This window comes from Crassostrea angulata, chromosome 1 (assembly GCF_025612915.1).
Source record: "Crassostrea angulata isolate pt1a10 chromosome 1, ASM2561291v2, whole genome shotgun sequence".
Classification (NCBI taxonomy): Eukaryota; Metazoa; Mollusca; class Bivalvia; order Ostreida; family Ostreidae; genus Magallana; species Magallana angulata.
Window position 1 is genome coordinate 27,189,940 of NC_069111.1, and position 144,179 is coordinate 27,334,118.

Consider the following 144,179-nt stretch of genomic DNA (forward strand, 5'->3'; position numbering starts at 1 on the left):
ATTGTAAATCTACACGATGAGGTGAAATATTTTATTTTTTTGAAATGTTGATTTCTATGTTTATTTTGAACAATAAAAATGAAAAACACTTACCAAATTGTATTTTACTCCTCTCATACCGCCTCTTTCCCGTTTCTAATGGATAGAACACCCGCACATTATTGTAAAAAAGAAAAGTTATCCAATGTTCACGTAGAAACAAGCTGTAGTTTGTGATAATGAAGTCTCCAAACAGCGATCAAGAGGCAATCTCATTAGAACTCAGCTTGGCAAATCCGGCTTGATATGTCTGCGGAATCAGGAAATCGTTAATATTTGATCACAGGAAAAATTATGTAAAGGTGATTATTTTTGCCATCTGTAACCTGAACAATTTAGAAGATAAGTTATTATAATTATTTTTTTTTTAACTGAGAAGTTCAAAGCCGAAAACAATGAGACTATAAATCTGACCACAATCTCTCATAATACTTTAAAGTTTTGAATGGTGAAGATAAAATCAGTCCATGTGGTATTGATTGGCCTTTTTCATATTCTGTTGCTAATTTGAAGTACAATTCAATTTTTGTCACCAGTTTTTTTTCCTTTTATTTTAAAAAGACAAAGAATAGCCACAATGCTTTTAAGGTAAAATCCAATTTGGTTAAACAGATGTTCAACATTTGTTACTGGTATTCTCTCCATCTTATATTGATTTCAGATATAGAAAATCTACTTACATACAGTTTACAAATGACTCGCGCATCCACTCGTGTTACATTTCAATTAAAGTCGATGTCAAATTAACAATAAGAGATATTTATAACTAAATAAATGACGTAGTCATATTTTGTTGGTACTTCTCGATGATAAAGAAACGGTATGTATGCAAATAATATGGCATTCTTCTCTCCAGTACCACTCAAGGTCAAAGTTTAGTTGTTTGTTTAATCAGTTAAATCAAAAACATAATTTAGAAATTATTGAAAATTGGTAATTAAGACCAAGACTACCGGGATTATGAAGTACATTCTGAGGACAGTTGGCAGGCCTTAGGTTTAGAATCGTTTTTAGAGTTTGGACTTTGGGTAGTTGTGTTAAACAGCAAAGTGGCGTAGGCCTAGGCCTGTCTATTTTATTGTTCGCCACGCTGCCATGGCTCTTTGAACTCAGGAAGATTTGTCTGGCTTTCTAGCTAAGACTATGCAATCTATGCACATTTCAGTTAGATAGTTACGTCCTACCGAAAGTCCAAGGTCTTGTTAAAATTGGGATTATCATTATTGTGCATTTCCAACAAAGCCGGTTAAAAAATAAATAAAATGTTAAATATTAAATAAGATCGGTATTCAAAAATTGCAGTGGGTTTGAGAAATTAAGAAATTAGTTTGTTTTACCTATTAAAAAAACATGCAAATCAAATTGTCGAAGATTGAGAAAGTTGAATTCAGTTTCTTGTTCAACATCAAGTTTAGAGAAAAGCATGAAGACCATTCAATCATAACTTATCAAACGAAAGTAAATTCGTACATAGATAAAAATCAATTATGGAAAAGACAAGTTTTCCTCCCTATTTCTCTAAAGTATCATTTCTGGTCGAAGTAGATTTGATATTGTGTGTCTAAAAGTTTGTGATATATTCATAGCAGTGGGAGTGAAAATTCACTTAATTTTTCGTATTCGTTTTCGTTTACATGTGTTACATTAAAGTTTTAAAATTCAGAGAATTTAAAGCTATCTATAACGATAGTTTCAAATTCTATGAATTTTAAAATTTTAATGTAACACATTTGCACTCAAAAATCGAATTCGAACTCGACAGTAACTGGAGACCTTATAAACAGTGGCCGACACTTTGAAAAGCAGCAACATGCATGAGCTCCCTTTGAATAGAGGCATTATTATACAATTATTTAATGCTTTAGCAGTCAATAGACCAGAATATTTTTCCCGAGGTGCAGGGAACAGTTCAGTATGATCTATTGCCCGAGGCCAACGGCCGAGGGCAATAGATCATACTGAGCTGTTCCCTGCACCAAGGGAAAAAATTCTGGTCTATTGACTGTTCAAGCGTTAAATAATTGTTTTATTACCTAATTCCTTTTTTAGTTTTCGGGGTTTACAATTTGCATATTGCAATGATTTTCGTGCCATTATGCAATATACTAAGATTTTTTTTTCATCTTTTACATGCACAAAACCTGTTGCATGCATTACAACATCTCAATTTAATAGTTTACACAAAGAAGGGGGAATCTTCAACCTATTAGATTTTAAATACATGTAGTCTTTTACCTTATATCAGGCTTTAAAACTATTGATTATTTGATACTCCATTTTGATAACATTGAATTTGGTTTCACCAAGTACTAAAAACAGCGTCTATGTAAAGGAATATACATTCCATGAGAACTATCGAAAGGATGTAACATTAACTTACCAGCGTTCTGAAATACGTTGCCTGTCCAATAGATCGCAGTCTATTGACCGGCGGTCAATAGATCGCAGTCTATTGACCGTCGGTCCAATAGATCGAAGACTATTGACCGGCGGTCTAATAGATCGCAGTCTATTGACCGGCAGTTCAAAATAGACGCAAATATTTAATATGTAATAAAACAACAAAATCCCTTTGATTAGGTAATAATGTGATATAAGGTATATGTTTGATAGGGGTTGCGTAGCGTTTAAGAACGAATTCCAAAGAATTACAACTAAAACGTTGTCATGGTTACTTCGCCTTGAAGGTGTTTAACTTTTATTAATACCATACGAGACTCTAGCGTTTAAAGGTTTGAATACCTATAGGTCACTGACAGGTAAAATTTCAAGAAAATACAAAAAAAAAAACATATTATCATTGTTACAAACTACACGTATGACCGATATCAACGATCCTCTTAGATCAGACTTGCATTGAATATGAAGAGTTGATTCAATGGGCAATGTGACGTAGCCCTGTCTATTTCATGGCTTGCCATTCAGTCATGGCTCTTTGAAATTAACAGGATTTGTCTGGCTTTTGAGCGAAGACTACGCAATCGGTGTATACCTGGTATTTCGCTTGAAACCAGCGTCATTTTAACTTGTTTTGACGCAAGAAATAGATCGTTACATCCTACTGAAAGTCCAAGGCCTCGTTAAAATGGTTCTAACATTGTTTACACGTCCAATGCTCTCTTTTAATCTTTTAACTGCTAATATAAAATTACATGTACCGACAAAACCTCAAGCGCTGTTATCGTGATATTGTACCTTATTCATGATAAATTAAAGAAAGGTATCTTGGATAAAAACATTTTTGTAATAAAAATACAACGACCCACAATTACACGGAATAAGTTCATCACAGCATGGCACCGATTCGATTTTTGTTGTGCCCAGCTGAAAGATAAACAGAATACATCCAATAATGATCCGGCGCTCAGTGGGGCATTAGCTTTCAAACTATCCATAGAACTTTGGTATTAGAGAAAAACCATAGCCTGGTAAATGTTCTGTTTTAATTGTACTCTATCTGGGTATAATTGGATATAAATCTTGCACAGCAGTTGCAATATCTCAGTATCATTATTATCTGTATAAACAATGAAAATGTTTGCCTTTAAACAGATATAGAGAATAACCTCGCCAAAGTCCCTTGGATGTTTTAAATTAATAATAAACCTTCTATATTACTACTCACGAAGCGTCGCTTTGGTGCGCTTTGTAGTAATGTTATTTTTTATAATAAAAATAATGAAAGGTTATAACATACAAACTTTTCCAATTCGTCTTTTCTTTTTGATTATTTTTTTTAATCTAGGAACAGGAAAAATATCAAGGTAAACGTCCGGTTAAATATTTTGTTTGAACTTTTGGTTTTTTTTTTTAATTTTATTTTTTAAAAAAAAAATCTATTTTAATAATAAAATAATAACTAACAACTGAGACCAACATCTGTGTTCATCTGTCCCAGATTGGCATCTTGTAGAAAGTCCAAGCTGTCAAGGTTTATTCCCTTTGATCAAAAGCATGCACGTGCATAGTGCGTTCGTACACTGGACCTCATTATAGCTCCTCCTTTACTGCTTTTGCGTGAATGATTGTGTATTGAACAATTAAGATTCCCATTTCAACATTGTGACGTGATAGGGGCCTCGCTGTATGTAAATAGTCACATCTAACCATACATCTATGTCATTTCAAAGTGGACTGCCGTCTGTGCTTGGTCATTTTGCGATCACCTATGAGCGTAATAATTAATCCATTGGGAACTATGAAACATACAATTGATTCTAATATGAATAAATAATTACACAAATGGTGTTCTACAACACCAGGCACCGATTTAACATATTGTATTAATGTCAAATATTAGAACATTAAAGTTTATTCACATATCTTCCTGGATTAATTCCATCAATAGTTCATGTACATCGTTCATTTCCCGTCCATTTAATTAAGACCATCCTACATTGTATGTCTACTGTCATTGATATACATCTTTATGCTCTCGTATCAGACTTTACAGTCAAAATGGCAAAAACTAATCATGGACGAGATTATTTTCAAAATCATAATCTTATTATATTAATTATAACAATCTGCTGGCTTTTTACAAATTATTCCAGTATTTTTTTGTTTAACTTTAAGGCATAACTTTTTCCAGATCTGCTGATGTAAAATGTCTTAAGAACTTGGAATTGATTATGTAGGATTTCAAAATTAAATGTAACATAAATGTAACATACAAAAAGAAAAATTTTAAGTGATAAACTTTTTAATCAACCTAATCTTCGTTAAATGTACATCAGAAAAGCGCGGTTTATCAAAAACCCTGTATATTAAATCTATTTTTTCACTTGTTTTGGCCTAATCCAAAATCCGATTTTTGAATAGTAAAATCTTCTTAGATTCTGAAATAGAAATATATATATATGATATATCATCTCGACTGCTTTAATCCAACAAACTAAATAAGAAATGACACGTAACATTGAGCCATATCTATCGCCAGCAGCTTATTGACAATATTGATTTGACGATTCTTCTGATCACAAGTTTCAATCCACAGAATAAAGTTCATAATCTGTTTCTTATATTTATGTAAGAACACGTGTACATGTACAATTAGTATCGTCCTGTTAAAGATATATTCTATATACATGTAACCTTTTCTGACCAAATTCTGTCTTATTTTTACGTGTACAAATACTAGGTTACGAGCAGAATTACATGTATTATAATGGCAAACTTTTACAGGTAAAATTAATTGAATTTTTAAAATTATAACATATAATGTAGTTCTAAAACATTGTTGCCCACCTGCCACAGATACACAGGTTGTCAACGCAGTGTCTGTCTTGTTCCCGGCAATTCCAGTCAGTGATTGCTAAACAGTCATCTCTCGTGATGCACTCTGTAACACAGAACAAGCATACACTCGAAATATACAGTTTAAATGCAGGTTAATAACGAAATTTGAAATTTTTGAGGATTTGCTCAGCAGATAACCGATCTGATATTTTTATAGACGCATGTTGCCATTTGCATCGTAAAAAAAAAAGCAAAGTCATGCGGGGATCTGGGGGGGGGGGGGGGGGCAAAATTAAATAACCGTCGGACCCCCCCCCCCCCTTTGGAAAAGTTTTCTGGATCCGCGCATGAAAGTAGCATACCATTGAAGAATCTTTCGACGACGACGAACAATCAATCAAAGAGCGGTAATTGTGTATTCTATATTAGCGGGCTTTCCAAACAAACAAATCGTATGTACATACTATAAAATATCCACCATGTTTTACATATTGATATAAAAGTCAATAATTTAGCAAGATTAAATCAAACTATTTTTACATTTTCTTATATCAACCTTGGTATAAATTAATTGAATAATGCACGTGTATAAATTGTATGCAGTTTTTTTTTGTATAGTGCTTACTTCTTTGGGGTGAGTTACATGTACAGAGTCCGTCCACGCAATGAAGCTCCGCCCCCGTGGAACACGTGGTGTGGATACAGTCACTCACCAGGCCGCTGGGGCATTTCTCGCTCCAGGCCGCGGCTACATGATCAATATTTTTCTGATTAAATTAAGTTTGCTCAGTGATTAACTATAAAAGAATTGTTATTAAAGTCATAGACTGAACCATATTGAAAATCTAAAAACTCGCGGAATCCATAACATTTGGGTAACGTCTACTCAAAATTAATGTCAAAACTTTAATCATTTAAAAAAAGCAACAACAACAACAAAAACATTGTAAAACCTGTATCTACCTTAAAATTATTTATGAAAATACAATGAATAAATGTGAATTAAAAAAAACTTTCATCATCGGCTATTTCGTTTGCATATTTATTTAAAATTTAATCTTTACCTCTACTATTATATAAATAGTGCCTGTTTGGGAGGGTAACTAAGAAAATTTTACTGGTTTTATATAGAAATGAAGTGAATTCTACGGCGAACCGCACGCGCATAATTTACGCGCATGTAACAATTCGTTGTGTTGACCGTTGCCAAGTGTGTTGCTAACGCTGAGGGTAATAGAACAGATTACCAACTGCGTCTAAACCAATCAGATTTCAGTATTTAACATGAAAGTATAATAAACACATATGTCAACATGCAATAGTTATCGAGGACAAACATTTGTAATTTTTTTTAAATTTTTTTCACTGGGAACAAGGACTTCAATTTTTCATGCCTATGTCGAAATTTCTAAACCATTGTTATGTTTTGATCTAACTGTATCTGTCAAAGTTTGTATAGTGATTATTAATTTTTCCTCTATTGTGTGTAAAGTATCATTATACTTGCCATATGTGTAAATCATCCTATTATTATCATAATACGATACGTAACTCAACAGCTATCTTTATATGAAAAAAAATATATATTTATCATTTCTTTAAGAAATAAATTTCAAAAAAAATTAGAAATTGTAAAATGTTTATCCAAAAAGCAAGCAAATAAAAAGCGTTGCAAAAATAGTTAGATGAATATTCTGCAAAACCTTACCCACGAAGCAACCCAATAAAACAGCTATAGAAAGTTTGTACATTTCTTTGCCCTGACTTCAGTACTCCGCACTTGGACGCGATATATAAGATGAAAGTAAAGTAGGGCAAGGTCTCTTAACAGCACGGCCATTATACATAATGATAAGACACGGGTTGGGTCGACTGTCGTGTCGGTCATTGAATACCTTCATGTGTATACATTTCGTCTCTCTGTATTTTTGGTCGAAATCATGAAATTTAAAACTTCCAAAGTAAATTATAAAGTTTCATTAATAGACATCAAAACCTTTAGTTGAAACTGTGTCTTAGGACAGTGCAGCTGACGGATGAAATACAGCTAATACTGCAAGAAGTTTATAGAAAGTTCAAACCAAATTGTGTCAGAAGTTTAACGGAGATCAACAAAAGCTGCATAATCCTTTTGTTCTTTTTAATTCTTGTCATGTCCTGATATATATTTATTGACGAATCTTGGTATTCTCTAATGTGTCGATGGTACAATCTAGACATCTAGAATGAATTGCATCCACCCCCCCCCCCCCCCCCCCAAGATTGGTTGTCTAAACTAAACTGATTAAAATGTATCTGCAACATAAAATAAAGTTTTAATAATGATGACTGTCATTTATTAAAAATCAATGATCATATAAAATATTAACTACACTGATTTGTTTCACTTTAAAAGTGAGTAAACAAATAATTTATTTTTTAAAACATCTCATTTTTTAGTGAACCCTTATAATGCATATGCATACATCAAACAAAAAAATACATGTAAATATACAGACAACATAGTTCATTTACAAAAATTGTGCATACCAATATGGTGAGAGTCTAAATCCACACAGTATTAAAAATGACAGTATACACTTTTTATCTGATATACGTGTATTTAAAAATCAAACACAAATTTTGCATCCACATTGTATACACCCACATGCTTCGAAACTGCATCAATCTTTTTTACAATTACAACTTTCATCCCTGCCAGCTAGCCGAAATCGGTTTGCAGCAAAATAGTCATACATTTTATCAGCTAACGGTCTAACAACAGGCAACTCTGTAAATGTAGCTACAGATTTTAATCCCACACCTCTGTACATCTCTCGTATTCCATCCATCTTTTTGTATACCTGTAAGAAAAAGATTCACAAAAGTTATATTTTAACCAAGAGGTTCAGAGGCCCATCACTCACTTGAGCAACAATAGCCAACAAAAGTTTTAGACTGTCTTTAGAGCATTAAATACAAAATATCTAGACAACTTAGTACAGGGTTGTCTTTAAGACACGGGAGGCGAGGAATTCTCCCACCTAAAAAGACATAATTACCCAGCTATTTTTGCATTTCAAACACAATCTAGCCATAAGCTAAACCTCCAGACCCCCTTTTACTTTTTTATTTCTTCCTTCTACTTGAATTTTTAGAGACAACCCTGTTAGTAGAATATATTCTTAAATTAAACATTGAGCTTCTTTTGTTATTTTAGTGGTTTTTTAATAGGATTTCTTTTTAAAATTTCCCAATTTACTCAAATGTAAAAATTTAGCCCCTTCCAACCCCTACCCACTGGAATCATAATTTGAACAAACTAGAATCAACTTGAGGATGCTTCCACACAAGTTTCAGTTTTTCTGGCCAAATGGTTTTTGAAAAGAAGAAGATTTTTAACCTGGTTTTCCAAAGGAAAAATCTGGTAACTGTTATTAAAATGCTGGTAGTGAAAATGGCGGGTGGCAGCTGCCACTCAAGTTTTAACTTTTAATTCTGGTCAAATGGTTTTTGAGAATAAGATTTTTGAAAAAAAAAAAAAATCAATATTCAAAATTATTTCCCCTTTAAAAACTTTTATTGTGCAATAAATATAAAATTTTTGTGAGAATGGAACTGTAGCTCTACAATCCATCAACCCAAATGTTGTGTAGAGCAACATTTCTGCAGCTAGTTCCAGCATTAACTTAAGGTGGCTCTATACACCCACAGTTTATTCCAATTTTCAATAGAAGACCACAAAACATATACTTATCAAATATTAAAATGACGATAGGGATACTATAGGTATTTTTAAAGAATTTTTTAATGTTTTTTCGTGTTTTTGTAAAATATTTTTTTAAAAGACAGCTATCAACAAATTGAGAGAAATTATTTTGTCATATGATGGATATTTCCTTTGGACACATAAAAAAATATATAACACTTCTTAGCATTCAAAAATGTTATTATTGCAATTCTTTTTAGTATTTCCCCAAAACATAATTTTTCATATTTTCTTACTCTGTCGACAAATCATCTGAAAAAGTTGCTTGATGTTATAAGAAAATGTATTTTAATAAATGTGACATAAAAAAATTGAATGAAAACCATTGCAAATAAACACAAAAAATATTTTAAATTTTATTTGGTATGAAAGTTCCTCAAGTAAGGGTTATCGTTCCTAAGTCCCAAGGCCCAAACACCTTGGGGACTTTTCATTTCTGAGTTGAAGAAAATTTCCTAAATATAATGTTGGAATGATAAATACAATACATATTTCATTATAGACTTTGCCCTGCATAAGTGAATATATTCGCTTTAATGCAAAACTAAGTCAAATAAATAAAGGGGAACATTGACTAGGCTAATAAGATTTATGTATCCCAACCTGAGAGAAATTCAAAGCAACCCTCTCATCCCCGTTAGGTGTCGATATTAATGTGCATTAAAGTATATTATAATTTAAATATTTTGAGCGGTTTGGAATTTTCTTTCACGGTATTCAACCAAAAAATACGTTTTAGAAATTTTTGGAAAGTTAAAAAATTTATTGTTCTCAACGGGAATCGAACTCATGACCTAGTGGTTTATAGTCAACTGACAAACCCACTGCGCTACGGTGTAACATATCGATGATGGTATAGAAACTCTTTAAAAATTTATACTTGATTTTATTGTTTATTTCGATAAATAATACCACACAACGTGAAGGTATCACGTACTACATTACTTGTAAGTAATGAATTTTCCAATTATCAAATTAAATCTCTTCTTTAACAAATTTTTTCAAAAGAGCGGTTCCCATACAATTCGCCTCAGTTTAAATCAGCCAGTACCGGAAATGCATGTTTCCAGATTTACTTTTTTGCGTACTGCGTCATCAAAAAGTGGTGTATAGAGCCACCTTAAATGTGAGTGAAATAGAAGGGGCTAGTTTGGGGCATGCAGTTCATCTAAATGTATATTGGAGAAAAATATAAATTCATAAATTGGTGTTTTGATATTCTTTCCATCTGCAGTTTGAATTATCTAGCACTGACCTTGTCATCTTCTCCTATGACATGCATGTTTCCCATGGCCTCCTCATAAGTAATTCCTAAATGGTCCTCTGCTTTAAAGGTGTTTTTAGTTATGTCCACAAATTTCACTTTCCTCTCCTTGTTGAAAAACAGTTTAAGAAAGTTTATTTCCACCCTGCATAAGGGACAGTCACCGTCGTAGAGAACCTTCAATATAAATTGTTAATTTTAGACAGCTGCATCCAGAGAGAGAGAGAGAGAGAGAGAGGGGGGGGGGTATTTGCCCCGAAAATGTATAAATAAGTACAGATCAATTTAAACAGCTTTATGAAGCTATATAGCTTTTTCAAGCTATATACAGATAAAGCTAAATCAGGAGATTGTGCTGGACCTGTTAAAAAGCTCATTTGATCATACCTTTGTTTTGTTTATCCGTTGAGATAAGTGAAAACTTCGGACATTGCCTACCGTACACACGCCTTTATACAATGCAGGTAGTCTCATTTTTAACATGGTCGAAAAGCACAGCAGTCTGATGGTCACCAACGTTGCGAAACTTAGCTTGTTTTCATAACGTTATTAAAGGGAATCTCGATCCCGATGTGATATTCGATAAATGTCTGCTAATGAAAGTTTTCGGTGTAATCTTTTTCAAGTATGTCAATGTTTTGTTCAAATTTGACCAGAATTTAACTTTTCCTTGGAGTTAATTTAGTTTCGGTAAAAAAATTATACATGTACGATATATATTATTTATTTTCCTTCAATTTTACTTTACACGAGTATTCCCAAATACCCCAAATCCCATCACCGTAAGAAAACAAACCGCGTTGCTTTGAAATTTTTTTTATTTGCAATCTCTAAAAATAACCCGAAACAATACAAATTGAGAGCAAAAGAATCTGATCCAACTTTATGAATATATGCTTTTTTTTAAAATATTTAAACCATGAAAATAATATCAACGAAAAGATTTTCTATATACATGTATTGTACAAATAACCTTAGTGAATTCAACGTTCATCCCAAATGCTCATCATATCTAATGAACCATATGTATCAAAATGTAAAGCTTTTTCATCGATCCGGAAAAAAAAATACTTAGAGCCTATATATATTTTAAGAAAGGCCAAATACTTTTAACTGTCTAAATTTTGTTGAGTAATGTCTATCTTTAAAAAAAAAACCTCATAGTACTCTGTTTATTTATATACTCGAAATTTATGAATCAGTCTGTTCTCCATGAGCACTTGTACATTTTTCTTACCTTTTTAATAATTTATACCGTACCTCTGACATTGTACATTTATCTACATTTTGTAAATATTTAAGGAATAAGGAATCATTCTTTGAGTATTATGAAGTGATAATTTCGGTCGGGGCGTGTTCAATCAAGTTTTATGAAATTATTGGGTTATTGGGTACAAAATTGATTCGTAATGTTATCATAGACAAAAGCAGTTGAAAATGTAAATATTTATATGTGTGTACCTCATGTACCGTCACGTTGACGGGTTGGATGAAAATAAATCGAATTGAATCATCATTATCATTATGATAAAATAAGAAATACCATGTTTTACCTAATAGGTACATCTACATGCTGAAAAACAATTGAATAAAAAAAATTAATTGCATTTTTTATTACACTTATTTGTTAATATAATTTTTACGCTCCAGTAATAACAGTATATATATAAGTATTACCACGATATTTGAAGTAACAATGGTAACTACACGCAACCTCCATGTGTTATATTTAAGGAACAATCCAACGAAATACACACTCTTTAGGATACATACATGTAGTATTAAAACGTTTACTTGTATAAGGACCTCGGGCAAACAATAATCATGAATGTAGCATCGTTTTCTAAAGGGGTGGGGGGGGGGAGCTTATCCGAAGTCTTGACATGCCCCCCCCCCCCCACTGAAAAAAACCCTTAATTTTTGCCAAAATTCATAAACCTTTTTCGTCCGGGATGTGGGGTGGGGAGGGGGTGCAGTACCTAAATCTTCACCTTATCTTAATTAACTTCCAAAATCAAATTTCTATATTAGGTAAAAACGTTTCTTGTGAGAAAACGAACATGGGACATGCCTTCTGGTCCACCCCCTCATGCGCGCCCCTTCACCCCCTACCGATGCTACGTGCCTGATAATTAACATAGGTAGACTAAGCAATTTAAATTGGACCAAAACACTGACAGACGAATCTTTCTCTCAAATGAAAGAAAAAAAGACCATACATTGGAAAACCTTATCATATGAACAAACGGAAAAAAAATCATCTAGGTTTTATCTTATGATGCCAAAGTTTAATTTGATTGCCTAGCAACGGCAAATCGCTGATTACAATGACAACGACCAATGCTGTGATTATTCCAACCCCAAGCATGCTGCCAAGAGCGAAGGCTGAAGGCCGAATGTCCAAAACAGAAGTTTTACGTCTTTTGATGGTAGATAATTCATCCTTCTTCAAGAGGAGTTCTTGTTTGATTTTAACAATTTTCTGTGCCACCGAAGTCTCGTTATCAAGAAGAGGAACCCTGTCACATGGACACAAGCAACCTATAAAACAATATTTATGATACTTGAATCACCGTTGAGAGGGGGTGGGGGTAGCTACCGTTCGCCGTCGTTTGTCACATTTAAAAATTTTAGAATAAAGTTTTAGAGATTGGTGCAATTTCAAAAATCTAGCTTCAACTTTATTCTTCGGCATCGAACAGACAAAGTAATACCGTTTTAATGTGCAAGGGCGCATCTATCAAAATTGTGAAAATCCGTGTCCTGTAATGTTCAAGAATTTTTTTTTTTAAGTTGGGGATATATTGATCATACATCGAAATTGCATTGATTGTTTGTTTGTTTGTTTTTTTATTTATAAAGACCCTCTTTACAACTGAACCTCTAGAAGATACACTGTGTACTTTGTTTTTACGAAAAAAAAAAGTGAGGATTTCTTTATATACTCAAATGTCGAAATTAATGTCCACGGTTTCGCACATTCTCGTATTTTTTTTATTATAAACTTTTTAAAGATATGATCATAAAAACAGACGTATACCATATATCAAAATAAATATTCATGCAATACGTTGCTATATTAAATCGTTATCATTTTAGATGAACGATGAATTTATCATATATACAGATATAAACTTAATAGAACTTCAAGGTGTTTACTCTCATAAATTTAATAATCTGAAAAAAATATGTCGTCTCATCAACAGCACAGAGGAAATACCACAATACCGATTGAAATCAATTCTAGACCCGTGACGTAAACCCAAAACAAGAAATTGATTTTTAAATCTGCTGTTCATTTCGTCTATGGCATTGTTTTAAAAAAATAGAAGTAATACGAATAAAACATCTTTTGTATTTTTTTTTGCGCCTGCTTAATGTTAATGGCAACCTTTTGCATTGATCTTAGTCTTTAGATATAATTGGCAACCTTAAACAATTCGAAAGCTCTGGATGAAATTCAACCAAACCAGTGTCCGTGATATGAAGTCAAGGTCAAGGACTCGGGTCGCAACCAGAGGTCAAGATAAACTACTTGAATTTAAGGAATAAGGAATCATTCTTTAAGAACATGTTTTATGAGGTGATCAAATTCGATCGAAGGGGATAGTTACGACGTTATTTGATCACCTCATAATATTCAAATAATGATTCCTTATTACATATATTTATATAATTTTCAGCAATTGTACGATTAATGTTTTGGACTGAACATTAATGTATTGGATTATACATGTACATTACAAAATCGATTTGTAGTGTTAATATTCATCATAGACAAAGACACTGGAAAATGTAAATATTAATAGGTGGAAATCAGTGTCCCCAACGGCAAGGCTAACAAATATGTTTATTTCACATAGAAAAAAAAACCCGTTATATTTGGTGAATACTTAATGATTCCTTCGGTTCAGTGTATACTAGTATATCTCTGGCAATATACATTACTATATAGTTTCATTGTAGACGTTTATTCGCAGCCTGATTCGTTGACATCCACTACGGTATCATCTTAGATTATTAGACTGTGACATGTCTATCAATGTACATGTAACGTGTCAATTTAGATATAATTGTAAACCTAATGCTATAAAAAAAAACTCTGTTCCAAGATATCCTGGATTTACATTTTGCTTAATTGCATGATATTTATAAATACCTCTGAGTTCAAACTATGTTCATTCAAAAGAATGAAAAAATTCCAAGATTTGTCAGTCGAAACGCCCCTGTTAGCTTATCAGGTTTCAATACAATGATAAAAATTGTGATGTCTACGGAGATTTTGTATTGCAGCAAGCCCGGATGATAATGTTGTAAAATTGCGCGATGTATTCCGAGTGTATTCCGAATGGAGAAAAGATGTAAACATTCCCCACTATAAATCTCTGTAAGGAATCTTTTTTCGTTCCTTTTAATTTTTCCGAGTGAAAGATGATAATGTGTCAATGAAATTATCTTGGAAATTATCCCTTTCAACTATTTCAATTGCACTTCTTTCACAGGTATGTGTATTTTTATTAAAAATCGTCCAAATGTGCTGCATAAATATCTTGGGACAGACTATATAAACCTTACTACCGGAAAACAGGCAAGAATTTGAAATCATTTTAACATGATTTTGGATTATAATTGTGAAAAAAAAACTACGTCACAAAATCTAATAGCTGGTATAAACTTGTATAAATAATTATTAAATAATTCTGGATCTACGATTGACTGACCTGTGGTATTACCAGGTTTCCAGAACCCAGTGTGAAGACACACTACCGTGATAAGGAGCCGGTCATGTCTGAGTCTGACCTCCGACCCAAACTCAAACACCAGGTCCGTCACAGTGTCACTGAAAGGATGTAGCAGCTGGGTGGAGGCATTCAGTGGGAGTTCAGACCCCCTGCAAGCTATTGTCACGTTATATTATTAGCAAGGGTTCTAATTCAATAAAGTAACATCTCTTTGATATTTGTTTTCTTTCTACAACTAAATGTCGACTTTAATTAAATAATATTAAAACTTTTTTTTCCATCCAGGTATTATACAGGTATTATAATATTATTCTCCACGTTTGGTTAGGTTATAGGCTACTAATTTAGTCAAACAATGGTAGGCTTACATATATTGGTATAATGTTTTACCTAACGTTGTAATATGAAGTTCTTACCGGTCCTTCTAGAGCACACAGCCGAAAAAAGGTATCTATTAGGAAACGTATACCAGCCACCGTCCTGCTTTCTCAAGCTGACATACTTTGCTGAGCGACGAACGATAACTGATGGTTCGTTGACCTCCCAATCAGTGAAATTTTGGGTCTGATTAAACATGTCCACGTATGTTTTGTTATTGGAAATGTAACGGATTCCAATCCATGTATACTGCTTTGAAGGGATTCTAAATTGATGAACAGAGATACATTGTAATTTTTTTTTTTTTAGGTTTTTATGGTTTGTTTAAAAGGTATACCGGTACATCAAAATTGACCTAACCACAATTAGTCTCTACTCACTTTGATATTTCGAATTTAAAGAATTCCAGTGTCTCATTATCAGGAACAGAAGCAAGATGGCCCCCTTTAATCTGACATTCTCTTTCTGCTTCCCAAAATGACACGGATACATTGCTTCTCCAGAAACATCTTCCATCCAACGCAAACAAAGAATCTGGACACTGCTCTTCAATTGTTCCGTTTGACTCTGCAAAGAATGGCATGTATAGATTTTTTCGTTTGTTTTGTGATAATCAACTAGTTAAGGACATTTTATGTGATTTTTTTTTTTTTTTACAATTTTACATTGAAAATCGTTCTATTGAGAAATGGATGAATAATATGAACAAAAAAAAATTATTATTTGATATAGTTAAGCATTTTTGTTATCAACCTTTAGGTAAGGAGCAGAGGAAAGAGGAAAGAAATCCACAATTCACAGCATTCATTCTTGACTTCATGACTATGCAATGGTTTGAGGTAACGTAGTCAATGGTGTAGTATGCAAATCGTTTCCATTTTGTAAACTTTGGCAACATGTCGTGCATATCAACATAACCCCTCGATGATTTATATTTTATCCCGATCCATGTGTAGTTAGATTCGTAAGTTCTGTAAAAAAAAAATGTTACTGTATTTGAAACGGTTTTGTCGCTAATAATTATTTCTTTGCTCCATAATTACGAAATAAAAAACAAAAATAACCTTAATTCTTCTAAACCTATCATTTAGAATGCATTACATTTCTAAGTTACTTATTCATTCCGTTAGGTAGTTGGAAAGTTCCCTATGCCTTTCCAAAAAAATGTCAAGTACTAGTATCTCTTGACAAAATTTCAACTCAAGTACAGGTAATAAGTAGAATTCATTATATACATGTAACAATCATTGATGAATGTTTACGTTAAGTCGAAAGAGACCACCTGTTCTTATACCAGAATTCTTTACTCAGACGACATGAAGTTCACCACTATGTATTATTATACTTTCATGTTAAATACTGAAATCTGATTGGTTTAGACGCAGTTGATAATCTGTTCTATTACCCTCAGCGTTAGCAACACACTTAGCAACGGGTACCACAACGAATTGTTACATGCGCGTAAATTATGCGCGTACGGTTCGCCGTAGAATTCACTCCATTTCTATATAAAAGAAGTAAAATTTTCTTTAAAAATAAGACATTCAGTATAATCAAATAAATAGTGCCTGTTTGGGAGGATAACAGTTGAAATTGACACCCCTCGAAAACCAGTTTTCCTCGGGGTGTCAATTTCAACTGTTACCCTCACAAACAGGCACTCTTTATTTAGTGGCACATCATGTCGATACATATTAATTTTGTCAGTTAAATGCAAAGGAAGTTTTATCAACATTTTAGGTTTTACCGAACATCTATGTTTTTTATGAATGTCATATTTCATACGTTTTTCCCAATTTTAAACGATGCTACAAGCCATAAATAGTGAAGATGGTATATCATTCTTAATATTTGTTCTCCATCTGTACCCCATTCCCACTTTTCCAACACAAATCTACCTGTATTTTGTCTGTATTATTTTCAAAAATGTTCGCCAAAAAGGAAGACACCCTCAAGATAAGCTTGTCGTTTTGGAAAAAAGAAGAAGTTTCATTGTAAAATATAATAACTAACGAAGGACCACCAATAGTTGCAGTAGGCAGGTATCTCAGTGAACTAACAAACGCGACTCACAGATTGGTAGAGACAAAATTATTGCTATTGTGATTTGGAATTTCTGCTAATGTTCCGTTGTTTTCGCCACATTTAGAATTTGCATCTAAAAACGTGAGCTTCTCCGAAATACTCCAATAGCATAGCCCGTAAATATCAGTTCCGTTGCACGGTTCTAAGAAAACAAGAAAATAAAGTATATCCATTTTTTTTTTAAGAATAAGTGAGGAATATGAAATCGAGGCTTTAATTTGCCTTTTATTTTGATGCGACTAATTAAATTTGCTTATGAATAACTTCCTTACCTTTTGAGTAAATGTCAATAGAACACATGGTCAAAAAGGTTTGGTAAATTATCATCCCAAATATTAAGCCTCGCCATTCTACGTGCATTATCACCACAAAAATACCAACTCTAACCCTCAAGCATTTAACGAACTACGCTCTTGAAAATCTTACCGAATTTAAAACTGATCATCTACCATTCAATCGCGAACGTACCCTCAATACTAGTAATAAGAGGAATGTGTATGACCTTTGTGACAATAAAACTTGCAAAAGGATATACATCATATATCAATTTACTAATTAAAAAAACTACAAACAATGATCTTGTTTTTGTACTGATGAATAACAGAACAATTCATCTCTAAATTGTATACTTTCAATTTAAGTTTTTTAAATCCATTCTGATGAATTCGCTTTTCAATTTACATAATTGATAGATAAAGCAATGAAATATTCTCCGTTTTCGAGATTAGGAGCATGATAACCATAAGACTTTTAATTGGTCTTATGTGAATGCCATCAACACATCACAATAAGGTGAGACTCTTTGGCACCATATTCTAATACTGGTCTATTAAAAAGTGGTGTTAATTTTAAAGTCATTTGATTATTTTCAAGGAAAAACATTCTTCGTTCTAAGACCTTGTGCAGAGTACGGCAGCTCGGAACTTTTCAAATTGAATAGAGTACTAATAATAATTGTTCTGAAAACCGATAAAACTGCTAGTTTAACCACAAAGACAACCACTATATGATCGTTATATTTGCTATTTTAATTTTTTTTTTGAAGTATTACATTTTTCAATGTCTTTGTTGATAAAATTACTAGTCAAATAAAATTTTGTCTTTATTTTTTCAATAATTTTATCATTGGCACATTGTCTGAAAAGGCGTGTTAACAGCATCACGAAGAACCTGCTTTGTAGTAATACAAATTATGCATTACATATAACACTTTAAGGATAAAGGTTTGTTTGGCATGATAAAAGCTATGTATAAAATACTGATAGATTCCATTCTATGTACAATAAAATATGTAAATATAAAGAATAAAAAATTATTCTTTGACTTTTATTAGAGGGATCATTATAGTCGATACGTGATCAACCCTATCATAAATCCCTTCTGATTTTGATCACGTTCCCAACTGTAATGATAATCCCGTAAAGGTCAAAATTTAAAGAATCTTATGATTCTCTTTCTTTAATTGATTTTTTTTTTACAAATAATATATCAAGTTAAAGTACAGTTTATTCCTTAAAAGCAAATAATTTGGTACCCCCCCCCCCCCCAAAAAAAAAAAATAAAAAAAAAATAGAGTGAACATATATACAATATACAAATCGTCAGAGGTACCGATACATACGAAGTAATACAGGTGAGAGGTAGTGATAATGAATGTATAACTGAATTCGTACTTACGTAACACATTGGTATAAAGAATCAGATCACGAAAACAACTATTGGGAACAGATAGCATCAAAATTATTTTGAAATAGATACAGATAATTTTCTCGCATGCAAAACGTGTTAATCCGCTTGACGCTACATTAAATTTTATTATACAAATGATCATTATTAACGTCATCATTTAACGTAAGCTTGAAAATTAATAAAGACACCGTTATCAAAATGAGTGAATACAACTAAAATAACGACCAATTTAATCTAAATAGGAGGGGATGGACTGGCAAAATGTTGACATAGAATTGATTTTCATTCCTTCATGGGAGGAAATTCTTCAAGGGAGAGATCAGAGACAGTAATGATTTGATATTCACACATATGGTCTCAATATACAACATTAAAAAAATGACCCCGGGTGAATTTTCAAACCTGTGTCTACATTCTTAGCCCGGGACACTTTTATGAAATTCTGCTGATTATAGAGAATTGATAATAACAAAATAAAAAAAGATGAATTTCTGTAACATTGCAATTTCCCTACACGATTCACTGGTGAACATGCATAACGATCAATAAGTGATGACGATGCATTGGGAAAACTACTGAAATCAGGCAAGGTAAATCTATCATATTTGTGTTTTTAACGTTTTCTATGTGTACACTTATCTACTTACTCGTCTTACATGAAACTGTGTCAACTGCTACTGTATGTAAATCTAGTTATTAATATACATGAACCAATTATGAATTGTACCATAATGATGATTTCTGATATACATGTACTATTAGATACTTAAGTAACCGATTATTTATCATGTTGTCAGGTTATACCGGTATACATGTATATGACTGATTAATTGCAGGACATGATAATTCTATTGGTTTATTGAAAATGTTACCATTATGTAGCTTTGAGTAAACTAATGTGTATTTTATGATTATTAGTAGATCACTGTTTGTTAAGATAATTTCCTTTTATATTTCAATGGTTTAAGATCTGTGTTCCGTCCATAATGTTTGACACAAAAAAATCGGTGATTGTCTATTTCATTACATGAATTGTTCTGTTCAAAGACACACGTGACATTGTATATGTTCCTCAGACCTTATCGGAGGGTCCTGGTCCTACCGATCGTCAAAGTGTTTGACCATTTTCTCCTACAACCACATTGTTGTGTGTATTGTGTCAATGTTAACTTCATATCTCAAATCAAAAACCCTACATCTCTTGACAACGATGATTTTATTGACAAAATGATGTGCTTCGTTAGATATGCTGTCACATCTGTTAGGCAAGCTAAATCTAGTTGATAGGATCAATACACAAAATTAATGTGGAGTACTACTTTTCGTATAATTGAACAATCTGTGCGAAGCATGTATTATACACTTATTTGCTATTATTTGTAGCTGGCATTGGACACGGTCGATCGATGTGGGCAAACGCTGTGAACCTGCACATATACAACTATCTCAGCCATATGGCCAAAATCATGGCTGGGTCCTCTTAATAGTAGGTTTAGAAGAATGACAACAGAAAGGGATATCAGTAAGGAAGGAGCGGCAATCGATGCTGCAGATTGTGACAGAGACAGTTTGGAAGATTTAACTTTTGCCGCGGTGGATGATGCGAAAGGGTCAAAAGAAACAAAAGAACAGCAAGATGTTGCAAGTCATAAATTCGAGTGCGTCAATGACATTGTTCCTATCAGTTGTGAAGCACATGCTAATGGTGACGACACCGACCATTCAAGTAAGTCTACAAACAGTACTGGAGGGAGTCTAGAAAGCATTGAAAGTAACGCATCAAGAAATCTGGACAAACACACTTTAAAAGAGGGGGATTTTAAGAAGTTTTTCTCCGAGTCACATCATCCTTCCAAGTTGTTTGATCACAAAATCAGCAGACGTCGTACCATTGCTGGTGTCACTGCCATTCCAAAAGCAGGTTCAACTAAAGATCTTTATAGGCAGACCTTGGAATTTGGACGACATATCCCTTTGAAACCTCTTGGGAATACATCCAGATCTGACGAACATCCAAGGGAGACGGTATCAAGTAGACTGAGATTCGCCAAAGGTCACGTGTCTCATGACCTACAGGAGTGTGACGGCAAAACGTATGTCACTCCAACACAGCGCAAGGAGATGGAAATGAAGACACTTAAAGGGGAAATAAAACAACTGAAGAAAGATGTCGCTGAACGAGTGGAAGAAATCGACTTGCTGAAGAAAAACCTCGATAAGGAAGCGGCAGATATCATTGAGAGTAAAGATCTCAAAATTCAGGAAATTCGGGCTGAACTGAAAACCATGACGTCGTGTCAGGATGAGCTGAAGGTTTCATATGATGAATCTTTACAAAAGATTTCCTCTCTTGAAAAGACTGTAAATGAACTTAAGGTAAACAAATTGTGCACAAAATTGATTTTCATTACCAAGAATGACATATATTATAACATTTAAAAAAAATACAAGTATAAGGACAATTAAGTGGATGACTTTGTCTACGACTTCGTGTATTTTATTATACGTAAAACATTGCTTTTTGAACAGGCTGCAATAGCTGAAAATGATAAAAAGAATGGACAGATATACTATGAAATGTATCGGAAAGGCCAAGAATCAGCAAAATTTGAAAGGAATTTCGAGGTAACAACATACATTTTTTTTATTTTTATTTTTTTTTTTTTTTGTGAATTTATTTTAAAAGCATTAAATGTGAATTTTAAGCATTGACAATAATATTTTAGATTGAAAGACTAGCAGCCATATCCGGGAAATCTACGTCTGTAACGACTCGGGAGCTTTTAGAAAAACTGATGAACACCGAAACGGAGCTGGCCAAATGGCAGTCCTTCCGGCGACAGGAATCCTACGAACAGGCTGACCGACCGGAAACAGAGGCGGCGGCCATTTTACGGTTCCTGAAGGACTCGTTCTACCATTACATCACTGACCAGAAACAGTCTGACAACCATCTCCGGGCCATGATCCGCATATTTAATTTCACTGAACCACAGAAGAAGAGGATAGCTAGTGCAATTGCTGAACGTATCAACAAAAAGAACAGTTTGTAGAGATGTAGAGAGAAGAGTGCATTGATAGTAGTTGCATTTTTAAGAGACGCCGATCAATCTGATATGAGATTAATATTGCTGTTAAAGAGACATGATCAGTGATTTTGTGTCATCTTACAGTTTGCAAACATTTACATATAAATAGTATCTTTGAACGTTATTTTTTTTTTATCTAAAACTACGTTCATTTTTCTTGTTTTGTTGATAAAATGTACCTTGTACATGTACATAAAGGAGAAAAAAATCCAGATAAGTTCATATGAAGAATAATAACCATTCCTATAAATTTGGTAAGTATAATTTTATCCATACAAAACTTCTGAGCAAACTTGCAGAGTTGTTCATCCGGGTCTTTCTTGTTCGTTTCTAGAAGATGCAATTCGCTGTAGATCTTGTACATGTATGTAAGCCCTGCACTTCAAGTTGACAAAAAAGGCGTCGTCTGATAGGCCTATTTGACCTCTATTCATTCTTTTGGACAAATGTAAGTTCATGGTGTAATAAATAGAGTAATTTCTAATTAATGCACGTACATGCATTATTTTTTGTTAGTAATCTAGGAGCATATTTAGATATACACTCCAGTTTGTTGGATTGGTTGTTCATTGGCATTAATTATAACAATAAATATCTTGTGAAAAATTGCGTTTTATTGAATTTAATGGGTGGATATCAATACTTTATTCGAAACATGACAATTGCTTTGAGTCCCTTAATTTTTTTTCTCATATCTGAAACGAAGTTTATGATTTTGGAATATCTTGCAAATAATTGCAACAAAAGCAAGTCAATGTTTATGGGGGTTTATTTTGTTGAAAACTTTAGTTACGAAAGATGTTTGCTGTCCAATACCTCGGACCCCCCCCCCCCCAAAAAAAAATGGCTCGTCAGACTTAAACATTAAATAATCTCTTATAAGACCAAACCCGGTGTCATGTGACCTACAGATTAAGTGACTTTTCTCTTGATTATTTTTTAAATAGAGTAGAATCGTTTGATCTACAAACTAAAAAAAAAAAAAAATAGATTTAGATTTATACATAAACCAAGTTTCAAGTCATGTGTTGTTATTGAATGAAATAGAATTCAAGTTCAAAATTACCTTCTTCGCTTCGTTCCAACCGTATTACACATAAAGATGATTAAGAACTATGCTGCAAAAGGGGTAAAAATAAGTACTAATGTTATGTTAAGAAATGATAAGAATGGTTTGTAAATACTAGTAAACGATTTAATAAATGCACATTCATATACTAGTACAGAAAAGGAGATTAATATTATGTTGAATTTTGTTGATTAAAATGTGATATTTATATATATGATTTTGCACGAACATACTAAGAACTGTAATGTATATTCATCTACCTAACCCTTATTGCTTTTTAAACATGTAAATAATTACTTGTACATGTATTATCAATATGTAAGTTGAAATGGTAAAAAGAAATGAAAATTCGTTTGTCGTTAGATTAATAAAATAAAAAATGATTGCATGGAGGGTAGAGTGTGTGAATGTTGAAAACGTATCTCCATAGAATTTCACGGGGAAAGCTATTATAATAGAGCGTCTTATAATGCATTAAATTGTCTTATCGTTTTGTTTTGTTTTTGGGTTTTTGTTTTGGTTTTTTGGGGTTTTTTTAAGTTATTTATAAGTATGTAATAATCATTGACAACATAGCATTGCGCCTTGTAATATAAATTGTATTAAAATTAATTTTGAAGACATCGAGACCCGAGTACCCCTGTGATAGAGCACCTGGGTGCAGAAACAGCAGTTGTGGATTAGTTGCGGTGGATTTTTTATTTTTTATTTTTAATCAATCTTCCACTTTAAAAACATGAATCGATTTTAAGTGATACTTTGATTTTAAAAGGTATTTCATCTTTTTATGCTGTCAACCAAATTTAGCAGATATGTGGGAAATCTGAAAAAATATACATTTGCAACGAATATGAAAATATTCGTTTCTTGTGCTCTATAGATACATGTATAACTGTTTGTGTCACCATTTCAGTTCGCAATTCTTTGTTATTTCAAAAATATACAGACCCCGATGCCCAGTACTACATGTATACGTAAATGAAATCTTCATTTCAACATTTTAGCTATCCATCATGATCAGTTTATTATATACTCACCGATTTTTCATAGATAAAAAATTTAAAACACTAGGCGGATCTAGCAACGATTCACTTCAATAATATTATAATATTTAATTTATTACCACATGTGGATCCAGAAACTTTTCCCAAAATCTCTCCTTTGTAAAATTTTCTTACTATATACCCCCCTCCCCCCCCCCCCCCCCCCCCGCAAGAAAAAAACGGCACAATGTGAACTTTTTTTTTTTTATTTAACCTTCCGCCAAAAATTTAAATCCCAGTTTTTTTTCCATTCAGAAATTCATTCTCATATATTTCTGTTTTATTTTACTTGTGAATAAATAAATTATAGCCCAAATCATCCGCAGGGGGGTTGGATCCGCACTTGCCTTAAACACTGCTGAAGAAAATTATGAGTATTTTCGATTTAAATATTTTTTTTTCAAGTTAGTTTTTGATATGAAAAACAATTTGTACCTGTCCTACTTAGCTAATTACAACATTGAACGAATGTGAAAAGGGGGATGTATTGTAATGCAAAGTTCTGTACCATTGACTCTTTCTGGTTTGGAAACAGTATAACATATATCTTTATTTTAAATGCACTTTGTTAAATTGTAATATGTCTTCAGTTTCCTCTTCCAAGAATATTTCAATTCAATAATAATATAATGCCTGAAGTGGATAATAGAGTTATTGCCCTTGCTATCTCCATTGTCAGCGGAAATAATTCCCCGACGCAGGCTTCTCGCTTGGTGAGGTCGACCCCTTTGTTGGATAAATGCATGGGTTACAAAAAGGGATCACAGTGGCAATCATTCTATAGTTTGGGAATTTTAGTAAGTAAATGTTATGTACATTACTCTTTACGATGATAAACAACAAGTGATGACACCGAGTCTAAATAATCATTAGGGATTCGTTACGGCCTGGATTTGTCCCTTCGCCGCCATTGAATCACTTATTGGGAGCGAGGGTCTTCAAAGGAACTCGTTGAAATCCTTCATGAATTTAGACGTCATTTCCCCCAAAACTTACTGCGATTGAATATGATCATAAACTCCTGAATGATTTTACGGAAACATCTTTTCCCACGTGCGGCTCGGCGGGGTTAAACAATCAATGAGGTCTTGTTTACAATTTTTTTTACTCGTGTGCTATAGATGGCGCTGCGGTCTACACTGTGTGTTTAGTATGTTTATAGATGGGGAAACGCCAGAATGTGTTTACAAACACCATGATAGAATACATATTGATAATGTTGTTTAAAAATGTGATAATTAATATAATTCAGAGGGAAATAATGTAGCTATGGAGACTTTATAGTGTCTGTGTATTGAGGAGGGGGGTGTAATGTTATAGACGCATATACAGAAGACTGAAAGATTTATTTTTAACTTGTTGCCTTTTTTTAAATCTACAGGTTACACAATGTCTGTCAACTCACTTTTAACCTTGGACACAGAACCAGCACTGTCTGTTCAAATTACGCCCAAGATAGAACCCCCCTCTCCCCCTCCGGAATCAGAGGACAGCAGCAGTTATCATTCAACAAGTAAAGCACCAAGCAATGAGGAGATTGAAAATGCATTCCACTGCATTGTCAAAAAGACAGCTGTGTCACCCAGCGATGCAGTGGAAGGCAGTCTAAAAGTTGTCACCAAGTACATGTGTAGGTTTTGTGCTCGCCAGTTTGAGTCGGCTGAAGACATGAAGCAGCATATAGCAAGTCACAACCGCCCCGGTCGAGCATCAAAGCATGCTTGTTATGTGTGTGGAAAGACTTATTCTACTCCATCCAAACTTCAGCGCCATGTTCGAGTTCACAGCGGTGAGCGCCCTTACCCCTGCAATGTTTGCGGAAGACGGTTCACCAGGTCAGACCATGTTAAACAACATCTCAAAACGCATTTGCCGCAGAGGGAAAAGAACAATTGCCGAATTTGCAGCACAAAGTTTAATACACGTCAAGGTCTCTATAACCATTTGCAGCAAACGCACAATATTGATAAGATTTTCACTTGTAGCAAGTGCGGAGAAGCTTTTGATGACCCAGAAAAGTTGAAGTCCCACAAAGTCAGTCACGATAAGCTTCAGCAACCTGAAGTGACCGAGTCCGCTGACATTGAGGGTGCAATGCTCATTCCAAATAGTATGTCCCCAAAACTTGCTGAGGGTGAGAACTTGATGGTGATTGGCTTGGCTAAATTTAGTTGTAATACAGAGATTGTCAGAGATTTGGAAGAAGAAATTGACGATGATTCAAATGATGGCAGAAGTCCTCCAAGATCAGCTGTAAAGCGAAAGATTAATTGGACCAATGGAAATGAGGATGATATGGATACCGATTCTGCGGATAAAGTTTTAAATGATGCAGGAACCATTGATACAGATGGAACAATGTATATATCACCAGAGCTTATGGAAAAGTTTATAAAGAGTGAACCAGTAGATGAATATGAGGACACTAATCAGGCACTAGCAAATCAAGATGGATTCCAGAATGCTGGTATATCTGTCCACTCATCTGACTCTAAGTTTGTGAAAGACATGTGGCAAAATAATGCAGAATCAGAAGTTGAGGACAAAAAACCAACTGTAGATGAAAGCGAAACAGCTATACACTTTAGTACTGGTACTAAAAGTATTGGCAATGGGAGAAAGGTGACGGAAATTATGGTTTATCCAAAGACTGGGGCTAAGGTGACCAGCTATTCCGAACCCATAACATCTCAAACTCTAGCTGATCAAGCCAAGATAAAAATAGGCCCAGCCAGCTTCAAGGCTGCCCAACAAAGGAAGAAAATTCAGATGAACTATCCTTATCCGCGGAACTCATTCAAACAAATTGTAAAAACACTGGGCATGGATACCAGTGCTGTACAAGTGGAACAAAGGAAGGTTGCTGAGAAAAAACAGGATTCTTCAGAACCTCCAGCTGCATTGGCAGGAAAAAGAACGTGGAAGTGTGAACACTGCAGTATATATTTTGAGGACTGTTCCATGAGTTTGCTTCACAGCGCCCTGCATGACGCAGATGAACAAGACCCCTTCACCTGCAGGAAGTGTCTAAAGAAACTCGGAAATCGTCTGGAATTCACAGCCCATTTAATCTGGCATTTAGAGCCCTCCATGGATGGATGATGCATGATGTTAGTTGAAGTGGGTTGTAATAAATGGCAATGAAATGGGTCTATTGAGAGGGACTTTTTGCATAATTTGAACGCTGTTATAAAAATTCAAACATGTAAATAGAAACAATCACAATCTCTAAGTGGAATCCTTTTTGTCATGATAATTTGTCAGTCATCTTGCACATTAACAGGTTTAAAAGTGCAAGTTTTTAAGTTTCCATTCATCATTTTCTAAATTATTGCAGATTTTTTTTAAATAGAAGATTTTTTTTTCTGAACTGTTACTTTTTGATATACAATTTTTCACATTTCATGTGTTAGAAACAATGTTAATTATACATTTTGTTGTTAAAATGTTGTGATCTTTTTTTTTTTTACACTGTTTGCTTCTACTGTGATTTGAATATATTTTTGGCACTTTTGAAATCGTAAAAAATTGTTTACAATGTTTGATATTTTTGAAATAGGGACAAGTCTGGTATTGAGTACTTGTATTGCCCCTTTTTAATGCAGTGGATTCCTGGTTTCATCGCTATTTGATGAACTCCAATTTTTTGTGGATTTCATTGTTACTTTGATGCATCTTCAGATGTACATGTTCAGTAAGAAGCAAGATTTTTTTTTCTTTGGTAGGATCAATCTCCATGATCTAACATATCTTCAAAACTAATTTTCACTAAATCCATAAGAATTAGTATGAAACCGCAGTATTTTCAGAAGTTTTAAATATTGTGTCAATTTTTTATTATGTAAGATAATGAATTATATAGATAATAATGTCTTCAAATTTATCTTACTGTATACTGCGTATAAACATGTCTCTACATAAGTTATATATTGCAAATTTTTTTTTTTCATGAAAATATTTGAGAAAAAGATAAATTATGATGGCTGAATGAATTTGAAATATGATTTTTTTTTTTAAATCTTGAATAAAGGCTTATTGTTCACAAGCCTGTTTTTATCTTGTCATATATAATGTTGGTCTGTACATATACATTTGATTACTATCCATATATATACTTTATAATCCCTCGGAGGGTTCATTGTAGTGGCTCACAGTCATACAGACTAAGAGTTACCTCTCTTGGAATATATTATAAATATTCACTACCTGTCTTCATTTCTTCTTTCTTTTGGTCTCAACTAAGATGTTTACTGCACAGTTTCTTCTGTGAATTTGACATGTTTTCATTAATTGAATGAAATAAGGTTGTTTACCTCTTACTAGATCTACACAAATACGTTTAACTTTTACCAAATTATGTGGTAACATGAGTCAGAAATGAATAGCTTGAAGGAATAGTCTCTTTTGGATGAAAAAAAATTAAAGTACAATTTTCTAACTTATAGTCTGAATTTTGTGTAGATGACCAAAAAAAACCCATTCTAGCATTCCAACATATCCTAGCAAGTAGGCAATTGAGCAATATTTTCTTTGAGTAAATCAGGATATTCTATATACGCCAGTATACAAATACTGAAATTGGGCACAAGAATTTACATGGAGACTGGACACTATCCCAGAGTTGTTGCAAAGATGTTATAAGATGAAAACAGCCAGATTTCTGAACTACATCCTTTCTTGCATATGAAAATTCTAGCCCCAAGAACAAAATTGACTTCGGTCAAAATTTGAAACAATTATTGGGAATTATTGTGGTGTGTATATATGTCCTATTATTAGGAAAAAAATATTTAAATTTGAGAAAATCCTTAACTGAATTTTTGATTGGAGTACATATATTGTAAGTTTATTGTTTTAAAGCATGGTATATTTCTGACTTCTGCGATCAGTTTTAATGCCTCTGATATATACAAGCAAAATGAATTCAAATATTAAATTCAGTCATTATGATGCAAGTTTGGTCATTGGGTTTGCGTCTTTTAAAGTCAACAGAATTTGAGATGTTTTATGCATTAGATAGTTGAGATCGAAACATAAATAATAACTAATGAAGTTCAGTTAATTAAATAAATACATTTTCTTCAGTATTTTAAATATGATGCAAGAAAAAGAATGTAGGCCTTCCTTCCCTCCCCCCTCCCAAATGTTCTGATGCTACGTGCCTGTTAGGAGTTGGGAATGAATTACTTAAAAATCAGGATAACTTGTACTTATCTTGTGAATAGTCATTATGAAAGAAGGGATTTATAAAAAAAAAAAAAAGGACCACTCCTTTAAAAAAAAAGTATGAATATGATTAATCATAATAATGACCCAGTGCATTCCCATGGAAAAACAACGTTAGATTTTTATAAAAATCAATTTTATTGACCTGTCGACTTCTCTATGATAAAAGATGAGATTGAACGATTACGATAATTAATAAATGATATATTTTGTTGTACAAGACTACGAGAAGAAAAATGTAAGCGCTGGAAATCTATGTACACAAATAGTTTGCAGTTATATTGGTCTGACTAGTACAAAAGAATTCAAGATAGACTAATGTTTACAGATGGATGTATGTATATTATACAAAGGGATATCTAAAGTGGAAAGTCGTTTATATATTCATCAAGGAGACAATTGATATCAAACGCTGCCTCGGTTCCTATGGGAACCAGAGATAAGAGTCCCAAAAATAGATCATGTTCGGATTTGAGAAGACGTTTCCCCCAACCGGGGTGGGACACTTTCTGCAGGTCTGCGTCTGCGCGTAGCTTCTGTATGGTCTCTTTGGCCAGGGTTTGGATTTGGGGTTTCACCTCTCGTTGTCTCTCGGTTTCGCAAACTTTGTGCATTTGCAGAAGGGGCAAACATACGGCTGCCTCTATCTCTGTCAATACGCTTCTCAGCTTCTTTACGATGTCAAAATATTTGTCAATGATTTCCAGTTTCTTCGCCGCTCGAGGAGTCCCTTTAGCTACTTTGACGATGGTTTCGAATTCTTTCACCGTTTTTATTTTGAGCATGTTCACCGGGAGGATTTGCTTAGCTACCATCATGAACTCCCCAAGTTTCTTGCCGAAGTTGGCCTCTGTCTCTTGAAGAATTTGAACGTCGTCGTTGAATTGATTCTGAAAGTTTTTAAGTTTCTGAAGAAGCTCCATGTCGTGTTCTAAAAAATATTTTTCGAAAAGAAAAAAAAACCGTGAAATATTAATATATGTTTTAAAAATTAATTGAAATACCCTTTTTTGTTTCAACGATAAAGTCTTTTCTGAATGTATAACTGGGCATCAAAACAAAATTATCGCAGCTAATCTTAGTGGAGAGAATTAACAAGTCAATAATTTCCAATAGATTGGTATATCATACGTTTTGTTTTAATGCTAATCCTTTGCATCGAACGACTAAGCAGTTCATTCTTGCAGTTCGTGTATTCGTCTTCAAACATTCTGGTTGTCAAGACGATTCGAGTCGCCTGGAGCTTTTTCAATAGTGCCTGGTTAATCAGAAGGTCCTGTATCAATCCATTCATCTTCTCGGTCGAGTGAAGTTTCCAGACACTTTCCAAAGCCTGTATGTCATCAAATCCAACAGCCATTACGATACCTGATATAGAAGACAATCGTACTTGTAAAAACTGATCGAGAGAAGTCAAGATTAACCTTAAGTGTATTATTGTTATTAACACGTATTTTCAATTTCATGCCAGGTTGTTTAGTAGCCATTTAGCAAATATACCTGACTTTGAAGGATTATTCGAGATCAATATGAATGAATTAAAGATATATTTGAATATATGTGACAAGTTAATCCTCGTGGCAATTTCAAACTGGCAATTTAATAAAATTCAAATTTGTGCCTTTAAACTATTTGCATATCGTATTTTAAACACTCCTAATTTTCTTCCATGTAAATGCCTTTTTAATTTAAGAACGAAATAGAGGGTATCGAGTATGACTGTACTTTATGATTACCCTTTTCGAATCGCTCAATGTACGCCCCCTTAAATTCTCCTTTCTGTTCAAGGGCTGCTCGCATTTTGACGAAATTGCCCTTGCTCAGTTCTTCGTGTAGCTTCTCCATCAACTCCATGAAGTAGAAATGTTCCGAGCCGTAGGCCTTGGGGTTAGCGGCTGTGGCATCGTACACAGTGATGTAGACCCCAACCTCACCTGTAAATAAAACCACACCATGTATATCTAGGTGTTTTTTACTTAATCCTTTAAAAAAAAAACCCTGTTTTTGTTTTGTTATATGTTTGCTTCTTTGTTGTTGGTGTGTTTCTGCTCTTGTTTTATTTTTGTTGTTATTGTTTATGTTTCAACAATCAACAATAAAACAATTTTTTAACAAGAAACAATACCGTTCCCTCTTTGCCTTTATATCAATCATCACCATCGACACAAATATCCGCTAAACGAAATTTTATACAATAATATCACTGAGATGTATAAATTAGAGGGGCTGATAGAAACAGTATATTTATTGACCATGCAATTTTTACCTACCAACAATCAATGAAAAGCAATGCTTCTGTATTATCGGGTCAATAAGCTACAGAAAATACTAGTAACAGCAACAATGAGCGAGGGATCAATGTTTAGATAGAATAGCGTGTAAGATTCAAAACACATATTAAGATATCAATTTCTGTCTTTGATAAACACTCAATACTGGTCCGTTCTCAGACGGCATGACAATAAAAACGGGACAGGCAAGATTTCAGTAGCCCTTGACTTCTCCGCCAGATAAATGATATCATTTATCCACCAACCAGAATGCCGAGAAGAAATCATACAACTAGATTGTATAGAATTTCCTGTAGTGGCTATATATATTGCTCATAATTTCCAAAACAATTTTAGCGTTTATTGTCATTTAAATGGGAATAGCAGTTAATTTAGAAATATGTCCTTATCGATATTATTCATTACATCTAAACAACCTACATGTATATCTGCGGAATTGTAGCTGTACAGGCAATCCAGGGTGACGGTATGCCAACCCAAATTTTCCGTAGAGCTAGGGTCTATGGGTGTGCATGCACAAAATGTTCAAAAACTTTAAACCACCTATCTACTTTTAAAAATGGTCAAACCTTAATGAAATACACTTTACAAAAGCAAAATTTCTCCCGAAGTGCTTAAGGTACATCTATACTTTGATAAGAGAGATAACTTCCGTAAAAATGCTTTTGTGGATTTTGTTACACTAAGGATTTTTTAAAATTATTTTCACAAAGTTAAAAGTTCTCTATAGAAAAATTGTGTCTAGCATTTTGAACATCAAATACAATGCACATAAAATGTAAAGCGCATTTTTCCCTGGGGGAAGGGGGGGGGGCTGCAAAGTGTAGTAGCAGTTCATAAAATATATATTCATTTTATAACAAACACTTAACTCTGAACGTTTTTTTTTTTAAATACTTTTAGTCTTCAGCATGACAGGTAATTGAATTTTCATACTGAAGTTTGATAACCCTTGTTTCAAACAATGTCATTTCCGAAAAACATGGCAAATAAAATTTCTTCATCAAATTTTCTTTTTCATTATTTAGAAATAGCATTCAGAAGAAATGGCCAAGATACATGTAGCAGTATTCATAGTCTTTCTATGAGAAAATGCATAGTTAAATAGTGGAAAATTCATTATATATGCTGTATCTTTATTTCTCATGAAAGGAAACTCTTGCAAAATAAACGAAAATTTCTTATGTAGAATTTTTGGGAAATTTATTCTGACAAAAGAAGCATCACTTCCCTACATTTTTTTATTGTTTTATATTCCCTTGATACTATATATACTTTGTTGTTTTATATGGTACATACATATATTTTTAATGTTATTCTTCGATAATGAAATACAATATTTTTTAATAGCGTGTGATCTCTTTATTCTTCTTATCATGACTATGTTGATCTTCAAATTTCGATAATATGAGAACCGCGGACGAGGCATTTTAAAAATAAATTATTTTTATTTCACAAGATATAGTGCTCTGTGATAATGTATATTAAAATATTATAAAAATTCTTGACATATTATGTATCAGAAGGTTTATGCACCTTGAATGCAGTTTAATTGTACTATTCGTTATTTGCATATCATTGGAGAAATACAAGATTGGCGGTTGCGAGGGGTGGGGGGGGGGGTCTCCAAGGCGTTAATTCCAAGCAAGATGAAAATAAATATTGTTTGAGTTTAACAAAAAGGTTTTTATCACACTAGCACATACACGCATAACACTTGGGAAGAAAAAAAAATCGTTGAATTAGAACTCGGTTAACATTTTTATTTTGTACTCCATGATTTATTCATTTTCATATAATTCTTTTCTTTTCAATGTATCCGAAAAACAACTGGAGCATTTCTGGGTTCGTTCATACCTCAGCACAGATCCACGTTTTTGTTAGTTCTTTTAATGATTTGAACTTGACAACCTAGAGGCGCACCTGTCACTTCTCTTTGCCGTTTATTGTTTATTACTTCCAAAAATCAGTTTTACAAAACGAAGCATGAAAATTCAACAATAATTACCACTTAAGTAAATATGTATTCAAGTTATTTCTCAATTTCTTTATATTTTACCAATGTTGGTTTTTTTTTAACTTAACCGTAATATTTTTTTATTACTTTTTGGGTGGACAATAGACGTATAAATGGCTGAAGTCATCGTTTGGTGCAAAGAATGAATTTAACAAGTCCGCAATCCAAACACACTATTTTAATTAAACGTCATGTTTGTAAAACGTATGTTTTAAAATTCAATGTATTGCTTGTCAAACTACTTTATCCGTTTTGTGAAGTGTACAGTCATCTGTTTAATTTCACAGATAACAAAACCTTTGTCTTATTTATATTGCGAGTTTCCAGTAGTAATGTGCGTTCAGTTTTATACAGATATGTTTGCTAGGCACTGGGAAGGTAAAAGCCATGGGCATGCAGCATTGAACAGTTAATTGTTTGGCACTATGTTAAAAAAATATTTCTTTTATAGAATAATGTACATGTATGTTTGATATGAACAGTTCAATCAGAGAAATATAATACCTTTCATAAATATTAATTTCCAATACGGTGTACTTTTGCAAAGAATGGTCTGTCCCTTTTTTTATTTTACAACTTTAAAGGGGAAAATCACACCTGTTCAAGTGTTTGAAATAATTTGATAAGTCTAATATATGGATTCTAATTCGACCATAACGACGTCAAATTATTGATTCAGGTAGGTCAATGCCTGAAAAAAAAGCTGTACGCCGATAGAAAATCCCCCCTAAAAGTTAAATTTATAATCGGACAAAAACACATGTTCATGTACAAATACAAATAGCAAATTAGAAGAACCAATACATGTTCTACGTGTACAACGTATATCAAAATAGGCAAATTTTATCCATAATACTTCAGTAAATGAAGTAACAATTACAGACATTAATTAAATCAATGAAAGCTACCGTAATTTTATAGGATACGACAAAACATATCACACAACTGTTTTTTTCTAATGAAAATGTTTATAAATATCTGCACCGTTTGTCATCATTTAAAAACCAGACCCTCTCTGTAAGGCTTACTCCTTTGTTCGTGACTTATTCCCCAGATGTACTTTAATTGTTTTTCTACCATGTCACCACACCCAACACGCACAGGACGTCTCTTTAAACAAAATTACAATTGCTTATTCTAATTTTGAACTGGAATCAGATACCCTCTAACAATGTTTATATCTATCTACAGTGCAGAAGGGGGAATGGGCCCTTAATATTACGGTTTACATATATGCAATTAAAGATATCTGAGGCACAATTTATTTTAAAACTCTCCTGTATATTCAAATAGCTACCAAAACTTTGGTCATTGTTTAAAAAACATCGGATCTGGAAGCTAAAGAGTTCCAACGTTATTATTAGGGCCAGAGAGACGAGCTTCCATTTTTTATGCAATCTGTTACTTGGTATCTTGTCTCGTAAGATATTCTCTTTTTCATTCCAACAAAACAATCTTTAGTCGCGGTACAATACAAAGAGATCTGCATGAGGGCCATGTTCTGTTTATTCTTTACATAATTCGGTTTACTTTTCCCAGATTCATTTGATGGGAGACGATCAATCACACAAGCTCCTGTGTACGGCCTGCCACCGGAGACGCACCTGGCACCGCAATATTATGTTTGTTTTCGTTTTACTGTTTGTTTTTCAATTATGTCATTGCAGTTCAAATCCATTTGATGACGTTATATGCCGAAGACACAAAATCATCACGGGCACCTGTAAATTACCCCCTTCTTTTATGTTTATATTTAGAAAGTGTTCACTTCAATTCTTTGCTTAATATATGAAATATTACGGCAAAGCAATAATTCAATACATTTTATTATCGAAATTGAGCATAATGAGAAATTATGATAAATTTTAATTATTATAAGGACGTTCATACGTAATAGTGACATAATAATATCAATATCGTTTGCCCATTTCGTTATCTACGAATCGACATTATAAGAAAATGCAAGTTACACTGTACAATGGCGCGTAGTAGTGTGGGGAGGTGGACGAAGCTGGGTATAGGAATCGCTTTAGAACGGTCATTCATATATAAAACCTTGTTTCGTGGGTCAGTAAAGCTACACCTAAAAAAAAAAATAGCAGCCAAAAACCTCAAGTATATATATATATATATGAAGAAAACGATTACATTGTTACAAGTTCTGAATATATAAAGAACTACATGTAGATGACTAGTTAAATAAATACATAGGCACTGTTTTCTAAAACCGAGTGAACTTAAAGAATTATTTAAAGAATTCCTGATGTAATCTTTTTAATCAGTCATATACTTGAGAGGGATTTGACCCGAAATGTCTAGTTAATTAGATGATTACATTACAAAAATTTAAATTGCGACTTCGAAAACCGACGGACTTTAAACAATTTTTTTTTTACCTTTTCCGATCGCGATTGATTAGAGAATTCTAAATTCTGAAAAAAGGTTCTTAAATCACTACTACTGCAGTTGATCTAAAATACCAAACAAATAACTTTAAAAAACGGTGTAAGGTTTTGAAATCATGAACTTTACCTTCTTGTCTCTTAAAAAACGCCCTGGAAGCGTCCTTCTCCATTTCCGAACCGTTGGTCTTCAGTTTTTGACGGGCAACTGCCATGATAAATATTTGAATAAGACAAACAAAAAACCCAAACAAGTAAATTTTTCAAACACTTGATTGGCGATATCTCAAACAGTAGGGATATACACAGACGTAGATGTTGAAAATGAAATGTTCTAGCTAGTCGCTTGTTTCAAAGTCTATTCGATTAAACTTTTCGTGTTTACAGTCCAAACAATGTGTAGACATCTATTTCTTTGCTTAATTATAATGTTAAACACTGGAGAACAAATTCCAACGGATGTCCAGTTCAGCAAAATAAACCAATCGGCAAATTGATGAGTATAACGGCTATTCCTTGTGTGTGCCAAAGCACAAAAAAGTAGCCAAAGGAAGAAATCGTCCCCTAGCCGGTGGAGTTCGAATGGAAAATTCAAAAAGGTCTGGTGACGAAAAAGTCAAATAATGAATCCTACAATCAATAACAGTTCAGTAAAGTGTCTGCGAAACTGCAGAAAATTTTACCGATATTTATATAGCACACAGAAATCTCATCTTGAGTTAGCGAAGATCGGTAATCCGGAATTTAAATATCATCGATTAAGAGCACTTAGATTTTATTAAAAGGGCGAGACGGGGATTCCAGAGCCGTGCTTTAAATATATTTCAAAACAGCCATTAAATCGAAACGTTTACTCGCATGTAGATGTCAAATGATTAGCGGCAAAAAAAGTTACAGCAATGTATCAACTGCAGTAACGCGTGAATAGATTTCAATGGGTTCATTAGAAAGTAGATGAAAAATCTTTAATGTTATGCTGGGGGAAAACAAGAACAAAACCGTTTTGTTTCGTATTCCATGGGCTAAAATAAACTCAATTTTTATTCTCATTACTCGCATAAAATCTATAAGGTTTTTTTCCCGTTCTCTGCATGCAATAAAACCGTAATCGAAATTCAATTTTAAAATAAAGTCATATTATAGAAACCATCCTGAAAACGTTTTATCAAAATGGTTTTATATGTTGGAAAGAATTTTGCCGATATTGGATTTTTACGTCAATATTTTTTTGAAAAGATAGAACACATTTTATTATTAAGATTTTCAGTGAAATTGAGGTCACGATATCATCAATTGATCACAAGAGTTATTTAATCAAATAGTGTACCTTACCACACAAATTAAAATACTTCCAAAAGGAAACTTGCTATCAAATGGTGGCCGTTTATGTAAATGGAGGGCAGAATGACGATTTTTCAATAACGTTATCTTTAGAAAAAACAATTTTCACGGAAACCTTGGTCCGATAGATTCCATCTGTTAAATTTTCTTGCTTTCTATGCTTTTCCTTTATCGGGAAAAAAATGTCAACATTACCCTGGGTACGGTTATAATATTAAATTTCTGACACGCTTATATTTCTTTTTACCGCAGTCTCTCACCGTAAATAACAAAAACATTAATATGTTATACAGAAAATTCAGTTTATGATATCGAATATAAACTCTCTTTTTTCATGTGAGAGAGAGAGAGAGAGAGAGAGAGAGAGAGAGAGGGGGGGGTGTTGTGTTGACAAAGTCATGCCCTAAAATAGGATAAAAGATATTGTGTTCGTCGATCATATAATACATTTTTACGCAAGTTAGTCGATTGTCACACATTGAACTTTAAAAACGTCTCTATATTATCTAAAATCATTTAACAGTAGAGTTACTCATTTTCAATAGGAGTGTTGCAATCTTCCTATCAGTGGATCAATCAAGAGACTCTATAATCTAGTATATACCAAACCTCTAGCGAGAGAGACGCAGTGTCTCGTGATTACGGTAGTATTATCCGGGTATATACATGTAAGTTATTAACATACAAAGGTGCATTAGCACTCGAGAACACAGGCATTCTATATTCTTATGCTTGTTGAAGTTTACAACTGATTCTATTATGGGTTTTTTTTTAGTTTATTTGTTTTTATGTGTTTGTTGTTTTTTTGGTTTTTTCTTCTTTTTTTTGGGGGGGGGGGGGGTAGTGGTGGCGGTTTTTTTTCTTGGTATTTTTTTTTTACTTATAAATGATTGATGACCTTATCCCCTTCCCTCATTACGCTAAATAGAAAATATACATGTATTCGACTTGAAAATATGATATTTGATATTGATTTGTATCTATGATACCCGGTATACTTTAAAATTATTCATCAAATTCCTCCTTCCCCATGGACCACATCGCTCACCTGAGTAACAGCTAGTGTCGATCTATTCAAAGATAAACATACTTAAAATACAATATAAAGCCATGCCAGTATTGAATCAATCAGAGAGAGAGAGAGAGAGAGAGAGAGAGAGAGAGAGAGAGAGAGAGTCTCCAAATGTTTGGATCAAGCTTGAAAAAAAATCTTTGTATTCACCTGTTTTATATCAATTCCAACCCACCCCTGTTTAACATTGGGTGTTTTCTAATAATCTATATCTTTAATAAATATCAATCTTATAAATTTTTATCACAAATCTGACCCCATCCTAATCCCTACAGGTCATGAAAAAATAAATCTAGTTCTGGAAAAAAATCAGCTTCAGTGTCCTCTTTTAAAGTAGTACTTACTAGTAACGGTGCATAATAGGTGCTAATTTTGTTTTTTTTTCACAAAATGATTGCATGCATGCTACTTGCATCATTTTATTATTTTTTTAATTCATTTTATTCTACATTTTATAGTCTCCCAGTGGTTCACTTTTTGCATTTTTTCTTCAGTTTTTACATAAAATTCTTAACTCCAACTATGTGTACTCTGTTTTGTAGCGGGGGCAGAGGGGGATAATGGGAACATGATTCATATTCTTGAGAGAAAAGATCTTTTCTGTTTTTTCCCATCTATATTATAATGTTGAAATCCGCGCCCAAGGACTAGGTACTATTATTGGTAGAGGAGCCATGGTTTGTACCAGCTTGATTAAAAAATCTCAATTATATAAAGAAGTTTACCCAGAATGATGTGCATGTTATATCTGGCGAATTCGTTTTTAGATGAAGATTTAAAGACTCCCAACCTTGCTTTCAGCTGTTAAAGTTTACCTCCCCTTTTACCAGCACATGGCTTGTCGTTTAAAAATACTTTAAAAGTAATTTAATGATGTTTTGTGACGAGTTCGGTTGAATTTTGCCCATTTGTAATAGAAAAGAAAGAGAAATGCTAAATCTTCACAAACTATGGACATCGCACATAATGTGATCAGAAAATCATGAAAATCATGAAAATGGAATTAAAACACTCACACTCTAAACCAAAAAAAATATTGCATTATCTAATCAACTTATTTTTACAACATAAAACAGACATTATATCACTAAAATATCTTTCTTTTAAGTTATGAAACAAAATTTAATATATTTATCCATCATTCAACAGATGCCAAACATGAATTAATTTCGAGATTCCTATATACAAAAGTACAATAAAAGAAAAAATAAATTTCTTGTTAAAAATTCATTTCAGATTGTCACGAAATCAAGTGATATTATATTTCAAAGCCCAGAACACACAAAGTTGAAGACAGAAATGAAAAGGACAGTAATCTAAGGACATACCTTAGCTATCCAGCAAAGGTTCCAGAGGCAAAAGATCGTAAACCCCTACAGCTCCAAATGTGTGCATAAAGTATCATTAAAATTTAATAAACTTTCATTGGGGTAACTTAAGAGGCTTACCCGCTATCTAGTTATTATGCCTGTCTCCTGTCAGTATTAAGGATTTGAGGCGAATGAATTTTGCTAGCGTTGAAATTTTTAAATAAAGTTTGAATAACAAAACATGTGTTGGCGGAGAACTTCCAATGACTTTAGTCTTGTTGCGTGTGGTAACAATAATCGTTTTGTTTTCCCAAACTTGGAAAATCAACAGAGCATGGTGTACCCTTTTTGACGTTTTCAAGTCAATTAATTTACATACATAGATGAATCTAAATAAAATCAGTTTACGGTTTAAAATAAAAAAGGAGTTTACGTAAGTTTAAAGATTGTGTTCTTTATCTTTGGGTTGATTGTTGTTTGGAGATATCTCTAGAATCTTTATGTTCTCGCACTAAACAAGGGTTCGTCGACCCCTATACTTGGTATCTGGGAATGATATAATTTACCGGTATATCTTTTAGTGTATCCAGACATGGCAACTTTTAAAGAAAAACAAAGACCTGTCAAATTTAAATTCCGACGAGTCATCTTCACCTGTCAAGAAATACATATCAGGCATGTCAAGCAGTGTAAAAAAAAATACTAAACAAAAATCGGTTACCTTGCTAAACATATTGAAGCATGACAAATGTATTTATAAGAAAAAATAAAAATAAAAATAATACCAGACGGGATCCTGTTATCAGTATAATTTCCTGAATTATAGAAAGTACACATTATTTTCCGCACAATACACACTATACATATATATATACACACCTAAGTTTGATTAGAATATAAGGGGGGAAACCATGTTTAATTAAGCATCGACACCTTCTTATATGTAATTCATGATAAAAATAAAATATCAAAATTATCATTAAACAGCAGTTTTATTGTTAATTGTGTACATTGGGAGAGAAATCATTGGTTTGACTTTTGAATTTTACTGTGTTCATGGTTTGTGCTGGTTTGGTGAAATGAAAACTATACAGTGAATAAATAATGAACACTGTATTAACAAACACATGTTATCATCCTGTATTTTGTTTGAACGTCGTAAATGTACAAACATGTGGAAATTAAATCAATTTTACTTTAACGAGAAACCCGGTAATATGAAAGACCAGACGGAGTTAAATTCATTCTTAGTGCAAGTACTATATATAATTATGTATTCAACAGAAGAAGAAAAAGTAATTTAACACATTCGGTAAAATAGAACTACATGAAAAGAGTAACTTTACATTCTAACACAATTTTACAAGCTCTTTCTTATGGCAATCAAAATTAAAAATCTTAACTCTTGTTTACTTTTCGAGTAGCGAATAGCTGTATTCGAACTCTTGACCAACGGTCATTATAGTTGGTGATTTAACCAATGATCCAACAAAGAAAGGGAAATGATTTAGACGGCATTTAGATGGCCATTATGTGATGAACCAGAAATAAATCGGGTGTGCTAAGAACCCTAAACCCCCGTCACGGTAGTTCAGCGCAATATCGCGCATAATAGGACATGGATGACCGGGCTCAAACTCCGTCTGCTATATATCTTTATGTAAGGCGGAGCGCAAAGTTTTCAGCGCAATATCGCGCATCGCGCGCAATAGGAAATAGATGGCCGGGCTAAACCCCCGTCTGCGATTTATCCTTATTTGAGGCGGAGCGCAAAGTTTTCAGCGCAATATCGCGCATCGCGCGCAATAGGACATGGATGACCGGGCTCAAATCCCGTCTGCGATATATCTTTATGTAAGGCGGAGTGCAAAGTTTTCAAGCAAGAACGCAAAGCTCTGTGTTGATCATAGGGTGAAGTATTCATAATTATCGGGCTTTATTGGATTTGATCACGTCCGACCGAAATTATCACCTCATAATATTCAAAGAATGATTCCTGCCATTGTATGATTAAATATATATAAGCAAACCCCGCTGGCGCCCCAATTATACGTTGGAAAATGTAAATATATAAATATAAGTAATAAGGAATCAGTCTTTGAATATCATGACGTGATAATTTTGGTCGGGACGTGATCAAATCTATCATAAAGCCCTTCGAGCTCTATTGGATTTGATCACGCCCCGACCGAAATTATTACCTCATAATACTCTAAGAATGATTCCTTATTCCTTAAATAATAACATAATCTTTCTCTCTCTCTGTTTGATTTAAGACACCAGATAACATTGTAAACATATTTTAGTATACTGTTATAAATACTTGAAAAAAAGTCTTTGATGAACTAAACACTGCCCCAAAAAGCGTTCTATAATGCAGTTTTGAAAAGAAATTTATATATTATTACACGGACAAATTACTTTCAAAACTGGTTGAATCGTGAATTAAGGTTAGGAGTTGTTTGAAACATGATCTGATTTTTAAAGATTTCAGGTAGAAATACTCAGAATATATATGAAAATAAAAGCAAGTGCATTTGAATACGTAAGGAGTTACTCGTACTGGTGCACACTGAATTTACATATTTTCTCAATTTGGAAAACTATAAACATAATAAAAATAGATCCTATTAAAGCTACATTTGGTAAGATGTGCTGAAATGGCTCATTGTCAAGACAGACACATGTACACAAAAACTACAAAAACCAAAGTGTTAGTTCGACACGTCTCTCGGTTTATTTATATCGACGGTAAAGAACGTCAAGCAGACCATTGGCACTGTTTTTCGATCGGAAAATTTTAAAAGTGGCAAAAAAGATTTTCCCTTTTTGGTGACAGGCTGAAAAGTAGTGCTTCACGCAACAATTTCGTTTTCATTAAAGCTGTTTGTCTACATGCAACTAACGTTATATACATGGGTGGGTTTTATATAACGTCAGGTGCCCCGTGTGTTGGCTGTACATTTTTAGTGTTGTTGACTTGCACGCAAAACCCACGTGTATAATATAGCTCAAGACTGCAGGAGTTCTCTAAGCTTTGATAAATGAAAAAAAAATTCATGTTGTGGATTATCTATGTTTGAATTGCATTCACAAAAAATAATTGATGCCTGGATGATTTTCATACCACAATCTGACAACTGCAGGAATCATATAGAATATAAAAACACTGGAATATATATGTGTTCAGTAAGTTTATAATCAAATATCTTAATTGTCTATCAGAGACATTAATAATGTTATTTATGTCTCTGTTGTATATTGAACTTTGAATCCCTCTCAGGGATCCAGTATTGGCCTGGGGGTCACAGTTTTAACAATTGAGAATCTAAACTACCTGAGGATGCTTGCATCATACATGTAATATCACAAATTTTAGTTACTAAGAAGAAGACTTTAAAAGATCCCCCCAATATATTTCTATGCTGAACTTTGAACTTTCCTTGACCCCAGTATATTTCGGGGGTCACGGTTTGAACAATTTAGAATCTAAACTACCTGAGGATGGTTGCATAGTAGTATCACATACAGTAGCATCGAAGTTCTTGAGAAAAGGTTTTCAACATAGTTATCAGCAATTTTCAAAACTTTTAAGCTTCATACATACATACATCAGAGTCCGCATCAGTAAAGGTTTTACATGTATCATGTGAAATATTGAAGAAAAAAATGTGAAAACTGTATGGCTTTTCATAGCATTTCATATGATTTGTACATGTAAATTATGAATCTGTTTGAAGAGAAAATCTTCTGCTTTAAAAAAGGTTTTAACATGTGACCCAAACAGTTTTCAAAACAATTTTTCATTGCTCCCCGATAAAGATAAGAAGTAAAATCATAGGAAATCATCTAGAGTTCAAATCGACTTTTTGGTAAGCAGTGATTTCCCTCTATTTTTTGTTATCAAGAAAACAAATTCATACTGTTTTTTGTCACACCTGCAGTGTGAAGTTTTTTTCCAGATCTATTAAATACATAAGATTGACAACTTAAACACTGATTTATGAGAAAAAAAATTTATTCATTGTATAAGAAAAATTGTTCTACTGTATATGTATAAATTACAACACATGGGAAAAAAAATAACATTACCTCTTCAAGAGAATAAATAAATCATATGAGTTGAAGAGGAAATTAAAAAGTTTTATGACATTCCTTGGAATGAACATGTTGGTACAAATTTGAGCAGTGAAAGTCTCCAGACAGGGGGGTTGACCTCGAGACATTTCCCTCCCACCTTCATAAATACTGCTGCGAAATTTGTAAGAACATATGCACTAACACTTGGAATGCTTTCTATGCTGTGGTATGCTGTACTTAGAGAATGTTGCAACCTGCTGACTCCCCAGTTTCTATAATGCTGGGATTCTGTCCCTTCTGGGCTTCTCTGATGCATGCAATCACCTGAAAAGGCATAAAAACAACAATAGAAATGTGACAGAGATCCTTAATGATTTCTCTTCAGTGTTAGTGTTGATATACTGTAGATTCCTAATTTTACATGAGTACTTAATTTTGCCATCCCGCTGTTTCGTATCAAAATGCGATAATATAAAATCACGAATGCGGAACTTTTATCCTCATCTCTTACAACTCTCAACTCGCAGAAAATAAAAGAGAGGTTTTAAAATCCGCGAGGGGTACTTCTCCTGATTTTCCGCCAATATCAATTCCTCGTGTTTAATTAGAAATCTACAGTATTCATTATATAAATCCTTATTCTTGCCCTGGTGTTGTGTTGTTTTTTTGTTTTGTTGGTTATTGTTTGGACTAGCTCCATGAACGTTTCATTTATTTGAAATTACAAATGCCACTAACAGGCATTTATACTTACATCCTGTGCAATTGGGAATGCATTCAGCTTTAGTTTAGAAAACACCAGTGTGTCCCCTACAGTCACTTCAAAGGAAGCTGAAATATAAATAAATCCTTTTAATAGTGACTTTTAATGGTCATTGAGGAACTGCAGAGCAACAACCTTTACTCAAAACTTCAACATACATGGAATACATTAAAATTACTAGTAAAGAAAATACTTGGATATCAACTAACATACATTTTGATTTTTGTATTTTGCAACTGAAATACAAGTAGGTACTTTTTGTATCGTCGAGTATAAAAGGCAAATAATTTTTCATTTGTGAATACAGATTAACTAAATGGTGAAAGCAACAAACATTTTTGATTTCACAAGAGACATCAACATATCATTACAAATATTTTTAGTCAACTTGTATCATCATTCATACTTTTTACAACCATAACATGTGTAATTCAGGTTTTTTATATACAGATGTGCTCATGCACAAAAATAAGTTTACGTTCAACGTAGTCTACAAAGTATGAAGTATAAACCTATGAGACTGGGCGAGATCATTATAAACATGAATTTTCAATAAGGTGATTTTTATTCATGTACATAAATACAAATACATGTACAATGAGTATTCAAGATACATATAGACTGGCTGTTAGTTTATCTGTCCTGTCAGTAATAAAGACAACCTAAGTGTTAAATAATCCACATTAATCTGGGGTATTTCTAGATACTGTAGTATTTTTAAGCTGCAAATAGTACAACCAAACTGGAGAGAATGATATTGAAAAGATATGTTTGTTTGTTGTTTAAAGCAAAAAATTTAGTACCAGGTAAATCAATTCTCCTAAACCTACATGCATGAGCAATGTTAAATAGAGAATTAACTTTGGACGGCCTCGTCCGACAACTTACTTCTCCTGCCCACCGCTCCTGTGACCTCGACCCCCTGAACCTCAGCCAGGATCTGCTGGCGAAGTTCTTGGAATCGAGGCCCGTAACCTCACCCACCACTGGAAAAACAAAATAGCTCAATATTAGTAAATGTTCCAGCAGAATTGATAAAAGTAAAACATGGATACAAAGAAGTGACTTTGATTTAATGAAAGAAATATTGAGCAAACTCATGTACCCCATGCTCGGATCTCCCCCATTTACATGACAATGGCAGGATATGCAATGAATATATAAAATAATTTAATAAAGGGGCATAACTCTCAAAAAATTATCCTTTCAAACTTTCTGCATATATCCTTTTGTCTTTAGCAACTTAAAATTCTAATTTCAAAAGGGTCAAAATTTGCCGAATTATAATGGAATCAGAATTTCATGGTAATATGAACATCTACACATTGTGTCTTACATAGTTTAATTTACTAAATTCTGTGCAGTGCTTTAAGAAGAGTTGCACTTGACAAACTGTTCATTACTATTTTCAATATATGGCTAATATTCTTAAGTATTGATTATCCTAGTAATAAGCACATCTACACATTGTGCCCTAAACACCTAGTGCATGGAATTACAAATTTCTGTGAGGTGGTTTAATAAGAGTTTTTTTCAAAGACGGTATGTGATTCAAAGTTGTTTCAAAATGACATCCTTTAAATTACAACAACTGAACATGATCACATGCACTATAACCACTTTGTGTATTACGTTATCTTTATGTTACAATGACACATAATCAAACATATGTATGGACTTTACTCATGAAACATTTTCACAAGCATAACTGTCTATATTTACATTACCAAGTATTTCCACTTACATGTACATGTACTATCATGATGAACTTCACCAAGTTTATAACTTAACTACCGGTACATGTAACAAAATACAAGTTATAGAGCAAGAGATTTATCTCATAATATTCTAACATTTAGATGAGAAGTTTGTTTGTAATTAAACCTATAACAAGGTAATAAATGTAATTGGAAAAAAAACCCACAACCTGTGCCTCTATTAGAAAATTGCTTTATTTTTTAATTTTAATTTAAAATTTGTTTTAAATTTTAATTTTTTTTAATAATTATTTAAGAGAGTTGCAGGAGACCATGATACATGATGTATGATTAAACTATTATAATATATATTAAATAGTTATACATATTCGTACAGGATTGGAATTCACAATGCCTGACACAAAAATCACATATGCAAAAGATCTTGTTTTGACAATAATTTTTTTCAGACCCACTGTGATGAATTCTTGAAAGTTAGTTTTTATCAAGAACACATAATTATCAGTATTTTCCAGTTTTTGATAAATCATGGTAAAATTCCCAATTCCAAAAGGCTTGGAACAAAATAGTGTTGAAAATCCCTGTATTTACAGTATCGCATAGCCCCCTAACTCCGTCACTACCCCAACTCCGTCACTTTCGGGAAACTCCTTGCCGTTTATAATCAAGTGCGGTTATGACATCATTTTTTGAATGTCAAAAAACTTCTATCAAATGTCAACAATTTACAACGGTTAAATTTAAGAATGTGTTCGAACATAACAGAATTACACCTTCTTCATTTTATGCAACAATAATTGAGTGAAATTAGCTAACACTTTTTCATGGGTGCACTAAAATAACGATATTTCTGACATACGGGCCCATTCGATGATTTACGGTGTTCAGTCATTTTAAGAGAGGTCAAGATGAAACATTTCACATGTAATTTATTTTTTATTAAGGTTATTAATACATTTTTTTCAGTCCGCAATAGCATTCATGCACTACACTTGATTTTAACGTCAAATTGCTCATGCCGTAGTTTTTGCCTTATACAGGGTTACAGATATATACGGTATGTCGGTATTTAGAATATGCAACATTTATTAAAAATGTAATAAATAAATAATGTAATCATCAATATATTCATTATTGATATGATATTTTTGAAATATGTAAGGACAGAAATCAAACGGCTTCCATACATTCTGAAAAGGTCATTGTGATTGTTGTTACAAGGACCCATTTTTTAATTCTGGCGATCATTTCACTTTGATGAAATTAAACACAATTTAAATTGTATACACCGATTTTACTTATTTTAACTTGGCCTATATACAAGTTGAGTTTAAACTAAATTGTTAATGTGTCTTCATTCCCTGGCGTATCATAGGTCATGTAAGTGACAGAGTTAGGTTCATAAACTATGATAGCAAGTGTGATAAACGTCGTATTCAGAGGGCTTAAGGTAAAGGTCCATACCCCACTTGATAAATAAAATGCGTACAGATTTTTTTCATATTTTTCAAATATGTATATGAGCATATGTTCTTATCAAATTTTACTCAGTTGGCTGGTCCATCGGTATCATTAAAGCTATGGCCGTGGCTAAAAATAGAACCGATTGCGGAAAACGGCGCTTCTTTCATACATAATGAAATAAGCCTAAGCCTGAAATTTTACTTTCACAAAATCATTTTTTGACTTGTATCCTATGTAAAATGAAGGAATTATCATTTCAAAACAAATAATTTTTTGTTCACTTGCTTATTTATTAAAATATAGATAAATCTGCTTACAAATGAGATAAAATGATTTAAATTTTCAAAGCGAATTTAAGCTCTTGTAATTTTATTTACGTACAGAATTCTCTGAAATATTGATATTATTTACCCCTTAACGTCCTTAATCAATTGGAAATAAAATTACCCAAAGGACCGGCCTTTTCAGGATCACAATGGGCGTATTTTTGGTAAAAAACATTAAAATATATATTTTGAAAAAAGATCCGTAGAAATAAAATTATGCATAGGTTTATCATTTCATCACTCTAAAAAATATGTTTAGTTTATTGTTGAATAGAAAACATGATTTAAACAAACTGTTTATTAATCTGTATTATTTAAATCGCAAAATATGGTTTCTTTTGGAATCTTTAAGTATAATGGATCGAGATCGGTATTTAGAAATTGCAGTCACACGCGTGGATAATGCTAACTACCTGATATGCTTTTAAGACAAACCTCTATTCAACCTTTTTTTAACTGGTTTAAAGACTGTTCTTAAAATGAAATAACTTTTTTTCAGCGTATGGTTTTAATTCTAAAAACATTTTTTGTGTGGAAAATATATATATGCTCGTTGCTAAGCGAAAAGGATAAAGATGATATCGGTCAAATTATTTCCCCTTGTGTATTTATCTCCCTTATGCACTGGAATAGATCTCGGTCAGGATTTCATTTTGGGTGTTTATGGACTTTCGGGGATTAATGTTCAAATATTTGGATAAAATTCAACCTTATAATGCATTGATGTTTATGCAGGAAAACAGTAAGAGGTCTATATTTTCAAAACGAGTAAGCAATCGACACAACCCAGTCAAGTTTTCATTTCGCTGATTAATAGGCCTAATTGATTGCAGTTGTCAGTATTTTGAATAGCTTTGTTTTGAATCAATTTCTAGGTCAGCTTGATTTCAGAACAAATTAGACCCGGCCTCGTTAAATTACACCTTTTAACGCTAGCTCTCAATTAGATCGGGCACGGACAAGACGTAATAACGCGTGAATTACGTCAGACATTGTTTTGTGACGTATGGATAATTACCTTAATTGAATAATAATGAAAATATTTTTGTTAATAATTTTATAAATTATAACGTTTCCGATTATATTTAGTGATTGCAAATGATAAAAACCGCAAAAAATAAATTGCAGAGAAACGCGGAATGTTTTCTACTTATGGTGATGGAGTTTGGGTACTCGGGGATATATATTCACTATAAATTCTGCACTGGCCTAAGACCAATTCTCGCCAAGTACCATTTTTAGCCAGTGCATTGTTACATCATTTTTCACATATATCGCAAATAAACAAAGAGTTTCTTTCTTCAAAAAGATCGATTTTATTTAAAGAACGACATGGCCTCTTTCCTCAAAATCTTTACTTTCGATTCCTATCATTCAGCAAGTGAATTTCAACAAATAGGTTCTGACGTGCACCTAGACTGGCTAGAGATCATTCTGATTAATCCTCACCATGGAGAATCAAAGATGAACATGTTTTGTTTTTGTTTCTTTTTTACAGCTTGGGTTATTATGAATGATAGTCTTATATCAAAAAATAATTTGGGAGCGACTTCGATGGGGGGAGTTATCCTGAAATGAGGGCGATTTCTGATGGCGACTTGTCCTGATTCCTTAATGAATGTTTACTGAATTATCATGAATACAGTATGAAACTCGACTTTACATAATGTATTCTCTGCAAATCAAACCAAGAAGATAACAAAAATCTTACCAATATTCAACGTGCACTTTCAACGTCATTCTTCTGCGATCTGCGAATGTAAAATGTTCGAGGTAGCAAGGAACAGTTTCGGATAAAGTATCCCAATATTTTTGTAAAATTGATAATTGCTGTATTTGAAGTCTTATGAGTGTGCTTAATTTATGAAATGATTTTTTATGGTTATCGTTTTTTAGAGGGATGTCTCCTCTTGAAACTGGTACGAGAGTATGGTACTGGTATGAGAGTCAAAAGCAAATGCGAAACTTACGGCAATGACAGGGGACTGTATAATGACCTGATTTGTAAAATTAACCCCTTCACGGTAACTGCGGGTACTGCTCTTTTGCAGGGCAAAATGACATACTTTAGTGAAATATGACGTAACGTCAATTGTTTCATTTACGTCATTTAATTATCTACCTACTGAAATTTCGGCAAAGTATATCATTTTGCCCTGCAAGATAGCAGTACCGTCGTTATCGTGAAGGGTTCTATACTGATTTGTGCAATGAAATAAGAAAAATATTTTTATCTAGTTAATTATATAGATACCATTTTCTATCAGAAAACGACAAGAAATAAATTAAAACTTCTTTCAAATTATTTTTTCAGAGCATATAATTTTTTTCAGGGGTATTTTTTGTATAATGTCCCAATGCAATAATTGTAAAATACTGATTTGTAACGTTACAATGAAAAAAAGAAAAATATTTGTACTTAACGGTAATTATATAAATCATACTGTTTGCTAGGTTAATTTAATTCCACATATGAATTAACTGAGAACCTATTTTACTAATTTATTTATGAAATATTTATATTTTTGGAGGTAAATTTAGCACTAATGATAAAAGCAAACTGCATCTAAAATTATCAAAATAGCGGTTGGATATGTTAAGCGCCAGTGATATGTCATGTAACATATGTTATATAGACGGATTAGACTCATTCTCTCAATCTGTTGAAATAACGAAATCCATGTAATTTAAGACAATTTAGTACAGGTTCCCTTTAAAGGTAAAATATATCATTAAATAACAGATTATGATTTATATGTAATAATTTTCAAGTAGTAAATAAGTAAAGGACACAAGGTTCATATGTAAAATTAATTAAAAAAAAAAAACGTAACAAAGAATTAAAACATATCTGATCTGAAAGTACAGAAAGTGGTGTTACCAGTTTATCTGGAAAATTTTGGCATCGTCTGTGACGTTATGTACTGGCTGCATAGCTTTTCCTAATGCTGTATACAGGTAATATATCGTTGAATTTTGCAATTGTTTTATATGATGTTTTGTTTGTATTGCATATATTTACATGTACTTCGATCAAACTACATGTATTATATATTAGAACTATTTTAACAAGGCCGGCCTTGGACTTTCAGTAGGATGTAACTACATGTATCTATTTCTTGCGTCAAAACAAGTTAAAATGACGCTGGTTTCAAGCAAAACATACACCGATTGCGAAGCATTAGCTTAAAAGCCAGACACATCTTGTTGATTTCAAAGAGCCATGACTGAGAGACCTTTAATGAAATAGACAGGCCTACGCCACATTGCTGTTTGACACAACTACCCAAAGTCCAAGCTCATGGTTTTTTTAAAAGTAGTTCTAACTCCCAAAGAGATTGCTTCGATCGGCGATTTTTAAAAATTCAAATCCATTGTATTAAAAGTCTAAATATTTCTATCAAGTGCTGCATAAATCAAAGTACTCAAAGTACCGGTACTGGCACTGTACCAGTTATCGGCTAAAATTTAACGTTTTCTTTTCGTATTTCCTTGTTTCTTGATATTTTTGGATAAAACTTGACATACGTTAAATGGTGATTTCCTTGTTTATCCATCTGTTAGATTATTATCATTGTTAAGAACTCAAAACATATTGTTTTGTGCTTTTTAGCATGCCCCGAATTTGCCATGTTTTACAATTTACTGTATCAGTTATCGGCTTTACGATAATAACATAGTAAAATCCCTGTACATGTTGATTTAATGATACTCAATATTGTGCAATCAGGCATTCAACTGCGCTATGAATCTCTTAGAGTTTAATAAATTCCTTTTGTTTGTACATGTAATATGTATTGATATTATGTCAAATCAAAGAAGGTATATGGTAACGTATCACAAAGATGCCACAATCTAGTTTTAACTTATTACGCCACTTCCCCCACTGCTGATAGTGCAAAGATGTAAATCAGCGGTAAACAATGATCGTTCAAGTTCATGGTTAAATCATATTTAAGAAAGTGTTCAAGCAAACTTACTTTTCTTTATTCAAAACAGACGACTGAATTGAAAAATCTCTGATAGTCGCAGTCGCGTGCTATAAACCCGAACTCTCAGTTTAGCCAATAACTGGTCTTGGCCGATAACTGGTACAGTAGCAGTAGAGATATCTGGGCTCATTTGATGTGTATTAAAAACGTTTTCATGAAATCATGGAATTATGACAGACAGTGAGACTAAAATAATAGATAAAAATGAATTAATTGCGTTTATAAGCGTGTTAACATATATTTTTGTTTATATTGTAAATATTTAACACCCCAACTACCGGTATTTTGTAAACGGTCTTAAAACATTTGTACTCTAATTTTAGAATGACGTAGACTTTTAAGAACTGTTTATAAAAAATGTATTTCGCCGCTCGGTAACTTTACTTTGGAATCTGATTAATTGAAATCAGTTCTTTAATCCGTTCCGATAAATTCAATGTCGCTACGCAATTTAGAACCATTTTAACAGGAGATGGACTTTGGGTAGTTGTGTCAAACAGCAATGTGACGTAGCCCTGTCTATTTCATTGCTGGCCACTCAGCCATGGCTCTTTGAAATCAATATGATTTGTCTGGCTTTTGAGCTAAGACTACGCAATCGGTGCATATTTTGCTTGAAACCGCGTCATTTTGAACTTGTTTTGACGCAAGAAATATATATATAGATAGCTACGTCCAACCGAATGTCCAAGATCTTGATAAAATGGTTCTAAAGCTGTGTAGTATTTTAGCAATTCGTCTAGAAGCATACGCCACTGAGACAAATCTTATTTATTCTTATTTATGAAAACCAAGCTGGGTTTAGAAAAACTATAAATCTAGATTATATTTTGACATTACAATTTCTCTATGATAATTATATGAAAAGAAAAAAGAAGTTATTTTGTGCTTTTACCGATTTTACACAAGCGTTCGATACTGTATGGAGGACCGGCCTGTGGAGTAAGCTTATCTTGAATGGGATAAATGGGAAATGTTTTAAACATGTATATGGATGTAAAGTAATTAGTAAAACTAAATAGTATTTCCTGGATTTTTTTAAAAATGCAACGTTTGTGTTAGGCAATGAGAAAACATATCCCTTTTTTATTTTCTTTGTACATTAACGACCTAGAAAACTTTAATTTTATTGGAAAATAACATTGTTGGTTTGCAAAGCATATATAAGTATATAACTTAGTGAAATTGCAAACAACGAATTTTATACATGTTGTACTCGGTGGAAACTTAATGTTACTGTGAATAAAACAAAAATAATGGTTTTCTTCAAGAGTGCAATATCGAAAATAAAAATTATTACAAAGAATTTATTGAAAATATTTGAAGAATTCAAATCCCTGGGTATCGTAATATCAGGAACTGAGTCATTTACTAAAGCAAAAAAGCATATGTGTGAACAGGCTCAAAAAGTCATGTATATTTTTATAAGAAAAATTTGATATTTTATTTTACCAGGAATTGTCAATTTGATTTGTTTTATAAGGTTAGTTTATTAGTTTTACCGTGTACGGTTATAAAATTTGGGATTTTGAAAAATCTAGATATTATTAAACATGTACGTTTGAAATATTTGGAAAAAAAATTCTTAATTTAAGAATGAATTAAATGTTTAATAATACCTGTGTGTTTATATTTTTAAAAAACTATAAAGATAATTCATGCTTACAACTAAAATAGAGAAGCGTTTTTTTTAAATTTAAATAACCGAGTGACGTTCTCTTGATGCAATCAGCGACCGCTAGAGCGTCCGTGACAGCATGGGTTCCCGGTATAGATGCCATTTAACCCACCGTCAATTGGCACCAACAAGTTAAAATGGATGTATATAACATTTTGGGAATAGATTGCGTATTTTGTAGAAAGACTATGATTTTATAATATTGAATTTTATCACTTATGTACAGACATAATATTTTTATAAACAACGGCACAAAACATATTTAACAAGTGTATCAAAATGCAATAGAACGAATTTTATTTACACCCGTTCATGCTAAAACCCGCGTTTAATCAAATATGGCGTCAAACAGACGAAGCAAAGGAAATGAAACCGAACTAGAAGAGGATGATGCTTTTGTGTATGTGTTTGACAGGCGAGATAAAGATGCACCTGATGTCAAAATACCCACGGGAGGGTTATTCAGTTTTGAAGATTTCAAAGAAAGGGTCAGAGAGGTATAGATCAGGCTAAAACACTTCGTCTTGTTTACAAACAAAGCTGTCCCACTTCTAGTCTCGTGTTTAAGACAGCTCATGTAATAAACTTCATTTATCGGGCAAGAAACAATCATTCGATTTTGGATGTATCATTTGGTGTAGCTGTTGTAGAATGATAAAGCTACTTTAAGTAGCTTAGTTTACAGGGGTTGACGGAAAATATACGGTATTTAGATAGACGAAAAATCGCGTGTTCAAGTACATATACAATCTATACTGATATTGTAAATATCTTACCGTTCTGCATTTTATTGTGTACATTGATGTAAGAACAGGTATGATTGCCACCTTGTATTGTTGTAATTGATTGTCAAGCAATTATCTTGCTGACCAGGTTAAACTTCTATTGTGTATTTGTCAATTGTAGATGTCTGCTAACAATCTTGAAAAGCTTGGTTATATTGGTTACAGAGCATAATATCCCTTGCATGGGGTCCTGTAAATTAATTAAAAATTGGCTGTTTTTTCCCCAAATCTAATATTGAAAATTTCCCAAAATAACTGGGTTGCATTGTGTTATAAAAAATAGGATGATGAATATGTAACTATGCTGAGTGAGACATCCTTATGTGTGCCAATCAAAATATCTGATTTTTCTGTGAAGTGTGGTTTATTTTGATGAAATCATTAATTTAATGAAAACTATATAGCATTTTCATTTTTTGCTAACCTGCATTAAGTCATATTTTTAAAACTATTTTTCCCAAAAGAGCAATTTGTAGACAAAAAAACCACAATTAAAAGGGTACAGGACCCTGTACAAAAAAGGATTATCTGTCCATTACAGACCTGGGGTCAATTACTTTGAGATGTAGTGCATTATTACAATTTATACATTACATTGGATTTTTTAAAATTACAATTACATGTACCATTACTTTCATTTACCGTAAAATTTAATTACACTGTCAATTACTTTGCTGAAATATGAATGAAATGAAGAAACCAACACTCGATGGAAATGGTTTGAAATATTCAAAAGTTGCCTGGGGTTAGAAATGAAGTGCTGAATTATAATTTTCAGCAGGTGACAACCTAATCACAACCTGCATGTAAATAAAAGGAAAACTTTTTTTTATAATTAAAAACACAGCGATAGATATTCTTGGTAAATATTGCAATTATATATTACGGTAGTTTAGATATTAAAGTATATACCATAATTCAATGTTTCCAGCCAATACACAGTCCTAATTGTTATAAATAATTCACAGCGAGTCTTTGGCAATTTGAACCTCTATGATATTGAACTATTCTCAACCTAATCCGTCACTTATCCTAATAATTCTTGCACTAATAATTCTTGCACTCTACAACTGTTTTTGTAGGCCTTGCAGATCAAGAAAAAAGACAATTTTGTAATTGCAACTACAAACAGGGAAGAAATAAAAGATGATGAAACTTGGGGTTAGTAAATGATTTTAAACTAATTGATAGCATATCTAACGCATGTGCAATAATTCTGAATCATATATATGATATACAATGGGATTGAACACAGTCTTACAAGGTTCTCACCCTTAAACTTTCGAGTGGTCAATTACGGTTCCACAAATTTAACACCCAAGCGTATTGTTTGAACATAGAAAAGGCATAGTTAACCATCAGCATAAATTTCCACTTTTACAGTATTGTAATTATCTCTTTTTTTATATTAAAAGGTAAATTTCTTTCTTTTTGATAAGATGATATAGATAATGGAGACACCCTTTATGTACTGAAAAAAATCAACCAAGAACTCTGTGCCCCAGCCAATGAAAGGGTCAACTTTGTACCTCATTACGACACAATTGTAAAGGGAGGGTTATATGAGTATTATGCGTCTGAAGGACAAAACCCCTTGCGTAAGTAAAATACTTATTCTACTTTTTAAGATAAAGATGATGTAAACATTGTAAACTTCTTTCCTTTATGTTCTCTGCATGTGCACAATCTTTGTGAGATATTAATAACCTTAAATTTTTGTATATTTATCTGTTATAAATTGTAGCTTATGCCTTTGCTGAATTGATTGATAATGCCCTATCAGCAACTTCTGAGAATACAGGACCTAGAAATATAGACATCTTATTGGTCAGTCTCATTTAGATAGTTCCTCCTAAATGAATTTGCATTTTAGATTATTCTTCTAATAATTTTTAGGTTATAGTTGAGATATGTTTTTAATGAATGAACTTTTTTTTATCAGTAAATATTTTAATGATAAAGTGCTTGTTTAATTATTTTGCAGCATTTTGACGATGGAAAGCCTTCAAACCATTCCGTATTTATCATTGATAATGGGAGAGGAATGTCTCCCAGACAGCTCAACAACTGGGCCATCTATAGACTTTCCAAATTCAAACGCAAGGACAAGAGAGGGAAAGTGTGAGTGCAGGCATTTCTTAAAGTTATTCATCACTGAAATCTGTTTACCTTTAATCTTTACCCTTAATTAATTTTTTTTTTACAGGGTACATGGTAGTAATATTTTTATTTACCTACAACATGTACAACTTATCAATGACTACCCATTGCCAAAATTGATTGATGTATTTTTGTGACTGCCACTACATGCATTCATGATACAGTTATTGTTTTAAAAATAGATCATTTGGTTTTATGGTTGTGGGTACAGCAAAACATTGTTATTCCAAAACTGATTATAATGAATTGACACTTACGGCGAAGGGATTTTCATTCCCCTTGACTTTATACATGTAGTAAACTTGACGGATATAACGAATAATGATAATGACGAAGCAAATTTGCCCTTCCCTGGCACTACGTAATAAGCGTGTTTTACTGTATTATTATACATGAGTACATACCATTCACAGGATGTTACGGTATAAATTTTTTGCTTATGAATCAAAGTTGGTTATAATTGTTGTATGAGGAATGACACTAGGACATCTCATTGTATGCTTTTAAATAAAAGTCTTCCTGGTCTCCCAGAAAAAAGACGTACATTTAAGACTTGTTTAAAACTATATTTCTGTATCAATTTTTTTTCAGAAGCTTTATTGAAGGAGAGGATGATGATGAAGAGCTGGAACAAAAACAGGCCCCACTCTGTCTAAACAGTGACATTTCCTACTTTGGAGTGGGAGGAAAGCAAGCTGTGTTCTTCATAGGAAATTCTACAAGGGTATGAATTTGTCAACACAAAGTTAAATTTTTTTGCAAGTGCTGAGTTTTCGCAGTTATTTTTCAGTAAATTAAATGCAGAAATTTTTACTACACATATTTTAACATTCTTTTATACTAAGCTTTATATTTATAAAAGAAAATTATAGTGTTAAAAATTGTTTTAATTGACCTTTAACGGTAAATTTTCAGAAACACTAATACATTCCACTGTATTTTCCCTCTAAGATAATTAAAACATTTGAAATGCTGTATTTCTGAGTCGTACAACATAATTGTAGATATTTGTTCTACCACAAGTCAGTATTCAATTTCTAGTAGTGATATCACTGGTCTGAAATACAGTAACAGTTATAGCAAAATTAATTGTAATTAAATGTTCACTTCATTAGGCTACCATATTGGTTTAATCATGAACTCCAAATTTTTATCATATTTTTTTTATAGTTTACATGCGCCTGAGAAATAATAAGTGAGATTTTAAAATCCTAGGATGTGCTTTTTGTGATTTTATGCGGATATTAATCCCACGCTTTTAATTAGGAATGTACAGTACTTGGTATTAATGGCATTTGGTATTTTCTTTGTTGAAGATGATCACAAAGCCCAAGGATGCCCAAGACGTACATGAGCTGACCATGTCAAAAGAGGAGTTCAAGCAGCGAGAAATCAACAAGGAATCGGTGTACAGCGGCTACATCCGCAACAGAAAGGTCCAGTATATTGCTACATGTTAAAATCATGTCATTAAAAACTGTCACACCTGGAAAGCTAATAGCTCTATTGGAATTTGTTACTCTACATACTTGCATTACTTGATAAAATTCTACAAAATTCACTGTTTGTCGGCCTACAAAATCATCGATAATGTGTAATTCAATAATTAAGATATATAAAGCAATCAAAGCTATTAACTTTTATCAAGATGTGTCTCTCTTTTCACCTTCATTTAAAAAATATCAAAAGCATGGTTGATTTTTCTATAATTCAGTATATGATAGAAGCCGTTTACCTTTATTAACCGGGTTTTCCAACGGAAAAATCCGGTTATTAAAATGGTGAAAATGGCATGTGGGCGGGCGGCTGCCAAAAGGGTACCCTCATTGTACGGATAATTCCTCCTACAGTTTTCAAGATAGGAAGTTGTTCTTATGCAGATCAATTGTACATATATCAGAGGTGTGCTTATTGCTAGGATTTTGATTTCTGATATTTTATGAAAAAAATACCAGCTTTTGAACTTAGTCATTTTTTGGCAAAATATTGCATATAGGGTACCCTCATTGTATGGATAACTCTTCTTACTGTTTTCAACATAGGAAGTTGTTCTTTTGCAGATCAATTGTACATATATCAGAGGTGTGCATATTACTAGGATTTTGATTTCCGATAATTTATGAAAAAAATACCAGCTTTTGAACTTTGTCATTTTTTGGCAAAATGTTGCATATAGGGTACTCCATTTCATTGGATACGTATTGACATGGATTATGGATACAGTTCACATAAATGAAAACCCGGTTTGCTGTCACATTGACAGCTTTTCACTTGTTTAGAAATATTCTTTAAATGAAGAGGATGATGAAAAATGATAATTGATTTGTTATCATTAAAGGTTGGAGATTCCTCTCACATATCACCAGAAAATGACGTCTTGTGCAGCATTATCAATGAAGAGAAGAAAAAGGAGAGTTTTACTGTGGTGGAAATTGGTGGAATCAGCTCTAGCCATGTCACCTACCTAAGGCAACATCTCAGCAGCTGGACTAGACAACTGGCGTTAGTGGAGTTTTATGTTTGACATTAACTCAAATGTATTTGTGGTACATGTGTCTTAAGACACACATGGAGATGAATTAACTGTTGGTCACTTATTTCAATTTCAAAAAGTTGCTTTTACTTATTTATGATTCGTAAGAATTTTTTGGATGTTGGAAAGTAATCTCATCTTGTTCAGATCATCACTTTTTGGAAAGCTTCTTCTAACTTGATGTTTATTTTTGGTGTTCTTTGTTAGGCATATCTATCACTACTATATCCATGGACCGGATGGTAACCAGGATTTGGAGGATGAATCTGAGTCAAAAACCATCCCTCAGTTCAAGAACATCAATATCAAGGTATGTCTATAGGTCATACAGGTAGATTAGTTTTCTCACCTTTTCCTTTCAACCCTGCATAGATCACATCAGTGGTATATTGGGATAGCGATTGTCTTTTGAGAAGACGGTTGTTTGTTCAATTCCCCGGTGAAACAGACTCGAGCCATAATAATCAGTCATTTTTTATTTTGTTAAATGCTCAGCACTAGCTAGAAGTAAACACTGGTCTTTTTTGAATCAGATTCCAAACTTTGTGATCTCATCTGTAGAAATCAAATCTACATTGATTATGCATTTATTATTAATATGTACATATATTATAAATGTATTTTTAATATGTTATGACTTTTAAAAACAACCTCAAAAATTAAGATTTTACAACTAGTTGATTGTTGGCAGGTGTCTATGGTCAGGTTTTGGGATTCCTTTGAACGTTATTTTTTGTAAAGAGCTAGAATTTAGATTTTATAACAATTGAAAATTTGGATTGTTTGCAGGTGAAGCTCTTTGTTAAAGGAAAGCCTGCCACTGAAATTGACCTGCGTGACATCTATGACGACATGCAGTCCCTGTATGTCAGAAACTCGGCCAGTCAGTTCTTCTTCAAGGCAACTGCTGAAGGGACTGGAGTGGTGGAGGGCATCATCCGTTACCACCCCTTCCTGTACGACAGCGAGACCTACCCACCAGACGTAAATGACCCCAAAGGTATACGGTAGTCTCAGAGTGAATACTTGTTTTTACTATGGATATTTAGGCTGTCCAAAATGATTGCTATGTTTATTGTAACCATGCAGTGTGCATAAGTTTACAGCAGATTGACATTTAAGAAAACCAAACAAACCCTAATTTTCAATTTTGTTTTTCCACTTTGATGTTACCTTTTGCAACTAAAATATTACAATCTGTAGAATGACAAAATGTTTAGGGCACATTATGGATACTGCATCAAAATACCTAACTGGATTGTCTTTTAAATTAACAGGAAAGTTCAATAAGCAGCTAGTCTATATGTAGCTTGAATACTCACTTCATTTCATTAATAGAAATAAATAAAAATCACTTGATCGAACATTTTATTATACCCCCGCTCCGAAGGAGAGGGGGTATACTGTTTTACCCTTGTGTGTCTGTCTGTCCGTCCGTCCGTCTGTCTGTCTGTCTGTCTGTCTGTCTGTCTGTCTGTCTGTCTGTCCGTCCGTGACAAAAATTTCTGTCGCATTTATCTCAGCAACTATTTATCGCAGATGCTTGAAATTTTAACACAGTGTTTGTTAAGGCATGCCATATAGTGGGATATATTTTTGTACCAATCGGACGTCAACTTCCTGTTAAATGACGACTTTGCTTATTTTTTAACAAAATTTTCAAACAAATTTTCGTCAAAGATTTCTCAGCAACTGTTTATTGCAGATGCTTGAAATTTTTACACAGTATTTGTATAGGCATGCTTAATCGTGGGATGTATTTTTGTACCAATCAAACGTCAACTTCTTGTTAAATGACGACTTCGTTTATTTTTTGCCAAAATTTTCAAACAAATTTCCGTCAAAGAATTCTCAGCAGCTATTTATCGCAGATGCTTGAAATTTTAACACACTATTTGTTTAGGCATGCCATATTGTGGGATATATTTTTGTATCAATCGGACGTCAACTTCCTGTTAAATGACGACTTTGCTTATTTTTTAACCAAAATTTTCAAACAAATTTTCCTCAAAGATTTCTCAGCAACTATTTATCGCAGATGCTTGAAATTTTTACACAATATTTGTATAGGCATGCCATATCGTGGGATATATTTCTGTACCAATCGGGTGTCAACTTCCTGTTAAATGAGTACTTTGTTTATTTTTAGCCAAAATTTTCAAACAAATTTTCGTCAAAGATTTCTCAGCAACTATTTATCGCAGATGCTTGAAATTTTTACACAATATTTGTATAGGCATGCCATATTGTGGGATATATTTCTGTACCAATTGGGTGTCAACTTCCTGTTAAATGACGACTTTGTTTATTTTTAGCCAAAATTTTCAAACAAATTTTCCTCAAAGATTTTTCAGCAGCTATTTATCGCAGATGCTTGAAATTTTAAAACACTATTTGTTTAGGCATGCCATATTGTGGGATATATTTTTGTATCAATCGGACGTCAACTTCCTGTTAAATAATGACTTTGTTTATTTTTTGCCAAAATTTTCAAACAAATTTTCCTCAAAGATTTCTTAGCAGCTATTTATCGGAGATGCTTGAAATTTATACACAGTGTTTGTTAAGGCATGCCATATTGTGGGATATATTTTTGTACCAATCGGACGTCATCTTTCTGTTAAATGAGTACTTTGTTTATTTTAGCCAAAATTTTCAAACAAATTTTCGTCAAAGATTTCTCAGCAGCTGTTTATCGCAGATGCTTGAAATTTTAACACACTATTTGTTCAGGCATGCCATATTGTTGGATATATTTCTGTACCAATCGGATGCCAGCTTTCTGTTAAATGTCGACTTTGCTTATTTTGCATATTCACATCAGAGCGGGGGTATCACTAGTGAGCATTGGCTCACAGATATCTTGTTTGTTTTAATTATACCCCCGCTCCGAAGGAGAGGGGGTATACTGTTTTACCCTTGTGTGTCTGTCTGTCCGTCCATCCGTAACAAAAATTTCTGTCGCATTTATCTCAGCAACTATTTATCGCAGATGCTTGAAATTTTAACACAGTGTTTGTTAAGGCATGCCATATCGTGGGATATATTTTTGTACCAATCGGACGTCAACTTCCTGTTAAATGACGACTTTGCTTATTTTTTAACCAAAATTTTGAAACAAATTTTCGTCAAAGATTTCTCAGCAACTGTTTATTGCAGATGCTTGAAATTTATACACAGTATTTGTATAGGCATGCCATATCGTGGGATGTAATTTTGAACCAATCAGACGTCAACTTCCTGTTAAATGACGACTTTGTTTATTTTTTGCCAAAATTTTCAAACAAATTTCCGTCAAAGAATTCTCAGCGACTATTTATTGTAGATGCTTGAAATTTTAACACACTATTTGTTTAGGTATGCCATATTGTGGGATTTATTTCTGTACCAATCGGGTGTCAACTTCCTGTTAAATGACGACTTTGTTTATTTTTAGCCAAAATTTTCAAACAAATTTTCCTCAAAGATTTCTCAGCAGCTATTTATCGCAGATGCTTGAAATTTTAAAACACTATTTGTTTAGGCATGCCATATTGTGGGATATATTTTTGTATCAATCGGACGTCAACTTCCTGTTAAATAATGACTTTGTTTATTTTTTGCCAAAATTTTCAAACAAATTTTCCTCAAAGATTTCTCAGCAGCTATTTATCGGAGATGCTTGAAATTTATACACATTGTTTGTTAAGGCATGCCATATTGTGGGATATATTTTTGTACCAATCGGACGTCATCTTTCTGTTAAATGAGTACTTTGTTTATTTTAGCCAAAATTTTTAAACAAATTTTCCTCAAAGATTTCTTAGCAGCTATTCATCGCAGATGCTTGAAATTTAACACACTATTTGTTTAGGCATGCCATATTGTGGGATATATTTCTGTACCAATCGGATGCCAGCTTTCTGTTAAATGTCGGCTTTGCTTATTTTGCATATTCACATCAGAGCGGGGGTATCACTAGTGAGCATTGGCTCACAGATATCTTGTTTGATCACCCTTCCTGATATATATATGTACTGGTATTTATATGGTGATGTTATGCACATAATTTACTTTGGACAGCCTTACTATTGTAGGAACAAACTTGAAAAAGTGTCAAATGCACATACTTTTTAAAAAAAATTTTGGTTACTTCTTGTTTTATATTTGTTATTAATACATGTATTACTTCAGGTATATACTCTTACATGTATCTCTTTATCTTCATGATTGTTGCAATGTTAACTTTTAATGTAACACAAGTTAACATTTCTTTTAGGAGAAGCAGACTTTGATGAACATGACTATGCAGTCAACACAAGACCAGCTCGGGGAAGGAGACCTATATTTGAATGCTACTGGAATGGGAGACTCATTCCTTACACTACCATTGAAGAGTGAGCCGCAGATTGCTTTTAAACTATTTGATACAGTGTATATGAAAAAAAAAGAAATAAGTTTAATTTATGCTCAATTTGTGTAGATTGATGTTTAAAAATGGAGGTATATTTTGTAGATTTGAATGGTGCTCTGAGCCAAAAAAGAGTAAAAATATTGCGGTAGAGTGTTGGAATAGGTTTGTAGCTTGTTCTATGGTTTGTGTAAAATTGAATTGTTTTGTTTTCAATTTGCAATGCTAGTACATTGTATTTGAATGCTGATATGGTATGATTGTTTCAGAATTTCTGGGGTTCTGTTTACCAACGACCATTTCCAGGTCAGCACCAATAAATTGACCTTTCTTGACCTTGAGATGAGGTTGCGAGATAAAAGCACCATATTTAGCAGGATAATTAATGGACAAGTAAGTTTTCATTCAAATTTAGTTTTAAAACTCCAACTCAAATTCTGACTTGCTGGAGTTAAAAAGTTGTTAGCCCAAAACATAAAGGAAGACATCAAAATATTCATAAATGTTATTTGAATAACTCACAAATATTGTGATGGAATACTTTCTGTTTTGGTATGCTGTGTTCAGTTAGATCATCAATGGACCAGCATTTTTGGCATACAGTGCATGTCATACCAGTTCCCTGTCTGTTATACCTGAAAACTATGGCTACCAATAAGAAATTAAACTTCTTAACTTCTTTTAATTTAATAACATGTCTTGTAAATTTTTAGATGGGTGCTTCTTCTCTATCAAATTATTAACAGAGAGGGCTGTGAAATCAATACAAGTGCAATCGTTGTTACCGACATGTTTTATGATCAAGACAAGTATGAAAAATGTGTCTTTATGTACATCAACATATAGATAAAACTACACCATGATAAACAATTTTATCAAAAGAATGTAGCAGATTAATGAGTTTGATGGTAAAATTTATTTCAACTAGCAAGCCAAGTAGAATTAAATTTGATAATGAAGTAAACTTTAGGAACAACTTATCTATAATCTTTACTGTGGATTTCTAAATGTAAAATGAAAGGTTATTTTTACATATACAAATTATCACTTAAATAATTCTCTATTCAAATTTTCACTTGTCTGATCAAGTAAGTTCATTTGCCTGAAATGAACTTTTACTTGCCGGGCAATTGTTAATGTGATCCCTGAAAATAAGTTTTCTTTTAAAGAAGTAATTATATAGAACAATTAAATCCATGCTGAATAAAAGTAGAAATGTGAAATCTACTACTGTTTCGTAAGTATCTTGTGTGTTTATATTGTATAACAGGAGAAGCGAACTTCCATTGAGAAGGAGTTTTTGAACTGGCTGAAGGACTGTCATGAGCAGCATGACAAACAGATCCATTTCACAGGGTTCGGGGGTCAGGTGGTGAGGGGTGACCTCCCCAAACAGCGACAGAGCCCCTGGGGTCAGTTTAAGAGTGTGGTCTGGGACAACAAGACATTCAAAGTGGGACAGATGGTGGGTGCTTACTGACTGTGTCATGTGATGCAATGTGTCATACAGTGAAGAAATTTCTTTGATCGCATTATGCCGTTTAAAATATGTAATTATGATGAATGTTTTCAGTCAAAATGGCATCCAGAAGCTTTGGTATTAAACCAAAATAGCAAGCAACCTGCTAAAATCACTCACTGCATGGTATATTTGCATTACCATATATATTGATAAACAGTAAGATCGAATGCCTGTTATGAAGACACACATGTGCATGTATATTTTTTTATTAAGGTACATGTATGTATGCTTCTGTGTATCAAGATTATTGTTCAGATGTATAAGTAATGTATGGGTTGTAAGAAAAGGTTTAATACAGCAGAATTGTTTTCTTTACAGGTAAAAATACTAAGAACTACCCCTGTGTTTCTTGGCACTATAAAGAACTTTTACCTGTATGGGGAGCATGAGGGAGACACTTTTGCAACAGGTGGGATTATTCATTTTCTTTTGTTCTGCAGGTTACCTTATTTTTGGATATAGGATAGTTTTTTTTATCCATGCAGATATGTAACATTTGACCTGTACATTATATCAACCTATTTTAGCTTTTTCCCAAACAACTTGGAAGTATGAAATTCTAATCTCAATATTTTTTATGTACAACTTTGTTGTCCTAGGAAGCATTCCAATATGATTGTATGAAAATTAAATTTATTAGTATTTTATTCAAGTATATAATTTCAATTTCAATTTCAATTTCTTTATTAACCAATTAAGGGTCCTCAAGGGGCAACATGAAGACTGTACATACAACATCCAATGTACATAAAACATTCAATAAACATAATGTATACAAGAGGGAAAGAGTTGGATGATTGAAAGAGCTAGGACAGACATGAACATTTAATTAGTATATATATGTATGTTTCTATACATTCAATACAGTGTCTTCTATATATTTATGTTAAACACCATACATAAATATGTCAAAATACAAATGTACATACAAATTTGAAATAGCTTATCAAATGATTGAAAAGTTAAAGAAAAAAAAAAAAAAAACAAAAAAAAACAATATTTGACTAGGAAATACAAATTAAGGCAATGCCTTTTGTAAAAATTTACCAAGGGAGTTTAATATATCTACATGTAATTCTTCACAGTTTAAAATCCAAAATAATTTTTGTTTGTCTTGTAAACTAGTAAAATGTTTTGATTTAGATGAAATTAAATCAAATATAAGAATACATTGAATCGGATCGAACAGCAGGCACAATGCCTATATATATGTTCTCTCCTATAGTCAAGGTATAATATTTATATAAAGTTTTACACAGAATGTATTATTATTGTTTTACATTTGAATCTTGTATAATAGCTTACATGTACAGTTGTAATATTATAAAAAGCATTGGAAGGGGGTACAACACAAGGAAAAAAAGAAAACAAAAGATGTTTAAGAACAGAAAAGTTATTTTAGCAGCACATGTCTGTCCAATCAAACTGAGTTTCATAACTTATTTGAATAAATCTTATACATAAGAAATAAATAGCAAAGTTAAGAAGTTCACCAGGATATGAACTCTGTTGGCCCAAAGAGCTTCAAAAAAAGATTTGACGTTTGAGAAAGTCACAACATTGAAAGTTATAGGTAAAATTACGTTTTGTGCTTGTTATAAGCTTGTGCGATATAATCACTTACGTCATGAATATGACCTTTTGATCTTTAAAAAGGTCGCACAAAAATGAAAACTTTTGCACTTCAGTAGGTTTATACATGTAAATATAAGAATTTATTGTAAACAGTTTATTAATTCGCAGATCACACACAACATCCATTATATTATTGAGGCCCCACATAATATATAAGGAATCTCATTTTTTGGTTGCATAAAATTTGCAAGTTAATACTTATATCCTCTATATGAACACATACAGGCGGCGAGATAGAGATCCAGCAGGAGCCCCAGTCGCTGTACAACGAGGTGCGGACACTTCCTCTCTCTAGGCTGGACAGACTGTGTAGTGCTGCTGCCGTCAAACGTCTGCTGGAGGAGGAGGAGTCCAAGTAAGGGACACACTGTATCTGTCATAACATCAGCTCTCTTCAAACTTATATTGTTTGAAAGTAGAATGGAAAATGTATTGCACTAGTAACAGCAAATGATAAGGGAGTTGACAGTCATAATTCCACTGTATCCAGAAACACTCTGAAAAATTGGGTTAGAATTTAATTCCTTTGTATAATATGCACCTCCCAATTCTGATTAAATTTTGGCTGAAAAAAAAGTGTGAACTCTACAGAAGACTTTACAGTATACATGTATTACTATGTCTCCCTTCAAAGAAAGAAGGGTCTTTTGCTTTGGTTGGTCTGTCAGTCCACCAACAGTTTCCGTTCATTTTCTTCACAAAGGTTAATAACACTGAAATGAAATTTGGTATATAGATTTATAAGAATACCTACATGTAGGTCAAGTTTGATTTTGGGTACGATCGAGCAGTTTTTGGCAGAGTTGTGCTCCACGGCCTTTCAAAAATTCTATTTTTGGGAGTTGATTTTAATCAACTTGAAACAAATCATCACCGCTGACAAGACTTAGTTCTCTGAAACAATCGATGAATTCGCTGTAATGTATTCTGAAGCACTGTTTTCAAGGAAACTTATTTATAAATACCTTTTGAATAGTCAGATTTTAAATGGTAGGAACAATTTAGATATGTTTTGTTGTGGTATGTATTCCTACGCTGGAGTTTACTAAAGTCTCGTTCAACCAGACGATCGGTGGTTTCCGTAAATCTTCGACAAGCAGAGAATCTCTCTTGCTTGTCGGAAATTAACGGAGACGGCCGAGCATCTGGTTGAACGAAACTAGAGTTCAATATTGCTTGGATCCATACAATTTTTCAGAAATATTTTGATGACTGATACATACCTTGATGGAATTAATAGTATCTTTAATATTACACGACATGATCATTCATATATGAGGTTTTCTCGAAATTCTTTTTGGAAAAGTCCGAGTATTCATATTATAAACATGTGTGTTATTCAAATACATATAAAAACTACTTGCCATGCAAAATAACGTATCGTTGATTCTAAAATATATAATAATCGATAAAATCAACTCCTGTCAGTACTTCAGTACTTTGATTTGCAGTTTCTGTTCATTTTTTTGGCAGAGGTCTACAAGGGAGGGGGCATAAGTGTTTCAGAACAGTCTTGTTTAACAAGACATAATTACTTGTGTTTTATCTTTAACTCTTAGAAATGAATGTGTCAGATGAGAAGGAAACTGATTTATACATAGAACTCAGCAGGAATTCATATTCATAGATCTACTTGTATTTGAAGTTACATGTAACTTTGTTAAAATACAGGAGAAATAATGTACAACTTTACATCATTTGTCATTATATCAATGCCGTTGAAAAAACTAGTTTATGTACATAGTAAACGTATGATATTGAAGAAAATATCCAGTAAAGTGGTGGTTTTCTATTTCAGATTACCTTCAAATCTGATTGTCACTTGGCCAGAAGGGGATGAAGTCAGACCCAATGAGAAACGCCCAGCAGGGAAAACTATTGGTTTGTTTTCATTTCTTTTTAACAATGCACAGGTTCCTTCCAAGAGGAAAAAGTGATTCCCATTCTATAGTAAAGTTTGATTTAGAAAGATACATGGACTTAAATCATGTTTGAATTTATCAATTTATGATCATATTCTAATCCTTCCCAACCCTCTTCCTGATTTTGAACTTTCAAATTAAACAAATGCATAGAAACAAAGATGAATTTGTGTGTAATCAGGTGAGTGATGTGGCCTATTGTCATCTTTTCATAGTTTGATTGCATTAGCAAAAATTTAAATCAGACTTTTCTGTCAAAATTAAAATTTTGTTTGTATTTTTAGGGGCTTTGAAGATAGAAATTGAGAACAGGAAAGGGGAAAAGATCCAGAAACTCCCAGGAACCAGTGCCCATGCCTCTCACAAAAAGTTGCTGGTGGAGTTAAAAGTTATATGGCATAGTGAGTTAATGTTCTAATCAACCTCCTCCCAAAACATAATATGCTATTAGTCATGAAGAGATATTTTTGTGATTGTGTTTATTCCAAAAGGTTCGACAGGTGATCAGACCATTGTGTCCCACATTAGTCAGCATGGCAAGAACTGGCCTTATTGGTTCAGGAAGATGGGTAAGTTCTACTCAAGACCTATATTTAAACATCTGTAATGGCATGCTATTTTATAACTGTTCAGAAAAATGGGTAAATTCTACACTAAAATATACAACTTTCCGACAATTTAGATGGCAAGGTATAATAATTGAGAAATTATTACATCTGTAGCATTGAATGAAATATTTATGTACATGTATTACTTGCATAATTAGGGATTTGGGGTTTATTACAGAGACCATCAATAACCTAGGTCCCCACACCCTTCGGCTACAGGTGGTGCTCAATGAGAGTGGCTCCACAATCTATGCAGGGAAGAGTCTACCCTCCCACCAAATCAAGTTCACCGTCACAGGTCAGTCTACCTAACATCTCCACACTCTTGTACCTAATATCTCCACACACTTGTACCTGGCATCTTCACACACATATACCCATGTACATCATCAAAAGTGAACAGTTATTCCAAAAAAGGGTATTTAACAGAGAAACCTTATTGATTTATTATTTTCTTGTGCATGTTTTTGTCCTGGAAAACTTAAGATGAAAATGAAAACATTTACATGTAGGTATGGTATGCAATGTTTGCACATTTACATGTACATTGCAGAAACAAATTCCTCTATGCTCTAAAGTTGGAACTTCATTTCATGTTTTGAACAGAGGCAGAACCCGAGAAGTTTACAGTAGGGATGTTAGAGGGACCATTCAGAATTGGACAACCATTTCAGATTCCGCTGGTGTTTCGAGATGCCTACAACAATATCACAAAACCTGTCTATACATCCACACCTACCATTCAGGCCAGGTGGGTATAGTCCACCAATGCATTTTCCATAGGCGGTAATGTTAACGTCAGGGTTCATAGCTCCATCCCTAATTTTCGTTAAGCAACGAGGGACCTCTTGAATAAAAGCTCATCAAATTTTCTCTCTTCTCTTCTGTTAAAATTTTTTTGAGGGAAGTCAGATTTGTTTTTCTGGCAAAACGCGTCTTTCTTGAAAAAATCTGAAAATGAAAGTTAAAGTAGGGGATTTCTCAGTTTTGGAAAGGGTGTAAATTAAACAATTCAAATTCTTCCTTTCAAATGATAATTCAATTTTGACACTTGGAATAGACATGGTCTCCATGTGACTGCTGTTAGCCAATATTTTTTCTTCGAATCTAGCAGGAGGTAAGGTATAGTACATATGCATTGTGGCAAGGCAGACATGTGTCAGAGTTATTTGATATTGTTGCTACAGTTAACATTTTTTTTTGCTAAGATGGATTGTTTGGTATTTCAGAGACCTGGACATTTCGTATGAGAAGACTATTGCGAAGGGCACAAGCCTGATCCTGACTGGAATTGTGGCAGAGGGAGTCATCAGTGAAAAGCACACTGGAGTAAGTAGTGCTAGTGATCTATTCTTGAATCAAAAGAGAACTTAAAAGTTTACTGTAGTTGTCTGTTAAGCACAGATGTAGATTTGGTTTAAATATTTTCTCATCTGTCACTTCCAGAGCTATGGGGTTACCATTACAGTCCCTGGGCTCAGAGAAGATGCTCAAGCTTTAAAACTCAGGTTCCTACCAGGTATGAATATTTCACTAATGTTGATTATTTTACATTTGCTGTCATTTCGTCCTTGTAACTGTTTCTGAAGTTCTGCAGTGAATATGCTGCTTGAAATATTTCGTGTATCAGACATTGGAATTTTTGGCATTCAAACATTGTTTAGTTATGAATTGACAATTAGCATCTTATGATGTTAAACTAGCCCTAGTTGCATTCTGAGTTTGTTCCTATTTTTACAAGGTTTACCCAAGGTTTTGCATGTCAAACCAGAAGAAGAAATGGTCATTGAAAATGGCACAGCACCAGTGTTCCATGTAGAGGTTCAGGACATGTCTGGAAACATTACAACTGACAAGAACCTGACTGTCACCTGTAAGGTATGTCGTTTAATCACAGACTAACCTTACCTGTAACATGTGTACTAACTCTACCTGTAAGGTGGATTATATATAAATTAATGCATGGATTAATTTTTAAAAAAACACAAGATTTTGTTGGGTTCATATGACATGTAAATAATCATACACAGAATCATGTGTAGTAAAAGAGGCAAAAATTTGTCAACATAACCTGTGTATTTGACTCTTTTATGTAAGTTCCCTGGCTTGCCGACTGACTTGATGTATTTGTTGGACTGCTCAGCTTCTGGCTGTGGGAACATCACAGGTGACCCGGTACTACTGAAGAAGGTCAAGGACAACCACAAGCTGAAGGCCTTATTTGAAGTCCCAGTAAGTACTTCATGTTTGTAAACTTAATGTGTGATAACTCCGTTTGAATCAATGCTTACACACCTTACAAAACATCCTTACCATATGTTTTGCTTTCTGACGATGTTTCATCCCATTTAGTGTTGATATCTTGCAAGGGGGGTATTTACAAAATGGATGTATTTAATTTCTCTGAAACTGTTTACACTTGTTAATGGTCCTTGTCCTGCTAATTACATTGATAATGACTGAGCCGATGGCAATGATGTAGATGTAGTTTGAAGACAGTAGTACCACCACTGGTGATATGTTTTACAGAACAAGAAGGATGTGTCTGCGGTTGAGCGGACTCTGGTGGTCACTCCCAGTAACTCCATCTCCCACATCGAGGTCAAGCAGGAGGAGAACAAGAAACAGAGGATACTCAAGCAGGGAGAGAGCATCATGGGAAAAGCAGGGGATGTCATCTCGGGGCTGAGTAAGATTGCTTGAAATGTTGGAAATCTCTCTAAAACAACATTACAGTCAAACTTCAATATCTCAAACTATATGAGACTGTTTTAAAAACTTCGAGATGTCTGAGTATTCGAGATATCGAGATAAAATACTTAAAAATAAGTGGTTGGGACTTATAAATCACTTTGACATATCCATTGTATTCAAGATATCATTGTTTGAGATATCGAAGTTCAACTGTAGTTTAAGAATTGCTTTAATCTTTTAAATTGTCCAACTCTTCACATCTTTCATTAGCTACATGTACATTTATAATGACAAGGTAGATTGTAGTTGCATTGTTTTCAAAGACCAATTTTTTTTTTAACTTACCGTGTTTATTGTTTTAGCTCTGGTGCTCTATGATGAGGCTGGCAGGGCAGTCACAATAGATGAGAAGATATTTCCAAAGATCAAGGTACAATATACACACAGTTACTGTTCCTACATATTTACAAGTCAAATCAAGTGATAATTCACCATTAATAAACCATGTAATGAACATGTCTCTTAAAATGTACATATACACCAAAATGAGATATATTCTTAATTTGGTTCTTGTTTTTTATTTAGGTTAACTGGATAGCAAAGTTAAACCAAGAAATGGTCCTTTCTGGGAACCTGCCCCCAATTAAGGTCCCTGCCTCTGTGAGTGACCTCAAGTACTGCCAGGTGGCCATACACGACAAGTCCAATGTAGAGTTCAGCTTTACGGTCAAGTAAGGCACAGCTTTGTAGACTTAAATAGTAAATTCAGCTTGTTTTCGTTTGCTGACTCTAGAACTGGTCCAGAATATCTCCAGCATCTAATAAGTAAAATACGGTACACGTAAATGTTGTATAGATAGAAAGGTTTGAGATGCAAGCGAATTAAAATTTTGATATTTGAACTGTCTTGAGATGAGATCTTTTGATAGTTCTAAAGCATTCAGAACGGAAGTGTGCAAGCTCAGAAAATTTTTTAGAATGGAAGGATAAAAATTATTGGAGTAGAACATGGATATGTATATATTTGTCAATTTGATATTTCATGTTCTAAATCCAGTGCTCTTCCTGCTGAACAAAACCAGATAAAGTGTAAATGTCAGGGGCCAGCTGTTGTACAGATCGGGGAAGTGCTGGAATCCGAGATACAAATCACAGTCAAAGACAAGTTCGGCAACGAAATCACAGATGTAAGTACAAAGCTGCTCTCAGAATGGTAGGGGCTAAGCTCATTGACAGATGCATGTTTAAACTGGTTACAATCTTACTGATGAGGAAAATATCCAAAAAATAATGGAAATGTCATATTTTGTGGAAAGTGGCTACCATTTACAACATTTATATAACGTACCGGTATACATATATACATATATAACAATACAACATCTAGACTATAGTCTGTCCTAAGATAATTATGCAACTCATTAGGGCAATTTTTAAAAAAATACACATACCTGTGAAAGAAGTGCAATTAAAATAGGTGAAGGGGAAACTATACAAGATATCTTCATTGACACATAATTGTTTTTCACTCGGAAAAATTCACAAGAACAAAAATATATTTCGTATGGAATTTTATAATGGGAAATGTTGACATTTTTTCTCCAAGCTCTCATAAATTGTCTATGTTATCATCCTAGTACTTTCATCTCTTTTGCAATGCAAATTCCCTGTAGACTTTTTATTTTAAGCCGTGTAGTTAAGCCTGACAAGCTACAGGGGGCATTTCAAGGGGAAAATCTTGGGATTGTTTCAAACTATTGCTTGAATATCATTGAAACCCAGAAGGTGAATATAGAATAATTCAGGAAAATGTGTTGCTGAAATATCTTGGGACAGACTATAAATGACATGGCATTTTTTTCCTTGTATAAAAAATGTTGACATCAGTTCCTTTTAAAGCAATATGAGCTGTATTTTTTAGAATTTTATTTTGCTGCAGAAACCTGCTAGTATGATAAGTCTACATTAAACTTAAACTTTTATGGTAAAATTCAAAAATTTTTTCCGAAGAAAGATTTGTCTTTTAAGGAATATATAGCAAATCAATTTTTGTACAGGACGACAATAATTCAATTTTGCTCCAATAAAGGCTTCTTAACGGATTTTCCTACAAAAATACAGCTTACAGATATTTAAAACCATGATTTTTTTTGTCATTTTAGAAGAAAAACACATTTTCGTAAAAAAAAATTCAACATGAAAATTGCAGCTCATATTGCTTTAATGTCTTTGTAATAATTGTCATTTATGTGACTTGCGGCATAGTGAAGGGCCTTGAATGAACAGATATATAAATAAGAATGAATTGTATCACTTTCAGCTTCCAAAAAATTCCTTACATGAATTCCAAGTTACAGGAGATGGCCTCCAGACAGATCTAGTCAAAATTGTATCCAACAGGGTAAGATAAAAACAGTCATTCAATCTTTGAATGCTGTAAAACTAGTTACAAATGACTATGTGATATGTGAAACATTTGCCGTGCTTTGAAGCATTTGTTGTGAAAATGTTGACAATATCTTCAAATGTATAGATGAATGAACAACACACTGAACATGCATTTAGAGTGAGTGTTTCTTGGTAAACCAAAAATTGTAAATTGTCAATAAAGATGCCTCTTGGTCTGTAGATAGGGTTTGCCAACATTTATTTTGAGTAAAAAAACTTTCCATTCACTGTAAAGGTTTTAATGAAGAATGCCTGTTTCTCTGTAGAATGGGTTTGCCATCACCAACGTTCGGTTTGAGGGGGGTAAGATTGGGACCAAGGACGTGAAGGTGACCTGGCGTGAACTGAGGGACTTTGTGAGAATAGAGATGGTGGCTGGGCCCCCCGAGACCCTCACCCTGCCTGGCTGGGACCCTGAGGAGGTCAGCTCTGATCACAGTCTCAAAACATGTGCTATTCTGCTCAAACTGGTTTTGTTCCTTTTAAAACTATGTATGCCATGTTAAATGGAATTTTTGCTATGCTGGAAAACAGACCCAAAGATTGTCAGAGATGTGAGATGTATTAAGAGTTAACTTGAATACATGTAGTTCTGCAAACTATCGGTATTCTGTCTTCAAATGTGCTGGAAACTTAGAAATGGTTATGTAATCTGTAGTTTATGTGTTTTATGTGTCTAAAATCATGCTACATTTTATTAATACAAAACTTTTAAGTTAAAAGGCTTTTAATTTTATTTTACAAGTTATTTATTATGTGCTTTTAATCAAAAATTTAGTTTTACATTTACTTTTATTTTTTACAGACCATCACTGTACTGAATGAAGGCAAATTGCCCAGATCTATAGTAGTACAGCTGTGTGATCAGTTTGGTAACCCAGCCAAAGTGTCTGATGTCCGGATGCAGTTAACCAAAGAAGGCAAAATCAAGGTGATTGTTGTCAACACAATGCGTTCCCATCATTATCAAAACAGATATTGAAAAGAAGACTTTTATAGCAAAACTGATATTGGAAGAATTCAGTTGTAGAGATATTGAAAGAAATGGCCATACAGATATTGAAATAATGTTTTAATTTTCTTTTTGAGGGGTGCTTTGTACATGAGTATACATATAGGTGTAAATGACAATGTCTCAGATTTATTTTTTAAGGGAGAAATTATGTTACTTGAACGAAATGAATACTAATTTTCTGATATTTGTTTAGTTATACCCTCCTCCCACCCCTTTGAAAACCAATGCTCAGGGACAAGTGGACTTTGGAGTGCTCACAGCATCTGGACCCAGGTTTGTTACCTTTACAGATGAATTACAAACAATGCATGTATATGATAAGTATTTTTACACAAATTTTTACATGTTATACCGACATTTGTTTTGTCCCCCTTCTTTAAGAGTCTTATTTAAGAAATGTTTTATTTAGAACACATTGTCAAATATATTCTTGAATGATAGTATGAGAAAGATTATGCTTAGCATGCACATACATTCATGGAGCCAAATTTCTTTGTTTTTGTAGAGGGACCTATGAACTCCAACCTAAAGCTTTCCACGGCAAGGCAGAGCCTATACTGGGTCCTAAAATACAGGTTCAGCTCCAGCCTAATCTAATGAAACCAACGTCCCTCTCTGTGGAGTATGATAAGAAGGCTGTTTTCACAGTAGGGGAGAAACTGCCGGGTATGTAGTGTCTTTTTACAGTGTTTCATTCCCGAGATTTGAACCTTTTACATGAAATGATATTTGATTGAGTGAAAGTGAGATATTCATTCTGTAAATATGAGTTACTTTAGCCACGTAGTAAATGGATCACTTCTTACTTGCGAATGGCCAGTTGAAAAAACAGTTTTGTGACATTCACTTTTTAGTAAGCAAGCAGTCTTTTTATACATCCAACAGGGAAGGAAAAGAATACCAGTCTGAGGAGAATCGAGGAAGATTATTTATGGCATGTACATAATACATGGTTAATTGTAATAACTATTTGATCTTGTAGAGTTTACAGTGAAGGTACTGACGGAGGACGAGCAGCCGATGGCCAGCGCCAAGGTGTCCAGTCTGTCCCTCAAGCTGTGGAAGATGGACGCCAATGTGTCCAGTGGTCCCCCATCCAGGGTAACTAGCTGTTTCATCGCGTTTTATCCCCATCTCTCCAATACATAGTTTCTTCATGTGCTTTTGTTTTAAAAACTGATAAATGTTTTTATTTTAGACTAGCTAGTCTTATGATGTTGTGAATTGATGGGTTTGTGCTTGTATATCTGTGCTTCGTCTATTTACAAGTGAAAGTATTCTATATGTACATGTTGCCTGTTAAATTTCTTTGATTTAGGCAATTTCCTACAGTCCAGAAGCAGTGAAAGGCAGTCCCGGTGTGTTTGTGTTTAAGAACAGGAAGACTCCGGACAATGCAGCAGTACACCAGATCATGATCACCTACTACGACGGCCAGTACGAGCTGTTCAGCAATGTGGTGAGCCATCTCTACACAATATTCTATTCACTGGAAATCCTTATGCAAGGCATTCGTTTAAAGAGGACCCCCGTGGAATTATTTTTAGTTCTCAATAGATAAAGATGCCACTATATAATAAAAAATCATAATGTTCAGCTCTTCAGACTTTTATCTTGAAATTAAATATTTTGATGTGAAACTGTAATATTACTCTATTTACATGTATTTCAATATATTACACAATTCAAAGACGTGCAGTACATGCACATGTACTTGACACTTACTATTACCTACAGCAAGTTTACAAAATAAGTGTCCCATCTTTTGCAACTCTCTGAGTGTGAGCAGCAATGATAAGGTAGAGAGTTTAGAGGAAAACTTGTACAGTCGATCCTATATATTGTTCTATCTGATGACAGAGAGATCTGATTGTTACAGATGACAGTAGATATAAAGCCGGCTCCACCGATGCAGCTGCTGCCTGTAGATAACCCTGGGACTCCCACCGTGTCCAACACCAGGGCTGCCAACACTAGATGTGTGCTGCGCAACCTGAGGCTGGAACTGAGGGTATGCTTATGTTTATATGTAGTCAGAGAATATGTCACAGCTAGTAAATGTTTTACAATTTGTGCTCATGCATACACAAAGATTTCTCTTTTTTTCATACCCCAAGCAACTCCTCTTAAACATCTGCATGAAATTTCAAGAAACTTTGTAGAAATTTAGGAGGGGGGCCCAATGTGTAGATGTGCATATTACCAAGAAATTCCAATTGACGTTCAGGGAATTTCCGCCTTTTTTAACTTAAAGTTTTGGTTCTGTTTTGAATATAATAATGAACAGTATGTAAGCGTAACTCTTCTGTAACCACTGTTAGGAATTTGTTAAAACTTTGTTGGTATTAAGGACACAATGTGTAGATGTGCATATTACCAGGATATTCCAATTTTTGCAAAGTATACTCTTTTTCAAATTATGCCCACCCTCCCATTCACTATGTGTAGCATTGTCAAGTTATGTGAACTTTTTACATTTTCAAAGTTGAAACTTGTAATTTTGTCATAAAAATTTATACAAAGGCAGTCTGTTAGATATAATCGCTACATGTTTTGTAGTTGACCTATTATGGTTAATACGTGGTCAGTAAATTCCATATGGGTTTAGAGTGGAGATCAAGCCCCATATGGATTTACTGACCCCTTGAAACCATATTAGGTCAGCTACAAACCATTTTATCATGGTTTTCTACAGGATCAACATGGAAACCCATCTGGAACAGGTTACAGTGGGAAAGTGAAAGTAGAGATTTGTGGTCCAGATGATGTGACAGAGGTTCCTTGTTTTGTTGGAGGCAGCAAAACTCTTGACATTGCGCTAAACAATGGGACTTGTGTGCTTAACGTAAGATTCTAATTTGGTTTTTGTTTCTATAGGACAAGAGTAATTGATTGTTCATGGCGAAGCAATGAAATTTGCATGCTCAATTTAAAATCGCCATTTCCTTTCTCGTGTCTGTACTGCTAGTGTAGTTGATTGTTGAAAATAACCGAAACAAAAATTTGAAAGCAGCACCGTATTTGCTTGCTCGGTAACAGTATATGGATGTTTAGGAGAGCTTGTGTTTATTCTATAGAACCTGACCATACAAGAAAATGCGCCAGGTCTGGACGGTCAGGAGTACAGGCTGCGCTGTGAAGTACAGTGTGCTCTCATCCCCAAAAACAAGTCCATTCCCGCCCTGGAAATTCCTTTCCTCTTTTATAATGGTACATGTAGGACTCTTGTTGATGACTATACTTTTGTACTCATGATAGCACAACATTTTTACTTCCTAGAATGACTTTTGTGCATTATTAGTGTAAACATATAAATCTGAGAATTGCTTTTTTGCACACTGAGATTTGACAAATAAGAAATGCCCCTCTTCTGGTACATGTATTTACAGATGCCAAGAAGCAGTCCCAGATGTCTCAGCTGTCCAAACAGAGGGACAACCTACAGAAGGTGATCAACACGTACCACTCTCTGTTTGACACAACAGACCTGCTCACCAAGGAGCTGCAGAGTAAGCACATTGGAACATCACCACACCTTGTTGTACATGTACATATAAATACAGTAAAACACAAAGCGAACACGTTTATAATGAATTGACGCTTACAGTGAAGTGATTTTCATTCCCCGTGACTTTATTTCATGTTTTGAACTTCACAGATATAACAAATTACGTTTATAAGGAAGTAAAATCACCAGCCCCTAGCTTTTTGTTATAAGCGTGTTTTACTGTGTGTGTACTTGGCTGTTGTTGATTGAACAATATGCCTTTTAATAATTAGAACACATCAAAGTTTGAAAGTTTTGTTTAATCATTGTCCTGCCATTTTCAAATTACTGTCAAGTGTCAAGTGTTTATAGCAATATCTATTTAGTGAAAACATCAGGTGTTCTTGACCATGAAAATATGATTGTTATTTTATATTTAGCTTCTGTCAAAGAGGCATTGCAAGAGGAAGACCAAATCAAAGAGGAGTTTCGTAAACTCAGGGTCAGCATGCATCAATTAACCAGTGTAAGTCAATAGTTTTCATAATGATTTATTCAGTTTACATAATCCAAATCTTTTACAATTATATTTAAGGTCAACTTTACATCTGCCATACTTTGGAAATCTTCATGTGTTTATAAATGCAGATTGAAAATGTGGAGAAGATGATTGAGGCGAAGACTTTGGAGAAGGAGAGGTGCCTACAGATGAAGAGGAGATCCTGTGGTCTACCTCAGTTATCTGGGAATCCTGAGGTGATAGGCAAGGTGAGGCATTGTCAGCAAGGTTTAGACTATGGAAGTGTAGTCTATGTATACAAGTGTAAATGCAAGAAACAAACACCATACTTGCAAAAGGGTTAAAGATTTATATCTAACAATGTCAATTTTGTATAATGGTAAGGAGATTTAAACAGTGATGTAGAAGAGCAGAGGATGTTTTTTTCATAGCAGCATACATGTACGTGTATAAACCTTTATATACTTGATACAGATAGGACATTTGGCAGAGATAGCAGATCCTGATATAGCCAGGGTGTTGTCATGGCACATGTCATCAGACATCGACTGCGTGGTTACCAAGACAACCAAATCGGTAAAAGAAGTCTCATACGTCTTTATATGTATATTTTATCTTTGAAACAATCTTGGTAAACAACTGCATAAAAACATATATATTGGATTTTTTACCTGTCTAGGCCAAAGATGTCTACAAGCAGACCAATGGAAAACAGCAAGTCTTGCCCTTAGACTCCATCTTCAAGAAAACCTTGCCTGACTGGAACAAGTACGAATCAGTTAAAGAAATTCTTTTGAACAATCTATTTATACAAATTAATTGATTAGCTGAAGGTTGTATTTAGTTGATGCACTTTAATTGATTAGCTAAAGGTTATATTTAGTTGATAGCTAAAGGTTGTATGTTGTTGCACATTAATTGATAAGCTGAAGGTTGTATGTTTTTCATTCACATTAGTTATCGGCTCAATGTCATATGTTGTTGCATTAGTTGATCAGCTCAAGCTTGCATGTTGTCGACCTTTCTTTTACAGACCTCTCCCCCACACCAAGTACAGAACAGGATGGAGGCCACCAGGGAACCCCTCCTATGCTCGAGATTTCCTAGAATTTCCTCAGCACAAACAGGAATGTCAAACAGGTAGGGCAAAGAAAAGATGGATGTCAATTTAGGCAGAAAGGAAATGTGGTTTCAATGTTCCTGTGCAAGTATTAACATCTGGTGAAATGTTCAGAACTCTTAAGATACATCAATGATGTTGTATCCTTATTAATGAACGTCATTGTTCCCTGCTTTTTTGCAAGTAGGTGTATTTATTGTGTATAATTTTTTTTTGATAGTGTTTGGGATGCTGTTAGGAGATACCTTGATTTTGGATGATCTTGATTCTGCAAATGCTTACAGACAAGAGGTAGATACAATATACATGTACTATGTAACCACACATAGATTGTGCAGTAAACTATGAATGCTAGAACTTATTTGTATGTACTAGGGCCTGGTCATGATGCCTATTGGTACATGTATGAGTTGTAATCCTTGATGAAAATAAATTTATTTAGGCAGAAAGAAGTTTAGAAATATAGAATACATGGTTACTGTCTTGAAATATAAGCTGTATTTGGATGAGGGTAAGAAAACGGGATAGAGGGCGAGGTTTGCTGAGCCCTATTCAGGTTTTCAATCCTAGCCCAAATATCACTCACATTTCAAGGCTGTTGTCATGTATTTGGTTTATTCTGCAACAAAATATCACATTTTATGCCTCAAACAAGCTATTTTTGACAGCTTTTGCTGCATATCTGCAGTTGAACTATAACACCTTGGTGTAAATGAAGCAAGAAAAATGACGTCACAATGCATTTGAACATTGCATAAGGCTATATTGGGGCATTGATATAGCTTTGGTTTATTGAGTATTTGGTCAATGCAATGGGGTAAATGCAAGATGAATATATTTTTGTATGTATGTGTGGATATAAACCAGTATCATTATTCCAGAACATTAAATCTGGTGTGTAAGAATATCATTTTCTGTTAAAGATCGTCAAGTTTACACATTGCCCTACCATCCTCACTAGAGAGGGAGACCGCATCAGGAGCAATGGTAAATTTGGAGGCCTGATGAACAAGGCAGTTCCTATTGAGAAGTTGAAGGGAGCAGTGTTTGGGGAGCCACTCAATCCTCAGTATAAAGAAGCAGAGTCTATTGTAGGCAAGTGTCTTAAAATGTTTCTTGCTCCAAGTGAACTTTTTTGATCAACTGTTTTCTATCTCCCATCCTTTCATCTGTCTGCTTGTCTGTCCATCCATCTGTCCTTTCACATTTTTCGACTTCCTCTTTAGAACAACTGGCCAAATTTAACCAAACTTGGTATAAATCATCCTTATGGTAAGGGGATTTTAAATTGTTATGGTAGTTCTATACTCAGCACTATATGGGCTCAATCATGAAAAGTGTAGTATTAAATTTAGATTGATATGCATTCTTACCATACAAAAACACTAGAAAAATTGTTATGTTTACATTCTAGGTTTTTGTTATCACCTCTCAGAATGTGTATCCCCTTACAAAAAATATTGACAATGATTAAATTTGAAAAATGTCTGGGTTTTTTTATAAATATAATTATTAATTATAATTAAATTAGTTCTGAATGAATTAATTATAGTATAAAAAGAGTTTTATATTTAAACATTTCAAAATAGAATGATGCAAGAAGTATTGTGGGTGAGTGATGTGGCCCATGGGCCTCTTGCTAATATTTACATGTCCATCTCTCTCCAAGTCTTTTTTCAATAGTCCATGTCAAGTATTAGAAATTGCACTATGCACTTATACATGCATGTAAAAATAAAGACTCACAATTTATTTTAAATTGCAACTTGCAATTGTTTTACATGTATCTAGAAACCCTTCAGAGATTCAAAGTAGCAATGCAGAAAACATCAAAGGCCAAAGAAGAGCTGAAAGACCAGTCAAGTTACATTGAACTGCCAGAGATGAAGAGCAAAAGGAAGGAGTGCCAGGATGCAGAGAAGCAGCTTATTGAAGTTGAAAAGAAATTAGGTGAGGCTTTTTGTTGTGTCTTCACATTGTTCTGGTACAGATAATGTACAACTATAAGCAGTTCCTATGTACAAGATGCACCTCCTACTTTTGATCAAATTTTGGCTGAAAAAAAACTGTGTGCTATACATGCAACTTTACAGTTGGCCAAAGAAAAGGTTTGTTTTCACATTCCTGACTGACCCTAGCATATGCGACCAATTCGAAACTTTTTAAAAGAATTTTTGACTGAATTAAGTGATGGTCACTTGCACAAAACCTCAGCCATTATCACGTGATCACCTGTCACACTAGGTGGGTTATCAATATACAAAATCACCACACTTGGCCCTCTCAATCAGACAATAATTTTGGTAGAACAACCATGCCAGGGTGTTGTGTATACATGTACAGATATCATGTATCGTAATGAAAATAAAATATTTCAGAGTTTAGGTGTTGTTTAATTATTATTAAAGATAAAAAGCATTTTCTCATTTAATATCCTGCAGTATCAAATAGGCACGTATATATAAATACATACTGCAATAAAGTTATTTGAATTTTTTTTTTTTTTTTTCGACCAATGACCTTACTTTTCATGCTCAAAATATTGATAACTGTACATGCTTTCATGTATTTTTCATTTATTTCCATTTTGTAGGAATGACAAGTTCGAGATCTCGGACCCCTCAAGTCAATACAACCCCACCTCAAGCCACCCCAAGTAAGCGAGCCCGCCTCTCCAGTCAGACACCTGTCAATGGAGCAGAGACCACCCCCACCCCCAGTCCCCATTTCACGCCCACTAGACAGAGCAAGAGACTGGCATCCATGACCCCTACAATGGAGGATGGCAGAAAAAAATTAAGGAAAACCTGAATCAGATTGTGTTGTGATACACTTATCAGAAACACATTCTTCATATGTCAGATGTGAAGAGGGAAAAATACAACGTGTGTGTTGGGTGTTTGTATCAGTACATGTACAGTGTGTGTACCTTACATAAAGGCAGCTGATAATAACGGAAAACTTGGTTTGAAATCTATTGCGTGTATGATAAGTTTACATCATACTCTGTACAGTAGTTGTATACGTATAGTTAGCAAATGGGATGCACAGACATGCATATGTAGATTGAAAGTGTGAGCAATATGACAATGTAACCAGAATTAGAGAAAGCATCTGCTGATTTTCAAGTTTTTATTGAAATGAACAAAACAATTTTGAGCTATTGACATTTTTGATGAAATGAAACTTTTTTTCCTTTCTTTCAAGAGATCTGTACTTCAAATACATCTGTGAAACTTTTGAGGTGTTTTTAAGAAGTGCAAAAATATGGGAAATGCATTATTTTATCTGTTATCCATGAAATTAGTGTCTGTAATTAAGTTAATCACTATGAATATCACATTAACTTAATTTCTTTAAATTTCAAGGTTTGCTGTTTTTGTACGTTTTATGGTGGTTTTGATTTGTATGGGTATCAAAATGGTCATGCTTTTATCAAATACATTTCTTTTGAGTAATGAAAATTGACAATGTACAGTAACATTATCAAATATCTTTCCCTAGATTTTTTTACCACTAATTTAAAGTCATAATCCAGAAATTTCTTTTTAGCAGAGGATTTTAGAAACTGTCTTAACCCTATGGACTTGTCCCAGAAAAATATTTCTGATATTGTACGTGTAGTAGCACATGCAGTATTCATGGTTTTAATGTTTTGGGAAGCTGAAGTTAGGAACACTATTACATGTATTATGTAGATGGTGAACTTCTTCTCATGTACACATATACGTGTATGTTGGTTGTTTGTACATGTACATTGTGTGTGTACTTAATATAAAGGCAGCTGATAATAACGGGAAACTTGGTATGAAATCTATTGCTTGTATGATAAGTTTACATCATACTCTGTACAGTAGTTGTATACGTATAGTTAGCTAATGGGATGCACAGACATGTACTTTGTGGAGTGTACAAACAGTATTATTATGTAGATGGTGAACCTCTTCTCATGTACACTTTTATATTTAATTAGTGATGCTAAATATTATGGATCAAAAGTTTTATGAGATTCAAAAAATGATTTTTTCAGTCACGGTTAGAAAGGTTCACAGGGGTCAGTTTAGAGTAACTCGCGAGAGATTTATCATTGAAAAAAAAATCATGAAACTTCATTAGCTTCAGTCACATCATAGAATGGTAAAATTTGCTCACTTTATGTGTTTCAAATATGACAGCAAAGGTTTTTTTTAACACAGTTACATGGTTACCACTCCATGTATGTAATATAGAGAACACTGGTTGATATACTGTACAAAAAGAGTATTACTTCAGTGCATTTTGATACAATTTTTAAAAAGAGATCACTTTTTGTGGAGTATGTTCATCATTTAAGGCTGTTGATGCGTAGAGACAAACATGTAAGATGATGATCGTATGTGTAAATTTTTCTAACCCCTCTCCCTTATTTTGGGGGATGAGGTTCATAGTTACCTAGAGAAATAATGGAAAGCTTAAATGTTCATGTCTTACACATTAAAAACTACATCATTTGGCTTTTTAAAAACATGTTATGTAAATTTTACTATAGTTACTGTTTAGATGTTCATTTTACTTTCGAAACTTCTAAATTAATTCATATTTTTGATAAATCAAGTTCTGTGTTTTCAATTTTATATGCACAAAGATCAATAAAGTTTGGTTTATGAATTTTCTGATTATTTTCATTTCTGGATTTAGCCAATCAGTTGCAAAAATATAGGACATTAATTAAGGTCAAGATTTAATTGGGTGGCAGAACCATTATGACGTCATAATTGATTTGATGAATCTTTTTTCCGGTACTTACGGCTCTAAAGGAATTATGTAGAAAATAAAACAACTTCTTGACATTCTTTATTAAATCATTGTAAAAGTAATCCTGTTACTTAAATTTATTTGACATCATTTTAAAGAGGTTGTTTACCGATGTTTTTGGAAAGACGGTGGGCATTCTAAATTTACATGTATCTAATAATAGCAAATCGTCGGGAGATAAACGGGTCCGTGACGATTAACATTCGCGATCAACATGTAGATTGTCTTAAAAATTATACAAGCAGATACATTTAAGGACCTCGCAAACATCGCAAAAATTTGACGGACGGGAATAAAAGTTGGTTTACAGTTGTCAAACATGAAAAAAAACCGATAATTGTTACTATTTTCTTCATATTTCATTAAAAATGATTGTTTACAACATGATATTTCAATGTATTTACTATTGATTAAGCCCCGATACACTTTAACAAAGATATTGTTATGAAGCATCGTTAAAAGAATTTATATCTTGAATTTCATCAACCTGTTGGCACCTTTTATTAACTAGATCATGACCTTAGGCGAAATGTGAATCGAGGATATCTTGGGACAGAGTATTGCAATTTTCATTAAATTCTACAGGCTTAGATCTACATGAACATTGGTTGCTGCATGTTTATCCACACCATGAACAGCAATCACAGTTTAAAATACTAAAGATATGTGGTTTATTTCAAACGGTACAGCAATTTTCAGTAGAATCATACTCCGGGAAGATAGCGTTGGAGGCAACTTCGATCGTCGCAACAGTAGATCTCCGCGGATTTGATGTATGTGGTCATTAATTGGCAATCTGAACTCTGAAACATAAAATTGCATGTCATACAGAGAAGATTTTTGACACTGGAATTTCAATAACAAAGTAATAATATTTTTATAATATTGAGTTTAGCTGATGCTCTTTTATTATATTCCAATTAGGGCTCCTACTAATTGATCTTGTTCATGATGAAACAAATGCACGTACCTGCCGATTTGAATATAGTTGTTATGCAAAATTTTGGTAAATTCCAAGAACAACGAAAATCTAATATGGTTCAATGAGATAAGACTTATGATTTGTTGGATCGAAAAAGAAAACTGTTATACGTGAGGTACTTTAATTCTGCGTCGGTGGTATCGAACACGTTATCATTGCCCCCCCCCCCCCCCTTTCCACATACACACACACACACACACACACACACACACACACACACACACGTTACAACCACCACCACCTAAAAGAATATACTAGTACCCAGACAATATGTCAAAAACTTGAGCTACTTACTAAAATACAATGGACAGAGAACTGAAAGCCGTGTTCCAAAACAGCTCTCACCATACACGTCTCACTGTCTGCGCATGTCTGATTCCACACACAGTTCAAATTGGCGTCACAAGATGGGCAGGGTTTACCTGATTACATCCCGATAAAAGAGGCATTCATTAACATTTCTGGCATTTACCCAAGTTTGAAATTACAAAATGAATTTATAGATACTTTTGCTGCATATCTTACTATGGGATGAAAAATAGCTAGGTGTTAAAAGAGACGAGCTCAAATCATGTTGTCAACTTTACCAGACGTTTGGAGTGTTGTTGTTGTCATTGTAGTTGTCCTTGTTGTTGGTGGTGGTGCTACAAGAACACAACATTGTTCTTATAATTTAAGTTCCTTTGTAAAATACTATTCATTTTTAAAGTTAAGTCTTGCATAGCTTTGCATACATCTCCAACTTTCCTCTATTTTCCATTGTTTCTTAGTTTGGCAATCATTGTATCACGTGCGTTTGTAAAAACATGTGCACGCAGTATCTTTTAAATATCAATTAGCCTGTAAGGTTTGACAACAGCTTCTTTTGAATGATACTAACAAAAGTGGGCTGACCGAGAGTTGCAATATTGATCAACCTTAAACAACACACAGAAAAACGCTTAGGACAGAGGGGTTGAATTCCTCATAAATATTATTCGTTTTATCCAGTATCTTTATAAAACCTTTTGATACTTCTATAGGGAATGATACTGTTTTCGCTCTTTAAACGTGCATTCATTTTAATCGTGTTCGCTGCAACCGTGTTTCACTATTGATATTTAACCAAAAGACTAAAATATCAGTTGCTATCTGTCTAACTTACTTGGACAGGTGTTGGAGCAGGGCTGTAGTGAGGTGGATTGACCCACTGTACACGAGGAGCCTCCATACGCCGGCCGCGGGTTGTTACACTCCCTGTGTCTAAATCTTGTCCCCATCCCACAAGACTTGCTGCACGACGACCAGGCAGACCAGTGACCCCATTGACCATCCTCTGTATAAAAAAACAGATTAATTTGGGTTTTCATTTTTCATCAAATCGATCTTTTACTTAGATATATTCATTTATAAAATACTTTTTCATACAAAGAGGAACTTTGAATTGATTTAGATACTAGTAGAGGGTGGTAGAGAAATATGAAGATTTATTCCCAAAGGAAAATCAGATTTTACATTATTTTTCTGGGGGATTTCTGGTCCACAGCGCTCTGTATAATCTTCTGTAGAGCGTAGAGGATCAGAGACTCTTGACTTAGGAAGACGAAGGTAGATCTACGGCGACCAAGGCGTTTTTACGGTGCATTGGGGAAGTGCTACTGCGTCACCACGTTGTCCAAACTGGCGTTTGTCGCGCTTCATGCAATCGACTACCGCTGCGTTCTAACGTTTCTAAGCGCGAGTTTCTGCAGCGTTGTTGGCCCAGGCTTTTACCGCTTGTCCACGTTGACCTTACTATGTTTATTTCTGCATGTTCTACAAAATGTTCTTTGCAAAGACCAACTCTTCAAATTCAAAGTTTGTTATAAACACATTTTCATAAAAATGATATATATATATGTAAAGAACAAAAACACAGAGCCATTGCGTTCATTTTGTTCATGCCCGAAGTGAACGTCGACGCATGGCATTCTGTGCAATCAAACTCGTCATACGGAGATGCTGCCGCGTTGCTGTGGCACTGATGTACAGCTCGGTAATCTTCAATTTCCAAAGATTTAGCTATGACGCATTAAGGATGTTTTCGTAAGCCTATTTTACGTAGCGCTTGGTCACAAAAATTGGCATTGGAAGGAAAGGGGGATTTTGGCGAGCGCCCGCTCTGTTGACCAGGCTTCCAAGTGTGACAAGGGTCTTTTGGATGCTAGTATATCCTTTCATAGAGGGATTATGAATCTTACCGCCTGCACGCACATATGCACGCATACACAGACACACATATAAGTATATATACACCTACGTGGACAGTGTGGTAATGAGGCCTGACACGTTTCTACTTGGCTGAATTTGCCGACGCAATAGTCAGGGGTAACTCCTCTGGTAACGCAACTCCGAATCCTAGATCTTGAGCCGCTAACAGCACCACACGTCACGGTACACTGACTCCACGGGCTCCACAGCCCCCACCACGCATCAGCTGCCAATATAGAAAATAACTTCAATGAGTTTCATTTGATGGCTGAAAATTCATCAAGATCGTTCTACCGTTTTTTAAACTGAGATATAGGACTCACATGGACTGCATTTGCACTGGTTGAAGAGAATAGTAGCACAGTATGGCGCGTATCCAGTGGGACAATGGACTGCGCCACAGTCCTCGTGGCCAGTGCAAGGAATGGCATCAGCGCATTCTGTGTAAAAACTTCATTTGTATAAAGGTTGATGCATGCCTCAGTTATTTGTCAAGTTGCAAAACAAAACAGAAACGTAATGAATATAGTAGTCATTTTATGATACTAGTATGAAATATGATATTTAGATCCAGGTAAATAATTATAATAGTGTATTTGAGCAAACTGGAGAACTAAAAGTACGTCTGGAGTCAAGGGCAAAGATAAGATTTGAACTTTCCTCTTCTTTCAGAAAAATACAGTCAAAACATTTCAGAGTTAGAAGAGGAACTGTTCAATTTTTCTTATTTTAGTCTAAAACCGATTACCTGAAAGTGACACACAACAAATGACTCCAAAGTAGGTCCACAAAAACCTCATAACTGGTTTATCTCTAAAAATTTCCTCCCAAGTGTCTTTTATTTATCTCTGTTATAGCTAAGGACTATCCCTAAGTTTTAGTCAGATATAAAAGTCGATTCTTTTTAATAAAAAAAATGATTTTAGTAAGTAATAAAGTCAATAGGGAGAAATATATCATTGGTATGTGTTTCTTCGTGAACCAGACAAAATTTGATACCTCTTCCTATACTGTGCAACACCACAAGATTCATGTCTAGTGTATGTACATATATAATTCTTTTTTAGGGTTTCGTTCTGCGGGCACCCTATGATAATCAGTCTGACCGTCCGTCCATCCATCCGACCTCACTTGTCCGGGGCAATCTGATTTGCAGTAAAGATGTGCAGTGATCTTGAACAACTTTTTATGTCTTAGGTTAAGGCCATGTCTACGAAAGACAAATAGGGCCACTAAAATAGCTAAAATTTAAATATTAACGTTTCTGGAAGTTAAAAAATAGACCGGAAGGGTGAACTGATCAACTTGCATTGGAGAAATAGATCTGATGAATAAGCACTTAATATATAAGTTTTTTAAGATTAATTAAAAGAATAAAAAAAAAACAAATAAAAATTAATTACTATGTATTTTATTATAACAAGATATAAGGAGATTTTTCTCGTAATAACGAGATGATTATCTATCCATAACTCCATCTTTGACATACTTCACGTAAAGAGTGCTTATTGGTTAAGGACCCATGAGCCATGTCTCAAGGTCAAATGTGAAAAATCATAGCAGTTCTCTTTGAAAGCCGGATTGAAACCATATTTTTTTCTCCCACTCTTTCTCCCGCTCAGACTTCACCAAAATACATGTACTGTCTGTGGGTAAGGGGATTAAGTGACCTTGAATCTAAGTCTCATGTCAAATATCAAGGTCATAGGAAACCCTAAGCGTAAAACCCTTGTTTTGGAGCCTAATTTCCCCGTTTGTCCGCTGTAGATGCCTTTTATTTTGGACATTTCTTCGCCAGATCTCAAGCTTAAAGCTCGAAGCAAAATCCTCTAATGTGCTCTCCATCCAATATTTTGAGAGAGAGAGAGAGAGAGAGAGAGAGAGAGGAGAGAGAGAGAGAGAGAGAGAGAAAGGCGAACATGCACACGAAAAATATGGATTTCTTTGAAACATCTTATATTCAATTCAGTTAATTGTGGATGATGTTCATTTCAAATCTCAAACTAAAGATTGTATCGCGATTGTCGACTAAACTTTCTGGGACGCATTTTACATGTATAAAAAGTAAACCCATATGTAAGAAAACTGAATCCCAAATTTTATAGACTAGGAAGCCCTCTACCAAAATTGTAAATTTCATGTCGAGCCGAGCTAGGGGTTCTGGCTCAAGGGTAGGGTCAAAATTGTCATATAGTGTTAACGTATTCAATGTTAAAACATTTTTTTCTTGACTTAACTAAGTATGGATTACTAACATTACTAACATTATTTACACCATATATCTAAATCGGATAACTTTATTATATAGCCCATGTTTCATTTGGCGTCTAAAGTAAAGCGGGATATCTTGAGATGTTGGGACGTCATATACGAATGTGCACAAAACGGCCACTCGAGTTGTGTAATTTGCGTTCAGAATTTGATGACGAAAGCAAACCCGCGACCTGCCTTAAGATATCGATAGATAAGAAATCACAAATTAGTCTTATGTTGTCTAACCATGAATCTGTGCACATTTCTTATCTCTGTACTTCTAGAAACGGGCATTTTTTCAGGTACCGTAACCATTGAATTAAAATGTAAATTGTTGCTTGAACAGACAGGGGATAACTCTATTTTTTCACGACCAGGTTTCTTGAATGTCAGTGAATTAATCAAATGTAATGAGTGACAAGACTTATCTAAGATTACTTGTCATATGTCCAGCTTGGTTTAATAGCACACGAAGTCAGGACAAATATACTAGTTTACAAATCACAATTATGTCAAAATGCAATCGCCACCTAGATACCTGGTCATGCAAAATTCATTGCCTCATTTTAACCTAATAAGCTTTTATTATGAATGTAAATACATGTTAATGAAATATAATGTTTTATATCTTTATATTTACATTCCACATATTATTTGCTTGTAAAGTGTTTTGAAAGGTACGGCAGTTATAACACTGTATTTACATTACACAATTTTTTTGCTTGTAAAGTGTGTTGAAAGCTACGGCAGTTATAACACTGTAATGCACACAGGGTACTCAAAGGTAAAAATGACGACTTTTATTATGACGTCACAGACGTTGAACGCTGTTAACTGCAACGTCACAAGCGAAAATCAAAGTTCACGCTTGCGGCTGTTACTGTGGCTCTTCCATTTATATAAACTTACCCTTAGGATAAGATAGGAATTTTAAGGTATAAATCACATTTTCAGACAAGGCATGAAGTTAAAATAAAATAAATATAAGCATTAAATCATGATTTTTTGAAGTATACAGTCTCATAACTGCAGCGATGCTTTCATACAAATTTTCATAACGCGCTAACGCGCGTACTCGATTTGTATGCACACACCGCTGTAGTTATGAGACTGTATACTTCAACAAATGATGATTCAATGCTATAGTAATGCACACAGGGTACTCAAAGGTTAAAATGACGAGTTTTATTATGACGTCACAAACGTTGAAAGCTGTAAACTGAAACGTCACTTTTAAATTGGATTTTAATTGGTTTCAATTTAAATTTTATTAGGATCATTCATTTGGGGTGTTGATCAAGATGTATTAGGAGGCAAAGAATGCAGAGTAAAGGCTCAACAACATAACAATAAGATCTTCCTTGAAATTTAAGATACAATTTTAAGCAATAAACTATTTTGTTCAGTAAAAATAAGCAAATATCATTGGGGTTCATTGGGGTAAAAAGACGCACCCTTCTTGACCTATAAAATTTCCAGCAGAAAAATGGAATAGAAACAAAATATGGTAAATTGTAAATTTCTTCTATCATCCACATAATTAGATCCTATGAAATTGTGTTCAAACCCAGTGTATGTTATATATATATATATATATATATATATATATATATATATATATATATATATATATACTATAAAAATATATATATATATATATACTATAAAAATGTTTAAGCGAAAGTAAAAACATACATGAGTCTATAAATTTATTAACCTTTAAAGATAGGTTTAAAACCAATCCCTATTTATCTATTTTACTATAATGTTTTGCCAAAAACAAATTAATATGCATAGCAATTTTGAGAACATATATATAAAGTTTTAAAGGGGCATGGTCACGATTTTGGTCAAAAATCATTTTCACGATTCTAATGTTTTCAATGCTTCAGTAAGGCATTAAAATAGGCAATCGAAATGTGAGTGAGCATCATTTGTTGAGTTTTAAGCGAGTTATAGAGCTTACAATTCTTTGCAATGTCAACAATGCTTTTGTTTACATTTTGAATGTTGAAGTGAAAATTCCAGTTTCAGACCTACGATGAATGTGCTGAACGTTAGAAATCTGTTTATTTATGCTTAAAATGGATAAGAAGATAAACAAATCAGCTTTAATTTTTTTTACTGGTATATTGAACCTATGTAAACAAAAGCAGGGTACAAACCTTGTTTACATGACAAAAAAGTGTGAGTCTTGTATCTTGCTCATAACTCTACGACTGACTCTCAAATTTCACTTGATCATTAGAAATACATTCATAAAGCATTGTAAATAAAAAAAATTGCACAATGGAATTTGACCAAAATCGTGACCATGCCCCTTTAAAGGGACATAGACACGATTTGAGATAAAAAATTTAAGTTTTATTTTTTACGCATAAAATGGTTTACTGGTGCAGTTTAAATGATTGGCCAAAATATTGAATATTAAAGTCAAGTTATAAGCGAGATACAGAGGTAAGAATTGATTGTTATGTAAACAAATCTCGAGTTGTTTACAAAAAAAGTAACGTAGAGAATTGCCATTTTTTAGACAAAATGATATGTAAAAAAAACAATTTAAACTAATTCAATATATTCATACATAAACATTATTATCAACAAAAGAAAGTCATATTTGATTGAAACTTACACCAATATGTAACGGTTTTTCAAGTTACAAATAAAATAATCAGTTTATAATTCGTGAGTTCGCTTAGGTTTCCTTCCTAAGAATCAAATAAGAATCAACAAATGCAACGAAGACTTCAACTGCCAATAGAGCACGCAGTAATAATATTTTCCTAGGGCCTACCTTGGCTATTTGATTGTAGAACAACTAACAAGAATCAAAATACAAAATTAACCTATAATCAACTATCCGTAGACTGTGGATTTAAACAAACAATTCTGTTTGCTACCACTGTGCTACACAACCACTATCAATTCACCAATACACGGTCAGTCGAAAGTCACCAAGACACAATCGAAGTCACAAAGACACTATCAAGTCACTAAGACACAAGTTACAGAAGCAGGGTTAAGAACTGAGTGGTCTAGCTAACAATTCTGTTGCTTTCCGACACAGCTCAAATCCCTGTTCTGTAGAACTCTAACCGAAGAGATTCACCAGAAGACCGTTCGAGTCGTTCACAGACAGAAGACTGACTAAGAATGAGAGGGTGGCTGTTTATATACCCTGCAAGTTATCACTGATTGGTCTAATCATGCACCATTTCTATTGGGTATACTGATTATCACTGATTGGTAAAAAATGGAGGCATCTGATTGGTTAAACACAGGATACATTTCAATCCGGAAGTAAAATCATTACAAATACAACACATGTAAAAAATGACAATATTCGAGCTTTGTTTACAAAACAGAGAATTATAAACTCCGTATCTTGCTTATAACTTGATATTTGACTTTCAAATTTGACATAGCTTTATAAACTTCTATATCTATCATTATAAACATTAAAAATGGAAAAATAAAATTTAAAAAATTGAAGTCAACTCGTGTCTAAGTCTCTTTAAGAACATAATATATTCACACTTATTTGTTGTAAGCATCTATTAGATAACTCATCCTTGATTGTTTGAATCATGGTATTATTATAATTCGATTTATGTTATCCTTACTAAGAAAACCGTTTTTCCATAAAAAAAATATAATTGCTTACTTGTTCGTTAAGAAAACTATCTTAATCAGAAGATGGAGGAAACCACCATAGCAATGTTGATGAACGCTTTTATCTATGAATGATATCTCTAAAAGTGGTCTTAGAAAAAGATCGTATCTTATCCATTAAATACAGTAAGTTCGCAAAATCTCGCAGGTCTCGCCATCACCTGTTTTTTTTTAAAACCAATTATTTCTAACCCATTAACAACAAAGTACATTGTATTATATAATTGGGAATGAAATAATTTTAGAATTTTCTTCATTTAGCGATGTACAGACTTTGTATTGAACATAAAGGGAGACTAATCAACATGTCAACAACAACATTATGCAAGACGATAACGTGATTCAATTTGATATTGATAAAAAATCTACTGTTTTTTTTTGTGTTGATTTTTTTTTTAAAGATGTAATCTTTTTTGTCGATTTTGTTGTGATACACTTTTCAATTTCTACTTTACAGTCGCGTTTGGATCACTGTGTTCATCAAACGCTGACTGCCAACATCACTACCATGCACCACCTGACGGGGAGGTCTATTGCCACATTATTTACTCACATATCGGCAGGTGTCAAATTAGAAAAAGTAAATACAAGTCCAATATATTTCTTTAAAATAAGTCCAATATATTTCTTTCAAATTCAACTGAATCGCAGTTTATGAAAAATACGAAAGACGAATAGGGCCACATAAAAAAATATTTTTATCTCGTAATTACGAGAAAAGATCTCGTTATTACGAGTTAATTATCTCGTTATAACGAGAAAAGATCTCGTTATTACGAGTTAATTATCTCGTAATTACGAGAAAAGATCTCGTTATTACGACTTAATTATCTCGTTATAACGAAAAAAGATCTCGTTATTATGAGTTAATTATCTCGTAATTACGAGAAAAGATCTCGTTATTACGAGTTAATTTTCCCGTAATTACGAGAAAAGATCTCGTTATTACGAGTTAATTATCTCGTAATTACGAGAAAAAATCTTGTTATTACGAGAAAAGATCTTTTCAAAATGGCGCGTTTCATTATTCTATTCTCTTTATGTCAAGTGTATGAAATACTGCAATGTCTTTTATTATACACATACTTAGCATTATCATCGCTTAGTAGCATAAACAGAATTTGATATAAAATCGGACCAATCAGTTTTAACGAAATTTCAGAAGAAGGAGCAAAGCAGGTTGATTGATGAATTGATTGAACTATATATTGATTAGAAGGATACATGTAATTTGTTTTCAGACTCCAAAATGTTGATATACAAAATCAATTATTTTCAATATACATATAGGTTGTGTATGAACACAATTCAGGTAAATCCTGTATATCAATGATTGAAACTACATAGTCATTAAAGTCAACTGTAACAATAGAATTGTGTTTTTACGACAAGTGGCTACCTGGTACTTACTTCGGAGTGGGATTATAATATTTAAGATGAAATGAGAATTACATGAAGATCTTTCCACTAATTCATATTAGTTAAATGTCAAATCCGATATTTTTATTTAAAAATTAATGAATAATGTCCGGTGTTATTTAATCATTAATCAGAATTGAATTAACGTATATGGAAATAAAAGGAGTTAACCAGTCGACTTGGAGGTGTTTTCAGAAATGCACCATTTATATAAATCTTTTTTCGTAATAACGAGATTGTTTCTCGTAATAACGAGATCTTTTCTCGTAATAACGAGATAATTAACTCGTAATAACGAGATCTTTTCTCGTAATTACGGGAAAATTAACTCGTAATAACGAGATCTTTTCTCGTTATAACGAGATAATTAACTCGTAATAACGAGATAATTAACTCGTAATAACGAGATCTTTTCTCGTAATTACGAGATAATTTACTCGTAATAACGAGATCTTTTCTCGTTAAAACGAGATAATTAACTCGTAATAACGAGATCATTTCTCGTAATTACGAGATAAAAATATTTTTTTATGTGGCCCTATTCGTCTTTCGTAGAAAAACGAAGTTCATAGAAAAAAAAAACATCTCTGATTATCATTGTTTATTTTTTTCGGTGCCCTTTACATAAAGCACATTGGAAGCAATGGAGTCATTGGGGTCACTGTAGCGTGACGTGTGGTGCAGGAACAAGGACTTCCACGAGGGAATGTGTAGTATACGGAACCGGATCTTGTCACGGGTCGTCTTCAAGGACGGAAGCTTGTCTTCCCAAACCCCATCACTGTCCAGGTACTCAGTTAAATTCTTCATAGATATTAGGTGCACTCTTACCAGAACGTCCCATAAACTCTTTTTAAGATTACCAGTATTTGAACTGTTATTAATCCAAAACAATGCCCTTTCTTCTCTTTAGAGAAAAGACAGATTTTCTTAAACAAAATTACCTATCGCATAAGATTTTGAGATCTTTCAGATCTTTTCTACGGGGATTGAAACGTTCCTTGTAAAAGTTTAACAGACCAAACATCCTTTATTATATTTAAAAGAAATATTTAAATTTTCACTATGAAAATTGATTTTATTGCGAGAGCGTAGGAAATTTGATAAACTGAATAACTAAACTGTAATCTAAACTTCGTTCAAGTAATTTGATTAAGGTGGTATGGGACACTTGTTTACAAGTATTTTGAAAGAATTACGTTACAATATCACCTTAATTGTATTTTAAAACCACTTTACCATGTTTATAATGTTTGTAGTGTACATTCGTTTTTGCCGGTAACTAATTTTTGCTAGTATGAAATATTGTTATGAATAATTACGAGAGGAACACGAAGTTGGGGTTTTAAAAACCCTCAATAGGTAATTATTATAATAATACAGAACAGAAAATTCATATGAATATTTTGTGTAGTTGTTTATCATTTGCTCGATTATTTACCGCTGAAATTGTATACAAATGCAGGAACTGCAGGGCAGAGAAAACAAAGGTGTAAAAACAACTTAGTCTGTTAAAAGAAATGTGTGTTATTGAACCACATTTATTAGATAATTAGTACTTTTATCTGCCATTTGAAGGAAATTCCAACGTCCAAGGAAATTATCGTCGGAACCAACGGGTTTTCGATCTGTTACACTGCTTTCAACAATGTAACGGATAGAAAACCCGTGGGTTCCAACGATGAAGGAACTAAGTTTATGATAATCTAGTTTTGGTTCAGTTCTAATGTGCGGAGCATATTGACAGATACAGATGGGCTAAACGAAGGCAAATTGTAATTACTTATCTTCAAGTACAGTTATAAAGTGAATTTATAAAGGTAAATAGTGCCCGTTTAGGAGGGTAAGAGTTGAAATTGACACCCCGAAAAAAACTATTGTCAACCGACGCGAAGCGGAGGTTGACAATGTTTTCGAGGGGTGTCAATTTCAACTCTTACCCCCCCCCCCCCCCCTAAACGGGCACTATTTACTTTATTATACTGAATGTCTTAATTTTAAAGAAAACTTTAATATATGAATGACATGAATTCTTTGGCGAACCGTACGCGCATAGTTTACGCGCTTGTAACAATTCGTTGTGTTACTCGTTGCTAAGTGTGTTGCTAGCGCTGAGGGTAATAGAACGGATTATCAACTGCGTTTAAACCCATCAGATATCAGTATTTAACTTGAAAGTATAATAATATATAAATAGTGCCTGTTTAGGAGGGTAGGAGTTGAAATTGACACCCATAGAAAACTATTGCCAATCGACGCGAAGCGGAGGTTGACAATGGTTTTCGATGGGTGTCATTTTCAACTCTTACCCTCCTAAACAGGCACTATTTATATAATTATACTGAATGCCTTAGTTTTAAAGAAAACTTTACTACTTTTATATATATGAATGACGTGAATTCTTTAGCGAACCGTACGCGCATAGTTTACGCGCATGTAACGATTCGAGGGCGAGTTCGATCATTAACTAGAGTTAAACCACGGTAGTAAGGAAAACTTATGGTGCGCATTTCTGTGTTCGAACGCACATTGGTTGATGTCTGGTTAAAAAAATGAGAAAGATGTTAATTGCTACTTATGATTTTACTGTTCATGAAATCATATGTGTGCGCGCTAAAATTTAACACACTGCATGTTGTGCTGATTAAACAAAGCAATTTTTGGAGGTTTCGCTTTCCGCCGCCATCTTTAAACTACCTGACCAGAGACAGACCAGATACTCTCCGTTGGTTGAACCACGGTTTCATTTTAGTCGGACTAAAGTGAGTTCGATCTCATTTTAGTCGGACTACGGCGACCGTGGTTTGTGATCGAACTAGCTCTCGTTGTGTTACCCGTTGCTAAGTGTTTTGCTAACGCTGAGGGTAATGGAACAGATTATCAACTGCGTCTCAACCAATCAGACTTCAGTATATAACATGAAATTTTTATAACATAAAGTATTGCATTACTAAAAAAAAATAATGTTTACTGGCGAACTACATGTGTAACAAAACCAAACTTTGCATGTATTTAAAACGGAAATCTTATATGTTATTGTTATTGATTCTTCCTCCCCGCCTGTGAAATGGGATTACTTACATGTTTTTGGTTATACACTTCAGTTGATGGATACTTTGAAAACTGGGGCGCATGGAGCACGTGTAGTCAGACATGTAATCATGGCGTCAAGACAAGGTCACGTGTTTGTGTTCCTCCAAATCATGGTGGTCAGCCCTGCAGCGGCAGTCGAAACGAGATCGCGCCTTGCATAAAGAGACAATGTCCTGGTATCTTTATAGTTATTCAATATTTCAAGTTTTCTCAATTTTGACTGATTATATTGTTTTTAAAGGTACATGTAAGAAAAGGTGCTTTAAAAACTAAAAATACATGATTCATTACCATTGCAGTCAACCTACATCTTAATGAGTTTTCACGAAAACATTTAAATTCATATATTTACATTTTTCTGTGTCTTTGCCTGTGATAACACTACGTATCGATTTTTAACTATATAACTCATAAAGCCAAATTGAGGCGCCAGCGGGGTTTTCTTATTTATATTTAAATATTTAATCGTAAGGTGGTTTAAAATTATATAAATATAAGTAATAAGGAATCATTCTTTGAATGTTATGAGGTGATAATTTCGGTCGGGGCGTGATCAAATCTATCATAAAGCCCTTCGGGCTTTATTGGATTTAATCACGCCCCGACCAAAATTATCACCTCATAATACTCAAAGAATGATTCCTTATTCCTTATCTAATTCAACTAAAATTCTGTAAAATGTCTCGTTTATTACAGAAGATAAAGCTGAGACAAAATATTATTACATGTTATAAGAATGGACACATACAAAAGATTTTGTATTGTTTTTGTAAAGGAGAAGAAAAGTTGAATAGCGCTTTGCAAAACACAATGAAGCCACCCATAATCTGAATATAACTTAATACTTTATCATGCAGAATCTATAAAATTGTAAACCAAATTTAATTCGCGACGACTCTATTTCGCGCATAACCTGAGATAAACTAGGTCGCGGCGACTAATTTCCGAGATCAAGCCTTATCTACAACTGTGTTGTTATTAAACCTACGAGGTAGATCGAGACTAGGACCGATTCGCGGCAAGAAATATTCGCGTTTAAGAGGCTCCCGCGAATATCGCGAAAATTCTCTAACGCCAAAGTCGGTTTACAGTATGCCTATTTTCAACGAAAAAAAACAAGTATTTGCTCATAAATCTTGAAATACTCACAGTTGTAATATTTGGTGATCATACATGTAACTTTATACTCAATATGTTTGCTAGATGCTTAATATGAAAGAAGACTTTTAGATATTAGCTTTCATATACATGTACATGTAACTACGTTGTAATTAAAAGAGAGCAGAGTTTCTTGCTAATAAGGTCACAAACTCGTTAGCAGGGTAACCCATTGCCAAAAAACTAGTGAATTCTACGCTTTCATATATAAGCTCATTTCATATTGATGTCATTAAATAATCAATACTAGTAAACATGTCACAGCTTTTACGGAATGAATGAGTAAATATTTTGTACTTTAAAAAAAAAACAATGTTTGATATATAGTGTTTATAAAACGCGATAATAATAAAATGATGATATAATGATAAATCTAGAAAAGGAAAGTATTTGCAACAAATTAGATGAAAAACAGTTACTTAACTTTTCATAAAATATTTTTATCTGTATTTACATTTTTAGTAAACGGCTGGTTTGAGGATTGGAGTACGTTCAGTCCTTGCAGCGTAACGTGTGGTGATGGACACAAAACTCGAACTCGCACCTGTCATCAACCATTACATGGCGGCTTGCCCTGTCATGGAAAAGGAACTCAAACAATGACCTGTACAGCTCCTCCATGTCCAGGTTATTTAGTAAATGATTCAATAGATGTTATTTGATGTTCTCAACATATTTTTTTTTTTATTGAAACGATGTTTATACTATATTCCTTGTATATGATAATGCTTCCAGTTGATGGATACTTTAAAGCATGGGGTGATTGGAGCGCATGCAGTCAAACTTGTGGTCCCGGATTTAAGACGAGGACGCGCGCATGCGTGCCTCCTCTTCATGGTGGCGCCCCTTGTGGTCTGAATAACATGGAAAAAGCACCATGTCTACAGAAACACTGCCCTGGTAATGTTCAATAAAATTAAGTTAACAGAGTCACTTACGAGATGTTTTCTTATGAACTTACTTAACGTCATAGTGAATTTAATATTTGGATTATATTTATCATTTTATCATAATTGGTTTGAAAAATATTTTTTGAATCGTAAGTCTACATCATATCGACAGGTCATGTGTTTTTTATTTCCTTTGGCATATTGCCTTCCGACATAGGATGTGGGTTCTTTTCATTTGGCAAAGAAAATCAGTTCAGGAAACTGATTGAAAAAAATATTTAATGGAACTACTGCTCTTTATCAATATTCAACTTAAAATATCAATTTGACATTGAATGTTGTCTCCTAGTAATCTGTCCCATGTTATTGCTTCCTCACGTTTTGAAGATTTTATATCAATATAAACATACTTGACAATGAAGTACAATTCAAATCGATGAAAAGGAACAAAAAAATATCTTAGATTTCTTCATCTTACATAATCTGTTTTTACTCGGAGAATTTCACAGGAACGAAAAAAATACCCATCGTATGGAGAGGCAAAATGGAAACTGTTTACATCTTTTCTCCATGCGAAAGTATTTGGGACACCTTGGACAATTTTTTAACGCTACCATCCGGGGTACTTTCATTGCCTTTTGCAATGCAAAATCCCCGTAGTCTTTCTATTTTCGGTTGTGTATTGAAACCTAAAGCGGTAGAAGGGCGTTTTAAAACAGATAATCTTGACTTTTTTCATTCCAGTGAATTCATCTAGTTTTGACGCAAAGGTATCATAATTATCGAGATAATACACAAAAAGTGGTACAAGCAGAAACATGGGACAGAGATAGTAAAATATGACCGGAACAAGAATTCAGAAGCGTTTTCTGGCCCTGCATGACGTAATTTATCTTTAAAAGATATGTTACATTAAGAGAATTTAAAACTGTCTATAACAATTTATTGTTATAGATAGTTTTAAATTCTCTGAATTTTAAAACTTTAATGTTACATTTAATATTTATTGTTACTTATGTTTAAAACCTGTGTATATTCCAAAGTTGATGGTGCTCTAAGTGCATGGCAACATTGGAGTCATTGCTCAGCGACCTGTGAAGGTCAAAGGAAGAGGACCAGGACGTGTGTCCCTCCTCATTACGGCGGGGCTCCATGCAGGGGAAACACTGTAGATACACAGGCTTGTGGTTCTACACACTGTCCAGGTTACATTATCTCTGTGATTGTGAAATCAAATAAAGATAGCAGTCAGTCAATTTATCTTTTTAGGATAACATCCCAAGAAGTCCTTTGAGTTTGCATTGTATAGGATAAGTCTTCAACGCCTGATTCTCTTGCATTACAGTTGATGGTAAGCTGACAGCTTGGACACCCTGGAGTCCCTGCTCAACGACCTGCGAAGGAATCAAGAAACGAATGCGGGTATGTTATCCTCCCAAATATGGTGGAGCTGCATGCAGGGGAAGTACTGTCGAAACGACAGGTTGTGGTGCTCTGCATTGTCCAGGTAGGGTTTTTGGTTTGTTGACACTGCTTTTGGCTTTAAAATGTAAATATTATACAAAGAATTCTTGGGGTTTTTTTAATGATGATTTTTTCTTTGCATCAAAAAGCTATGACTTATAAAAGAAGTTGGTTTTTATATAGAGAAAATAATCCATCTGATATTTGATATCAGTAATTCAATATTATGCTTTACATGAAAAACGATAATTATGCCAAGAATTGACATTTTTTATTATTTAAATAATTTGTTATATTCTTATTATTTTTAATACGTTTCAAGACTACAAGGAAACCAATCGACTTCGCACTGTCAGCTAGTGTTATTTCATACTGAGCATTAGCTCAAAAGGTTACCGCATTATTTACAATTTCTTTAAATGTATTGTAGGATAGAGCGCGGAAATTTTAATTTGTTTTAATGCAAATAGTTCATAATAACATGTACGTACTGTTGCATCATTTTTCAACCAAAGATAGAAATAGTTCAGTCATCCTGTCTTCTTCCCTGGATAGTGATGCTATGCTGTAAATTTTGAATTTACTGCCACCCAGTAAATTCAACATTTACAACATAACAGTAAAGGCCCCGAATAACTAGAACCATTTTAACAAGGGGTAGTTGTGTCAAACATCAATGTGACGTAGGCCTGTCTATTTCATCATAGGCCTCTCGATCATGGCTCTATGAATTCAACAAGATTTGTCTGGGTTTTTTTTTTTGCTCAGTTGACGGGCACCTGAACGATTGGGGGTCCTGGGGCCAATGCAGTACAACCTGTGGAGGTTTGAAAAAGAGGACTCGAACATGCAGCTCTCCACTGTTTGGTGGTGCTCCATGTACCGGACAGACAACACAAACAGCTAAATGTGGGACTGAACACTGTCCAGGTATCACAATCTAAGGCATTATATATAAAGTCCAGGATAGACCAGTTTTGAGTTATCAGTAGTTCAAAAGAGTTCGAAAAAGTCTAAAGTTTCTAGCCTATTCTGAGAGTAGGACGATGTTAGTTTATTTTCAAGTTGTGTAGATTTTAAATAGTTACATGGATTATGTGTCCCGATATATTTCGTAGATAGATAGATAGATAGATAGATAGATAGATAGATAGATAGATAGATAGATAGATAGATAGATTGATTTCGTTTTTATTGTTGAAAGTGGATGGTGTTTTATCGGCTTGGGGTAATTGGTCACCGTGCAGCGTTACCTGTGGGAGCGGCTCCAGGGTGAGATCCAGAGCCTGTATCCCTCCACAGTATGGGGGTCACAATTGTACTGGGTCGTTGTTTGAGATGAACAATTGTGGTGAAATTCCATGTCCAAGTAAGTAAATGCTACTTTTTTGGTTATTGATGTACATATATATTATATGTATTTTAGATAATGAAAAAGATAAAGAAATAAGATAAAATTAGAAAAAGATACAAATTAAGTTACTGAAGCGAAGGTCCGTGTCCAAGTTTGTAAAATTTACCTCTTAAAGCAACAATAAAAAATTCATGTTTCCTCGATCTTCGATTTTCTTCTGTGCATTTTAGTGACTTGCACTATTTTATTTTTCCATTTTTTTTATCTAGCTCAACACCCAACGTCAACACATTCTTCACTTATTTCAAAATCAAATACCACAAATGTAGGTTAGTAAAATAGTATAAAGAGAAAAAAAATGATGTCGTGCATGTATATGTTACAACATTATACAAAATGCACCTGTTGTATAGTAACAACATTGAATGACAAACAAATTGAAATGTGTCTGTTTTTCCCTTGAAAAGAACTCGTTTATCCCATATGACGTATAATTTATGAATAATGATGGTACAAGAAGAAATGGCTTTTTCAAGTATCAGACGATGTTAACAAATTGAAATAAAAAAGGGAACTGTAAAATAAAAGGTTTATCATAAATATGTTACTATAGAGTCTGAGAATACTAAATTCTAGTATAAGTTATAAGTCAGTATTTCATCAATCATCTACCGTTAACTTATCTTGCTAAAGTAAATGTATCATAGGCATGCGATTAAAAAAAATATTAATTGAGGCATAACTTCCCCAGGTGTAACTTGTCCATCCTGCAATGAGAATCTGCAGTGTACCTGGAACACTGCATGTCACGTGACGGAGAACTGTATGGTCAGATCTATCCCAGGGTTCAGTTTCACCACGCATTGCATCCTGGTAATTAATTGTTTGAATTGCAGCTTGATAATATATCTATTTTTTTTTTCTCAAAAAATATATTTTCTAATTCATGATTCAATCTGAAGGATTACGTGTACTCTATGGCCTACTTTTTGAGTTAATTGCCATTCGTTTATCTTTAAGAAAAAGTGAGATAAAAGCAACATGAAATATGCAAAATTATGTTGAATAACAAATGAAATCTTAACTTTTAATATTATGGTACTTGTGTAAATCTTTCAGTAAAAAACAAAATCTGAAAAATTTAAATCGAAAATCCTCAATTTAGAAAGACGACTGTGCTGTAATGAAAATGCTGGCAAAGTCACATGGAGAAATTTTCTGCTGTGCTGATGTAGCCTGTCTACAGACTATTCTAGGAATATAATTTACAAAATAAGTGTGTAACCAACTCAAAATAATTAAAGAAAAGATTGTTTTATTTTGGAAAATACAAGTACTTAGTCAATATAAACGTAGAGGATGATATCGCACGGCCTAATAATTTTACAATTTCAGCATACATTTTGAAATACAGATATACCTAGTTTTCAACTTGTCTTTTTCAACTTGATAAAGCAAGATTAGTGGTATTGAACTTATTACGAATAAGTACATTGTATTTATTAGTTTTAATAACATATATGTATCTGATTCGGCGATTCTGATAACTTAAAAGTAGAAAAATACGTCACTCATTCCTGCTTCAAAAGGAAAGAATGCAGCTGCATGAATCTATTTTTCTCAAGTATTCTAATTTAATTCTATTTACATGTATAGAAAGGGTGTTTTCAATTTTTATTTGTTTAGCTTGACAAAAAAATGTTATTTTTAAAAAATAAACAGCAAGGTCAAAAGTTCACCGGGATATAAATTTGGTTGGTCACGTGATCAAATCCTGTGAAGCTCGAAGGACTTCTCCGACGTGTTCAAATCCTTTGAAGCCCAAAGGGCTTCTTAGAAAATTTGATAACGTATCAACCAAGTTCATATATATTCCGATGAACTTTTTAACTATATGCTATCCTGTAGGTTCACATAAAAACATCTGCAGATGTATGTATAAATAATTGGTTACTACTAATTACATAATGCAAATTTATGGGAGGGTCGGGGGAGGGTATTTTCTTCCATGTATTTTCGCCCTTCCACAATTGCTAACGATTTCGCCCCGTCTTGAATTCGCTCAAACATTAAAAAGGAAGATAACTTAGTATATATTAATCAATTCTCTTGGATTAAGTCTTAAATTCGCCCGCGGACATCGAGAGCGAAATAAAACGGGCAGAATTATTATGTCCGTGTTTAGGGTATATCGGAATAATTATAAACGGCTGTTTATCTTTATTTTTTTTTTTCTTGTAGAAGTCTTTATTTGTAAATTTTGAATATTCTTCTAAACTGGTATAGGTATGACTGAATTTTAAAAAATATGATTTTAGACGGTTAGGGGGTCCCAACTTTTGATGTTCCGAAAATTTTCCTTAAATAAAGGCATATCTACACATGTATAAGGAACACTCTTTGAACCATTTTAACCATTAGAACATACCTATCTATTTCTTGCATCAAAGCAAGTCAAAAATGACACTGGTTTCAAGTGAAATCTGTATAGATTGCGTAGTCTTAGCTCAAAAGCTAGACAAATTTTTTTGATTTCAAAGAGTCATATATGATGGCTGAGAGGCCAACATTAAAATGGACAGGCCTGCGCCTCTGACACAACTACCTCAAAGTGATTGGAACTAGAAATACTAGTAAATCAATGTCAATCATCCAAAAACATCTTGGATATTAAGATGGGGACCTGAGATGTTAATTTATTTTATTTGTGATCTATGTCACACGCCATTTTTGGACATATGGGGTCACAAACAGAAATGATAATTTTTCTGAAATTATTGCAAAAATTTGGCATGGAAATTGATTATTTGAAGAAATCAAACAAATACTAAAATTTATAGTTTGAACTAGTATTTAGTTATAATTTTATACAGTATGAAGTTGAACATGTCGTGATTAAAAAAGTAATATCAAAGTTTAAAAGAACCTTTGCTTTACTGATGGCTTCAAATGCCAGTACATAACGAATACAGCAGCAAATGTAAAGATAGTTACAAAATTTTGGAGTTTTCAAATTATAACGCAAATAAAAAAATAATAGTAATGCCAACTTTCCAAAACTTTGCATATAAACAGGCATACATTTAATGTGTCATATAAAAGTAAAAAAGTAGGGGTCACATCTCAAAAAATTGAGATATGACATGAAATAAGCTAATTTTTGGAAAAAAAATTAGTCTAAGAGTTAACTTTTTTTTACTTCTATGCAATATAAGCTAAATACGCCAAAATATACCGATAGAAATATCAAAATATTGTTAAAAAATGTTTTTCAGAACAACATGAATATATCGTAATATATCGTAATACACAAACTATCTGGAAGTTAAGTTTGCGCTGAAAATTAGTTGGTTAAAGTAACAGTACTCATAAACTACTGAGTTGTGAAAATTGTTAGTTTTCTTCTTGAAAACCTTCCGCCACAAAATATAGTCTATTACTAAACTCTGTAAATATATAATTTTCTTTCAACAATTTTATTCAATATGGTTTATTTGGCATTGTAAAATATAGATCGATATACAAATCGAATCAATATATGATGCAAAATTTGAAGATAAAATACTTATCCAAAACGAGAGGAGCGAACCTCTTTAAGTCTAAATTCTTCTTAAAATGGTTTTTGGTTATTATATAATATACAGGTGAGGATATCAGCTGGTCATTAAGTAATTTTCTAATAGACTTAAATTAAAGGTAAACTTGTGCATCCATACATTTCGATACCCTGTAAAGAAAACGATAAAGACTTTGTGATTTCTTTTTACCAAATTGAAAACAAAACTTTCAAAGCTCAAACAAACAACAGTGGCACTGTATCTTGTATAGCACATTTTGTAAGTGTGATATTATGGTCATTTCATTATTCAACTCATGGATATCGCAAAAAGAAGAACATTTGATAGGACGACGAACAAAATGCAGAAATATATCATAAAAGTATCAAGATATCTTGAAATCGTTTGCCATGTGATGTTAAAATCTTCATTTTCTTCGGTGTTTTCCTCTTCAACTTCCAGTTTAGTTTTTCTCCTCCGACAACAGGCCCTTGCTATATATGAAAAATTAGTTGGAACAGGCATTTGATTCTGGTCTTTGTAATAAAATACCAGACCAATAATTACAACGAAGCAAATAAAACAGCTCATTCCCAAATTAGCGAGGACGTAGTAAGATAAAATTGAGATAGGGTCTGATGTTGGAGGTAAATTCTGCTCAACAATGGTCAAAAACACAGCTATTGCCAACAGAACAGTAACACAGTAAGAGAGTCTCTCGCCGCTCTCGGTGGGTAAAATAAAAACGAAAATATTCATCAGTCCAAAAAATATCAAGGGAAGAACAACGTTGATGACAGCAAACCCTGGATGCCTCTTCATCGTTATGTCGACACTGACGTACGTCAAAAATAAGTCTGAAACGGTTTCGACTCTCTGGTGCACTATTTCCCATGTATCGTGTTCTATGAAATAAAACGTTCCGACTTTTGGATTCGGTGCCTGAACAACGATCGAAGACGATGGATATCCCCAACATCCAAAGAGCAGACGACAGGTCTGGGTATCAAAAGGATACTTTGTTACATCCACTTCACATCTACTTGACAACACGTCACCTGGCAACCAAACGGCGATTCCGCTGGAAGAATATCTTACTGGAGAAACTCCTTTTGCAATGCGCTCAACTCTAACGTAAGGATTTAACAGACTAATGTTAGGTATCCACGTCTTCCTTTCTGGCAGCTCCAGAGTTTGCAAATCGCCATAATCCGAAGAGTTCCATCTTAAACGGGAATCTTGCCAAGTGACCTGAAAAAAGCCAGTTACCGAGAACATTCCGTTCACCTCGTCAAATTCCTTAATGCCGACGAGGAAAAAAGTGACATTCACTGTAACGGGAGAAACTTCTGTCGGTCGTACGTATTTGTTGAAGTCCTTCATTAAATCATTATACAGACGGTCCGATTGTGGTATGTTTGTCTGTGTTACGTTTGGCTGTGTTGTGGTTGATGCAATGCATCCACCACACGCGAACAGAACCAAACAAACTACCAAAAACATGGTTTGTTTCTTTTTCTTGTCAATCAGAATCAGATTATCAAAATTCAATATAAAAATTATTTTCACTTTAAACATCCAGTAATGCAATAGCATGCATGTAAGTGATTCTAAGAGTCACATATGCATATTGGCATATGCAATCTCTCTCTCTCTCTCTCTCTCTCTCTCTCTCTCTCTCTCTATATATATATATATACACACACACACACACACACACACACACACCAAAGATATAGGATTGTGTCCATGACGGATGTCACATTATTTAGATACATTGCTTATGAATTAACGGATCAGGAATTGGTGCCCAGAGTTCAGAGATAAATATAATTGCATCAACCGGATAAATGAGTAACTGCATACGGTGCTGGGTCGTGGTTAACGTTGTAAGATTTACTTATATGTATAAAGCCAATGTCACACCTTGGGTGTGTCCCCACCAAGTTTTTACGTTATTTGTGTAATATATACATGATTTAAATTACGAAGTAGCTAACAATGTATGTTTTAAACAATTTTTTATTTATGTTTTGAAATTTTTTATCTATTTTAAAATTTAAACAAAAAGGAAGAAAGAAAATTGAAATACTGTCACTGTGTTGATCAACAGGCATTCACAAATCCAGCCTATTCATACAAGCTGATCATTCAGTTAAACATTCTTTAGATTTCAAACACTTTCGTTTACAATATTTGTATACTTAAAACCACTCTTCATACTTTTTTTTAATACAAGTCTCTAGATTTCAATATGAGCATTTTGTTGTAACCAAAGCTGTTTCTTTCAGTTGTTTAATATTCAAATACTTGTCTTTGATTGATTGTTTACCCAATAAAATGTTACGTAATTTGAAAATGATAAAGTCAGTTAAAAGATTTGTTAACATTGGTAATACTTTTCATCTTATGTAATGTAAACAAAATCAAAAATATTTTCTTGACCCTCTTCCCAATTTGCAAATGGAGGACCTTTTTTAAAGGATTTTGTATTTTAAAGATTCATCAGCGATCGATACCTACATTGTACATGCATCCCTCTTGCCTGCTGTCCATCGGGGGATTTCTTTTCAATTCTATTATTTCTTTTTTATAATTTGTTATATAATTTGATTTCACTTTCATTTACAAAACAATTGGTAAACTACATGCATATTAACTTTGTTATTGTTGCTTGTAGTATACCAATGAAACAAACTTCACAAAAAATGAAAAATGTTATGATAAAATCTTTCTAAATTGTCAACGTTTTTATTTGAATCTCTCTCTCTCTCTCTCTCTCTCTCTCTCTCTCAGACACGCGCATGCACGCAACATTTTACTTCACGTCATCATAATTATTTGTTTGATTATATATAGGATCTCTCATGATTTGCGATTGTATATGATTTTTATCCAACGAGTTGTGTGTTTTCTATCCCCGAGCCTTGGCGAGGGGATAGAAAACACACAACGAGTTGGATAAAAATCATATACCATCGCAAATCATGAGAGATTCTTTTTATCACATGTTTTACGAAGTATTTTGTTAATCCCAACTTTTTCTGTAAAAATTGTGATTGTGAGCCGCACAACACATTATTTACAACACGTCAACAACTTTACGCATGGAAAAAAAGTTCCTTGAAGTATAACAAACATACATTCATTTTCGAACATTTTTTTATGAATTCATGACAAATAACTGAAACAACATTAAATGTTTAAAATTTATATCTCAACACCCCTCAACTGAATTAATTATTTACTTTTTCATTCTACGTCAATCAACCGTCTAAAGCTACGTAATGATTAACTATGACGTCACGTGGCGTAAGAACACACAGTAGAATATCAAAAATTTATCCCATGAGTGATATCCACCGTATATTGGGATAAACATGTGATAAATAGCTTTATATTGTTTGATAACCAAAGTCAAAGAAACATATATATCCAATATTAAAGGGGCATGGTCACGATTTTGGTCAAAAATTATTTCTCCGATTTTAATGTTAACAATGCTTCAGTAAGCCATTTTTAATATGTAACCAAAATTTGAGTGTCATTTGTTGAGTTATGAGCGAGTTACAGAGCTTACAATTCTTTGCTCCATATGTAAACAAAGCATTTGTTTACATTTTGAATGTTGAAGTGAAAATTACAGTTTTAGACCAAAAATAATGTGTTAAACGTTAGGAACTGTTTGTTTATGCTTAAAATGAATAAGAAGATAGACAAAACAGTTTGAAAAAGATTTTTACTGGTATATTAAACATATGTAAACAAAACTGAACAGGGCACGAGCCTTTACATTACAAAGAGTTGTAATTAAGCCCTGTATCTTGCTAATAACTCTACGATTGAATCTCAAAATTCATTTGATCATTAGAAATGCATTCCTATAGCATTGTAAATAATAAAACAGAAAAATAAAATCTGACAAAAATCGTGACCATGCCCCTTTCATGCGATTTTAAAATTTGAATTTCAATTACTATTGTAGCTTATATAGTACCCTTTTGAAAACCAAATGTTTTTCAGATATTCTGAGTTATTAATTAACAAGTGTCGACAACATTACTAATTCACGCTTCAAATGCAAAATACGTCATCAAATCTTTTAAAATTTGTTATTTTGTAACCAGAAAATTTGGTCGAGATTTTTATAAAAAATCATTGAACAAATTCAAAAAACATTCTTCCAATAGCTCTAACTCCCTACATTTAGATAGAAACTATTTTTTCCATTGCATGTACATTTTAATTTTTTATCTTTTTGTAATTGTTGAGTTATATTTTCAAAACTAGCGCAAGAAAAGGACACTGTTCAAAGCATTTACACATGTATATTTCAACTTGTGTGGTTCGTTAGATCTACATATAAAAATAAATATGAAAATACCAAATTTAATTGAAAAAAAATCCATTTGACTGTGACTGGATTTGATTAAACCCTAGGATAGCGTGCAAACATTTAAACTGTGTCTGGGTACATTTGCTCAGAAATACGGAATTATCTAAGTAGGCCTTGAAGGTGGCAGGGGACAGTTTTTTTTATCCAATTCATTGTAGCCAAGGGATGCATGTCTTCGGAACTCTGTAACTAGAGTTTCCTCAGTTCCCATTCAGCACAAATACCTTTAATTCACTCTTTATAAGGCCAATCACCAATTTCTGAAGAAAATTGCTAATCAAAACCTGTAAAATTCTCTACATACTGGTTTTTATGATATTTTGACCCTTTCATATTTTGCTAATTTTTCATGATTTTTCAGCTTTTTAGACCTCCCCCAGCTAATTCCCTGCAGAGGGTTGACCTTCCGTACCGCGTGCATGCTGCACTATCACATGTCAGAAACTTACCGGTGTATAGTTTACAATGTCCCATCCACCTACTTTTCGTGTTATTTTACCTCCCGTCTGTAACTTGCAATTTCACTGTGTAAAGTCAGCACAACAGTCAAAGCCGCAGGTTTCGCATTTTACTTCTGATTCTCATGTACCTAACATAAGGGGCCTACATATTGCATATCAATTTCAACAAGAGACACCCCTCTAACTAATGATATTCATTAAAAATCATTTCATGAATTTTAGCAACACTCATAAGCCTTCAAGTACAGCAACTCTCAATTTTACAAAAATATTGACCGGGTACTTTATTCGAAACTGTCCCTTGCTACCTTAAGTCATTTAGTTTTAGAATTTAGTTCCCACTACGAATATCCGGTTTGAAATGAATCTCAAAAGACAACAGTTCTTTCTGTTCTTAGTTCCTTGATTCTAAGGTACTTTCCTTTGCTTTAAATGACACGTTTTACAGCACGATCCTTCATGTCATTCATAAGGCATCGTCCTCTGAATAGATTTAGTCTTTAAATTATTTACGGATAAATTTGTTAATTATTTAGTGAAGAAGTGCGAACAATCGCCTAAACGGGATATAATACTTAACTGTACATTTTGATTCAAAACATATTGACAGGTGTGTGTACTCTTAAAATTGGTAAAAAAAAAAGTGACGGAATTGGTAATCTGGGAAAGACTTTCGATTTTGTGAATAAATATATGTACACATCAGTAACCATAACCTGATAACAGTTTAAAATCAATGTTATGGAAATAGTTCAAGATTTCCCCACATTGGCATGTCTCATTCATTTAACCATAGGAACTGATAAGATTAAAAACAAATTTCTTACAATTTTATAATGGGAAATTGGCATAATACCGTTATCTGCACCGCGGTGCAGATAATTTATGACGTTATTTGACGTTGTTGACGTTGAGTGTAAGTTGCTTACAAAGTATATAAATCTCTTCTTTGAGAAAAAAATAATATCGTTCAATTTACCGGAGGTACATGTAGAGACGTACGCTTAAGATTTAATGTGGTTCCGTGTATGACAATATTTCAGATTCTGTGTTGTGACCAAATGAAACATCTTCGCTAGCCAAGGGTTTCCGACCCTTCGCTAGCGAATATGCGAATAAAAGTAAATAGTATAATTGCAGCTTATTCCGTTTGTGCTGATTTTTATTTTTGTGTTATTACAGAAAGAAGAAAAACCCGGTTATTTAAGTAAAATAGCAGCTTATTCCGTGAAGGGATGAAAGGCCATTTACATGACACCGAGCTCTGCTTATTACGTGTATGGTTATAAGGTTGTTTATTAACGGAATAAACTGCTTTTTACTAAAAACAGAAGCTTATATCGTACAATTATGCTTGTTCTAGTTTTCGTGTTATCACGGAATAAACGGCTTTTCACTATCCATATTTTCTTTTAATTCCCTGAAATGTCAAACAAACTAAATCCAAATGATAACGATTAAATATTTTGAAATGTGCATATATGCTATGGACACTATGGGCATATTCATTAATGCCTGCTGTCCCATCCGTTTACGTGAGGCATAATAAATATCGTTTAGATTAATATTTATTATTATGTACATGTAAATTTAATTTACTTTTGATTTCAACAATTTATTTTATTCCTTCACAAATCGAAACGAAATAAACCGAACACAATCTGAACGTGTTTTGTAAAGAAAAAAACCCGGCTTACTCAGTTTTCAAAATTCTTTCTCTCTCTCTCTCTCTCTCTCTCTCTCTCTCTCTCTCTCTCTCTCTCTCTCTCTCTCTCTCAGACAAAGCGTACACACTATTGTCCTTGAAAATGTTTTCTCTCATTGTATATCTCCACAGCTACAGATCAATACGGAATAAACCGAACGATTTCCACGTGTTTTGTGAGGGAGCTCTTTTATGAAAATCTCTCTCTCTCTCTCTCTCTCTCTCTCTCTCTCTCTCTCTCTCTCTGGAATACGTCTTTCGGGGGCATATTTAGTATGATAAATTGAATGTCGTCTCTCTATATATACTCCTGTTATCTGCACCGCGGTGCAGATTAGTCTCTTATTTCACCTATAGAATGTCCCCCCAAAAGATTCTAAACCCCATTTTCTCATGTTTGTCCCCCAAAGAAGACCCTTTTCCCGGGAATACTTCCCTTTTGGAGGCATATTTAGTATGATAAATTGAATGACGTCTCTCTATATATACTCCTGTTATCTGCATCGCGGTGCAGATTAGTTTGAGCCTTTTTCAAATGTCTCTTATTTCACCTATAGAATGTTCCCCAAAAAGATTCTAAACCCCATTTTCTGATTTTTGTCCCCCAAAGAAAACCCTTCTCCCGGGAATACTTCCCTTTTGGAGGCATATTTATCATGATAAATTGAGTGTCGTCTCTCTATATATACTCCTGTTATCTGCACCGCGGTGCAGATTAGTTTGAGCCTTTTTCAAATGTCTCTTATTTTACCTATAGAATGTTCCCCAAAAGATTCCAAACCCCATTTTCTCATGTTTGCCCCCCAAAGAAAACCCTTTTCCCGGGAATACTTCCTTTCAGAGGCGCATTTATCATGATAAATTATGTGCCGTCTCTCTATATATACTCCTGTTATCTGCACCGCGGTGCGGAGTAGTTTGAGTCTTTTCTGATGTCTCTTATTTCACCTATAGAATGTTCCCCAAAAAGATTCTAAACCCCATTTTCTCATGTTTGCCCCCCAAAGAAAACCCTTTTCCCGGGAATACTTCCCTTAGCTTTTGGAGGCATATTTAGTATGATAAATTGAATGTCGTCTCTCTATATATACTCCTGTTATCTGCACCGCGGTGCAGATTAGTTTGAGCCTTTTTCAAATGTCTCTTATTTCACCTATAGAATGTTCCCCCAAAAGATTCTAAACTCCGTTTTCTGATGTTTATCCCCCAAAGAAAACCCCTTTCCCGGAAATACTTCCTTTCGGAGGCGCATTTATCATGATAAATTGAAAGTCGTCTCTCTATATATACTCCTGTTATCTGCACCGCGGTGCAGATTAGTTTGAGCCTTTTTCAAATGTCTCTTATTTTACCTATAGATTGTTCCCCAAAAGATTCTAAACCCCATTTTCTCATGTTTGCCCCCCAAAGAAAACCCTTTTCCCGGGAATACTTCCTTTCAGAGGCGCATTTATCATGATAAATTATGTGCCGTCTCTCTATATATACTCCTGTTATCTGCACCGCGGTGCAGATTAGTTTGAGCCTTTTTCAGATGTCTCTTATTTCACCTATAGAATGTTCCCCCAAAAGATTCTAAACCCCATTTTCTGATGTTTGTCCCCCAAAGAAAACCCCTTTCCCAGGAATACTTTTTTTTTGGAGGCATATTTAATATGATAAATTGAATGTCGTCTCTCTATATATACTCCTGTTATCTGCACCGCGGTGCAGATTAGTATAGATATTTTTACAATTCTATAACAATGATATTATTTCTTATTGTTTCATAGTTGTGTTAAATAATACATTTATTATAATAATGTATAAAATTTGTTGATGTAAATATATCCGAATATATTAATATATCACAAAGTGGTTAGATCCGTCCCGTGAATTCATTTTATTTTCCCATGATGCTCTAAGAATAAAATCAACAGGAAGTCGATGAAAAGAGGCAAATACCTCATATATATCTTATTCGACATCTTTATCGATAGTTGACGTTACGTCAAATAACGTCAAAAATTATCTGCACCGCGGTGCAGATAACGGTATTATGCCGTTTTTATTTATTTTTGGCATTTTTATCTATTTGGTAGTTTTAACAACCTATAGTCAGACTCTGAAAAAAAGAGTCAATGAAAGTGAATTTGCAGGCGTCTAGCTTATAGACTTCATTTTTGGAGTCGATGTTTCCAGTGTAAGGACTAAGGAAAACATTTTGAATACAAAATTATTCATGAGAATTAAACAATTTAGGGTGAAATTGATTAAAATGGGACTATACTTTAACCAGTCTGTTAACATTACAATGATAAATATACATCTCTAAGTGTTTGATTTATTTTAAACATTTCATTGACAAGTTTTGCATGATTTAAGTTTTTCATTTTAAAAAATTGATCATGTTTAATACAAGTTAACAATTTTATACATATGGCATAAATAGGACACTTAAACATTCAGAAATGTTTTTTGAAACTTATAAAATGTTTTTTGACCTGTTTTTGTCCAATTTAAGAGATTTTGTTGGAACTTACTAAGGTACTGTGGTTTCATTAATTTTCGTGGGTATCAATTTTCGTGGATTTTCTGAAAACCACAGTTTCAAGGATACTTAATTTCGTGGCCAATGATCCTATCAATACTAAATGCTAGTTGAAATTGAACTTCTGACAATGAACATTTAATTTCGTGGATCAACTTAACAACGAAATCCACGAAAATTAGTATTCAACGAATATTGATGAAACCACAGTAACTCTCACTTTGTTTACATTAGAAATGCCAATTTACCACTATGCATGATTGAGCCTTAGACGTCGTTTTCAGAGTTAACTCCATTTTCAGAATATTGACTTGACTGTTTAAGAGCAATGAAAAATAAATGTTTTTTTTAATTTTTTGTAAATTTCAAGTTATCCTAATGAAAAGTTTTATATGGTGACTTTATTTATTACTTCTTTTAATCTTTGCAATTATTAAACAGTAACCACCAATGTCCTGACAAAAGTTGAACATATGTGGTTAAAATTTAAACAGTCATTTTTACCTTATGACACTTATTTTACAAGGTTTAGGTCTGGTTTCACTAAGAGATGCTTGATGCGTCGTAGAATGATCTTCAAGTTTGGACTGACAGTCATTGTCCTGGTAGCTGTGTTCATGTTCTACATCATCCATCAGCAAGCTGACCAAAATGTACAGGAGAGGGAAGCTACAGAGGGCAACCAAATTATCCAAAATCAGTCGCTTAAACCCAGAGAATTAACGAAAGAAGAAAAGCTAAGACTGGCTGAAAAGGAAAAGTAAGGCAAAGTAGCACAATCATAAAGCCGTAATAAAGAAGAGATGCATGCCTTTGATACATGATAAATATACAACTATGTGGACCATGTTAATATATATTCAACTTAGCTTATGAATGAATATTTGTTACACAATATTTTTGAATGGTTATACATGTATTATATATTATATGGCTAAATTTGTTATATCTATTTATCAAATATGTTTTAGAGCTAACTTACTCAATTTGGGGGTTGGTTGTACAGTATAAATTCTTTTTAGAGGAGTATGGTCACAACTGGGCTAAAAATTTTCAGATTTCATATTTTTCTAATTTTATTCAAGTTGCATTGTTAATGTTTTCCAATCTGTGTCTAGCTACAATTTGAATTCCTGCTGTAGAGTTACAGCAAATGACAAATTGTACAAATGATCATTTCTTTGTTGTGAAAACATGCATGGCTTTGGTCATGATTTTGTGTACAATTAGAATGCTGGATAGTGGATAGAGAAGCTGTACAGTACACTGGGCTATATACAACTTAGAGTGTATAACTTGATGAAAATTAAAGTATCATAATGCTTCAGGGGATTCTTATACTATAGATGTGTTTTAGACAGAAAAGTAACCTGGGGGACATCAAAGATTACAGTAATAGGATTAGCGCTGTGTCCTTACTTGATTTTAATTTTTGTAGCTGATGCTTCAAAGTATACAAATCAAAATTAAGTAATTTACCAATAGTTGTAAGTTACTTAATTAGTATTTTTTTTAAAAAGCAATGATTGATTTGAATAGGCGAGGAAGAATTTGGAGAGACAGTATCCATCTTTCCCTTGTTGTTTGCGGTGATCGTGGCAATGAGTCCATTACCCTCATCAAGTCTGCCGTCCTCTTCACCAAGTCTTACATCATTATCCACATCTTTGCAGAGGAAGAGCTGCATTCTGCCTTACAGTACCAGGTGCATATCAAGATACATGCAGTTCCTTTCTGAGAAAGATATTTTGATCCTTTAAACACATGGTTGTCATTGAAACCAGAGTGTAGAATTCACTTTCTTTCAAATAGTTAAATCACTGACATAATTTCGTAGTAGTGTTTCATGTAAACTAATGTAGATGTATATTTTGTGTTTTTTTGTTGTTGTGGAAAATCATGTACAACAAGATGGCCTATGTGCACCTTTCTAATTAAGACTTCTTTTTAATCATATTAATGATTTGATACTGCACTGCTGTAAACATATTATATTTAGCGTGTACAATATTTTGAGGAAATGGGTTTTCAACAAGTTAGAGTGGATTTGAATTAGCGTACTTCTGAAAGTACCTTATCTTATTCATGTATTCAAACTATTAGTGATGAACTTGATTTATATAATGGAAGCTGCTTTCTACCAAAAACACTCCATAGAATACGCAGCCAAATGTAATATGTTTACAGTAATTTAACTATTAGTAATCTCGTCTTCTTTTATTTTAGCTCAATTCATGGCCAAGCCTTGTCAGAAAGAAGTTTGAATATCATTTGTATGGTATAATATACCCCGACTCAAACCAAGAGTGGAAAATGTTGTTTAAACCATGTGCCTCACAAAGGTTGTTTATTCCAGTAAGTGATATACATTCACCTGGTAGATATAGCAATCAATAATAAGGGACTGTAGTTAGATCTTTTTGAGAGATAAACTGATTTCCATTTGTCTTTGGCTGTTACACTTTCAACTTCTCCAGAACCACTGGGCCAGTTCCAATCAGCCCTGACTCATACACATACTGTATACAGGGTTATTTTCGCCCCGTGCTATTTTCACCCTTATACACTTGCAAACGGTTTCGCTCCATCTTAAATTTGCCCAGACTCATTGTGTACTAATGAATTAGCTAGGAACAGTGGAATTCGCCCAGTCTTAAATTTGCCCGCTGTCAACGAGGGTGAAAGGGGCGAAAATAAAACGGGGGCGAATATTTCCCTGTACACAGTAGAAGGGCTAGTTTTCAAGTTTAGAGTTCCAGAAAGGAGGAGGGGATGGAATAATTCACTGATAACATTGAATTAAGCCAAAACATTGAATACATTGTATGCTCATCCTCTGGATTTTTCATTCACATTGGAATGAAAATTCATGTGGCCTTTAAAGTGGTAGAATATGATAAAAGATAGGATGATGACAGGGAAATATAAAAATTTTGCCCTTGCAACCGATTGTCTAGACCCAATCAGACAGCGCATTACCTAGAATAATTATGCTGAGGAATGATAATATTATATAGTCCATGGATAAAATTCTTTATAATTTATACTTGAGTATTTTCTTCATAATGTAACAGAAATAAACACAAAAAATCCCAATTTTTGGCAGATATTGTAAAACAAAGCAAATTTTAAATCCTAGTACATGTATTTTAAAACATTAAGAGTACATACATGTGTATTATATATTTTTTGGGGGTAAACATATGTGTTGTGTTTGTTTTAAATTTCCATGCCTCAAAACAAACTTATCCACGGACATTAAACATAGAAAAAATGTGAAATGGCCTTACAATTAAGCAGCCTTATATATGCATGTTTAAAATTTTACATGAATAGTTATAGGAAACCCTTGTTTATGTATACATAATTGTTTAATATGCTAGTAATTTCTAATTATAACTGATTATATGCATTCCTAATTATATACAAGTTGTTAAATAAAAAACACTATGAATACATGTACATCTCATTGTAGCTTTAAACAATATTGTTTTTTTTTTGTTTCCAGTCCATTTTGACCAATGTGGATTCCCTGCTTTATGTTGATACTGACATATTATTCCTCTCCCCCTTGGAGGAAATCTGGTTTCATTTTTCTCGATTCAACAGTACACAACTAATTGCTTTGGCTCCAGAGAGTGAAGACAGACAAACTGGCTGGTACAACAGATTTGCTAGACACCCATATTTTGGAGAATTAGGTATGACATCTGATTCACAGTTTGATTTTTGCATATGCCGAATATAATATTTGCATTGAAGTTGATTGATATAATACATATACATGTAATATGTAAGTTTCATAAACTTTGGTCATTGATTTTAGATAAATTGATTTTTTTTAAATAGCTAAATATATAGTTGAACTGATCTAATGTGCAGGTGTTAATTCTGGAGTGATGCTCATGAATTTGACAAGACTTCGAAATTCAACATGGCTTCCATCCATCAAAAATTACTACAAAGAGTACAAATTAAAGTTGACTTGGGGAGACCAGGACCTCATTAATGTCTACTTCCACTTTCATCCCGGTAAGAAAATTCAGAGTGGTTTCATGTTTATATGTATCAAGTTGTTAGAAATAATTAAAATACATTTATAAAAAAAAAATGTGAATCACATAACTATTAAATGATGATAATTATTTTCAAAGAACTATATATGATTTTAGTCAAATTTGGCCCCCATAATTCGCTGATTTTAAAGTGATTCACGTACATTAATTTATTGTGTTATTTTATAAAAGAATTAACATGAAATATATTTTTCACCTATTTATTTGATATATATGCACTCCCTAGCAGTATATGATGTCAGAAGTGACGCTATTTTTATAATTCAATCAAAATCATCCAAAAATTGACATTTTTCTTATCTTTTTTTCGAATTGGAAATATAGAGCGACTCTTTGAACAAGAACGAACTTTTTGTCACTTATAAGTACTGGAGAGATACATCTTTGGTGAAAATATTTTGTTTGTTCAAGCAGTCGCTCAGAAGAAAAACTGCTTCAAAACAAGCTGTTTTATGCTAAAAATGCGAAAATGGCGGGAAAAGGTAAACTTTATGATGTCATATTTTTAAATTGTGGGTACTAAAATCAAAATGAAAATTATGAAAAAACTTCAAATGTATATTTGTTCAAATAAAACAAAGAATTACAGTAAAATGACAATGTTCATTTAAGGGGGCCATTTTAGGCTCAAACCATATATAGTCCCTTTATGTGTAGAAGCTACATAACATTTTGGTAGATTGTAAAAGGAAATTAAAAATCTTCTTTGAAGAATTGTTCCTGAAAATATGGAAAGCTGATATACCAGTAATTGATATGGGAACCGTTATGACCCTTTTTATGCATATATTTTTTTTTTTTTATCAGCTACTGATTTTTATCATAAAGAAACTAAAGCATCCATATTGTTACAGATGAGCTTTATGTTTACCCCTGTGAGTGGAATTACAGGCCTGATCATTGTATGTATATGAGTGTGTGCAAAGGAGCGGAACGAGGCGGGGCCTACGTACTTCATGGCAGTAGGCGTGCCATGCATAACGACAAGCAGCCTGCATTTAAAGCAGTTTATTTGGCATTTAATGCAGTAAGTAACAAGAGGAACGCATGCACACAGTTTACATGCCATGTAGTACTTTAATTTACTGGAATTGAATATACTGATTTACAAAATGACAAATTTAAAAATGTCTTATACTTGTTCTGAAAGATTCCAACAGGCATTTGTTTTTTGTATTTAATCTTAAGATTTTATATTGTCATTGCAGTATAGTTTCCAGGATGAGATGAAGACATCTTTACTGCCACAGCTTTTGGAAAATCTTGAAGCCACAGCAAAAACTCCATGTGGGACTGTCCGAGATGTTTTTTCTATGAGAGTCGCTCAGTTCATCAATCATGATGTAAAAAATAGATGACCATTATTCCCTAACGTCATCTATTAAATAGACTGAACAAAGCGGAATACGTGTGTCATGGTATGAGTGAATTCCAAGAAATTTCTTGGATATTGTTAATGTTCTCTTAATTGAATGGATTTATAAATAAATGTGAGATTATTTACACTTGATTTTTTTACTTTATCATGCAGCAAAAATTTCAGTTAGCGGGTTATGTAATTTTTTTTGCAATGATCGCTACCTTCATAACCCGAATGAATCATCAAAGAAAGCATTTTATTATTTTATATATCAACATCTTTCTTTTAGCTAATTGATAAATTGTTTATGAAAAGTTAGTAAAATTACACAAAATTACTGTTAATGTACGTAAGTACGTTAGCTAAAAGAAACAGCCAAATCGTCTTCTGTAAGACTTTGAGTCTAAAATCATCACGATTATATCGTGCAGTCCGTGATTTTTTCCTAGGTAGCTGTATGTATCGACCAATCGATAAACAGGGCGTGTCGATATCTGTCCTGTCAGTTTCTTCTCAGTTTCAGCCGCTGTAGATTTCGACCAATCGATAAACGGAGCGTGTAGATTTCAGTCTGGTTGTTTCTATAGGGCTATGAATTAACTATAAGTTTCCGTAAGAAATAGAGGGAATAATACTTGGTAGATGTAAATATATAGAAATGACCTGAACTCTACGTCCAACTGTACGCGCATGTACCAATAGTGTTACCCGTTGCCAAGCGTGTTACTAACGCTGAGGGTAACAGAACAGATTATCAACTGCGTCTCAACCAATCAGATTTCAATATTTAACATGAAAGTATAATAAAATATAATGATTATGTGGATAACAAACATCGGCAAGGAATCTGTATGATACAAAAAGCACAAAAATCTCCTCAAGACAATCTAGAATGACAGTAGGGGTGCTGTATAACAGAACTTGAGTAGCTGTAAGCTTAATGATATCAGAACTCTAAGATGTACATAGGTATATACCTAAAATTACAAATTTCCTTAACTTGTTTGATATCATTCGCAAATAAAGCCGTAGTGCAGTCTGGAATATTAATAGGATTCAAGGGTACATTAAAATTGCACACCCTTACAGAACCTTGTACACAATTAGATAGATCCTCGATCAATACTCAAAGAGACAAAATCATCATGATGACTGGTTATAGCAAAATAACTGGAAAAGGATAAAAGCTGGGTGGCTAGCATCAGAAGTTGGTACAAGTAAACTTAGCACCTATACAGTTGAAGTGGGGTACTTTGAGATGCAGTAGGAAATTTAACCGTAAAAAGGAATTGTCCATTAGAATAGTAATAAGTGCATGTACAATAAAAAAATTTCTGGTATGATTTCCTGAGCTTATGATTGATTTCTGCAATAACTCTACCAAACATGTGTCTTGAAACCAGAAAGGGAGAAATGTTTCCTTCCAAAAGACTTTGAATTGTGTTTTCAAATGTATCTAACTTGGATTTTAGTGTTGTGGCTTTATTAGCTTGAATTATCAAAATCTCTGACACATTAGCAAAAGAATGGTCTAATTCAAAGAACTTGTTATTAAATGCAGTGGTCATTTTCAACATAAAATTTGAATTGTCTTAAATTCTTAATTCTGCTGTCTGATAGAAAAATGAAAGATGATAAGTGGGCACGATGTTGCTCCTAAGCTTTTAATTAGCCATTTTTTCAGTATTACTGTTTAAAGAATTTATGTGACATTCTAATATATATTCTCTTACTCTACTTTGTACATTGCAAAAAGTACCTTGGACAATTAAAAAACGTTTTGGTATTTCAGTATGAAAAATGTGCAACCAATATTCTTTGGCTAACAAAAGTTTCAATTCTTCCTTGAAAATTACACCATAACTGATTCTTTGGATGATAATATCCATGGTAGGATCTACTGGGTTTGGGGAAATAAAGACACGAACAATGCGGTGATGTATATTTTGAAAACGCGAACCGCAGTATTCCATGGTATTCGAGCTTTCTAGCACTAATAACCTGTTATGTCTTAGTACAATGATGAAGGTCTATAATACCACATCAGTAATAACTTTTCTTCTTTAACCACATTTTGATTTTAAAGTAAAATTGCGCTAAAAAGATTAAAGTCTAGAATATTTTATGACTAGCCATGATGTAATTCATCACACATGTCTTGAACGTAACTCCTGAAATATCTATGTAAAAACTTACCAAAATAATGTTTTTTTTATTTACCTCCCTTTTTGAATATCTAAAATGCCACATTGACCTCTAAATCTTTTCCTATGCTTATACACAAAGTTTTGGCAAAGTAATCCCTTTAAACTAAAGGCAGTGTGTAAAACTATTGGCCATATAAGGAGCATTAAGAAAGCTTCATAACTTGAACTAATTTATGTTTTTGATCAAGACTTAATAATTTCTCTTTTAACAAATTTTTTATGGTACCCAGTTTAGTGAACTTCCGATTAATCATCTCTAGTACATCATCATCAAAACAAGTATCTGGTTCCCATGACTTGGAACCATCTTCCCATTCAACATAAATTTCCCTTCTCCCGTTTTTGAAACGACCTCTTAAAAACTTAAATTTTCAGTTTTTCTGAGGATCATATTCTCCGATTTCTGAAGATTCATCGGATCCCCCCCCCCCCCGAGTCTATGGAGTCTATGGACTCATCATTTAACCCTCGATTCTGATCCACAAGTAGTCGTATTATTTGCAAGGACACAAGGATAACGGATGGATGTTTTCTTCATTAAATACATAAAATAGTTTATTGCCCCCCCCCCCCAAATAAATTTAGTTGAAGTTTCTAAGGTCGATCAGATAGTTAACTTGTCGACCATCCGGGCTCCTTTAACCAAATAGACATTGCGTCCTGACTTGGGAATTAATAAAACTGCATCTTTTATTTATTTATATATTTATTTATTTTGCATGGTTTTTTGTGGGTTCAACCTTTATGTCCTTGAAAGTTTGAATTAATTTAAAAGTGCTCTACACGGGGAAATAAAACTCAAAACTGGAAAATCACGTGGCTGAGTCAATGCTTGTAAAGGAGGAAGTGAAAAAAAACAAGGCAGTGTAATACAGACGACGTTATGGCGAATATTTACACACATCTTTTGCTCTTAGTCGTTCATCTGATTGCATCTGCCGAACAGTTTGACCTTGTAGAAGAATTTTCTATCTTAAGTAAGTTATACGTAATTTAAACTGTTAAAGATTTGATCCATGCGTGAAATGTCGTTCCGTTAAGCAGGTAAAATTTTACATACTTATTATTCATAACTCTCTACACTATTTATTGTAGACGCTTGGTCATCCATGATTGAACGTATATATTTTCAGACGACCTGAACTCTTGCAGCAGTGTTGGCAGGAACTGTATAAACGAAACGAACCAATGTGAAGGTTCCTACGTCCCGGGGGTGTGCGGGAGCGACTCCGGTCTGAAATGCTGTTCCTCCAAGATAGACGGTCTGTATTTAACACTTCTAGATGTACATGTCAAGATTGACGGTCTCATTGGCGGATCCAGAGGGGGGTTCCGGGGGTCGGAACTCCCCCTTTCTCTGGGACATGTGAATTTTTTTGAAAACTTGAAATGCCTATTTAAAGACAATTTTTCCCATTTATAATTACAATACTGTAATTATCTCAATTAAATGCTTTTAAACTTGCTTATTTTAAGAACTTCGCACAACGTACCATAATTTACATGTATTTCTTATATGAAAAAAACCCTAACGATCTTTTTATCTAAAAAAAGTACTCCCCGTCAGCATCCGATGTTCACTTCCATGATTAAACACGTGGAAAATTTTTAAAAAATCATAAACTTATGCAGTATCGCTTAAAAACAAAGATTTATAATAACTTTTAAAATGTATTTTCTGCTCCATTTTTTTTTTTTAAAAAGTCGATTCTAGTTCACAGTTTTGAATTGACAAGCAATCGAGTAAAACGACGTTCAAGTACGAGTACACGCATATTTGCTTTACTTTTAAAAGCTGCTTTCAAATGTATTTTTTAGTTAATTAACTTAAGTAATTATGATAGAAAGGTTTTACTTCGTTACATACGAAAAATACAAAGAAAATTATACGAAAAATACAAAGAAAATTATATAATAGCTTGTCGTAATTAGTCTGAATTATACTTGTTTTTTCTTAGTGTATATTTCTAATAAGCATAGACGCGCGTTCTCATTGTTGGAGGTTTTTTAAGGCTAGAAATTATGCAAATCTCCCTTAATACCCAAACCAATACGCTAAATAATGCAGTGCACTCTGATTAAAATAGATATGAAAAAGATATTGACGAGATAAATGTTTATCAAATTACGCACGGAAAACGTTCAAAAGGCCTTGTTTAATGAAAAATAATGAATTTTGCACGTATTGATTTTCAACAATTGGAACCCCCCTTTTCCAAATTGCTGGATCCGCCTCTGGGTCTGTATTTAACACTTCTAGATGTACATGTCAAGATAGACGGTCTGTATTTAACACTTCAAGATGTACATGTCAAGATAGACGGTCTGTATCTAACACTTCTTGTCTATGTGTATATCAAATGTTCAGAAAGCGATGCTCATGATACATGTATATTGACCTATACAGTTCTTACTTTACTAAATTGACTTTTCACTCCCTATGGAGCATAGGCCACGGACAAACTGGACCATTGATCACAGAGTATATCATAAGTTATGTTTTAGTGTCTTTCTAACAGATCTAGTGAATAAATATAAAGATGTTAGGGAGCAAGTTATTTTCTACTGAAAAATCAATTATCTTTAGTTACCGAATCTATGTGTTGTTTTTTCTTTTCTTTTTGATTAGATTTGGCTTCTTTTTTGGGGGGTGGTGGGGGGGGGGGCAGGGTTCACATTCCACACATCACTTTAGAAAATTATGATCGCCCCTTTCCAAAAGGCACTTATTACATGTATATCCCCTATCATACCGGTATGAGGTCCTTCAGTAACAAAAATGTTTAATAACTCAACATGTAACGGTCAACCATAACGTTAAAATATATGTTCAATTTTTGTTAACTTAACTTTAAACGTATGCATGTCTAAACTTGACACATTAGCGCTGGCATAATTAATGATGAATCGCGATTTATTTATACAGTTCAGGACACTGGCGACTGCGTGGGCCTTCCAATTTTGTCACGTGACACATGGGGTGCGGCCGAACCAAAGCTCATTGAAAATATGACACTTCCGGTTACGATGTTTTTTATCCATCACACGGCCACTCAATCATGTGACAGCACTGACTCGTGTGGGAAGCTGATGAGAGCCATTCAACGATTCCATATGGACACCAGAGGTATATTCAAAATTCGTTCATAGTTATTTCTAATGCGCCCAAGGCCCTAGATTTAACATCACTGTTGATATATTTGTTAACGTTACATCCGCATTATCACATGTATTTCTATATATAGATATACTTTTTACCCAAAAATGTACTATAGCATAAAACATATCTTAATTCAACCAGTTGTACAAATTAGATGTTGACTGGTGGTCGGTCCAGTATAAAAATTGTTGGACTGCTAGGCCAAACGGAATGGCTGAGGTGCAAGTACAAGTAAGACACGAATGGCAGATTGATTCTTGAAATTATACTTGTATCTGTATTTATCAAACGGTTGCTGACTGGGATAGGGCCAACATATGGTATGATAGCAAATTCCTGTGTTCGGCTCCAGCAAATCATGTTATTTCCATACCCCTGTCAAAAACGTTTTAAATATGCAAAGCAATAGGTTGGTTTTATATATTTTATTTATTCTATAGGCTGGAATGACATTGCGTACAGTTTTCTTATTGGCGGCGATGGTAGAGTGTACGAGGGGCGTGGTTGGGATCGCGTGGGGTCTCATACTTTACATTATGACTATGTGTCATTGGCCGTCTCCTTCATGGGGAACTTCAACAATACAATGCCAGCACCAGCAGCACTAGCGGCCGCTAATAAACTTCTGAAGTGTGGCGTGCAGAGAAAAGCCATCACTCCGTCATACAGTCTGTATGGTCATCAAGACGTCAGAGCCACAGAGTGCCCTGGTTACACGTTATATAACGCAATCCGGAAATGGACTCACTACAACGTCACAACAGGTAAACCAAATTAGAAGATTAGAATAAGTGTATACTGCATATATGGCCATGGTTAACACATTTATGACCAATTAATTTTTGTTGAATATTTCATAAATAAAATCTACTGTTAATGTGTACTCAGATTTAATTCATTCACGATTTGTCTCTTTTGCATAAGATTTGAACAGAAATTAACTAAATACACCAATGTTCCTAAACGTACAGTGTATATAGAATTGCTGTTGAATTCTTTTGATACCACGTGATTATGAAAAATCATAATGTACAATGATATTACTTTAAAGACAAAGATGGGCCTTGCTTGCAAAAGAAAGGTCTGTGTGGACCAGATTACCTCCCTTGTGATGGGGAATATCAGAAAGGACTGTGTAATGGGAATCCTCAAAGACAATGCTGTGTTCCGAAAACGGAAGTGCTCATTCCGAAACCAGGAATTAAAAATGGTAATCATTTTCACATTACAATTATAAAAACATTTCCTTTAATTGTTATGGTTGACTCAACAAACGCGGAAGGGTTACAATTAATTTTGTAGATCTTCGCTAAGTGAATGAGATTTGAAGATTTTAAGGAAAATATTTCAATTTTCCGTACTAATTTGCATGTACCGGTATTTCTCATGTACTTTCATCATCTCGAATAAAACATAACCTCATTTTTCTATGATATTTATTATTTTGTGCATTGACGCCCGATACACGTAGGCGCTCATCACAAAATTCCTTCACTTTCAAAATACCATAACACTTTTACGCCCATTCAAATCAAACCAATTATCAAATCTTCACGAAGTTTTGTCTACCTGACAAGCACCTTGTCAATACCACTTAAATCATGCATCATGTATGCATCTTTGCAACATTCTGGTATGATCAAAGTCTTAAGAATGAATCATTTCATTCTCGGGTAAAAAAAAATCGACTTTCTCGTGTCGTTCGGAATCGTCAGAATGAATACTAATTGAACATACTCTACCCGTAATCTCTTTCGAACACGAACCAACCCCGTCTTCCTCATGAATATTCATCATTACCACGAAAGAAAATCTTTTCGTTCAAACGAAAAAAATATATTTCTTATGTACTTCAATCTCGAATAAAACATAACATTGGCGCACCATTTTTATAATATTTATTATTTTGTGCAATAACGTCCGATACAGAACAAAAGAACGGTATAAGCAATGTTCACAATCCCAAATTTAATGAATCTAACAATTAGCTAGATTCTAATTTTATCTATGATATATCCATCATTGCAGTTTGCCCACATCCCATGTATTTTAAACAATCTATCAGATATACCGCAATTAGCACACACAGTAGCATTCCCAGCCCTTAAACTGTGTTTTCAATCTAAATCACTACGTTCAAACATAAAAATATAATCATATTTAATTCTCTGTCATCGTCATATTTTTCATGATATCTCACTCCCTCGAATTTTTTTTTAATTCAATGATGAAGAAAAATCATGAGAATGAACATACGATTATATTAAATGATTAATTCTATTACAAAATCGTTTAAAATCTTTTATATATATTTAGAAAACTTTGATGGAAAGAAACCGGTAAACATTAACTTCGTAATTTGCTTAAGTAGAATTGAAAAAAGATTGCATTATATAAATAGTGCCTGTTTGGGAGGGTAAGAGTTGAAATTGACACCCAGAGAAAACCATTGTCAACCGACGCGAAGCGGAGGTTGACAATGGTTTTCGAGGGGTGTCAATTTCAACTGTTATCCTCCCAAACAGGCACTATTTATTTTGTTATACTGAATGTCTTTTTTAAAACTTTTAAGAAAATTTTACTGCTTTTATATAGGAATAACGTGAATTCTACAGCGAACCGTACGCGCATAATTTTCGCGCATGTAACATTTTTTAATGTTACCCGTTGCTAAGTGCGTTGCTAACGCTGAGGGTAATAGAAAATATTATTAACTGCGTCTTAACCAATCAGATTTCAGTATTTAACATGAAAGTATAACAATCTATATTAACACCTGTCGTTCGGTACAATAAACACTAAACATTGAATTGATTGTTTACAGGAGTTGTTGACTGCTTTGGGAACATTATGTTGTTACACCCTACTGGAAGGAAATCTGGAGGTAAAGTCTAAGACTTTTTTTTCACATCAACGGTAAAACAATAAAGTTATCCTTTTCGGGACATTAAAAAAGTTTGATTTCATGTTTTTTTAGGGGTAGCAGAGTCCAGACGGGAACTTGACGCCCATATGAATCTTGCGGCAAAATACAAAGACTGCTTCAAACAGATTGGAGCCGAAATGTGTATGTCTTATTGGTCTCTCTGAGCAACATTATTAAAATATCAACGACTAGTATCCTCTGTATTTCACATACATGTAACTATTGTTTCTAATATCTTCCTTTAAATAAACAAACCGCTTTTTGACCAGCGTTTGACCTCCATAAATTAAATTAAAAAAAAAAACAATATAGATTGACTTGCATCATGGATTAAAGTAAAAATTAATGTTAAGATTTTGCATTGTTTTGAAACGGATTTCCTCTTCTACTTCGCCGTTTGTCAGCTTAGTTAGAAACCTACCATGTATGGCTGCTCAGAAACTATTGAGATAACCCCAAAACTAGTATATTATTCTCTCTAAGTGACGAATTTTAGTGAAAATTGGCATAAACATTAAACAAACCCGAAAAAGCAATGCTTAAAAATATTTAACATTTTAATTTACAACGGTACGGCGTTCATATTAAACATAAAACGTATTTTTGTATTTTTTACAACGAGGGTTGTTCGGAAATTATTGGGACATTTTCTCTTATTCTTTTAGTAAAAAAGATAAACTCTTGAAATTTTACCAAAACGTAAATCAGGATAGAGTTTATCAATGTGAAAAGTTTCTTGTTCATGGCATGAATAGATCATATCTAGTAAGCTGACCAACGTGCCTTCGTCCTGTAACCCGGTGCAACTGCAAACTTTTCGCAACGTCATTTTAACGCTTCTTATTGCTCCCATGTTTTAAACACCTTACAAACGAACTGAAATAAGAATTATTCTTTATTTCTAATCTTTTGTTTTAATTTCCAGATGTCATCATTTACATTTTCTCTCATTCTTGTTTTTTTAGAGAAAAAATCGAGTTATTTTTACCTGAAAGTCTTATTACTGTGAATGTCTCCTGCAGTCATTTTTTTTTTTACATATTTTACATGTAGAACTGTTGACAACAGTTAGTGTGTCAAAAGTTGTTAATTAATCCCTTTGGCCTAATTCTAGTTAAACAATCAGTGAAAAAAAATATGATGATCTGAAGTTCTATTCCTTGTCTTGTCATCGGATAGTTTTTTACGCAATTGCGTGGCTTTAAAAGGTCTTCTTCTGAGATTTCCACCAGTTTAATGGTTTTCGTTGCGCCGCCTTGACGTGAAAATTCAATGTAAAGTCGTTGTCAGATTTTTTTTGTTTAGTAAATATATGTTTACCATATCCGTATTTTAACTCGAACATCAGTGAAACTTAATCAACAGTTAGTCGCAAAGAATAGCAGAATGAACATATTTAATTTGATTTCTTTTATCATTAACTGTAATTCTATGGACACTTAGTTGTTCAATCTCCGAGTTCATGGCTGCGCCGGGTACCGCGACCACCGACTTGTTTATCTACTATCGTAAACAAAATATTAAATATTTTTTAAATATTACTTTGTTTTATTATTTGTTGGTGTTTCTTCAGTGTCTTTGCCAATTTTCACCAAAATTCCTAACTTAGAAAAGAAAATAATCGATTTGTCTTAATAATTTCCGAACAACCCTCGTATAATATTCAGCCAAATTCCTAGACCTACGCCATCCTTTTATTATTGATTCACCTACAACTGTGCTACATTTAAACATTAATTTGACTATTCTCTAGGTTTACACCCAGCTGTTATAGCAGGCATAGCAAGTCGGGAGTCTAACTTTGGCTTCTCTCTGACCCCTGATGGCTGGGGAGATCACCACAACGCTTACGGAATAATGCAGGTGGGGGACATACAAGGGGAATGACGGGTCAATTTCAAACTGTAACGTTTAACTCCTAAAAATTATACTATTTCGTTGATTCATACGGGTATAACGGTTGTCCTTTTTGAGGAATAAATTGCGAGTAGAATGGAGATTTTCGAAAATATATAGTCCTTAAAAATTTGTTAGAAGAACAGTACATGTATGTTTTCTGCGTGCATGCGATGAATGGAAGAGCCAAGAAAAAACCTTCATTACCTTTTTAATCTATAATTAGAAAATGTTCAGGAAGAGTAATATGCGTTTGTAAAGTAGATTTTGTAAAGAAGTTCAAGAGTCTTTGATTGTATTCACACGCAAGAAAATGGCTTTTATTAATTAAAACACCAAATTTAAAAAGGTTAATTGAAGATATTATAATATCTTTATATGACAATGATAAAGTCTAAGTGTTTCTCCTTAAAAATACCCAGTGGATGTACGTGTGTATTTTAGAGAGATACGTGATATTTATGCATGTAAAAAGAAGTAACTGTTATTATCATCATTATCTGCAGTGTGATGTACGTAAGTGCCCAGTCTGTCGCTTTGGCTTGACGTGCACTCAGTACAAGTTTGATAGCTGTGACCACATTGGTATGATGACGCAATATGTCCTCATACCCCTCATCCGAGATGTTGTCAGCAAGTTTCCAAACTGGTTACCAGAGCAACACATACAAGGTACTTTGGACACCACATCAAAAGTTTCTTAAGACATAATTTTTCTTTAAGATAAATACAGTCTTTAGTTTGTGATTAAAGCAATCGTGTGGATAAGATGTGTTATAGTTAAATATTTTGCGCATACAATTAAACCGAATCAATAAAGAAAAAAAATATCTTTTTTGTCTAATGCCTTTTGGCTCTGTTTGATGAGTGGATATTCTTCCATACGGATCCTGAAAGGCTAACATTTCTTTTTTAAATTTCGGCGTTGGTTCTCTTATGGCAAAATATGGTCACTTTCTTTAATTTTTCAGGAGGAGTTGCTGCCTACAACTTTGGAATAGGAAATGTAAGGTCGTGGGCGAACCTTGACGTTGGAACTACGGACGGGGACTACAGCAATGACGTCATTGCTCGTGCTCAGTGGCTAGTGATTGGTTATAACTGGTAGAGAAAGTGATATCAGACAATGCAATTTGATGCAGAATGGATATATATTTTTTTTTTTGTTTTTTTTTTTCATTGTTATTGATCTGCAGATTAAACTGTGCTTGAAATGACGTTTTCTAAAAGATATCAGTTCTCACAAAATTCTTCGGTATATTGTCCGTTACGTATTAATGCACGTTAAATGGTTAGAATTTATGCAAGTTTTGCACCAACACGTTAACAATGTTCAAGGCGTTGTATATACCCCACTAGGGGCATTGAAGACAAAAGAATTTCATTAAGGTAGAATATTAGTTTTTGGCCTGTATGCATCGTTTTTAGTATAAATTTCACGATGAAAGTCAATATTGTGCTTCCATTCTATAAACACGACAGGTGTAGGTTTCCGAATTAAGCTGCGCAGCATTTTATACCAAAGTCTTCGATAATTCACTATTCTAAAATGCAAATTATAGGTATGAATGGGTCTTGACTCTATCCTAAAAGTACTTTTGTTTAAAGAATGAGTTTTCATTTATATTTTTCATTATTGATTTATTAAAATGGAGTCTAGACCCATAATGAATCAAATTCGTGGTTTTTACCAAAACCATTTTACTTCACTAATTAATGTCAAACAGTTAAAGATATTCCCCTTTACTCTAATGTGGCTAATCTACATATTGTAATTAACGTAGCTCACTGCGATACGCGGAGGCTCGTAGTCCATCCTTCTCGATTGAGAGGGTGTTCGAATCGTATAGACGGCGGCGTTTTATTTTTAACTCATTTGCTTTAAAGTAAAACATTTTTGGCTTTTTTACTGGATTATTATGAAAAAAATATCCAATACCATTCATATAATGATAATAATTACGTAATATTCATAATCTGTACACACAATGTTGGATAAAAATTGCGCTAGCTCAATTATGAGATCATGCTCTAATGTTTAAAATGCAAACAAATAAAACAAAGAAAATAAGACTAGTACCAAGTACATGAATTAATGTATATTATTTATTTGTCAGAGAATGCAGTGCTGTATTATACATGTACATGTACTGATGCACACTTTGAAAAGTAAAGATTTTTTATATGTTCATATGCCATTTCAAACTCCTGGGCACGAGGGGATTTGTCAGGCCTTGTACGCTCTTGTCCTTTTGCCATAAACTATCAAGTCAAATTATAATTGTTTATCCTAGAAATGAGAAACTCTAGTTTTGCAAATGTACAGTAACAGCATGGAGAGCATGGAGTTCAAATCAACAGTGACTATCATCGATTAGTGTACCAGTTCTTCATAAGTCTAAATAGAGGACTTGAGTTGCAGACAGAGAACCAAGAAAGCTGAAAAGGGCTGCCAGAAATACCACGGCGACGGTACTTCCGGTGGCGTCTACTACAGATCCCACAAAGGTCGACAGCACAAACTGCGCCACAAACACCATGCTACTGACGATGGCCACGTCCGTCCCAAGTCCCCGGATCTTGTTTTCTTCGCTCAAATTTTCGAGAGAAAACTAGATAAAAAGGAAAATATTAATTAATTTTAATAAAAATCAAGTTTTATTTATAAAAACTGTTTATAAATCATATTACTTAGCATATAATTTTCTTCTACACTCTTCTTATCAAATTCAGTATGCCGCAGAGTATCCGACTGTGATACTAACCGTGCGGTTTCAACGCTTTTATTTGCTTTGAATCATCAATTAAAAGAGAGTTGATAATTATAATGCTTTAACATTAACTAGATATAATGCAATTAATTTGAAACTCAAACCTGACTAATAAAACAAGAACAAAATAAACATACAAGTTTTATTGAATTATGAATAACTTATCTTTATACTGGCTATTAGCTACGGTAAGGTAAAGAGCGTGGCGTACATATACCTGCATGGTCTTTGCGCTTTGGTATGCTACATATAGCTGGATATACATGTACGATCATGTAATGTTAGGTAAATTACTAGTAGCATGGCGTACATTAACCTGGCCTTTGGTATGATATTTGGCTACACTTACCTTGCCTTTGGTATGGTAGTTGGCTACTTTTACCTGGTCTTTGTTATGGTAGTTGGCTACACTTACCTGTTCTTTGGTATGATAGTTGGCTACACTTACCTGTTCTTTGTCATGGTAGTTGGCTACACTTACCTGTTCTTTGTCATGGTAGTTGGCTACACTTACCTCGTCTTAGGTATAATAGTTGGCTACACTTACCTGTTCTTTATTATGGTAGTTGGCTACTATCATGTAGGGTAAGGTAAATAGTGTGGCGTACATGACCCCAGCAGTAGGAGAGAGGAGAATCACAGTGACAGGACTCAGGGTAGCCGCCATAATGACCATACCAACAGTGTAGACAAGTTGTCCACCGATATATACCTTCTTTGCTCCTTCAAAATAGACGTTAATAAAAGTTAATGTGGTGGATACAGGTTCCAAAGTTTATGAGGTACATTGTTTTTCGTGGAAATTCGTGGATTTTGTAAAACACAAAGTTTAAAGTTTTGTTTTCTTATTTCGTTTTCTAACCTTTTCGGTTTCTGGTATTCACATCAATCGAAACTTAATCTACATTACTTGGTGCCAAACGGATTATTTATATTCTAAAATCCGAGTTCATTAATTTTAAATTACACATATTAATGAAAGGGGATATGAACCCATTCATAAATTAAATACTAGTAATTGACTTTGAGTACCTCATGAAGTCTATTTTGAAAGGTGTTGGTTGAATGTTGAATCACCATATGACATTTTGGGAAAAAGTTTTTCAAAAACAGTTAATAAGAACCATCATATCTGGTGTTATATATACATGTTAGGAACACAACAAGAAAAAAAAAAGAAGAAAGACGCTGGAGGAATGAAACAATATTGACGGGTGGGAGAGAAAAAATAGTCTTTTTTCCAGTTGTAACGTGAATTGCTTTTAATTTCTTAATATATTTTCTAGCTTCAATTGGGTTATATTTTAAAATACAATTTACTTACAAAGAAAAAATAACAAAAGCAATATTTTATTTACCGAATTTTTCAACCAGTCCCTCAACAAACATTGCGTACACTGCGCATGACAGAGAATACAACGCCATTCCGAAGGAACCAAGACGAACTCCGTCATTGTAGAGTTGATGTAAGTGACTCAACTTTGGCGCTTTTGGGTCTCCACCGTAAACCGCTTGTCCAACAAAGTCAGTAAAATACAAGGAGTAACAGATGAGAGCCATCCAGCAAAACAAATTAGTCAAGCACAGAATAAACAGTGACCTGGGCATTCGAATTATTGAAACAAAATACGTTTTTAATTTCACCTCGTTCAACAAAGAAGCTAGATTTGAATTTTGTAAAGAAGGTTGTTGAGCAGGAATCTCTTGTTCCTCTGTACCGGACTGGTTTGTTTTTGTCCGTGCTTCTGAAGTGTTGGAACCGTCTGTCGATCCATAATGGACTGAGTCTGACGTGTGTATATTGCCCTCTTCGCGTTGATCATGCTGATATTCATCTCCCTCGTTTGTAAATTTCCTGTACTTTGCCTTTTTCATAGTTTTCGTGGAATTTTGTAAATCCTCAGCTGATAGCTCATGCAAAGAAATTTCCTTAAAACTTGTTAGTGTGATAAAGAGACATATAATGAAAAATACCGTAACTGCGGAAAAAACGACCATCACATGTTGTTCTAAAGACCACCCTTTTGCGTGCTTTAAATCCCAGTTTATTCCTCCTAAAACGTAGCCTACGCATCCACCAAGTCCTGCCATGATAGAAAACGTGCTGAGTCCTCTGGAATGGTCCTCGGGGATGCTTACGTCCAGGAGATAGGCTCTGCTTGGAGACTGAGCTGCGTCACAGCTAAAATCCAAAAGAACTACTCCGATTATAGTGACAACAATCCCTTTTGTGTGGTCTTCATGATATTGAGAGATCTCCGAGTCATTCTTGCTCTGATATAAATCTGATTTGTTAAAAGATGAATTGCTCAAATTCAGTTTCCCTTCAAAATTTACAGTACTCCAAAGTGAAATATTGGAGTCATTGTTAAAATCATCGTCGATTTGGTCACCCATGAGTTTTCCTAACATTTTGCCATTGGGAACAATGATTAATCCAAGAACAATTCCAGTTGCCAGAAAAATGATAAATGGGCGTCGACGACCGATTTTCAATTTACAGTGGTCACTTAGAGAACCTAAAAGGGGTACCAGCAGAATTCCCAAAAGTGGACTTAAACACCAAACAAGTGACATAAACGCTGCTGGTACACCGAGTTTTAGCAAAATTGGGCTAACAAAAGCAGTTTCTGCAGCATAACAGAATTCGATTCCGCAAACCACGGCACTGAGACGTATGAAGTCTAACAAAGATTTCTTCTTTCCTAAATAAGAAAAGTCGTCTCCTTGTTTTACTAAGGATGCCACGCCCGATCCAAAATTCTGAACCACCGGCTCTGCTCTAGCCCGGATCCTCTTCGCTGCCTGGATGGTGGATGTTAATAACCCAATGGACATTATTATCTGTAAAGATCAAGTTACAGAACTTTAAAACTCTTTTTATTTCCCTTTTTCCTAGTAAATGAAAGTGTATTCTGAATTACTCCCTTTTTTGTAGTAAATGAAAGCGGACTTTTATATCCCTTTCCCTAGTAAACGAAAGTGTTCAAAGCGTGAGGATATCCCACGGTTAAATCATTCATCTTTGTTTCTGTTTTATAGGATAGAATTCCAGGGTCGATGCTGAACAGTTAAATGGTTAAGACAACCAAGTAGCAATTACTAAATATGAAGCCAATTTACTGGGACACGGCTAATCGGATCTACTCTATCGAAATATCTCGACAGCATTATCAATCAAAACAGACACAGTGAATTAATCATTTGCCTATTTATGGTTCGCACTGGTCGGATCTTTGATCAGGATGCATCGTCCGAGGCTTAACCCTCTTTATTCATTAGATCGTCAGCTACCATTGCCTGCAATTTGGCATTCCACTACTCGTCATGTAAAGGAAACAAGACACTTTGTGTGATTTTCTTGAGTAGATATGGCAAAATCAATTCCACATTGATGAATTTGTAATGTAGTTTGTTTTCTTAATATAGGTGTTGTTTCAATACTATGCCGATAAAATTATCGATAATATTAAAATGTCTGTTATAAAAATGAACATATTTTACCCCACTTATAAAACATATGAGTTTGATGCATAACCACTTAAAGTTGATATAATTTTAATATGATATATTATGCTGGTTGATATATCATTTTTTATAAGTTTCAAATAAAAAAAAATACAATGTTGTACCTCTTTTACCGTAAATCTGATTTAAAAAAAACACAACTTACCTTCCTTTGGTGTAAACTATTTCTTGGATGACAAAATCGTGATAGACACACTGAATACCAAATGTCTCGTGTAATTTGATATATTTCTATTTAAGCCAAAGACTAGAACTTGTGAGCAAGCATGCAATGAAATGTGAGAACTTAAGAAGAAGGCGATAGAGCTCAATATATACGTTATAGAACCGAAATCAATATCCATCTGCGCATAGAGTAGCGCGTACCCGCTTAGTTATGGCCGAGAGATTTCTAATTTAAAGATGTTTCCTGAAAAGTGTGTGCAAAATGTCTTCTGCAGGTGCTAATTGATTGTATTTCTGTCTATCAACAGGCTCCTTTCTTTGATGCAAAAGAAAATTGATTAAGAACTTTGGCCATGATTTGACACATTGCAATCCAATTCTTGTTCATCCTGTCAAGTTGGACATTAAATTTAGAAGATTTCTCTCTTGTGAGGTTCTTGATTAACTAATCGGGGTTTTAACGTGACTGTTTGAAGGAGTCAAAATGTCGATTACATAATTTCATCACCCAATATTGATGTACATATCTCTCTTTTAATACTATTTTACTAAAATACTAAAACAAACGATAGGAAACGGAGAGTACAAATACTTGCAATCTAATTGAAATTAGATCTCTGATCCGCTCCTAATTGATCGCTACACAAAGATCTTTGTGTAGCGAACTATAGGAGCGGATCAAAGATCTAATTTTAATTAGATTGGAATAGTTGATCCCTTGACGTTACTCGGGTGTCTTCGATACTAGTATTACGTAAACAATCCCTTTTCGGGGATTTGATGTTGAGCCGATCTACAAAACCAAATGCTCATCGAATTTATTATTGAATAATGCGGCAGATGACCATTGTCGAAGAATGCCCCCAAAAGTATCCGCATCTTCAAAACAGAGTATTTTTGTGTTATAGAAATAATTTAATACATTCCATTGAAGGAATAAAAATCAAAATTTTGAAAGAATCGGTATATCGGTACATTAAAAGGATTTTTAACTCCTTCAGAATAATGAATGACAATACATAATAATGTTAGTATTAAAATATCCAAATTTATATAACGTTAATATTGGAATATCACCATACAAAATGTCATAAATCTTTGTAAATATGAATAAATCATTGTCTCCCTATAAGGCAAGGTTGCAAATATACGTCTGAACGTTTGGAGCTTGAATTTAAGAATCCAATTAATTATTAATTAGTAATCTTCAAAAAACATGTACATATACTTAATTAAACTTATTCACTATAGATCCAGTTTTGGAGATATATTCGAGAATGACATTTATAGAAATAAATGATTTCATCCAGCTTAAGTTAAACTTATCTTATTTGCACAAGTGAATAGACAAAACCGGAAGCTGCAAAATGATCTCTTAAATGAACACATTGTATTATAAATTGTTGTTTTAAATCTTTTCCTTAATTATTGTGTTTCTTGGCCAGCCGGTTAAAAAACTTACCTTGAAGTGGCGTACCGCCATTATTTTTGCATTGATTTCGATAGAGACGTTAATATGAGTTGGTTACAGACAAGAGATGATTTTTTTGGTGGGGGAGGGGGGGGGGGGGGAGTGGGTGTAAATTTAAGTTTAAAAGTACGAGGGTAGGGTGGTGTATATTCACTGTCCTGTCCACAAGTACATGTGGAACATGTAAATGAAGTAGAAATAAAAGTAAATTGTATCTTAATATATTTTGGAAAAACGATAAAAGGGGTTGGGGTAATGCTTAGAAGTAGCTTGTCCTGACCACTAACTAAGTGTAAATATAACCACATAGAACCCACTATCTAACTATTCCTAATCAAACGCAAGGATTAATATTCGTGTAACATCGCAGAAGCATACCTTGCAGATTTTACAATCTCACTTATATTTTTCTGAAAGTTGTGAACTTATAGCAAATTGAAGTATAGTGCTTGCGATTTCATATTCTTGCTATTTGACACAAAACAGCGGATTCGCAGAATAAAGAATACCCGGTAAAATTTCAAAAATCTATTGTATCAGCTATGTTACTCACTGAGTTAAACATTACAAAGTAAACAAAAATAAATCAGGTTCAAGAGATGAAAATGTGGCAATAAACATGGGATATACTAAGTAGTTGAATATACTCGTACAGTTCCATCCTGGGGCGAATTAAAATTAGTCTTAACTAAATCTCACTCATATATGTACTATTATAGAATCTCTTTCATACCTAAGAAAAAACAATCACATGCGAGATAAAAATCAATATTTATGGTGGGGGTACACTGTTTACATTTAATCTCCGTACACTTCCAGCCTCGCCCAACATTTGAAGGCCTTTAGAATACACAAGCGTATATAGGTACATGTATTGAATAGGTTGAAATGTATTTGCTATCCCTCATAGCCAAACTTATTGTTGTTTTGTTTATTTATCAATCATATGATTAAGTGTCCTTATTCAGCTTTGAAGGTGTTTAAGCTACCGTAATTTACATGCTTCCCTGTCACAGATTATGATGCGGGTATTTATCATAAGAACTGTGAGAACACAGCGTCTCTTATATACAAATAAATATTATACGTGGATCTAGAAGCCGGGGGCGGGGAGGAGGGGGGAGGGTTATACAGGCATTCCAGCTCCGCCATGGAGAATTCAAACTTTTTAAAACACTGGCCATATGCCTCGGACTCCCTCTACCCCTGGCAGACAAAATGATAAATTATTCTTTATTCCGATCAAAAAAAATCTTGATCTGTGTTTAAACGCTGTTGTGATATCATTCCTTTGTTCCAGCAGTATACACTTTTACCTGTAGTAGTCCGATATTAGTGTTCTTAATATCAGTGGTTACAGCACTGGTATTCTTCAAAATAGGACTCTCGGGTAGATCAACTATGAAATTCAATGGCAGTGTTTTGTCTTGACATTATAAAGCTACAAAAAAGAAAGCCTCGGACCACCCCATCCCCGGCAAACTCAAATACTAGTAACCGTCGGACCACCCCCCCCGCCTTGGAAAAATTTTCTGGATCCGCGCATGAAACTATCTGATATTTTCATACAGAAAATATTTATTTTTTGATATCAGAAAATACCTAAAAAATATTAAAACGGCGCCTCATACATGAAAGTATTTCTTTTCAAATAAGTCCAAAAATCATAAAGTTGTTTTTTTTTCAAGCTTTGATTTATACTGTTATCGTTTGGTGTTTTTCAAAATCCACACAAGATTCTATCCATACGCATAATTGTCGGGATCGATAATCGGCGATGTCTGTCACATGATCTAGTTCTGTTCAAAATGGCGAACTTACCTAAGGAACGATTTGACGCTGCAGTGAAAGTGATTCATAGTTTACCTAAAGATGGTGAATATTGAATTATTTATTGTTTATTTTATTGCTACTTTACTCTTAACTAATCTTTCATATAGTGTTGTTGTATATACCACGCGATTTAATGTATGTGCAGAGAATAACAAGTCCCCAGCAACTGACTTTCCCAGGGTGCAGTCGACTTATTATAACTGATCATGAAATCAAACTGGATTAAAACAAAATAACTGCCATTTATTTTTAATCCGTAGGCATATCATGATTTTAGCAATTTTAGTGGGATTATTATGGTTGATATCCAAGCCTTTTTTGTTAACAATTTTGAAAACAACGACGTTCACGTCATAAGATATGGATTGTGAGAGGATAGGTAACACTCGACAAGTTGAATAGTAATCCAGTCGAACATTTGAAACACCCGCTTGGCGGTCAAGTCTTAATGACGTCTTTGATAAACCAATCAAATTGCGGCTGGGGGAACTCTGTCAGAATATTTAAGCTAATATTAGCATTCATTCAAGGTGGCCCCTTCATTGAGAAAAGTAATAACCCTTAGAAAAATGTATAGTTATACAATATGCGCATAGTGTGTAAAAAATACCTCTCTTGTTTTAAAAAGAGTAAATGCAACACACCAAGCAATCTGTTTCTATTTTTATATGAATTTTTAGTTTAACTTAGCTTTTTTCATTAACGGTCACTGAGATTGGAGGAATTCTTTGCTGCAGTGAAATTATTTTCCTAGAAAATGTATTACAATGTATTTTTACAGCTTTTTTTCAGTGTCACGTTATTCATTTATGTAAAGTTCCTGTCTGTGGAGATTTTTACAATTTTAAAGTATTCTGTTTTAAATGTTTCTTTGTTTTCACATTTATAGGTCCCTTTCAGCCATCATATGACATGATGCTCACATTCTACAGCTACTTTAAACAAGCAACAGAGGGGAAATGTACAAGACCAAAACCTTGGGCTTGGGACATTGTTAATAAAAAGAAATGGTTTGCTACTTTATAATTCTTGAAACTTTTAAAGAAAAAAATAAATGATGATCTGGTTCTTAAGCTTTCACTTACTTAAGTTACTCAAGACATAGAGATACAATGACTTTTTAAGGTTGATATAGAGCAAAGGAGTAAGTGCATCAGTCTATTTATTGTTTCTGAAGATTTTTTAAATTGATCTCTAACACATTGAACTTGTGGAATATTTTTAGTTGTAGTCTCAAATTCCGGTATTTATAAAGGTGATATAATGATTCACATTCTTTACAAATTTTCTTCAACTTTAAAGCTATGTGATGCCTGTTATTTTATTTTTTTTAAGGGATGCATGGACAAATCTAGGAGATATGCCTCAGGAGGAAGCAATGGTGAAGTATGTGGAAGAACTTAAAAAGGTCAGACATATGTACCGGGTATTAAATTATTCATTATCATCCTTACTTTTTTTCAGGACATTAATTAATTGAAATTTTTGGCTTTATTATGAAAGAAAGGAAAGCTTGATTAGGGGATACACAGAAGTATATATTGAAAATTACTGGTAATGCTTTTGTCAGTTTGAAATTGTGCAATATATAAGTATATAGCCACGAAATCCACAATTTGCAACATGCGATTCCATAGAAAAAAACTACTTTGTCAAACCATTACCTTTGTTGCATTAAGTTCTAGCTTTCGTGGACTTTTCTATATAAGTTTGAATATCATAAATAATTATGAATTTTGTTTTCACTTATGTTAATAATGTATTTTTGGGGAAATATGTTTCAATTTCAAAGTTTCATATTTCAATTTTGCATGCATTAATTTGTTCAGTCATGAAACTATAATGCTATCACTAAGTTAGAGAACAACAAACCTAGCTACATTTTGAAGTTTGATACGAATCTCATTTAAAACATTTTGTGTTACT

General features: G+C 33.7%; 13 protein-coding genes and 1 long non-coding RNA gene across 20 annotated transcripts in view; 7 read left to right on the forward strand and 7 right to left on the reverse strand.

The window, feature by feature from the left end:
• The window catches only part of LOC128163200 (FMRFamide receptor-like), a 22,824-nt gene extending 22,488 nt beyond the window's left edge, over positions 1 to 336 (reverse strand). The window contains exon 1 of the mRNA XM_052826756.1: positions 94 to 336. The gene's annotated coding sequence lies outside the window, so the exon portion shown is untranslated. The remainder of the gene's footprint in view (positions 1 to 93) is intronic.
• A 7,254-nt stretch (positions 337 to 7,590) lies between these two features.
• On the reverse strand, positions 7,591 to 10,836 carry LOC128188188 (uncharacterized). Its single transcript, XM_052859085.1, has 3 exons — positions 10,677 to 10,836; positions 10,281 to 10,466; positions 7,591 to 8,120 (listed from the first exon to the last, which is right to left on the reverse strand). Exons 1-3 carry the CDS (start codon positions 10,770 to 10,772, stop codon positions 7,941 to 7,943), a joined length of 462 nt encoding a protein of 153 aa, XP_052715045.1. The 5' UTR covers positions 10,773 to 10,836; the 3' UTR covers positions 7,591 to 7,940.
• Positions 10,837 to 12,223: 1,387 nt separating this feature from the next.
• Positions 12,224 to 15,983, reverse strand: LOC128169965 (uncharacterized). Its single transcript, XM_052835982.1, has 4 exons — positions 15,790 to 15,983; positions 15,448 to 15,674; positions 15,011 to 15,187; positions 12,224 to 12,830 (listed from the first exon to the last, which is right to left on the reverse strand). Exons 2-4 carry the CDS (start codon positions 15,605 to 15,607, stop codon positions 12,547 to 12,549), a joined length of 621 nt encoding a protein of 206 aa, XP_052691942.1. The 5' UTR covers positions 15,608 to 15,674; positions 15,790 to 15,983; the 3' UTR covers positions 12,224 to 12,546.
• Positions 15,984 to 19,642: 3,659 nt separating this feature from the next.
• Positions 19,643 to 22,869, forward strand: LOC128186411 (uncharacterized). Its single transcript, XM_052856224.1, has 4 exons — positions 19,643 to 19,773; positions 20,567 to 21,559; positions 21,713 to 21,808; positions 21,910 to 22,869. Exons 2-4 carry the CDS (start codon positions 20,684 to 20,686, stop codon positions 22,234 to 22,236), a joined length of 1,299 nt encoding a protein of 432 aa, XP_052712184.1. The 5' UTR covers positions 19,643 to 19,773; positions 20,567 to 20,683; the 3' UTR covers positions 22,237 to 22,869.
• A 2,064-nt stretch (positions 22,870 to 24,933) lies between these two features.
• LOC128159441 (MDS1 and EVI1 complex locus protein EVI1-B-like) lies at positions 24,934 to 28,591 on the forward strand. The gene is made up of 2 exons (XM_052822543.1): positions 24,934 to 25,181; positions 25,766 to 28,591. Exon 2 carries the CDS (start codon positions 25,774 to 25,776, stop codon positions 27,484 to 27,486), a length of 1,713 nt encoding a protein of 570 aa, XP_052678503.1. The 5' UTR covers positions 24,934 to 25,181; positions 25,766 to 25,773; the 3' UTR covers positions 27,487 to 28,591.
• A 1,207-nt stretch (positions 28,592 to 29,798) lies between these two features.
• Positions 29,799 to 40,201, reverse strand: LOC128166740 (uncharacterized). 3 transcript variants are annotated; one of them, XM_052832087.1, is made up of 5 exons: positions 40,062 to 40,201; positions 36,451 to 36,528; positions 31,347 to 31,544; positions 30,742 to 30,978; positions 29,799 to 30,541 (listed from the first exon to the last, which is right to left on the reverse strand). In XM_052832087.1, exons 2-5 carry the CDS (start codon positions 36,491 to 36,493, stop codon positions 29,970 to 29,972), a joined length of 1,050 nt encoding a protein of 349 aa, XP_052688047.1. In that variant the 5' UTR covers positions 36,494 to 36,528; positions 40,062 to 40,201; the 3' UTR covers positions 29,799 to 29,969. The 3 variants fall into 3 exon arrangements, with proteins under 3 accessions (XP_052688047.1, XP_052688057.1, XP_052688038.1); XM_052832097.1 differs by lacking the exon at positions 36,451 to 36,528 and having other exon boundaries at positions 40,062 to 40,179; XM_052832078.1 differs by lacking the exon at positions 40,062 to 40,201 and having other exon boundaries at positions 36,451 to 37,071.
• Positions 40,202 to 44,043: 3,842 nt separating this feature from the next.
• On the reverse strand, positions 44,044 to 50,254 carry LOC128167290 (uncharacterized). The gene is made up of 4 exons (XR_008241230.1): positions 50,106 to 50,254; positions 45,775 to 45,872; positions 44,878 to 44,954; positions 44,044 to 44,447 (listed from the first exon to the last, which is right to left on the reverse strand). It is a non-coding gene; the product is annotated as an uncharacterized LOC128167290 (long non-coding RNA).
• Positions 50,255 to 54,314: 4,060 nt separating this feature from the next.
• Positions 54,315 to 85,550, forward strand: LOC128186322 (structural maintenance of chromosomes flexible hinge domain-containing protein 1-like). Its single transcript, XM_052856124.1, has 49 exons — positions 54,315 to 54,561; positions 55,932 to 56,010; positions 56,289 to 56,447; positions 56,594 to 56,676; positions 56,834 to 56,970; positions 57,601 to 57,733; positions 58,326 to 58,445; positions 59,348 to 59,511; positions 59,750 to 59,852; positions 60,332 to 60,542; positions 63,801 to 63,918; positions 64,038 to 64,097; positions 64,202 to 64,325; positions 65,203 to 65,397; positions 65,773 to 65,863; positions 67,315 to 67,444; positions 68,888 to 68,970; positions 69,296 to 69,412; positions 69,503 to 69,580; positions 69,798 to 69,917; positions 70,226 to 70,370; positions 70,849 to 70,948; positions 71,066 to 71,138; positions 71,361 to 71,497; positions 71,717 to 71,851; positions 72,149 to 72,308; positions 72,676 to 72,743; positions 72,899 to 73,044; positions 73,371 to 73,500; positions 74,634 to 74,714; positions 75,028 to 75,183; positions 75,567 to 75,692; positions 75,970 to 76,049; positions 76,282 to 76,442; positions 76,759 to 76,877; positions 77,095 to 77,235; positions 77,656 to 77,787; positions 78,472 to 78,621; positions 78,854 to 78,986; positions 79,166 to 79,285; positions 79,704 to 79,789; positions 79,912 to 80,031; positions 80,258 to 80,359; positions 80,463 to 80,551; positions 80,817 to 80,923; positions 81,124 to 81,194; positions 81,827 to 81,998; positions 82,695 to 82,853; positions 83,497 to 85,550. The coding sequence occupies exons 1-49, from the start codon at positions 54,403 to 54,405 to the stop codon at positions 83,712 to 83,714; spliced, it is 6,081 nt and encodes a 2,026-aa protein (XP_052712084.1). The 5' UTR covers positions 54,315 to 54,402; the 3' UTR covers positions 83,715 to 85,550.
• An 803-nt stretch (positions 85,551 to 86,353) lies between these two features.
• Positions 86,354 to 89,778, reverse strand: LOC128177481 (ectin-like). 2 transcript variants are annotated; one of them, XM_052844315.1, is made up of 7 exons: positions 89,657 to 89,778; positions 89,232 to 89,348; positions 88,958 to 89,134; positions 87,824 to 87,994; positions 87,267 to 87,320; positions 86,974 to 87,101; positions 86,354 to 86,500 (listed from the first exon to the last, which is right to left on the reverse strand). In XM_052844315.1, the coding sequence occupies exons 1-7, from the start codon at positions 89,706 to 89,708 to the stop codon at positions 86,402 to 86,404; spliced, it is 798 nt and encodes a 265-aa protein (XP_052700275.1). In that variant the 5' UTR covers positions 89,709 to 89,778; the 3' UTR covers positions 86,354 to 86,401. The 2 variants fall into 2 exon arrangements, with proteins under 2 accessions (XP_052700275.1, XP_052700196.1); XM_052844236.1 differs by having other exon boundaries at positions 87,267 to 87,323.
• A 1,555-nt stretch (positions 89,779 to 91,333) lies between these two features.
• LOC128177392 (coadhesin-like) lies at positions 91,334 to 105,544 on the forward strand. The gene is made up of 13 exons (XM_052844126.1): positions 91,334 to 91,463; positions 95,291 to 95,413; positions 96,883 to 97,041; positions 99,357 to 99,521; positions 100,966 to 101,130; positions 101,239 to 101,403; positions 102,437 to 102,598; positions 102,739 to 102,900; positions 103,626 to 103,787; positions 104,062 to 104,226; positions 104,481 to 104,540; positions 104,963 to 105,084; positions 105,377 to 105,544. Exons 1-13 carry the CDS (start codon positions 91,409 to 91,411, stop codon positions 105,473 to 105,475), a joined length of 1,764 nt encoding a protein of 587 aa, XP_052700086.1. The 5' UTR covers positions 91,334 to 91,408; the 3' UTR covers positions 105,476 to 105,544.
• A 7,416-nt stretch (positions 105,545 to 112,960) lies between these two features.
• On the forward strand, positions 112,961 to 122,441 carry LOC128168568 (glucoside xylosyltransferase 2-like). The gene is made up of 8 exons (XM_052834753.1): positions 112,961 to 113,038; positions 117,387 to 117,620; positions 118,400 to 118,565; positions 119,087 to 119,215; positions 120,369 to 120,561; positions 120,743 to 120,892; positions 121,791 to 121,963; positions 122,145 to 122,441. Exons 2-8 carry the CDS (start codon positions 117,418 to 117,420, stop codon positions 122,292 to 122,294), a joined length of 1,164 nt encoding a protein of 387 aa, XP_052690713.1. The 5' UTR covers positions 112,961 to 113,038; positions 117,387 to 117,417; the 3' UTR covers positions 122,295 to 122,441.
• A 2,898-nt stretch (positions 122,442 to 125,339) lies between these two features.
• On the forward strand, positions 125,340 to 133,829 carry LOC128158044 (uncharacterized). The gene is made up of 10 exons (XM_052820721.1): positions 125,340 to 125,480; positions 125,637 to 125,765; positions 127,430 to 127,630; positions 128,104 to 128,427; positions 128,715 to 128,873; positions 130,488 to 130,547; positions 130,641 to 130,730; positions 132,343 to 132,452; positions 132,992 to 133,157; positions 133,457 to 133,829. Exons 1-10 carry the CDS (start codon positions 125,387 to 125,389, stop codon positions 133,591 to 133,593), a joined length of 1,470 nt encoding a protein of 489 aa, XP_052676681.1. The 5' UTR covers positions 125,340 to 125,386; the 3' UTR covers positions 133,594 to 133,829.
• A 320-nt stretch (positions 133,830 to 134,149) lies between these two features.
• LOC128158028 (solute carrier family 45 member 4-like) lies at positions 134,150 to 139,590 on the reverse strand. Of its 2 annotated transcripts, XM_052820710.1 has the most exons (4): positions 138,930 to 139,590; positions 136,615 to 138,100; positions 135,804 to 135,979; positions 134,150 to 135,097 (listed from the first exon to the last, which is right to left on the reverse strand). In XM_052820710.1, the coding sequence occupies exons 2-4, from the start codon at positions 138,092 to 138,094 to the stop codon at positions 134,876 to 134,878; spliced, it is 1,878 nt and encodes a 625-aa protein (XP_052676670.1). In that variant the 5' UTR covers positions 138,095 to 138,100; positions 138,930 to 139,590; the 3' UTR covers positions 134,150 to 134,875. The 2 variants fall into 2 exon arrangements, with proteins under 2 accessions (XP_052676670.1, XP_052676662.1); XM_052820702.1 differs by lacking the exon at positions 138,930 to 139,590 and having other exon boundaries at positions 136,615 to 138,301.
• Positions 139,591 to 142,142: 2,552 nt separating this feature from the next.
• Positions 142,143 to 144,179, forward strand: part of LOC128161811 (acyl-CoA-binding domain-containing protein 5-like) — a 10,118-nt gene continuing 8,081 nt past the window's right edge. For all 3 annotated transcript variants that reach the window (XM_052825218.1, XM_052825220.1, XM_052825219.1), the window contains exons 1-3: positions 142,143 to 142,295; positions 143,143 to 143,263; positions 143,589 to 143,661. In XM_052825218.1, the coding sequence (XP_052681178.1) occupies positions 142,229 to 142,295; positions 143,143 to 143,263; positions 143,589 to 143,661 (261 nt within the window). In that variant the 5' untranslated portion in view covers positions 142,143 to 142,228. The remainder of the gene's footprint in view (positions 142,296 to 143,142; positions 143,264 to 143,588; positions 143,662 to 144,179) is intronic.

Bases quoted from the DNA above. Each gene is read 5' to 3' on its own strand.
- LOC128188188 (XM_052859085.1), bottom strand. From the start codon at position 10,772: ATGTTAAAAATGAGACTACCTGCATTGTATAAAGGCGTGTGTACGGTA. The intron at 10,467-10,676 runs GTATGATCAAAT...TTTATATTGAAG, and splicing joins AACGGATAAACAAAACAAAG to GTTCTCTACGACGGTGACTG. The intron at 8,121-10,280 runs GTCAGTGCTAGA...TTTTTCTTACAG, and splicing joins TCATAGGAGAAGATGACAAG to GTATACAAAAAGATGGATGG.
- LOC128169965 (XM_052835982.1), bottom strand. From the start codon at position 15,607: ATGTTTAATCAGACCCAAAATTTCACTGATTGGGAGGTCAACGAACCA. The intron at 15,188-15,447 runs GTAAGAACTTCA...ACGTGACAATAG, and splicing joins TGTGTGCTCTAGAAGGACCG to CTTGCAGGGGGTCTGAACTC. The intron at 12,831-15,010 runs GTCAGTCAATCG...ATTGTTTTATAG, and splicing joins GAAACCTGGTAATACCACAG to GTTGCTTGTGTCCATGTGAC.
- LOC128186411 (XM_052856224.1), top strand. From the start codon at position 20,684: ATGACAACAGAAAGGGATATCAGTAAGGAAGGAGCGGCAATCGATGCT. The intron at 21,560-21,712 runs GTAAACAAATTG...CTTTTTGAACAG, and splicing joins AGACTGTAAATGAACTTAAG to GCTGCAATAGCTGAAAATGA. The intron at 21,809-21,909 runs GTAACAACATAC...ATAATATTTTAG, and splicing joins AATTTGAAAGGAATTTCGAG to ATTGAAAGACTAGCAGCCAT.
- LOC128159441 (XM_052822543.1), top strand. From the start codon at position 25,774: ATGTCTGTCAACTCACTTTTAACCTTGGACACAGAACCAGCACTGTCT.
- LOC128166740 (XM_052832078.1), bottom strand. From the start codon at position 36,535: ATGGCAGTTGCCCGTCAAAAACTGAAGACCAACGGTTCGGAAATGGAG. The intron at 30,979-31,346 runs GTAATCATAAAG...CTTCTATATCAG, and splicing joins CATTGAGCGATTCGAAAAGG to GTATCGTAATGGCTGTTGGA. The intron at 30,542-30,741 runs GTATGATATACC...AATATTTTTTAG, and splicing joins GATTAGCATTAAAACAAAAC to AACACGACATGGAGCTTCTT.
- LOC128186322 (XM_052856124.1), top strand. From the start codon at position 54,403: ATGGCGTCAAACAGACGAAGCAAAGGAAATGAAACCGAACTAGAAGAG. The intron at 75,693-75,969 runs GTGATTGTTGTC...ATATTTGTTTAG, and splicing joins CCAAAGAAGGCAAAATCAAG to TTATACCCTCCTCCCACCCC. The intron at 81,195-81,826 runs GTAGATACAATA...TTTCTGTTAAAG, and splicing joins CAAATGCTTACAGACAAGAG to ATCGTCAAGTTTACACATTG.
- LOC128177481 (XM_052844236.1), bottom strand. From the start codon at position 89,708: ATGAGGTTTTTGTGGACCTACTTTGGAGTCATTTGTTGTGTGTCACTT. The intron at 87,324-87,823 runs GTAAGTTAGACA...GTGTTCTTGTAG, and splicing joins CTGCTCCAACACCTGTCCAA to CACCACCACCAACAACAAGG. The intron at 86,501-86,973 runs GTAAGTAGCTCA...TTTATGTTTCAG, and splicing joins TCTCTGTCCATTGTATTTTA to AGTTCAGATTGCCAATTAAT.
- LOC128177392 (XM_052844126.1), top strand. From the start codon at position 91,409: ATGAATCTGTGCACATTTCTTATCTCTGTACTTCTAGAAACGGGCATT. The intron at 91,464-95,290 runs GTACCGTAACCA...TCTACTTTACAG, and splicing joins AGAAACGGGCATTTTTTCAG to TCGCGTTTGGATCACTGTGT. The intron at 102,901-103,625 runs GTAGGGTTTTTG...TTTTTTGCTCAG, and splicing joins TGGTGCTCTGCATTGTCCAG to TTGACGGGCACCTGAACGAT.
- LOC128168568 (XM_052834753.1), top strand. From the start codon at position 117,418: ATGCGTCGTAGAATGATCTTCAAGTTTGGACTGACAGTCATTGTCCTG. The intron at 119,216-120,368 runs GTAAGTGATATA...TTTTGTTTCCAG, and splicing joins CACAAAGGTTGTTTATTCCA to TCCATTTTGACCAATGTGGA. The intron at 121,964-122,144 runs GTAAGTAACAAG...TTGTCATTGCAG, and splicing joins TTTATTTGGCATTTAATGCA to TATAGTTTCCAGGATGAGAT.
- LOC128158044 (XM_052820721.1), top strand. From the start codon at position 125,387: ATGGCGAATATTTACACACATCTTTTGCTCTTAGTCGTTCATCTGATT. The intron at 125,766-127,429 runs GTCTGTATTTAA...TTATTTATACAG, and splicing joins CTGTTCCTCCAAGATAGACG to TTCAGGACACTGGCGACTGC. The intron at 128,428-128,714 runs GTAAACCAAATT...ATTACTTTAAAG, and splicing joins TCACTACAACGTCACAACAG to ACAAAGATGGGCCTTGCTTG.
- LOC128158028 (XM_052820710.1), bottom strand. From the start codon at position 138,094: ATGTCCATTGGGTTATTAACATCCACCATCCAGGCAGCGAAGAGGATC. The intron at 135,980-136,614 runs GTAAATAAAATA...TCTATTTTGAAG, and splicing joins GGGACTGGTTGAAAAATTCG to GAGCAAAGAAGGTATATATC. The intron at 135,098-135,803 runs GTAAGTGTAGCC...CTTTTTATCTAG, and splicing joins ACTACCATAATAAAGAACAG to TTTTCTCTCGAAAATTTGAG.